Below are 140,920 nucleotides of genomic sequence, written 5' to 3' on the forward strand. Positions count from 1 at the left end.
CACCCCCCACCCTTCCAGCCCGCTGGGCCTGCCCATCCGAGAATGAAAGAGTTAATGATGGCCACCCAGCAGGTGCTTCCAGGAGCTCTAGCAAGTGCCAGCTCTGCTTGGAGTGGGTTTCAGAGATCCTGGTGGTTAAATATTTGAACGCAGCCCCTGGCTGTTATTTCAGTGTAGGAACCGTTGCTCATACCTGGGTTTGTACAAGGGACAAATTAGGTTGTCACTTGCTCTGTGGGCTGTGTGGACTTCTCCCTCCTGCTCTGAACCCCGGGGCTCTGGATTCATTCAGCCAGCACTGACTGACTGACCACAGTCTGTTTAACCTTGGATTTCCCTTGGATTAAGGGCTTCCCCCCCCTGCCCCTACCCCATTGTTACAGAGCCACATTTAGACCTTCAGGGGCTCTGAGCCCTGAAAAGGGGTGCCCTTTCTCATAGATTACCCAAAGTAAAACAACAACTGAACCTGAAATGACTATATGAGGCAGTCAACAAAATCTGGCTTTTCCCATGCTGGTTACTCTGAGGATTTTTTTTTCAAATACTAAAAAAAAAAAAAAAAAAAAATTAACGTGTATTTTGGGGCTGCACCTACATGCTGGGTCTCCCAAGCACATCATTACCTGTCAGTGGGCAAATCCAGTCCCAAAGGAACTGGCCCCAGGCTTACCCTTTTGCCCCCTCAATTCACACATCTCTCCCTTCACAGCACCATCCTTTCTTGTGGCCACGAACCTCAGAGGAAACTCCACTTGACTGTTCTCTGTCCCTTCCAGCTTCCTTAGTTTTTATTTTCCTCTTTTCTCACATCCCAGCTCAGTGCCCCATATCTATTTCTTCTGTTGGTTTCCAAGCTTAACCCTCACCACCTGCCACCTCCTCCCCCAGTGCTTCCCCGACTGACTTCCTTCTTGCCAGATCCAGTGACCTGATCGGAGCATGGGACTCGGAGTCAGAGGGCCTAAGCCGGGGCTCCATCACTCACCAGCTGCGGGACACTGGGCAACTTAAAGCCCTTCCCTGTGCCTTGGGTGGGGCTTACAGTCTGCCTTCCACCGATGCCCAAGGGTTCTGAAGAGACACAAAGAGGGTGGGCTACGTGATGCATGTCAGATGTGAAAAGGTACAAGACAGCGCCGCATAAACTGTCAAGTGCCCCCCACAGAGTGCTGCGGTGGGAACAGCAGGGTACAGGTGATATCTGGGTTGAGTCCCAGTTCTGCCCCTCTCTAGCTGTGTGGGTTTGGGAACATCTCTTAGCTTCAGTGTCCTCACCAATAAAATGCAATCGTGTCCCCTAATTTGTAAGGATGAAGTGAGGGCACTACAGTAACATAATCATAGTAGCTACCCTTTTTTTTTTTGCATAACCAAAAAAAAAAAAATGTCAAACAGGCTAAAGTCTTTCAATACCTTATCTTGTTTAATCCTCACCTTGGCTCTCTGAAACGGGGATCGTTCTTTCCCCTACTTTACAGATGTGGAAATGGGGGCGGGCTGGAGAAGTGACTTGGGTAAGGCCGCACAGCCTGCATGCAGCAGGAGCTGAGATTTGGACCCAGAGGTCTGATTCCAAGTCAGCACTCGAGGCTTCCCCGTCGAAGGTGCTCCTTGCATATGTGTGGGAGGCATGACTTATGACTAGCACCTCGAAGAGTCAGCGTGGGAATTGCCACCACCCTGGGGCTAGGGATGGTAGGTGTGTGTGGGTGGGAGGAGGAGGGTACTTGCAGTGATGCTCTCCCTTGGGGCAGTGATTTGCAGTGCACACACCTTTCTGGTTCATTGAAGACACAACGTCTCCCCCACATCCTGCCAAGGCCTCTCTGGGCCTGGTTGTCCCTCCCTTCTCTGGCAGGTTTGGAAGAAAGAGTCTGGGAGTTCCCCCATCCTAGATGGGGGGAGCGATTCCTCGTGAGGCTGACCCTGGTCTGGGGACCTGGGGTTACTAATAGTAGCCTGCAGGTCTGTGTCATCCAGCTGGTGACTCAGGGCTCCAGGATTAGCCCCCTCCCCTTTCTGACGGGGCCTCCACCAGGGTGAGGGGCTTGGAGGCCAAGCCATTGACTCTGGTCAGGGGTGGGGTGGAGGGGGGTAGCCTGGGTGGGGGTGTATCCTGCTCTCTGCCTCCCCTCCTGGGGTCTTGGCTAACCTCTGTTGTGGTATTAGAAGGAGGGGCTGAGGGAAGTGGGGAAGGGGATGTGGTAACCAGAACCACTTCCTGCCCTCGATGTGTTGAAAGCCAAGCTCTTCCCAAGTTCCCTTTTATGGGGGTTTTGGAGCCAGAGGGTAAAGCAGGAAGTGGGGGGTTAGGGGGGTAGGAAGAAGGAGTCTGGCTTGGATTGACTCTAGGAATCAAGCTCTGGGGTTCCTGGCTGGGTGCTCTCTCCATGCTCCCCAGGTGGTAAAACTAGCCAGCTGGCTTGGAGGCAATCATAATTAAAGCAGCAGCAAGCACTTATTTTCATGAGCCAGGCACTTTATATCTGTTAAGTCATTTGAGACATCAGATATAACTTACAGACATAGTTACATCAGATGTTATTCATTTTTAATTCTTACGACAACCTTATGAGGTATAAGCACTATTACTGTCCCCATTTTATTGAAGGGGAAACGGAGGCACTGACAGATTTAAGTTATTCAGGTCATACAGCAAGTCAGTGGCAGAACTGAGATTTGAACCTAGATATCCTGCCTCCAGAGTCTAGACTCTTAGCCCTGGCTCTATATTGCCTTATAAGTGGCTCAGTTTCCCCCATACTGTCTCTGACTTGCTCTGTGACCTAAGAGAGGTCACTTCTCCATCTGGGACTCAGTTTCCTCATCTGCACAATGGGCGTAATTGGAGTAGATGAGTACACCTCCTCTTTTTTGATGTGTGTCTCTCTGGTAATTAATTACTCATTCAGTTTCTCCCCTGCTGGACTCTCAGTTCCATGAGCATGACGACAAATGCTCTCAGCAGGACGACAAAGACTCTCTTGGTCACTACTTTATTTCTAATGCTGAGCACAATGCCTGGCCTGTAGAAACTCAATAAATGTTTGTTGAGTAAATGGTGTTTAATGATTGTGGATCATCATCAAGGGTTTGGGTATCTGATTAATTTTGGAACATTTTGCATAGAAAAATCAACATATGCCAATGGTTCTCAACTGGGGCAATTTTGCCTCCTCCTCCTTCCACTCCCAGGGGGACATTTGGCAATGTCTAGTGACATTTTTGGTTGTCACAACTGGTAGGGGGAGGTGTTCCTGGCATCTGGTTGGTAGAGGCCGAGGGATGTTGCTAAATATCCTATAATACACAAGCCCCTCAAAACAAAGAACTATGTGGCTCCAAATGCCAGTAATGCCTTGAGAGATCTGATGGATAGCTAGACATGCCAGCAAGGTGGGGTGGGGGTGCTCATGAATCCTTCTAAAGCCCACGTCTGCCACCTGGAGTAAGGTCCCCTGGGTTGGAGGGTCTCTTAGTTCACTTTCACCCCTAAAAGCATGTTGTCCTATGCTCCCACACTCCCAAGTCTGGAAGACAGGTCGCCTGCATCCCCTGTCTTAGCTTCTGATTCCCGCAAAGGCCTGAACATCTTCTCTTATTATCCTCAGTGGGTGGCAAGGGATCAGGGAAGAAGGGTTCAGGTTATAAATTTCCCCTCGGCTGCCCCTCATCTCAGTTCCCTGTAAATGGCAATAAAGATGAAAAGCTCAGACTTGAGGACCAGGCAGCCTTAGGCTTGAGTCCTGGGTCTGTGTGGTCACTGACAAGTTCCTTAACTGCTCTGAGGCTTCATTTCCTCCTCTGAAACCTACTTGTTAAACCTACCTCAAGGCCGATGGTGAAACGAGATGCTTATGGAGAGCCTATCACAGCACTTGCCATGGTAAACCTGGAAAAAAAAGAAATTTAGCATTATTATTTTTACGACTCAGAGATGGAAGGGACTTGCCCAAGTTCACATAGGTAGGAGATGGCAGAATTAGTGAACTTTAGAGCTTCAGTTTTCCTGTAAAGAAAGTTAATTCTCTCCATCTCACAGACTCATTTATGAGATAAGTATGTAAACTGCCTGGCACATAGTAGGCCCTTAAAATAGGCCTGAAAGGGAAGTGGACTTGGCCCAATGGATATGGTGTCCGTTTACCACATGGGAGGTCCGCAGTTCAAACCCCAGGCCTCATTGACCCGTGTGGAGCTGGCCCATGTGTAATGGGCACAAGGAATGCGGTGCCACGCAGGGTGTCTCCCATGTAGGGGAGCCCCAGGCACAAGGAGTGCACCCAGTAAGGAGAGTTGCCTGGGGCAAAAGAAAGTGCAGCCTGCCCAAGAGTGGCGCCACACACCTTAGAGCTGACACAACAAGATGACGCAACAAAAAGAAACACAGATTCCGGGTGCCGCTGATAAAGATAGAAGCGGTCACAGAAGGACACACAGCGAATGGACACAGAGAGCAGACAACTTGCGGGGCAGGGGGAAGGGGAGAGAAATTAAAACAAAAAAAAAGGTCTGAAATAAAGCCTCGAAGGCAGATATAGTCCCTGCCCACTCTTGGCTGGTGGGGCACAGAGGGCCCCTCCCTGGGAAGGAGGGTGGGAGGGGTACTAGTGGTTACTGGCAAGAGTAATTGAGGCTGGAGTTTGTGCTGGATGGAGTAAGCTAGGGGTTCCCTGCAATCATCCCACCTCCTCATTTTACAGTTGAGTCCAAAGCCTAGAGAGGGGAAGGGCCAGACCCAAGACCCAGGTTTCCTAACTCCATTTGGAATCAGAGACTTGGTGCAGATAATTAAAAGCAATCATGATCACCTATTGAGGGCTTGCAATATGTACTGCACTAAGCATTTTTTGTGTTGACCTCATTTTATGCTGCATCAATTTAGGGACTAAGGGTCCTTCTTAAAGCTGAGGAAGCAAATTCAGAGTGGGGAAGACAGTTGCCCAAGGTCCTGAAGAAGAGTGAAGTCATGTCTGCCCCGTACTGCCCTCGAGCATGTAGCCTGTCAAAGACTGGGGGTTACCCAGTGGAATTCCCCAGCTCCCCACAAGCAGAGTCCACTACTTCCCTCCTAGTGGAGCAGGGAGAGGAAGCTGAGCCAAGGAAGACTTCCAGAGTGGAGAAAAGAGGGCAGAGCCTGGGGTGTGGAGAAGGGGTCAAGGAGGGGCTCTGGCCAGAAGGGGGGTATCACAGAAGGACAATGGTTGGGCAGGGGGATCATTAGGCTCAGAAAGAGGCCTCTGGGAGTCTTTGTGCCTTCTTTTTGGCCAATTGGGACCTTCAGATTGAGGGCCAGCCTGACCCCTCCCTCCCTTCCAATTCTCATGAACTCTGCAGTTTGCAAAACCCAACTCCTCCCTTCAGGGCCGGCGGTTTCCTGTGGGTCTGGGGTCTTGCCTGACTCAGCAGTGGGGACTGTGGGCAGTGGGGTGAGGAGGTGGTGTAAGAACTTTCTTTGCCTTCTCATGCTGGGGCTGCTCAACACACACACACACACACACACATACACACACACCATCTCCTGAGTCAGCTACAGCCCAGCGGGCAGGGGCGGGGTCACTGATTCAGTTATCAGCACCTGCTTAAAGTCCCCAAGAGGGCAGCTGCAGTCAGACACTGCTGCCCTCACCATGAGCCTCTGGCGGTCCCTGGTCCTGGCACTCCTGGTGCTGGGATGCTGCTCCGCCGCCCCCCAACGGCGCCAGCCCACCGTTGTGGTCTTCCCTGGAGACCGGGGAGCCCGTCTTACTGACAGGCAGCTGGCAGAAGTAAGCAAACTCCCCCTTCTAGAATTGGGGAGGTCTGGCCAGGAAGGCAGCAAAGGTCCCCAGGGAGGACACAGAGTCTCAGAGGAGATGCTTTAGGGGTGTGGTTAGGAGTGTTGGGCATGACTGGAGAAACGGGCAGGCACTGGGGGATTCCTGTGGAGGCTTTGAGCAGTGATGGCCAGGGGTGGGCAATGGGGGTTTCCTACATAGGCAATGGGAAACGGTTTGTGACAGAGCCTTGGGGCATTCTGGGGTGGCCATGGGCTGGGAGTGTCTGGGGAGGGTCCTGGGTATTCCATGGGTTGGGGATGAACAGGGGTGTCCCCTGGGGGAGGCATGAGCCAGGGGCACCTAGGAGTGGGAAGGAGCTGAACATGCCTCTGGGGAGGTGAGATTCCTGGGTGTGCACACAGCATGGTATCCAGGGCACCGAGTCCTGGCAGAAGCGCCTTACCTCCTCGTCATCAGTCCTTGCGCACCTGGAGGGATGGAGCCGTGGGCAAGTAGGGAGGAGAAAGGGATTCAGAGATGTCCTTGGGAGCGGCTCAGCTCACTGATGTCACTACCCCTCCATCCGCAGGATTACCTGTTCCGCTACGGCTACACTGGTGTGGCCGAGATGCAAGATGAGACGGGGTCCCTGCGTCCAGCGCTGCTGCGTCTCCAGCAGCGCCTGGCCCTGCCCGAGACCGGCGAGCTGGACAGCACCACCCTGGAGGCCATGCGGGCCCCGCGCTGCGGCGTCCCGGACGTGGGAGGCTTCCAGACCTTCGAGGGCGAACTCAAGTGGCAGCACCACAACATCACGTACTGGTGCGCGGCCTGATCTCGCGGGGATGGGCGATGTGGAGGCTGGAGGCAGGTCCCGGGGCGTGCGGGGGCCGGCGCTGAGCACGTCCCGTTTTAGACGGGGCCCCGGGTCCCACTACCTCAGGTGCGGCCTGCGGGAGCGGCTCCACCTTCCGGGTCATGGCTCTCTCAATCCTACCCTTCCTGGTGAGGCTGACAGGAGGATCCAAAGAGAAAAATACCTCTAAAAGTTCTTTACAGACGAAAGCGCGCAGCGCAGGGAGAGCCGTGTCTTCCGCAGCCGACCGGACCAGGGGTGCAGCTGTTGCCCCCTCCCGGGCCTCTCATTTCTGACCCCTTTCCTCCCGCCTTTCCCTGGCAGGATCCAAAACTACTCGGAAGACTTGCCCCGCGACGTGATCGACGACGCCTTTGCCCGCGCCTTCGCGCTGTGGAGCGAGGTGACGCCGCTCACCTTCACCCGCGTGTACAGCCGGGACGCCGACATTGTCATCCAGTTTGGTGTCGCGGGTGAGAACGTGAGAAGGGGAAAGCCACGAGGGTCCGGGATGGGGGCGAGGGGCGAAGGAGGACCACGGAGCCGAGAGATGACCCGGCTTTCTGTTCCGGCCCCCTCAACCCTGCCCTCCGGTGTCCCATCTGGCGCCCCGTCCTGCGGGCCACCGCACAGCGCGGGGGCTCAGGGCTTGGAGAGGTGCGCGCGGGCAAGATTTCAGGGGGACCCTCGACCCCTCCTTCCCGCGCCCTTGGGGAACGCCCGGTGCGCACAACTACGTGCGGCCAATTCCCTTCCTCTCCACCCGCTTCTTCAGAGCACGGAGACGGGTATCCCTTCGATGGGAAGAACGGACTCCTGGCACACGCCTTTCCTCCCGGCCGGGGCATTCAAGGAGACGCCCACTTCGACGACGATGAGTTATGGTCGCTGGGCAAGGGCGTCGGTGAGATCCTGAGCCGCACCGGCCCCCGACTCCCTTCTCCCTTCTCCCCCGTCCCCAGCGTCCCTGATTCCCGGCTCCCCCCTCCGCAGTGGTTCCGACCAGATTTGGAAACGCAGACGGCGCTGCCTGCCACTTCCCCTTCACTTTCGAGGGCCGCTCCTACTCCTCCTGCACCACCGACGGCCGCTCCGACGACTTGCCCTGGTGCAGCACCACGGCCGACTACGACACCGACCGCCGGTTCGGCTTCTGCCCCAGCGAGAGTGAGTGCGGGGTAGCGGCGCGGGTAGGGACGCCCACCGCTCTCGGGGGTCTGGGCTTCTAATCCCAGCTCTGATCCAGCTCTGCCGCTACCGCTGTGCGGCCTGCAAACCACGCCCGCGCTTGCTGGGCCCAGTCTCCTCATCTGCGAAATGAGAGGAGGGATGGCCCACACCCCAGGCCTGCGCTGAGAGTGCGGGCCTCCCCAGGGCTCTACACCCAGCACGGCAACGCGGACGGCAAGCCTTGCGTGTTTCCATTCATCTTCGAGGGCCGCTCCTACTCTGCCTGCACCTCCGACGGCCGCTCCGACGGCTACCGCTGGTGCGCCGCCACCGCCAACTACGACGAGGACAAGGTCTACGGGTTCTGCCCGACTCGAGGTACCTCCCCACCCCCTACGGGATCCAGCCCCGCCCCACCCACCGGAGTCGGCCCCGCCCCCTGATCCTGCCGCTCCTCGATTTGTCTCGCCACGTCTCATTGGTCCTCAGACCGCCGTGATCCCGCCCACCACCTCAACCCCTCCTTCCAGCTGCTCCTCCCCCCGTCCATCACCGCAGGGCCTCGTTGGCTCCGCCTTCGCCCGTTCCCAGGGTCTGGTCCTCAGGCCCCGCCCACCAGCCTGGCCCCGCAGCGCCCCCTAGCCCTTTTAGAAGGGCCACCTGGACTCCGGCTCCCTGGGCCCGCCCCTGGCTCCTCGCTGGGCCCGCCCGCCCGGCTCACCCAAGGTCCTGGGTCTCTCCAGTCGACTCGACGGTGACCGGGGGTAACTCGCCGGGGGAGCAGTGCGTCTTCCCCTTCATCTTCCTGGGCAAAGAGTACTCGACCTGCACCTCCGAGGGCCGCCAAGATGGGCACCTCTGGTGCGCCACCACTTCCGACTTCGACCGCGACAGGAAGTGGGGCTTCTGCCCGGACCAAGGTGAGCGGAATGCCGAGACTCCGGGACTCGGGGCGCGGCCGGGGCAGTGGAAGGGGGATGGCCAAAGCCGGGGGCGGAGGTGGGGGGGCACGGGTCCTGGCGCTCACGCCGCAGGCGCCCCCTTCCCTCCAGGTTACAGCCTGTTCCTTGTGGCTGCGCACGAGTTCGGCCACGCGCTGGGCTTGGACCACTCGTCGGTGCCGGAGGCGCTCATGTACCCCATGTACAGTTACACCGAGGGGCCCCCTCTGCATGAGGATGACGTGAAGGGGATCCAGCATCTCTATGGTGAGGTGTGGGGCAGAGGTGGAGGGAGGGGACGGAAGAGCGGAGCTCTGCTGGAGGACGGGGGTGGAGTGTTGGGGCTGCCGCCGCGGGTGTGCTGGGAGATGGCGATTAAGAGCCCGGACCCGGGAGTGGGATAGAGGAGGACTCAAAAGCCAGTCCAGCCACTTCCTGGCTAGATGGCCTTGGACATGTTATCTCATTCCCCAGGGCCTCGATTTCTTCATCTGTAAAATGGGGTTAATAATAAGTAAGAGCCATATGGGTGTTAGATGCTTTTGTTATGGCCACTTGCCATTAGCATTATTTTTTTCTCATGTAAAAAAATGGGGATTTTAAAGTATGCACAGAGGGTTTCTGTGAAGATTGAACAGCTAATGTGAGTTCTTGGCACGAAGTTGACTACGTGGTGCGGTCTCGTCCCCGGGCCTGGGAAGTGGGGGGTGGGGAATCCTTCCGTCTTGTGTCCCTCAGTTTGACAGTCAGGGGTGAGAGATTATGGCTTGAAGGAAAGGCGAGTGTATGAAAGGAAAGGGCCTGTCTATGGTTGAGGGAAGGCAAGCCCCGACAGCTAACGTGAGGAGTGTGTGCCAGAGGGGGACCCTGGAGGGGTACTCTGCGGGCACAGGATACGGCGGTATGGGGGCGTCTCATCTGGTGTCTCTGTTTAGGTTCTCGCCCTGAACCTGATCCAAGGCCTCCAGCCACCACCACACCTAAACAAGAGTCCACGGCTCCCCCGACGGTCTGTCCCACGGGACCCCCCACTGCCCGACCTTCAGAACGCCCCACCGAGGGCCCCACCGGTCCCCCTTCAGCGGGCCCCACGGGTCCCCCTACTGCGGGCCCTTCTGCAGCCCCCACACGGTCTTTGGATCCAGCGGATAATGAGTGTAACGTGAGGATCTTTGATGCCATCGCGGAGATCGGGAAACGTCTGCACTTCTTCAAGGATGGGTGAGGCGGCAGGGATGTGTGTGATTGACCGAGGGGCTCGGCGGAGGGACCTGCCTGTCTCTCCCTGCCCGCTGGTCCTCGGTTCAAGACTCAGTGGCCCGCCTTTCCCCTTTCACGTCCCCAGGAAGTACTGGCGGATCTCTGAGGGTGGGGGACGCCGGGTGCAGGGCCCCTTCCTTATCGCTGGCACTTGGCCCCAACTGCCGTCCAAGCTGGACTCTGCTTTTGAGGATCCGCTCTCCAAGAAGATTTTCTTCTTCTCTGGTTAGTCGTGCCACCCCCTCACCCCTTCTACCCCCGCCGTCGAGGAGGACTGAGAGGCCAAGGATAAGCCAGGGGAGACCGTGCAGATGAGAAAAACGCACCGCTTCCTAAACGCATGCAGTTTAGCAAATTTATCTGGGGAGGAATTTCGGCCCATCTGCGCACGGCCCCCTTGCGCAACCGCCCCCACCCCCACCCCCGGCTGGAGAAAGGCCTCACTGGGTTCTCACCCCCCCCCCACCCCCTTCAAGAGGAATAAATGGTCCTTCTCCGCTCCCCGATTGATGCGACTCTTCTCCCCCGCAGGGCGCCAGGTGTGGGTGTACACGGGTGCGAAGGTTCTGGGCCCGAGGCGGCTGGACAAGCTGGGCCTGGGGCGGGAGGTGGCTCGCGTCACCGGGATCCTCCCGCGCGGGCCGGGTAAGGCGCTGCTGTTCAGCCAGGAGCGTTTCTGGAGGTGAGAGGCACGGCGACCGCCGGCAGGGGGAGCCCGGGCGCCGCTCGCCCGCCCGCCGGCTCGCGGGCTCAGCGCGGATGTCCTCGCCGCCTTCTTGCAGGTTCGACCTGAAGACGCAGACTGTGGATCCCAGGAGCGCCAGCCGGGTGGACGAGATGTTCCCCGGGGTGCCCTTGGACACGCACGATATCTTCCAGTACCAAGGTGAGGGGCTGAGGATGGGGGGTGGGAGGTGGGGGCGGGTCCTTCCAGAGACATTTCCCAGGTTCACGGACTCCCTTGCCTTAGTGATGGGCCAAATTCTGAGCAAGCAAGAAAAAAGCCCTTGGGGACTGAGGCTAATGCCCCCAGCACAGATGAGAAGCCTATAGAGGCAGAGACCTTTCCTAGAACAATCAGGGAGTCCCTGACACAGCCGGGGCCAGGGCTGGAAACTCTTTCCCCTCCAGCACAACACATGTTTTGCCTAAAGGCTCATTCCTTTATTAAACAAGATCTGTCACGTGCCTATAATGTGCCAGGTCCTGTGCTGCTTCTGGGGAGCCAGTGATGCATAAGACAATTCACAGCTGTGTGCCTTTGGGCCAGTTGCTGCCACTTTCAGTCCCCACGTGTAAAATGGGTAGAATAGTTGGAATTATATTTGCTTTTTCTTTCTCTCTCACTACTCACATCCAATTGGTTGATGAGTTCTGTGGACTCTACTGCCAAAATATTTCGTGAAGCTGTCACTTTTCACCATCTTCTTTGCATAAACCCTGGTCCAAGCCATCTGGCTGTCCAATATCTTTAATATAGTCCCTGGGACTAGAGGACGATGGTCCGGAGGGTGACCCCAGATGCATTCCAAGGTCAACAAATTGACATGATCTGACCCCTGTCCCCACCTTTCTGTCTTCACCTCCCTCCACCACTCCTGTCATTCACTCGCTTCACCCTCCTGCCCCTGGCTGTTCTTTAAACATATTGGGGCCATTCCTGGTGCAACGGCCCTTGTGCCATTGGTTCCCTCTGTCTGGAAGGCTCTTCTCCCAGATGATCTCCTGGTGGCCTCCCTCTCATCCTTCAGGCCTAAATGCCAAGGCCACCTTTTCAGAGAGGCCTTCTCTGACCCTCATTATCTATACACACACTCATTTTCATTTCCTCCATGGCTTTTTTTACATTGTCAAACCAATCTCAATTACTTGTTTGCTTATTAATCATCTGTCTTACCCTATTAGAATGCAAAGAACGGAGATCATGCCTGTGTTTTTCTCTGCTGTGTCCACAGTTCCTCAAACATTTGTTGAATAAATTAATGACTTTGTTGAATGAGTGTTGCAGGAATTGTTCTGAGCATTAGAATAGGTCATCTGTTCATCTATATGTTAATTCATTCATAAAATTTATACAGAGCACCTACCATGTGCCAGGTCTGTGTCAAGGTTTGGACATAGAAGTCTGCTCTCCAGCATCTCATAGGAAGATAGAGGAGATGGAGTGGTCATTGAAAGCCTTGGAAAGATCTAGAAAGGGCAGGAGGGATGATTGTAGAGCTCTTGCTCTTGTTTCTGCATGTGTCTGTAGGACAGTTGGAATCATCCACCACTGTCTGTTTCTCCCCTGCAGAGAAAGCCTACTTCTGCCAGGACCGCTTCTTCTGGCGTGTGAGTTCTTGGAATGAGGTGAACCAAGTGGACCAAGTGGGCTACGTGAGCTTCGACATCCTGCAGTGCCCTGAGGCCTAGGGCTCCCCATCTTGCCTGGCAGTGTAGTGTAGGTCCCCAAGGCGACCACCCCCAGCGGGAGGTGCCAGTTCGCTGGATATGAACTGAGGGGTCTATTCTGGGAGCCAGGGGAGGAGTGGAGGTGGGCTGGCCCTCTCCTCCCACCTTCGTTTTTGGTTGGAATGTTTTTAATAAACTTGGATTCTCTAACCTTGAGAATCAGTTTTTAAATTAATTAATTAAACCGATGAATGGCTTACTATGTGCCGGGCAGTGTTCTAAGAACTTCCTAGACATTATTGTTATAACCACTCTATTAGGAAGGTTTACTATGATTATCCCTATTTTATAGCTGAGGAAATGGTCTACTCATTATTCATTCACCAGACATTTATTGAGCGCCTCCATGGAGCCAGGCCCTGTGCTGGACACTGGAGATAGAGGAATCAGATTGTGTTCCTGCCTTCTCTGTGCCTCTCTAACTTTAGGGTGTGCATGAATGCCCCAGGGACCTGGCTTCAAATGTAGAGCCCAGGCTCCCTCCCTAAGAGCTCAATTGAGTTATGAGGGTGATTCTATGGGTGGGGGTGGGGGTGGGATCATGCTTGGAGAGTGCAGAGTGTGACACCCTTTCCTAGAATAATGGTGTGCCTATGCCTGTGTGTTGTGGGTGAGGTTGGGAATGTTTTCCAGCCAAGATGACCTCTGGAAAGATGAGCAAGCGTTTCTTCCTGTGCAAGTGGGGCAGTCTTCTTAGAGGGTAATTTACCAAAAATCGTGAAGCCTAAAAAATGTGACAATTCTTTAACCCTCACATAAGTGTATCCAAAATGATACATAGACGATATCGATTACAGCATTATTTGTATAGTGAGAAACTGCCAACAAGCAGAGTAAATGCCCAAAAGTAAGACAAGTGAATAAATAAACCATGAATTATATACACCCTTGGCACAGCACTGACCACATGTGTAAACACCTTAATCGTTAAAACAACCCTATGAGACAGATGCTACTATTACCTTATAGGTACTATTACTATTGCCATCACCACCACCCTTGCGTTACAAATGAGGAAACCGAGGCAGAGAGAGTTATACAACTCACCCAAAGTCTCACAGCTAGTGAGTAGTGACAGTGGGGTTTGAATGTGGACCTTCAGTACGAATACTTGGAGAAGAGAAAAAGCAGGGGGTGTTTGGGGAACTGCAAATGGCTCACAGCTTGAGGGGAGAAGAGAGGATTCTAAGGTGGTTGAGCTAGGAGGGGCGGTTTGGGCTAGATTAGAGGAAGTCCAAAAGCCAGGCTAAGGGGTATGGGCTTGACCCCACAAGACAGGGGAGGAACTTGACTGAAGGGTCAGGGTGGCTGAGTAGTGGTGATGGACTTGGTCAGATTCTGTCTTCTAGAGTTGGGGCTCAACTGGGGTTTTAAGGCAGGGTTCAGAGTACTTCCTCCTGGGGCAGAACCCCCCTCTTAGGAATAACCCATTCCCATTGGCATACAAAAGGTCCTTGAACGTTATTTACATCCCTCTTGACCCCCATCTCCCTCTAAATACTGTCCCATTTCTCTGCCCCCAACCCTCATTCACATAAAAATTCCTCCAAGTATGGTCTCTACTCACTGTCTCCACTTTCTCAATTCCCATTCTCTCTTCAACCATTCCTAGCTTGGCTCCTGCCCCACTAGGACACTGAAATCACCCTCCTCAAAGGCACTTCTCTGGGCTCACCTTAAGTCATCTCTCAGCAAGTTTGACATAGTTGCTCATGCCTTTGCTCTTGAAATTCTTTCTTCACCTGGCCTCTGGGACCCCCTCCCCCAGTACTGGTTCTCCTCTCACCTGACCAGCCACCTCTTTTTCATCTTCTTGGCTGGAGCATTCCCTTTCCAACCTCTAAATGACAGACTGTGCTCCATCCTTGGACTTCATTTCCATGAACACTCACTCCCTGTGATCGGCTTTAATTAGCACCTCTGTTAAAAACTCCTAAATTTATATCCCTAGCCTTAACCTCTCCCCTGGGCTCCAGACTTGTACATTCAATTGCTTACTCCACACTGCTACTTAGACTCCTAAGTGCATGTCAACCTAACAGGTCCTAAGATGAACTTGTGGTCTCCACTTTCCAAATATGCTTCCCCTTCAGTTTTCCCCATCTTTGTAAAAGATAATATTGTCCACCCTAAATCAAGCTAAAACTTGATCAGAACTAAAATCTAGGCATCAATTATTTCAATGAATTATTCTAGTATAGGGTTTCTCAACCTCAGCCCTACTGATTAACATTTTGGGTCAGATAATTCTTTGTTGTGGGGAGCTGTACTGTATACTGTAGGATGTTTGGGGGCTTCCCCCAGGAAGTGGTGGGGCTGGGGTGGGATCTGTGGCCAGATGCTAGCTTGACTCAGGGTTAGTTTCCCCTTCTTAGCCCTCGCTGCAGGTCCCACAGGGGTCATTGAGATACTGGCAAAGCTTCAGCTCGTGGCCAGGTAGCCTTGGTACAGGCCTGGATGGCACAAATGGTCTCTTCACTAGAAATCAATAACTTCCCCCTCCCCCCCAGGTTGTGACAACCCACCCAAAGTGTCTCAAATATTGCCAAATGTCCCTTGGTGGGCAACATTGCTCCCTGTTGAGAACCGCTGCTCTAGTATAATGAACAGCCAGACAAGTGTACCTCTCATCTATATACATTTCAGTAATTTTTCACAAATCAAATAAAGGATCAAGAAACAACACAGGAAACGGACTTTGGCCCAGTGGTTAGGGCGTCCGTCTACCATATGGGAGGTCCGCGGTTCAAACCCCGGGCCTCCTTGACCCGTTTGGAGCTGGCCATGCGCAGCGCTGATGCGCGCAAGGAGTGCCGTGCCACACAAGGGTGTCCCCCGCGTGGGGGAGCCCCACGCGCAAGGAAAGCCGCCCAGCGTGAAAAGAAAGAGCAGCCTGCCCAGGAATGGCGCCGCCCACACTTCCCGTGCCGCTGACGACAGCAGAAGCGGACAAAGAAACAAGACGCAGCAAATAGACACCAAGAACAGACAACCAGGGGAGGGGGGAAATTAAATAAATAAATCTTTAAAAAAAAAGAAAAGAAACAACACAATCAGCGCCCCAGAAGCCCCTTCATATCCCCCTGCGATCATTACCCACTTCTCCGTAAGAGTAACCACCATCATGGCTTCTAACAGCTTAATTTGATATTGACTATTTTTGTACTTTATTTAAATCATGTCATATAGTCTGTGATCTTGTATCTGACTTCTTTGGCTCAGTGTTATATTTGTGAGATTGATCCATATTCTGTGAATTGTAGATTGTTCATTGTCATCACTGTGTGGTGTGTACTACATCATATGATGGGTCCATAATTTATCCATTTTACTATTGATGGGCATTTGGGTCATTTTCAATTTGGGGCTATTATGAATAAAGCTGCCATGTACATTCTTGAGAATATCTTCTGGTGAGCATGTGCAACCATTCATTTTGTCTATGTACCTAGGCATGGAATTGGTGGTCAAAGAGTATGAGTATTCTCAGCTTTAGTAGATATGATCAGCTTTCCAAGGTGGTTTTGTCCATCTTTCCTCCCACCAGCAGTGTGTTTCCAGGAGTCCTCCTTGACTCCTCCTGTCTTTCCATCACATGCCACATCCAATCCATCAGCAGATCCTGTCAGTTCCACTTCCAAAACACGTCTGGAGTCAGATGACTGCCGCCACTCCCGTTCAGCTATCAGCACCTCTCCTTTGAAGGTCTGCAGGAGCCTCCTAATTAAGACTCCCAGCTTCCACTCATGCCCTTCTTTAGCAGAGCCTTCACTTGCAGCCAGAGTGATCCTGTTAAAGTATAAATCAGATCACATCATTCCCCTGTTCAAAAACCTCCAGTGGCTTCCCTTGTGGATTAGAAAAGAATCCAGGCCTGTCCCCAAGGCCTTCAAGAGACCACATGATCTGCCCTCCTTTCCTTCCTCATTTATCACTCTCTTCTGTGTTCACTCTTCCACTCCTTCAACAGCCCAGGCTTCTTCCCACCCCCAGGGCCTTTGCACCAGTTATTTTTGCTACCAGAGAATTCTCTGCATAGCTGGGTCCTTCTCAACTTTCAGGTCTTAGCTCAAATATCATCTCTTCTGGGAGGCCTTTTCAGACCATCCCCTAAAGTAGCTTGTTGCCCTAGCCATTATCCCATGGCTCTATTTTTTTTCTTTAAAAAACTTTGTTTATCCCCTCGCATGGCTTCTCGTCTGTTTTGTGTTCATTGTGTTTGCTCATTTTCTGCCCGTTGACCTCCCATGAGGAAGGCGGCCGGCAACTGTTTAAGCCGCATCCGCTCCTTATTTTCTTCTTAACATGAACTACCATCTAAAATGATCTTACCCATGCATTTGCTTATGGTCTCCGCCCCCCCTCAACTAGAATTTAAGCTACACAGTGTACAGAGTCAGACAATTCCATTCACTGCTATATCTCCGCTGTCTAGCACCAGTACCTGATCACAGGAGTGCTATCAATATGTGTTGGATGAATGAATGAACCTCAGGGGTGTAGGGGAGCCCAGTAGAGGCGGGTTGGGGCTTTGGGGCTTTGGAAGCTGCACACTAGGGCCCCGGGGGTAGGGACGGCTCTCAGGTGAGGATGGGCACCTTGGGTGCTGGTGGTGGGATGGAGAGACCCGGGACTCCGGACTCAGCGGGCACTAGGACCCCGCGCGGCACCGCGGGCGGCTGGCGGGCGGCGGGCGGGGGGAGTCCGCGCTCTCCCTCCCGGAGCCCGGCTGCGGCCACTTGTGCGATCCCGGCCCGCGCCGCGGCCGCCTGGCCCCTCTCCGCGTCATGAGCCGCAGATTCACCGTCACCTCGCTGCCTCCCGCGGGCTCCGCCGGGACCTCTGAGCCGGAGTCCCGCCGGCATTCGGCCGCAGAAGCCCGCCACCTCCCGGGGGAAGACGCCAAAGGTAGAGGCCGCAGGGGGCGGGGCCGAGGGGAGCGGGGGCGGGGCGAGCAAGGGGCGGAGGGGCGGGGCGGGCCTTCGGGTGGAAGGGGTGGGGCCAGGACTGGAGTTGGGGGTCTCAGCCGACCGTAGGAGGTAGAAGAGCCGGGACCCAGCGAGGAGGACGGAACCGAAGGTGCGAAGGGGAGGGGCCACACTCTAGGTGGGCGGGGCCATACGGGCAGAGGGCGGGGCCAGGAAAAGGGCCGGCTACAGGGAGGAAGGAGCGATCTGGTGATGGAGGGGCTGGAGTCCAGGGGGCCGGGGGCACTAAAGAGGCGGGGGCATGCCGAGTAGGGGGCGGGACCAGAGGGGAAAAGGTGGGGGCCAGGGAAGGGGGAGGGCTGTGTGATTGATGAGGTGGGTCCAGATTCAAGGTGAAGGGGGCGGGACGAGCTCGGCCAGGGGGCGGGAGAGGGAGGAACCAGAGGGAAAGGGCTTGGGCCAGGAGGAGGATCCAGGGTAGGGCCAGGACTTGGGGTTTGGGGTCAGGGCGGGAGGAAAAATGAGCCCTGGTCGTTGAGGGAAATGCAGGGTCAGCGGGTCATTCTAGTGCCTGGGAGACCCTCCAATCCTCTGCCTTCCTGGAGACGCAGCGGACAGCGTCAGGGGATCCCGACTTTGAGGAAGGGAAGTTGGTTTGGACCCTGGGCAGCCCGAGCCAGGGCGGATCCCGTGGGAACTCTGGTCCCGACCCTCGAGGACCCACTTAGCTCCTTCTCTGCTCCAGCTCCGGAAGAGTTGGGAGGAGCCAGTTTAGGAGGGGTTCTTCCTTTCCGACTGTTGCAATGTCTTGGAATGGAAGTTACACGCTGGGTTCAGAGGAAAGGGGAAGGGAAGGATCCTTCTAGCCTTCGGTGGACAAGTAACAACCAGGCTGTAGACACAGTCTCCCCGGCAGGGGGTGCTTGTCAGGGCTCCCTTCTCTGGCTCTGTGCCCCTCAGGTCTGGAAGGAACACCACGAATCGGCTCGGAGTGGCCCCAGCGCGGGGAGGAGGAAGAGCCTCCCCGGGCCGCCAGGGGTCGCTGCTGAGCCGCAGGTGAGCTCGCCCTAACCCCCGCAAACCCAAGCGCCACAAACCCTAGATGGGCCAACTGCCTCCCTGAAGAGATGACCCATCCGAGGCCTAGACTTCCCCGGTGAACTCTGAACCAACCGCCTCCCCGACTTGGACTTCTCGGGCTTTTTCCACTCTTGGTCCTTCCCATACATAGTACTCTGCCCACTTTCCCATTTTCATAAATGACTTTACCATCCTCCTGGATTTGAAAGCTGGAAATCTGGGAGCCATTTTCATTATCTTTTTCTCTTCCTATCGAATCCAGTAGGCCCTCAAGCCTTGGCCACTCTACCTCCAAAACTTATCCCTAATCCAGCCACATCTCCCCACCTCTGCCACCACCACCCTGGTCCAGACATTCAGCTCTCACATGGCGGGGACCACAGTCTCCCCCCTGGTCTGCCTGCTGCCAGTCTTGCTCTAACCATCCTCCATACGGGCTTCCCATCACCTCTTCTACTCTTCACATACCTAAATGTGTTTACTACCTCCCCCAGCAGCCAGGGAAATGCCTACTCACTCACTAAGTTATAGCTCATTTAACCTCTTCTAAAAGCCTTCTCACTTTCCCTTGCTCCCAGGCAGAGGCAGTCATTTCCTCTCCTGTCCACCCACTGCACCATTAAAGCACATGTCCCAGTGGATGGCCACTATTTACTGTGTGTTGCCTCCATTGGAGCATCGCAAGAGCAGAAACCATATCCTTTAATCTTTATATTCTGGGTTCTAAGTCTAGAGCCTGGCACTTAGTAGGTACTTAATGCTCATCAGATCAGAGGGGTTGTGGCTGTAGGCTCCTGCTTCTCCTACCTTTCCTCTTTTCCCACTCTCCATTCCCTGGCACGGTCGTAAGATGGACCTCTCTTGTCCCAAATTGCTTGGCCAGTTTTCCCATTCACATACCCATGCTCCTGCAAGATTGAAGTAAAACACAGCCCAAGACTTTGGGTGTGCAGATGTGTATGCAAATTGAATGCGGGCATGGAATGCTGTGTGCTCTGTATGTTTCTTTGTGTGTCTTAAGGGGGAACAGCTCACACTAGCCCTGTGGAATGGCCACTGAGTCCATGCTTGTGTGTGTCCTTGTATCCAGTGTGTCAGTGGGCATGTGGATGTATTTCTATGTCTCTTTGTGAGAGTGGGTACCTGTATGAATGTGGGTGTTGGAAGCTCCATTTTGAGAAGGATTTGGGTGACTTTTAGCCTCTTAAGCCTCGAGCACCTCCTCCCAGGGAGATCACTGCTTGGGAAGCAGGCAACAACAGCTCCCTGGGAGAACCAACATCTGGTGTCATCTTTTTCACAGCTGTTCTTGTGCCAGTCCTCTGGCCACAGGGAGAAGCTCTCCCCACCTCTTGTCCTCACCCAGGCCCAAAGGGAGGAATGGCAGCATTCCACCGGAAGAAGGATTGGGGGATGTTTTTCAGGTCATGTGTGTGTGTGAACATTGTCCTTCACTCTGGGTCAAGGGAGTGGGGTTTATAATATCTCTAGGGGTATTTCTGGCTCTCAGAGGATCAGCTATAGGTGGAGACATGACTCACAGTGGGTGCAAAAAGCAAATCAGAGGCTTGAATCTACAGTTAACTCTAGTTTGCAGCCCTATGCCTCAGTTGCCTCATTTGTACCATGGGAAGATTAATGGTGAACCGGCTGGATAGAAGTGTACATGAGACAAATTGTTATGACTTCAGGCTGTTCCCTCATCTCTTTACCCATGCTCCTGCTGGGCCTCCATTTCTCAGGGAGTGGAAAGATACCTGGGCCTGGGTTAAGACTAACTGGAGTTGGAAGGAGAGGGAGCCAATGAATGCTGGGGAAATGGAGCAAGATCTCACTGTAGTCAATTCATGATCTAGCTCAGGCTCTGTGGTGTGGCCTTGAACACTTTGCTTCTCCTTGCTGAGCCTCAGTTTTCCCATATGCAGTATAAAGGATAGAATACAATAGAAAGTTATCTGAGGGTCCTTATTGCCATAAAAAATGCTAAAATCCTTTGATGATTTAAAAGGGTGAAGTTCTTCTCAATTACACTCTTTGAGAAGCAGACCCAAACCTCATGTTTCAGTCTCTCCATCTGTAAATTGGGAAGAAAGATGCTGTTATTTGTGCAAATATCTGATCTGGAGATCTCCTTCAGCCTGTCCAAGGGTTCCCTCACCACCATGCCCCTCCAAACCAGGACTCAGAACCTCACTGCCCGGTACCTCGGCCCAAGGTGAGCCCTGGGAATCTCCATGGCAACAAACTGGTTATGAACGGGGCTGCAGTTGCCATGGTGACAGGCTGCTCATGCTCTCTCTCTCTTCCCCTTCCTCTCCCCTCCCTTCTTCTCAATGAACCAGAGAGATCTGTGGGCCCAGCTCTCCAGGTGGGGTGGGGGTGGGGGGTGGGCACAGTGAGAAGGGGGTCTGGATTGGGAAAGAGGGAAGACGATCTGAGTCTGCAGGGGAATGGGGAGCTGTTGGGGTGCCATTGCCATGGTGACGAGGATGCAGCCTGTTAATTAAGCCCCCGGTTGCCACAGAAACGGCGGTGGTTGACGTGCTCTGTGGCGAGCCCTGTGTGTGTGGGGTGTGCTGTGTGCTGGACTCATCAATTCACTGCGAGGAGTTTAGATTTGGAGGATGGGAAATGCAGATGTGGGAGAAGACTAAAGGGGAGGGTTCAGGACCTTGGCCATTTGAGGCCAGAGCTGGGAGTGGGTGGGTGGGTTAGATCATGAGACAATGATGTGGAGATAAGGATGGGGACTGACACAGTCAGATGGCCTCAGCTTCCTCCAGAGTCCCTCACCTTCGTTCAGTGGGTAGAGCACTGGGCAGGAGGTCAGGGAGCTGGATTTTAGCCCCCAGACTGCCAGTTTCACCCCCAGAAGATAATTTGTACCTTTCCATTACTAAATTCTAATTTTCCTGTAAGTGGGGGGTAATGGTAAAAAAATAAGATATCAAGTTTTTGCCAGCTCCTTAATCCTAGAATAGCCAGGATGTAGCCTCTCTGAGATTTGTTTCTCTCTGAGAAGCATAAACTAGGAAAGAGAATGAGTTTTAGAGACTCAAAGTTCAGAAATAGGATCCTGCCAGTTCTGCATCTTGTGTTGCATTAATGAGAGGGTTCTCCTAGCCCTAGATCTTCCTAGGATTTGGGGTGTGGGGGGTGCTGAACTGGCAGCTTCCTGGGGCTCAGAGTTGAGGGTCACCTCTTGCTGGCTAACGTCAAGTTGGCAAGCAGAAAGTGCTCCCAGTGTGTTTTTTCAAAGCCTCACAGCAGAAGGTTGCCTGGAAGGCAGAATAGGTCCTAGTTTCTTTGAGAGGTAAGGGTTGTGAACTGAGAGACCAGGGTTTCCCCTTGGGACTGTCTTCTCACTTGGCCTGGGCTCTTCGGAAAGGACTCCATGGCTTTAGTCTGAGGTAAATGAAGAGAACATTAAGAGTTTTCAGAACAGGAAGAAGACCAATGGATTATCCAGCCCAGCTCTTTCATTGTACAGATGGGGATACTGAGGCCCACAGCAAGGAACTCAGTTTTGCCTAGGCATTCACAGGGAGTTTCAGGGCAGAGGAGAACCACAGTCTCCTGAATTTCATATGCCTCTTGAGACTAGGAGCTCTGGTGAGGGTGGACAGACTGGGTACCCAGGGGAAGAAGGGCCATTCCTGCCTTCACTTTGTACTCTCTTGTCAGTGGGTTCAATCAATTATGGCTCTCTGGGTGGGCGGAGCTTCACTAGCTCTGCACCATAAAAGAAGGGAAATACCATGGAGGAACACCTCCAGACCTGGGATTGCAGAATAATCTCAATTTGATTCCACAATGCTTCTCAGATGAACACTCTAGACACATTTTACTATGTTATGTGTACACATAGGATAAGAGAAAACCTTAGTGATGGTAGTGGTGGTGGTATGTCTGTAGTGGGGTGCTTAGAAATTCTTGAACATGCTTAAACACAGTGGGTAACCTGCTTTCCTTTTGATCCCTGTCACCAATCCAAACATCTCTTTTTTGCGCTTTTCTATATGGAAGACCCAAGAAGAGCTAGTTCTTTACCCTAAAGGGCCCACGGGTGTCCACAAAAGTCACTGGCAGTAATGCCTTATTGGTGGATCCCTCAGAAGTACCTCTGATTCAGCTGTTGAAGATTCTGTGGTTGACCCAGCCTGAAGCCATTGGCAAATTTGTACAGTGGCATCTGGGCCACTGTCCCTGTCCATGGTCCTGAAAGAGTTCTGTCTTACAAGGGAGTCTCAAGGGCTGTTGGTGGAGTCTCAAGGGTTGTAGGTGGCTCTTGAGGAGACTTGAAGGTCTTCTGGACCTGCCTTAAGTTGCAGGCAGAAAGGCCTCACCAGTCCTGCTCCTCTAAAGCCTGAAATGAGAGAAGCAAGAGAAAGCTCACCTCAGACTCAGTCCCCATTCCTGATGATGATTTCTCCTTAGACTGCTCCTGCCCCTGGATGGTTAGATTCTTCAGAGACTCAAAGAGTCCAAACCTCTGGTGCTGCTTCCTGAGATGTCTCCACTGCTGGCTCAAGCCTGGACTCTAGGAGCGATGGTGGGGTCCCGAGATGATCTCTGGGGAGGGGGAAAGAACACAGAGAGAATGTTGCTTCTGGAAGCCTCAGACAGCAATCCTGGATTAGGGGATTAGACACTCCCGCCCCAGGAGAAAATCTGGTCCCAAACCGACAGGCGGCCTCATTCTGCCCTCCCCCGCTCTGTCCCTGGCCAGGCTCTGGATCAGCCTGCCCTCCCTGGAGGCTGCACCATTCTCACTGGGGAGTCAGAGCTCCTGGAACCTTACTGCCTCCTCCTCTCCTCACTACATCTCCTTGGGGATCATTCCACAGTCAGAGGGTCCCTGTCTATGTACCCCAGAGATTTGATTTAGGAGTGCGATGCTGGGACTCCTATCAGTCTAAGCACAAGGAGAGAGTTCACTGCAGCTCCTCAAGCCCCACCCCTTCCCATTTTAAGGCAGGATGGGCCAGATGGTTCAATCTAGTGACCCTGAACCCCCTGAGGAAGGCATAGTCCTTCAGTTATGCCCTTGGTCTTTAGCAAGCATCCAGCTCTCACCCCTTAAATAGAGCTATGGGAGAGGTTCTGTGTCTCCCCCTCCCTCCAGAATCCGCCTTTCCAGCTTTGCAGACAGGTTCCCCAGGGCCCCATATTCCATGGTGGCTCCCGCTGCCTCAGACACCCCTGTGGTCGCCCCAGACCCTCTGCCCGGCAGCCGCTGCGGGGCCGCCTCCCAGCGGCCGCGACCTAGTTCCCTGCTGTTATTTTTAGGGCGCGGGATGGCACCTGCCCACGTGCCGGGCCCCGCCTACGCCGGAGAGTGGGAGGGGGTACTGCGTCTGCTCGAGAGAGGCGAGGCCCCTGTCCCCCGCATTCCCCCTCCATCCCATGCACGCAAGCCCTCAGTTTTCGTGCGAGGGGGCCACCAGGCGTGCTCTGCCCGCCCCTCATCCCCTCTTCTCTTTCCCTCCCGCGCTCCCCCCCAAAACCCCGCCAGTGGCTCACGCCTCTTGCATACGGGATGAGGTGAGCAGCGCCGCTGCTGGGAGGGGGCGCGCGCGGGTGTGAGCGTGTGTCCGTGTGCGAGCGTGTGTCCGTGTGTGCGCCGGGCGGGCGGGCACTGCAGCTTCCTCCTCCGTGGAGCGGAGAGCGAGAGCTAGAGCGAGCTAGAGAGCGGCGAAGGCGGGCAGAGGGGCGCGGGCAAGGCGGCGCAGCCTTCCCCCGGCTCGGCGCCGCGCCGCCACCATGCTAAACAACCTGACGGACTGCGAGGACGGCGATGGGGGAGCCAACCCTGGTAAGCAGCGGTCCGGGGGCGGCGTGGGAGGGGGCGACGTGGAGGGGAGGCAGCTTTGGGGTTAGAGGCGGGGCAGGGGCTGCCTTTTTCAGAGGAGAGGCTGAGGACTGACCCGGGCGGTGGGCACCGGAGGCGGCCTGGAGCCGCGTTCCATTGGAATGCGCCAGGCGCTGTCCGAGGTGCTGGAATGCGCCGCGCCTGGGGGCAGTGCTGACAGCGCAGGGGTTGCCGTTGCCCCTGGGCCGGGTGGGTACAGACGAAGCGTTAGCTAAGCGGGGGAGACAGTGGGAAGGGAATGGTGGAGCTAAAAGGGGCTGACGAGGAGCTCGACGGAGCGGGAGGAGTACCCCTTTCCACAAGAAGGGACCCCGGCGTCCTGGTGCAGAGTGGGAAGCGACGTCGCTGGGGCGGGGAGGGGAGGGGGGGCTCAGTCTGCTGCAGTCCCTTGCTCCAGAGACTTACAGCTGAAAGGTGGGGGAAGGTGGGTATCGGGGGTTAGAGCCATATGACAGCCCCCGTCCGGGCTACGGTGTCTTCTTAAGGGGACACTTGGTGCAATCCGAGCCCCTCCCCCAAGGCAGCCGGATGTCGGACCTCAGACTGAAGCGTACCTCCTCTGGAGATATTCGACTCTACTTTGAAGAATCTCCCTCTCCTTGCCCTCTCGCTTCCCCGTGGGCTCCTATTCAGGACGGGAAGCAAGATCGCCCTTCCTTCTTCCCCCATTTCCCTCTCCTCTTGGTGCCCTGGGGCGGCAGTGAGGTGCCCTGGGCGGGGCAGGGGGGAGCCGTTCCAGTCAGCTTTGCTGGCTTCCCCAGGACGCCTCAGGAGTGGGGTGCTAGACGTTAAGGCCCCAACACGGTAGCGCTGACACTGCAGACGCGCTGCGGTGGGTGCGGAGATTCTGGAGCCTGGGGGCTCTGAGCAAGTCCTTTCGTTGCTTCCACTCTCTCACGCCCTCCTCCGCGATGTCCCTGCTCCGAGGTCTTGGGGGACCAGCCACCCCCTCGGGGTCCCATGTCCCCTGCCGCCCCCCAGAGGTTTCAGTCATCCATCACAGCTGTCAGCTATCCCCACCCCCCAGCCTCCAGCGGTGCTGCGTCCCCTGCGCAATAGCGCGCCTCGGGCTCTGGCTGTCTGCTCTTTGCGCCTTCAAATGCTCCCCTGGGCATTGCTTGGCCCTCTGGACCGAGACTCCCGCAGACCTGAGGGATGGCTGAAGGGCCTTGAGGGCTGAAGGAATGGGATCTTCCAGGGACTGGCAGTTTAGACTCTGAGACCTTCTGGACCCTGGATCTGAGCCAGGGTTAGGGGAAGCTGTGGACACCAGGGTCCTTTGTCTGACACCCCCTCTTCCTCCGTGAGGCTGAACAGCGGCCAGAACCTTCAGCTGGCTAGCTCATCTAGCTCTACAGTGCCCCTCGGGTCATCTCATCCCTCAGCGGTACCCAGCCTCTGGCTGCAGGGGGAAAGGGAACTGCCAAAATCGCGTCTGCGGCAGCGCCAGGCATTCCGACGCGGTGTCCGGGGAGCGAAGAGGAGTCATTTCCATCCGGAATCCCCTTTGGATGCCTCCATTCTGACTCCTGCACTCAGCCTGAGAGATCATCTCTCTTGCTCCCCCAGACCGGTGGATGGTCGGATACCCCAGCCACTGCTTTCGTTGCCCTAACATTGCGCTCTGCCTCCGGGTTTCCTGAGGTCTCAGGAGGCCTAGAAAAGAGACATTTATGTGTGTGGATCAGCAGTCAAAGTAAGAACTCCGTTCAGCTCTCCCCATCCGCATCCGTTGCCAGACACTGACTGTAGCAGGGCCATCTCGAAACTGTCTCTCTGTAGGTAGGGTCCACACTTGGAACTAGGCAGGCCAGGTCTTGGGTCAGGTGTTCTGGGTCCTAGAGAGGGTTCAGCCTCCCATCGGATCCTGGGGGTAGGGGGCGCTAAGCCCCTGCTGGCTTTGAGGGAAGAAGGACCATCAGATCTAGAGCCCCTGGCGTTCGTGGGGTGTTCGGGGAGAATCTGGGTGCTGACACCGCGGGGAGGTGGGAATGGGCCCAGTAAGAAGGCTCCTCTAGAGTAAAGAAGACTCCAAGGATATTGTTGCCTGCCTCCAGGCCTCCCTTTCCCTTGGGATCTGATGCCCCCTCGCCCTGGAGCTGGCTTGGGGATTCCCCCAGGCCAGGCCCCAGGCCCCAGGGGAGGCTCTTGAGTCCCTGCTGCTCGCCTGTTTTCCTCCCCAGGAGCTCTGGCCGCCGCAGCTTAATTGAAAGCCGATTCGGGCTGAGAGCTCCCTGGGGGCGGGGGCGGGGGCGGGGGCGGGGGCGGGGAGGGCTCAGCCTCAGTCTGGCCCTGCCTCGCGCGCCCGCTACTCTGTGCTCCCGCATCACCCTGCTCCTGGCCCTGAGGGATCGGGACGAGTTCTCCCTCCGCTATGCACCTCCTTTGAGAGCCCAGGAAGCTCCCACGGGCCCCTGCCCCGAACCTGTGCTCCTGGCCTTCCAAGGACGGCACAAAATCAGCACAAAATCTGGCAGACAGAGGCCGGGGCGCTTGGCGTCCGGCCCGGGCAGCGGGTGGCAAGGCGGGTCCCAGGGCGGTCCTGGCAAGCCGCCCCCTCCCCTGCCCTCATCTCCTAGCCCGGATTCGGCCGCGAGTCTGGCTCCGCGCTGCGCGTCGCGTTACATAAGCGGATGCCGGCGCGTGGCCTGCGGGGCTCTGCGCTGCGCTGTCGGCCCGCGCGGTCACCATGGAGACCAGCGTAGGGCCGTCTGCTTGCGGGGTCTCTGGCCAGGACGCCCCCTTTCCCGAAGGAGGAGGAGGGGCCTGGCAGGGGGCGTAAAAGTCCGAGGGGAGGAGTTCTCCTTCTGGGTGCCCTGGCCTTAAATGCGGATGGTGTGGGGGAAGGGACCCTGGCTGACAAGCGTCAGGGCCCCTAAATCTTGCGGTTGGGGGAGGGCTGTGGGATGAGGAGCCTGGACTGTGTGGGACAATACGTACGTTGATAGTTAAGTGCAGCAGTAGCTACGCGCATGCAAGGCACACCCTTCATGTATTATTTCTTTAATGTCCACAACAGCTCTCTGAGTTAAGCACGGTGATTAGCCCTTTGCAAAGGGGGAAACTGAGGTTTAGAGCGGTTAAGTGATTTGCGCAACACAGCCACGCAGTCAGTGAAGTCTGGACTGAAACCCAGGTCTCCTTGACCCCAGACCTTTCTCTAACCACTAAGAAATTTCTTCTCATTTCATCTTCCTTCAACCTCCCTTGTCCCCAACATGGTGCGATGAGAACAGGAGGCACTTTTGTCAGCATTTAAAAGGAGGGGCTCTTCCCTCCCTCTTATTCCTCCTGTTCTTTGGCTCCAGGCAGCTCTTCTGAGATCCTAGGATCAGGAAGGGAGCCCAGGGAAACTGACCTCCCCACACTTGCTAGTCACACCCCTCCCCCAGGAGGATGGGTCTGCTATCTCCAGGAATCCACATATAGGAAGGGAAGAAAGAGCTTCTGGTGGTCCCTTTTCTTGGGAACCACGAGTTCCTGCCCTGATGGATGAGGTGGAGGTGGTGGTAAGAGACAGGAGGTGATGTGTTTCCCTGGAGCAGATGAGACTTCCCTTCCTCTCCTCTTCCCAATTTTGAGACAGGATGAGATTGAGCTCATAACAGAGGACAGGTCATGCTCTGGGGATAGACCCTGGCTAGGTGACTAAGGAAAGTTTCCAGGAGATAGAGAGAAGACTGGGGAGAATGTGGACGGATGGAGATGGGCAGGGAGAGGTGCCAGGAGATGAGGGGACCAGTAGACTCAGAGTACACAAAGTCTCAGCCTCACTTGAAATTTGGTCAGTGGAAAGTTTCTCCAGGGTCCAGAGAGATACCCACTACTAGGATTCAGTCCTGGAACTGAGGAAGGGTGATGGCTGGAGCCAAGGGAATTGCCTGTGGGGGGCACTTTACCTGAAAGGACCCTCCCCTCCTGATGTCGTGATGCCCAAGAGACTTTCTCCTTGGGTGATCTCATCAGGCCCACGGCTTCACACACTTTCTGTACACATTTACATGGATGGCTTCCACCTCTTTCTCCTGCCCAGCCTCTCTACTCTGTCTTAGAATTATCAGCATTTCCAAGTGGCTTCTGGACATATCCACTTGAATGTCCTATAGCACCTTACCTGCAAAAAAATGTAGCATCTTCCCCACCTCAAACTCCTCCTCTTCCAGTCTTCTCCATTTATTAATTAGCACCAGCACCCACCCATTCACCTATGCTAAAAAACATTAGGCATTATCTTAGATCATTCCAACCCCCTTCCTAAACATCTGGTGCTCAGAATTCTTGAGTCAGTCCATTAGCCTCCCTTGCTCTTGTTTGGGTCATTATCATCCCTTGCCTGGATTACTGGAGTCTCCAACTGGAATCTGTATTCTTCACCTGAAGACCAGAGTGACCGTTTTCCAATATAAATCATTGCATGGAACTTCTTTGCCTATAACTCTTCAATGACTTTCCATTGTCCTCTGGATGAGGACCAAGTTTTAAATATGACCTGCTAATCTGAAGGACTCAATCCACACTAACTTTCTCAGACTCATCTTTTCACATGCCGCTACCCATCCTTCACCACTGCAATGTGCCCCTTCCTAAGATTCCAGCCAGCTTAAACTTCTTTTGGCTCCTTTAGCCTGCTCTGTTTGCTCTCACCTCTGGGGCATTGGACATGTTGTTCTGTTTGCCTGGAACACTCTCCCCGTCTCCCTCCTGGTCTAGTTCTTACTCATCCTTCAGTTCTTAGGCAAAGCATCACTTCCTCTGGGAAGCCTTCTGTAACCTCCCAGACTGGGCTGAGTGCCTTTCCTTTGTTCACACAGTCCCTTGTCTGTCCTCACCATTTCGGGTTGGAAATTCCTGATTACTGGTCATTTTCCCTGTGTTTAGGATACCTGAGGACAGGGACAGTGTCTTACACTGTAATTTTCTCCCACCCTCCTCTCTGTGCTTAAACTGGCACATGGTAGACATCCAATGAATGCATGTTCACTGAAGATGAATGGGGGGTGTAGGAGATGCTGGAGGGGGTCACTTCTCAACAGGTGGAGTATCCCTGGGATCTCAGGCTGTGTATCTCTCTGCCTTTCCCCTGGAAAAGAGCAAGCCTTCACCCCAAAACATCAGGATGGGCCCAGTGGTGCTCAAGAAGGGGACCCTGGAGAGTCTCTGTGGGTGCCCTGGAAATGAAGTAGGACCCCCAAGAGCAAGGAAGACTCATGCGTTTATTAAATACCTGCTATACACCAAGAGGTGCATTAGGCTCTTTGTACCTGCTATCAACCAAACATTCTGCAAGAAAGGTGGTATTAGGTCTGTTTTTCATATGAGAAAATTGAAGTTCAATGTTAAAGTAGCTACACAGTTAGATACTCAAGAGGATGGAGGGCAACCAGCTGGTGCCAGACCCTTGACTCCTCTGCCTTCTCAGGTGATGGCAACCCCAAGGAAAGCAGTCCCTTCATCAACAGCACCGACACAGAGAAGGGAAAGGAGTACGATGGCAAGAATATGGCCCTGTTTGAGGTGGGCTGCTCGGGGCATTGGGCCCCCACCCACAATTTATCATCTCATCCATCATCTGCTCCCTCCCTCCCTGGGGAATAGTGCTCTCTTCTCCATCTTTCTCTCAGGTCTACCTTCTTCCTTGACCGTCTCCTATCCCTTCTTCTTCCTCCCTGGATTTACCTCCTTTAACCCCCTCTCTTCTCTCCTTATCCTACAATTCTTCCCTGCTCCCCTCCGCTCTCCTTGCCTATTCCTCCTCCTTCACCATCTCATCTCAACCCCAGGGGTTTTGCTCTCTTTGCCCTCATCTCTCCCTCTGCACCCTACCATCAAGCTGACCCTGCTCCCTCCTTTAGACCCTCAGACTCTTGACACTGCCACTCTCCCTCTGCAGGAGGAGATGGATACCAGCCCCATGGTGTCCTCTCTGCTCAGCGGCCTGGCTAACTACACCAACCTGCCCCAGGGAAGTAGGGAGCATGAAGAGGCAGAAAACAATGAGGGTGGAAAAAAGAAGCCGGTGCAGGTGGGGATCTTTGGGAAATAAGGGATGGAGGAGAAAGGAAGGATGGGGGTCGGGGAGAAAGGATGGAAGAGGAAAAATAGAATCAGATGGAGGGATGGATGATGGAGGCAGAGGGATGGAAGTTAGGGCTGGGGGAGAGGAAGGAATGGGTGATGAGGGATGGAGACAGAAGGGGAGGGAGTTTGGTTTAAAGCATACATGATGGAAGCAGGAAGGATAGGAGATGGAACCTGGAGGAGAAGAGTGAAGGGAGGTAAGAAGCAGAGGGACTTGGGATGAAGGGATGGGGATGGAGAGAAGCAGGAATTGAGGGATGGAGGAACAGGGAAAGAGGGATGGGCTGGTGTGTCCGGAGTGATCGGGGGTCATGGACACTGATGCTGGCTCTCCTGACAGGCCCCACGCATGGGCACCTTCATGGGCGTGTACCTGCCCTGTCTGCAGAACATCTTTGGCGTCATCCTCTTCCTGCGGCTCACTTGGGTGGTGGGCATCGCAGGCATCATGGAAGCCTTCTGCATGGTCTTCATCTGCTGCTCCTGTGTGAGTGACACCCTTCTCCACTCCCACGAATGGCAGCTGGGACTGGGCAGAGGCCTGGGGGTGGGAGGGGGGAGGGTGGGAGCATGAGCCCTGCGCTTTTTATAGGAACCACTGCTTAGGGTCTTCGAGAGTAAATTAGGCCTGACTGATCCTTCCTGAGTCTCACTAGCTTGCTTCTGATGACTGTCAACCAGGGCTCATCACCTGGATCTGTGTGTGTATGCGTATGTGTGTTTACGCAAGTGATGCAGATTCACTGATGAAAAAGATAAACATAGAGACAAAAATAAATCTCACCTATAATCCCAACATAGTTCATATTTAATAGATCCAGACTCACAAAAAATGGGATTATGTGTCACAAAAGTGGTGCAACTGGATTCTCCCCACCTATCGAAAAAAATCAAATACTCACTGAACACCTACTTCTGGTATTTACATTTGCTCTTACATACTCTTGAGACAACTCTGCATGTGAGGTAGACAGTGCCCAGGTACCTACACCTATTTTATAGATGCAGAAACTGAGGTATAGAGAAGTGCAGGTCATAGAGCTGGCCGGAGGCCAAGCCGGTTCCTCCAGAGCGCTCTGACGCCACAGCTTGTGCTCCGTCACTCACGTGGTAAATAAGAGGTTTTCTTGACAAGAAGGACTTGGCAGGAGTTGAAGTTGGAACAGGACCAGGAAGAAGCTCAGCAGAAGAGAACTTGTGGGTTTGGCAGGTGTTTATGGGGTATAAGGCTTGGCCCCTGCCCAGGCCCTGCTGCCCACTGCCCCAGCCATTGCTCTGATGATCTATTTCCTCACAGACGATGCTCACCGCCATCTCTATGAGTGCGATTGCAACCAATGGCGTCGTGCCTGGTATGTGGTGGGGCGGGGTCTTCCTGGAGGGGAGACCAGAGGGTCGGGAGGGGGCCTGAGGGTCGGGAGGAGGAGCAGTGCCCTGGGTTTTGGGGGCTATCAGGATATTGTGGATCTGAGTGTGGGTTGCATTGTTGATGGGAGTAGGTTAGGGCAGCCCTCCTGGGGAGGTGGGTGGGGGAGGGGGGGAGGGGGGGAGGCAGTTGCTGGTGTTGAATGAGACAATGGCAGACTTTCCTCAACCTGGGACCCTCCTCTCCACCCTCTTGCTTTTTGAGCCATGACCTCCTTGGAGGGATAATATGGTAATTAGTGCTGCAACATCCATGCAGAGTGGCTGGCTGGGCTCTCACCAGACCCCTTTCTAGGGCAGCAGCCCACAGACCCATGAGGCCCAAGCCAACCCCTCCCTGCCTTGAACCCCCTTGCCCTTTCAGTAGTCCAGCGCCCCTTGAACCTCTCGCTGATACTAGGTTCTCTCCGCAGCTGGCGGCTCCTACTACATGATATCCAGGTCTCTGGGCCCAGAGTTTGGGGGCGCCGTGGGCCTCTGCTTCTACCTGGGCACTACCTTTGCTGGGGCCATGTACATCCTGGGCACCATCGAAATCCTGCTGGTGAGAGGGGCCAAGGAGGAGGTGTGGGGTCCCAGGCTGTCGGTCAGCTAACCAACGCTCCCTGGACACCCCCTGTAGGCTAGGCCACTCAGAAAGGCCCAAGAGAAAGCAGATGTGGTTCTGCCTCTAAGGAGTCCACAGTCTCATTGGGGAGACAAGATATGCTAATTATATAACATAAACAGCTGCCCGTTGATCAGGCACCCGCTGTGCTCTTAGGACAGTTCCAAGTGCTTTACCGCCATGATCTGGAATCCTCCTGAGGTTTAAGTGTTATTATTCCCATTTTACAAATGAGGAAACTGAAGCTCAGAGAGGTGAAGCAACCTGTTCAAGGTCACTTAGCTACCAAGTAGTAGAGGTGGGTTCAGAATAAAGATAATGGTAGAAGTAATAATAGGAATGTCACACAATAGGTGCCATCTTGTGACTACCTACTACACACCAGGGGCTGTGCTCAGGGCTCTGTGAGTTCATCGCAAAGGAGTGACTGCTCCTGGATTGCACAAGAGAAGGAAGATACGAGGGACCTTCATGAAGAATGACTGATGGGAAGTAAGGGGAGGGGGGCACTTCCTCAGGAAGCCAGGTCCCTGGGCAGAAGGCGTGAAAGTGAGGGCTGCTGGCTTAGGGCTCTGTTCTTCCTGCCCTCCTAGAGGGCGTGAGCACTGAAGAGGGCTTCCAGGTATGCAGAAGGTAGAGTTGGCCTTTCCCAAGCCCCTACCCTATGCATGCCCCACAACTTGGAGTATATAATTTTACTTTTCCTCATGCCTATCCCACAAGTTAGATGGTGCTCCCACTTTACAGATGAGGAAAGCAGAGCTCAGAGTTTAAGGAACACGTGGGAGGCATGTGAGCCTGTGTCTTTCTGACTCCAAAGCCTGTGCTCGTCCACCATGCCACATTCTCTTGGAGAACTAGAACTCTAAGGGGTAACAGGGTTCCTTATTTTGGGCCAGGTTGGAAGAACACAGGCAGTGAAGATGGATGGGGAGGCAAATGATGAGAAGTGACTTTTCTTTTTTGAGGTACCAGCGTTTGAACCCAGGACCTTGTACATGGGAAGCAGGCGCTCAACCACTTGCGCTACATCTGCTTCCCCTCCATGACTTTTAAAAAGATGAATTAACTGTTTATTATTATGAAAGTGATCTTGCCCATTGTATAAAATTGGAAGTACATCAAAGAATGTAAAGAAGGGAATGACTATTACACAAAGAAAGTCACCATTAGCATTTTGGTATATTTCATGCTAGGTTTTGTTTTTCTATGCACTATTGAGTCCTGTCTTTGCAAAATATAACTATGTACCATAAACATTTCCCTAAATACCTTGAAATTCTCTTTATAAATATAATGTACAAATGGAAATAATTTTTGTGGAATATAAACATTAATATTTAGTGTAGAAAGTTTAGAAAATACAGATATGCAAAAAGAGAGATAAAGATTATCTACATTTTCACTACTTAAGGAAACCTACTGGTAAATTTTGGTGTATCTAAACACACACACATATACAGATGTATGTATATATATTTACAAAAATGAGATCATAAGACACATTCTTTTGTTTAGCCTGATTGTTTTCACCTATTAGAACTTGGGTGTCTTTTTGAGTCAGTCCATATAAATCTGTGTCTTCCTTTTTAACAGCTCTGTAGTCTGTATGGGAATACCATAATTTTATTCACTCACTCCTTTAGTGATGAACTCCTAATTTGCTTCTAGTCTTCTATTGGAAATAATGAAACAACAAATAATCACTGAGAATTAGAATTAGTCACGAGATAATAGAAATATACAAATGCTTGCCATAACATTTTTAATGATGGCTTAATAGTTCTTGCAAGATCAACCCTGCTTTCCTTAACCGTTTCTCTCTCACTGACTGCTATTTCCAGGCTGGCTTTACTGTAAATATGCCATGGTGGGCATCTTTTTTCCTAAAGCCCTGCCTATACCTCAGGTTATTTCCATGGGGTGGTTCTCCGTTGGTCCTCACCAGGACTGACCTTCTCCCTCCTTTCCCCCAGGCTTACCTCTTTCCAGCTATGGCCATCTTCAAGGCAGAGGATGCCAGTGGGGAGGCAGCAGCCATGCTGAACAACATGCGAGTCTATGGCACCTGTGTGCTCACCTGCATGGCCACCGTGGTGTTCGTGGGCGTCAAGTATGTCAACAAGTTCGCCCTTGTCTTCCTGGGTTGTGTCATCCTCTCCATCCTGGCTATCTATGCGGGGGTCATCAAGTCTGCCTTCGACCCGCCCAACTTCCCGTGAGTGTGGCCTCTCAGAGCCTAAGGCCCTGTCCTTCTCCACCCCTGGCCCGGTTTCAGGGTCTGCATGCCGGGCACCGCCAAACCCACTCTCCCCACCTTCCAGAATCTGAGTGGTTGTGGGTTGGGAGGGAAAAACCTCTCCTGTTTTGGGACCATGTGTTCAGGGTGGAATAACTTCTCTGGGGATGGTAACATTTTCCTTGTGAGGGTCAACTTCTTACAGATACGGTAGACATCCTAAGTGGGATTGGCTAGTGAAGGGATAAACACTCTGTGGCAGGGGAAATGTTTCCTAAGTGGGGACAGCTTCCTGGAACGGGACAACCTCTTGGTGTTGGTTAACTTCTCTAGGATGGGAAAGGAACAGAAGAGAGGGCCCCGGGGTTCAGATTCCTATTGGTTCTAACTGTTTCTCTTGGGCAAATTGCCTTATATTTTCCTGCCTAGAGAAGGACACCTATTGGTGGCTGTCCGTGGTGCTGAAAGATTGCATCGCACTAAAGCAGTGGCTCTCTACCTTGGCTGCGTATTAGAATCATTTAGGGGAGCTTTGGAAGAATGTCAAAGTCCGGGCTCCATCCCAATTAAATCAAATTGATACGGGGGCTCTGGAATATGTATTTTTTGAAAGTACTGGGGATTGAACCTGTGACTTCGTATGTGGAAAGCAGGCACTCAACCACTGAGCTACCCCTGCTCCCCTGGAATCTGTATTTTTGAAGTGCCACCAGTGGTTCTCTTGTGAAGCCAGGGCAAGGTGATGTCCCTCCCCATCTTCCTCCCTTGTTTCTCTCCCTAGGATCTGCCTTCTGGGCAACCGCACACTGTCTCGCCATGGCTTTGATGTCTGTGCCAAGCTGGCTTGGGAAGGAAATGAGACAGTGACCACACGGCTCTGGGGCCTTTTCTGCTCCTCCCGTCTCCTCAATGCCACCTGCGATGAGTACTTCACCCGAAACAATGTCACGGAGATCCAGGGCATCCCTGGCGCTGCCAGTGGCCTCATCAAAGGTCTGGGGGAGGGAAGAGGATTGGTCTCCAGGGAACGCTGCAGGGATTGTAGGTTAAATGGCCAGGATTTCAAGGCTCTCTTTGGGATGTCGTTAAATTCAGTCAGCTTTTATTGAGCACCTACTCTGGACCATGTTCTGTGTTTGGCTTCATGGAAGGGTAGAGATGAAAAGGAGCTTTTAAGTATCTCACCATGTATAATAGTAGTCTCAGTTTCAGTAGAACCAGTTAAACAAGTATTCACTAGGCTCCTATTAAGTGCCGATCACGATGCTAAGCACTAGGAACACAAAAATAAAGTCACAGTTCTTTGCCTTAAGAAGTCTAGTGGCAGAGACAGATGGAAATAAGTTATGATACCATAGATGTGCATTTAATGAACAGAGTCTGCTCAGGGTACAGAATGATCATGTGGCCAGAGTGGCAAGGCAAGTCTTCCTGGGCTCACCTACGGAGGGTTTTGAAGGATAAATAGGAGATTTTTAGTTATACTAGGGGAATTTGCCTAAAATGCAGACTGAAAAGAACATACTGTGTCCTTCTAACAACAAATAATTTGGTCTGACTGGGACATAAAGTACAAAGGAAGGAGGAGCAAGAGATGATATTGGACAGGCTGGCACAAGCCAGATTGTGGCAGACCTTGGAAACCATGCTGAAGAATTTAGACTAGTTCTGAGGGAAATGAGGCACCACCAGAGGTTTGTTTGTTTGTTTGTTTCCAGTTTTTTAAATTATATTTTTATTAGAGAGGTTGTGAACTTACAGAACAGTCAGATACATGTGTGGAATTCCCATACAACACCCCTCTGGCAACACACTACATGGTTGTGGAACATTTGTTACAGATTATGAGATAATACCATCAGACTATTACCACTAACTATGGTCTATAGTGTACAGTTGGTATTTTTTTCCCATAATCCTCTATTATCACAGTACATCTTTGGTATTGATGCAAGAATATTACAGTATTGCTGCTTACTTTAGTCCATAAGTTACATTAATTGTATATTCCCCTTGCTTCTGCACATTCTTACCACCTTGCAATAGTGACGTACATTTGTTCTAGTTCACAGAAGGACATTCTTGTATTTGTACTATTAACCACAATTCTCATCCACCTTTGGGTTCACTGTACTATTCAGTACCTAAATTATTCTCTAGCTTTCTTTCAATTGACGTTTACATTCCTAGACTACGCTTTTCAGCCACAATCCCATTTATAAACCAGCTGCATTAGTTCAACTCACTATAATGTGTTACCATCAACTCTATCCATTTCTATACTTTTACAGTCAAGTTATTTAAAACTTATGCATACATTAAGCCTTAGTACATCTTCTCAGCCCTCCTCTTATCTCCTAATAACCTATACTCTAGGTTTTAACTCCATGCATTTATTCTTCATATTTAGTTCATAATAGTGAGGCCATGCAATATTTGTCCTTTTGTGTCTGGCTTATTTCACTTAACCTAATGTCTTCAAGGGTCATCCATGTTATCATATGTGTCCCAATTCCATTCTTCTTACAGCAGCAGAGTATTCCATCGTATATATATATACCATATTTTGTTTACCCAATAATTGGTTGATGGATACTTGTGTTGTTTCCATCTTTTGGCAATTGTGAATAACGCCACTATGAACATTGGTGTACAAATGTCTGTTCGCCTCACAGTTTTCAGTTCTTCTGGACATATTCCTAGTAGAGGAATTGCTGGATCATACAGAAGTTCTATATTTAGCTTCCTGAGGAACTGCCAAACTGTCTTCCACAGAGGTTGCACCATTTCACATTCCCACCAACAGTGAAGGAGTATTCTAGTTCTCCACATCCTTTCCAGCACTTAATGTTTTCTGTTTTCTTTTCTTTTTTAATAATAATCATTCTATACAGTATGAGATTATGTCTCATTGTTTCTTTTTTAAAGATTTATTTTATTTTATTTCTCCTCCCCTCTCCCCCCACCAGTTGTCTGCTCTCTTGTGCCCATTCACTGTGTGTTTTTCTGTGTCTGCTTGCATTCTCGGTGGTACTGGGAATCTGTGTCTCTTTTTGTTGTGTCATCTCGCTGCGTCAGCTCTCTGCGTGTGCGGTGCCACTCCTGGGTGGGCTGTACTTTTTTCACGTGGGGTGGCTCCCCTTGCAGGGTGCACTCCTTGTGCATGGGGCTCCCCTATGTGGGGGACACCCCTGCATGGCATGGTACTCCTTGCATGTGGCAGCACTGTGTGTGGGCCAGGTCATCACACAGGCCAGGAGGCCCTGACTTTGAACCCTGGACCTCCTATATGGTAGGTGAACACTTTATCAGTTGAGCCACATCCACTTCCCTCTCGTTGTTTTGATTTCATTTCCCTAATAGTTAGTGATATTGAACATTTTTTTCATGTGCTTTTTGGCCATTTGTATTTCCTCTTTGGAGAAATGTCTATTGAAGTCTTTTGCTCATTTTAAGATTGGATTGCTTGTTCTTTTATTGTTGAGTTGCCTGATCTCTTTATATAGAATGGAAAGCAAACACTTATCAAATATGTGATTTCCAAGTATCTTCTCCCTTGAGTGGGCTGCCTTTTCACCTTCTTGGCAAAGTCGTTTGAATCACAAAAGTGCTTAAGTTTGAGGAGGTCCCATTTATCCATGTTTTCTTTTCATTGTGTTTTGGTATAAGGCTTTAGAGTCCACCACCTACCATCAGGACTTGAAAATGTTTCCCTATATTTTCTTCTAGGAGCTTTATGGTTGTAGATATTATGTTAGGTCTTTGATCCATTTTGAGTTGATTTTTGGGTAAGGTATGAGGCAGAGGTCCTCTTTATTTTGGCTATGGATATCCAGTTCTCCGAGCACCATTCATTAAATAGACTGTTCTGCTCCAGCTGGATATGTTTGATAGCCTTGTCAAAAATCTCTTGTGAGGGTCTGTTTCTGAACCATTAGTTCAGTTCCATTGGTCTATGGGTCTATCTTTATGCCAGCACCGTGCTGTTTTTACCACTGTTGCTAGATAATATGATTTAAAGTCCGGAAGTGAGAGCCCCTCAACTTTGCTCTTCCTTTTTAAGATATTTCTGGCTATTCGCGACCCCTTACCTTTTCAAATGAATTTGATGATATTGTTTTCCATTTCTTTAAAAAATGCTCGTGGAATTTTTATTGGGATTGCATTGAATCTGTATATCAATTTGGATAGATTGACATCTTAATGATATTTAGTCTTCCAATCCATGAGCATGGGATGTTCTTCTATTTATTTAGGTCTTTTAAAATTTCTTTTAGCAATGCATTATAGTTTTCTGAATACAAGTGCTTTGTGTCCTAGTTTAGGTTTATTACTGAATATTTCATTCTTTTAGTCACTATTATAAATGGAATTTTTCCTGACTTTTTCCTCAGTTTGCCCATTGCTAGTGTATAGAAACACTACTGATTTTTGCATTTTAGTCTTGTATTCTGCCATTCTGCTGAAATCACTTATTAGCTCTAGTATCTTTGCTGTAGGTTTTTCAGGACTTTCTGGGTATAGGATCATATAATCTGTGAATAGTGAAAGTTTTACTTCTTCCTTTCTGATTTGGATGCTTTTTATTTCTTTTCCTTGCCTATATGTTCTAGTTAGAACCTTTAGCACTGCATATTGAACAACAGTGGTGACAGTGGGCGTCCTTGTCTTGTTCCCAATCTCAATGGGAAAGCTTTCAGTCTTTCACCATTGAGTACAATGTCACCTGTGGGTTTTTCATATATGACATTTATCATTTGAGAAAGTTTCCTTCAATTCCTATCTTTTGTAGTATTTTTATCAAGAAAGGATGCTGTTTTTTTTCCAATGCCTTTTCTGCATCAATCGATAAGATCATATGATTTTTCTCTTTGATTTATTAATGTGGTATATTATGCTGATTGATTTTCTTGTGTTAAACCACCCTTGCATGCCTGGTATAAAACCTACTTGATCATGATGAATAATTCTTTTAGTGTGTTGTTGGATTATATTAGCAAGTATTTTTTTGAGGATTTTTGTATCTGTATTCATTAGGCAAACGGGTCTGTAATTTTTTTTTTTTTTTTGTAACATCTTTGTCTGGTTTTGGTATTAAGATGATATTGGTTTCATAGAATGAGTTTGTTAGCATTCCTTCTTGTTCAATTTTTGGAAGCGTTTGAGTAAGATTGGTATTAAATCTTCTTTGAATGCTTGGTAAACTCACCTGTGAAACCATCTGGTCCTGGGCTTTTTACTTTGGGGAGTTGTTTGACGACTATTTTAATCTCTTTACTTGTGATTGGTTTGTTGAGGTCTTTTGTTTCTTCTAGGGTCAGTGTAGGTTGTTCAGTCCTAGAAATTTTTCCATTTCATTTACATTGTCTAGTTTGTTGGCATTCAGATACCATGGTGTACATAGTATCTTCTTATGATCTCTTTTATTTCTGTGGGGTCAGTAGTAATGTCCCTGTTTTCAATTTTTATTTTATTTATTTGCATCTTCTTTCTTTTTCTTTTTGTCACTCTACCTAAGGGTTTGTCAATTTTGTTAATATTCGTGAAGAACCAAATTTGAGTTTTATTAACTCTCTCTGTTTTTCTGTTTGTTCGTGTGTTTTTTTGTTATCAATTTCATTTATTTTTGCTTTGTTATTTTAGTCCTTGTGCTTGCTTTGGGAATACTTTGCTGTTCTTTTTCTAGTTCCTCCAGTTGTGTAGTTAGGTCATTGATTTCTGTTCTTTTTTATTTTTTAATGTAAGCATTGAGGGCTATAAATTTCCCTCTCAGTGCTGCCTTTGTTGCATCACATAGGTTCTGATATGTTGTTTTCATTTTCATTCATTTCAAGATAGTTATTAATTTATCTCGTTATTTCTCTTTTGACCCACTGGTTATTTAAGAATGCATTGTTTAATCTCCGTATAGTTGTGAATTTTCCCTTTTTCCACTTGTTGTTGATTTCCAGCTTTATCCTATTATGATCAGAAAAAGTGCTTTGTATAATTTTGATCTTGTTAAATTTATTGAGATCTGCTTTGTGACCCAACATATGGTCTTTCCTGGAGAAAGATCCATGAGCAATTGAGAAGAATGTATATCCTTCTGTTTGGGGTGCAATGTTCTGTGTATGTCTATTAGGTTTAGTCCACTTATTATATTACTCATTCATCCTGCTTCTTTATTGATCCTCTGCCCAGATGTTCTATCCAATCCTGAAAGTGGTGTATTGAAGTCTCCAACTATTATTGTAAAGATATTTATTTCTCCCTTCAATTTTGCCAGTGTTTGGTTTAGGTGCACATACATTTATGATTGCTATTTCTTCCTGGTAAATTACCCCTTTTATTAATATATAATGTCCTTCCTTGTCTCTAATAATGGTTTTGCTTTTAAAGCAATTTCATCCAATATAAATATAGCTATTTCTGCTTTTTGTTGTTGTTGTTGTTGTTACTGCATGTGTCAAATATCTTTTTCCAGCCTTTCACTTTCAATCTATTGGTATCCTTGGGTCTAAGGTGAGTCTATTGTAGACAGCATATAGATGGTTCATATTTTCTTATCCATTCTGCCATTCTGTGTCTTTTGATTGGGGAGCTTAATTCATCAACATTCAATGTTATATCTATAAAGGCAGTTCTTACTTCACTCATTTTGACCTTGTGGTTTATCATCATTTTTATTTACACCACTCTTTTTATACTTTCAGTTACTTTTACTGATATAATCTTCATTTCTAGACTCTCTTCCTTGCCTCTTTCTCCTGTCTTTTCTTTTCAGGCTATAGCACACCCTTTAGTATTTCCTGCAAAGTCAGTCTCTTGGTTACAAACTCTCTCAGTTTCTGTTTATCTGTGAATACTCTACACTTGCCCCCATTTTTGAAAGACAGTTTTGTCAGATATAAGATTCTTGGCTGGCAGTTTTTCTCTTGCAGTATCTTAAATACATCATATCACTGTTTTCTTGCCTTCATGGTTTTTGATGAGAAATCAGCACTTAATCTTATTGGGTTTCTCTTATATGTGATGCATCCCTTTTCTCTTGCTGCTCTCAGAATTCTCTCTTTGTTTTTGTCTTTTGACATTCTGATTATTAAACATCTCTGAATTGGTCTATTTGAATTTATTTGGGTGGGAGTACATTTATGCTTTTTGGACACAGATATCTATGTCCTTCAGTAGGGTTGGAGAATTTTCAACCATTATTTCTTCAGATACTCCTTCTGCCCCTTTTCCCTTCTCTTCTCATTCTGGGACACTCACGCCACATATGTTTACGTCTCTTCCTATCATTTACTTCCCTGAGACCTTGTTCATTTTTTCCATTCTTTTATCTCTTTTTTGTTTGTTTGTTTGCTTTCAAAAACCATGTCTTCAAGCTCAATGATTCTTTCTTTTTCCTCCTCAAATCTGATGTTACATGCCTCCAGTGTATTTTTTTTTTAAGATTAAAAAAAATGTATCCCCCACTTCCTCATTGTTTGTACTTGCTGTCTGCTCTCTGTGTCCATTCACTGTGTGCTCATCTTCTCTTTAGGAGGCCCAGGGAACTGAACCTGGGACCTCCCATGTGGGAGAGAGGCACTCAGTCACTTGAGCCATCTCAGCTCCCTGTTTTTGTTGTATCTCTCATTGTCTTTCCTCTTTGTGTATCTTTTGTTATGTCATCTTGTTGCATCAGCTCACCATGCCTGCCCATGCATTAGCTTGCTGTCTTGCTCCTCTTCTCCAGGAGGCACCAGGAACTGAACCCAGGACCTCCCATGTGGTAGGTAGGAGCTCAATCACTTGAGCCACATCTACTTCCCTCCAGTGTATTTTTATTTTCATTTATTGTACCTTTTATTCTCAGAAGATCTGCTATTTTTCTATGTATGCTTTGAAATTCTTTGTGCTCACCCAGTGTCTTCTTAAATATCCTTAATCTTTTTAGCCATCTCAATTGAATTTATTAAGGAGATTTGTTTGAACATCTCTGATTAGTTGTTTCAATTCTTTTATGTCATCTAGAGGCTTATCTTGTTCCTTTGACTGAGCCATATCCTCCTGTTTCTTGGTATGGATTGTAATTGTTAGTGTCTTGGTATCTGGCTTACTAGTTGTATTTATTCTGGTGCAGTTTCTCTCTTTCTCCCTTGTGGTTGTAGGAGCTAAGGATATTGTTGGTGTTGTAAGCTGTGTTGGCTGATGCTGCCTGTGTTGCCCCAGGAACCAATGAAGCTTCTCCCACGTTTTTCCTTTGCCAGGGGCAGGGACAGAGCTTTAACCATGTGTAGTAATCCAAGCTGTGCAGGCCAAGACCATCTGTAGTTTCCCGGAGAGACTAATGAAGCTTCACACCCTTTCCTCTCCTGCCTGGTATGGGGATAGAGCTGCAGTGTAGGAAGCAAACTATGCTGTGCAGGTCAGAACTGACCACCATTGCCCAGGTAGACTGACATAGCATTGGTCCCCCTCCTCCTCTGCCAGGGGTGGGGATGGACTCTCTCGAATGCCCAACAATCTAATCCACGTGGGCCAAAAGCATCTGAAGTTGTCCTGAGAGGGCAAGGGAATATTGTCCTTCTGCCCTTTAAGGGGATAAAACCACAGGTGCCCAAACAACCAGCCTGTGCAGGTTGAAAGCACCTGCAGTTACCCAGAGAGGCTGGAGAAACACCAGACCCCTCTTATCCTATGGGTGGGGGGTGTTTGGGCATGGCATCAGGGGCACTCAACAAACCAGTCCATGCAGGCCAAAAGTACCTCCAGTTGCCCAGAGAGGCCAGGGAAACACAGTTGCCCTCCTATCCTACTGGGGGTGGAGATGGAGCCCCAGGTGTCTGACTATCCAGTTTGTGCTGGCTGAAAGAGCCTGGTTGCCTGGAGAGGCTGGTCCAGGTCCCCCCAGTTTCCTCCCTCCCAGAGGTGGGGCTGGAGCCTAGGCTAGGGCTGCAATCTGATCTGGGTGGAAAGAAGCTGGTCCCTACCATCACTGTGATTTCAACCAGCTCTGCTTCTTCTCATGGCAGGGGCAGAGTTAAAATGGTGGCTACCAGCCTCCTTCTGACTTGGACAGGTTCAAACTTCAGCCTTTCTTAGAATTATACTTTAGCCAGCTGAATTTACTAATTAGTAGCTGAAGTTAGTGGCCAACCATCTCTTCCTCCCCCTGTTTTTTTTGGAAATGGAGCTTCCAACTCCAGCCACAGAACAGCTCCTGAGGCAGCTTGCGCCATGAGTAAGGAATGGGCACTGTGGTGTGGAGGGCCCTACACATGAATTTTTACTGCAGATGGGCAGTCTTCTCCTTCCATTCTTTCAGTGATGTTGCAAGATGCTCTTCTGGTCTCCTGGGCCCCCCAAACAGGGGTTTTAGATAGCTCTGGGTGATTGCTAACTGCCCTGTAGCAGGAGCTGACTCTAGGAGCTCCTTAATCTGTCACCGTCTTGCTCCTCCCCACCACCAAAGTGTTTTGAGTAAAGGAGGGACGGGGTCAGGTCTTCATTTCTGAAGCCTCACTCTGGCTGCTATTGTGGATGGGCTGAAAGGGGAAGGAATAGAAGCAGGGAGGCCAGCAGGAAGCTGATGTTATGCGTACAGGTGAGAGACATGATGCTTTCCTGAACTACAGTGGTGGAGTGATGGTGAGAATGGAGCAGTGATTTTCAGCTAGGGGTGATTTTGTCCCCCAGAGGACATGTAATGATATCTGGAGACACTCATGCCCATTTCAACTAAAGGGGAGTGCTATGTGCATCTAGTGGGTAGAGGCTAGGATGTTGCTAAACATCCTGCAATGCACAGGACAGCCTTCTCTCCAAACAAAGAAGTAACTGGCCAAAAATGTCATTAGTGCCAAAGTTGAGAAAACCTAGAATGAAGAGAAGGGGCACATTTAAGAAATGTTTAGGAGAGGAAATAAACAGGATTTGGAGATGGTTTTGATATGGAGGATGTGGATAGTGAGCAGGTGAGGGCAATTCCAAGCTGTCATCACTGACATTGGTGTCATTCACCGAGATGCAGGAAAGGAGCTGATCTGGGGTGTGTAAGTGGTGAGATCAGTTTGGGACACAATGAGTCAGCCTGAGATAGGTGTTTGTATGTCTGTTTATCCCCCTAGACTGGAGTCTTTGAAGACAGGGACTGATTTATCTGTGAACCCCCTGCACATGGACTGGTCCAAAGCAGGAGCTCAGCAAATGTTGGTGGAAATAAAATGGAGCTAAGGTCTGGGGGGCGTGAATGCGGTTGGCCTTGACCCTTACTTTTGCCTATCACACCTCCTGGTCCCAGAGCTCTGTTACCCTGATTTCTTGCCCTGCCCCTGAGCATCTCATCTCCCCACAGAGAACCTCTGGAGCTCCTACCTGACCAAGGGGGTGATTGTGGAGAAGCGGGGGATGCCCTCAGTGGGCCTGGCAGATGGCGCCCCTGTCGACATGGACCATCCCTACGTTTTCAGTGATATGACCTCCTACTTCACCCTGTTGGTTGGCATCTACTTCCCCTCAGTCACAGGTGAAGGGGAGCTCAAAGAAGAGGACTCTGGCTGGGAGTGGCTGGGTAGGAGAAAGCCCAGCAGCAAGCCATGTAGCCAGCAGTTCAGTCCCTGTTAAACAGATGGGGGGATTAAGAGAGGCTGAGCACCGTGCCCAGCCTTCCCGACTCTAAGGCTGACGTCTTTTCCTCTCTGTCTGTCTGGTCCCCCATGGCCCTGGCTCCTGTCCTAACTGCTCCTCTGTTCACAGGGATCATGGCTGGTTCTAACCGCTCTGGGGACCTACGGGATGCTCAGAAGTCAATTCCCACCGGCACCATCCTGGCCATCGCCACCACCTCTGCTGTCTGTATCCTGCTCTGCTGGGTCAGGACTGGCCCAGGTGGGGTGTGCTGAAGAGAGGGCAGCTGAAGTTGCTGCCATACCTGGCTGGTTCAGGATGGGTGGAGAGGAAGGGACACTCCAAGCTGGGCATTCTCCTTCATCCTCTGCTACAGACATCAGCTCCGTTGTTCTCTTTGGGGCCTGCATTGAGGGAGTTGTCCTGAGGGACAAGTAAGTAGGGGTTAATAAGGGGCTCAAGGCTGGTCTTCTCCTGGGGATGGGGTGGGGTGGGAAGCACACCTTGCAGAGAAGGCTGAATCCTACGCAAAGGGCCTTGGGGGAGGAGAGCCATAGGGGACCGCTTGCAAACTTACCTTCCCATGTTTCACCTTTCTCACGTCACTCCAGCTCAAGAAGCTTCAGTTCTGTCCCCTTTCCTTTAGAATGATCATATTTTTATTTCCTTTTTCTTTTCTTTTTTTTTTTTTTAAGATTTATTTATTTATTTAATCCCCTCCCCCCCGCCCCCCCGGTTGTCTGTTCTCTGTGTCTATTTGCTGTGTCTTGTTTCTTTGTCCGCTTCTGTTGTTGTCAGCAGCATGGGAAGTGTGGGCGGCGCCATTCCTGGGCAGGCTGCACTTTCTTTCCCACTGGGGGGCTCTCCTTATGGGCGCACTCCTTGCGCGTGGGGCTCCCCTACGCGAGGGACACCCCTGTGTGGCAGGGCACTCCTGCATGGCACGGCACTCCTTGCGTGCATCAGCACTGCGCATGGGCCAGCTCCACACGGGTCAAGGCAGCCCGGGGTTTGAACCGCGGACCTTCCATGTGGTAGATGGACGCCCTAACCGCTGGGCCAAGTCCGTTTCCCTCCTTTTTCTTAAAGCATCTATTAATTCATTAATTCCTTCAGCAAATGTACAGAATGTCCATGTTTTGTCACTGACCTGGGTTCTAAGTCTACAAAGAAAAATAACCTGTGGTCCTCTCCCGAAGGAAGCTTTTTTGGGGGGTGGTAACCATACTTGTAAGGAGACTTTAAGTGCAGATTGGAAAGAGTGGTGAGGAAATGAAGCGATGGGGACTCTGGGAGAGCATAGAGGGCTGGATGGAACCCAGTCCCCAAGGAGTCAGAGAAGGTTTCCAGGGAAGATGGTGCTTGAAGTGCCTTAGACACATGAACTCGTTTAATTTTCCCACTCGAAGTGCTCGGTAGAGATGATTCAGGTGGATAGGAGGGAGAAGGGCCTTCCAGGCAGTAGAGACAGCCTGAACAAAGGCAGAAGGGAGAGAAGCTGTGTGTGCACGCACGCCCGTGCACATGAGCGGGCCCGTCACCACCAGAAGTTCAGTGCTTCTGGAGCGTACGCTTCCGAAGCACCAACTAGCAGGGTGAAGCCAGACCTCAGACCGCAGAAGTGTTTCCACCGGCCGCATCCTGGCTTCTGTAAGGTGGAGCATGGGGGACCTGCGGCGGGAGATCTAGGCTGGTGCCATGTCCTAGAGGCCTAGTTTTTGATACCAGAAGTTGAAGCTGCATTTTATAAAATATCCGGGAATCCCTGAAGGGTTTTAAGCAGGGAAGTGACCTGGCCAAATGGAAATTTTGCAAGTATTTTCCCTGTTAGTTGTTAAGGCAGTTTAACCTCTGTTTATCTCATTTCATTTAACCGTGAACCTCCTGCAAGATTGAAAGGGGTCCAGCAGGTCATCCAATAGGGCCCTTTACCTAGTTCTCGAAGTCCTTCAGCAGCGGCCCACACCTACAGGGAGAGGATTCTCTGCCCACTGAGGCACCTTCTTCCATTTTAAGACAGTGTCATTGTTGGAAAAGTCTTTTCTTTAATTCTCCTTCCATTCCAGAGCCCCCCCATTTTCCAGATGGAGACACTGAGGTTCTAAGAGGCTAAGAGACTCGCCTAGGATAACATAATATAGAGACCCTTTTCTGGAATGACTATTGGTACCCTGTACCACGCACTGTGTTATGCATTCAACGTGTGCTACCTCCTTTATCCTTTTTCTAATCATATGAATAGATTTTTTAATGGTTCTCATTTTACAGATGAGTAAACTGAGGGGAAGCTTGGAGAGGTTAAATGACTTGCCCAAGGTCTCACAGACAGGAAGAACCCAGGACGTTCGGGATTTTGGGTCTCCCCTCACCCCTACAGAGCCCAGCCCTGTGGTAGGGACACAGCTGGTCCTGAATTGGATTGGGATGACCCTCCCTGGAAATCCAGGGGGTGTTGCCCACCCAGCACCTCCCGTCCTCTCCTGCTTCATCTAGGTTTGGCGAAGCTGTGAACGGCAACCTGGTGGTGGGGACACTGGCTTGGCCGTCGCCCTGGGTCATTGTCATCGGCTCCTTCTTCTCTACCTGTGGGGCTGGGTTGCAGAGCCTCACAGGAGCCCCGCGCCTGCTGCAGGCCATCTCCCGGGACGGCATAGTGCCCTTCCTGCAGGTCAGTGTGGGCAGTGTCAGCCCAGGACAGTGGGGAGGAGAATAGCCCACCCCCAGCTGAGCAGCCAGGCCTCTGCCCAGAGAGGGGCCGGCCTGGCCCAAGACCACACACTGAGTCAGGGCCACAGCAAGCCTTGAACTTGCCCCGGGGCACTAAATCTCTGCACTGTTGCTAAGGAGAATGGGATACCTAATTTGGGAGTTGACCCGGGGTTGGCACCATTCTTGAGAGCAGAGTTATCTGTCATTAGGGAAAAATGACTCTCCTTTGGCCCAGTGGTTGGGCAAGGACTCAGGGAGGCAGCCAAAGGTCAAGAGACGTGTGGCTCTCTCTGTGGTGCTTTAAAAAAAAGATTTATGGAGCACATGGTCATGGCCACTTGCTGAGCTCCTGATAGCTCCTCTCCCATCTGTCCCACTGGCCTCCTTTTCCCCTTTAGGGATCATTTGACTTCATTGCACCGAGGTACCAACGTTGGAGTGGGAAAGATATAGCAAAGGCCTGGTACCTCCTTAAATAGCTGAGAAAAAGCTGGAAGGACCCCTAGAGGATGAGAAATACGTTGTTCTCAACCAGTGCTACCTCACCCGTTAGGGGATTTCTACCTCTAATCTTCTGGTCCCCAAGCCTAGAGGAACGGGACAAAAAACAAAAAGTCCTTAGGTCTCAGGCCCCATGGTCGTTGCTCTGTCCTCAGGTCTTTGGCCATGGCAAAGCCAACGGAGAGCCAACCTGGGCCCTGCTCCTGACTGCCTGCATCTGCGAGATCGGCATCCTCATCGCGTCCCTCGATGAGGTCGCCCCCATCCTCTCTATGTGCGTCAGGCCTCCTGCCCTCCCACTGACTCCGTAGGCTCCCCTTCCTGGATCCTCCAGCTGTGACCCTTGACCACCCACCAAACACTTTAACAACCCCTGCAGACTCCCTACTGCTCATCGTAGCCCATACTGTGTTATATAGATATCCCTTCCCACGGGTACCGGGCTGTGTTGTCAGAGGACTTGGCCTTTGAAGCAACCCGTTCCCAAGGTGATTCAGCTGCCTCCCTGGCTTCAGTTCCCTTTCCCCCTCTTCTCCCTCCACATCTCTTATCTCTGTTTCTGCCTCCCCTTGCATCTCTGTCTCTCCTGGACCTTTCTGTATTCTAGGTTCTTCCTGATGTGCTACATGTTTGTGAACCTGGCCTGTGCGGTGCAGACGCTGCTGAGGACACCCAACTGGAGGCCCCGCTTTCGATATTACCACTGGTGGGTGCCCTCTCCTTCAACTCCCAGCCCGGAACCATCCCCTCATGCCCACCCCAAGCCCCACCGCGTGGTGGCCCATCTCCTCAGGATCTCAGGACCCCAAGTTTCAATAGGGAATCCCATTTTCTCCAGCTTTTGTAGCTCAAGTCAAGTGGCACAAAGAGAAAGGCCCTAGAGAGGTCCCCATATAAGAAGAAGCAACAACATGTTCCAATCATAAACAGTCTTAATAATAATCGCTCCCCTGTGTTCAACTTCTTAGAAAGTCCTTTCAAGAGAGCATGGAGGTCAGAAGGTAGCCTGACCCAAGGTCAAAGTGTGACTCTGCATTTCCTGGCTGTGAGATCTTGGGCGGACCTTGTAGCTTCTCTGAATCTCAGTTTCCTTAGCTGTGAAATGGGGATGATAATAGCACCTACCTCACAGGGCTCTTGTGAGCATCTCAGTGCTTATTGCATGGAAGGTGCTTATCGCATGAAAGGTGCTTATCACCTGGGGTGTGCAGCTCCTCTTAGCATCTTACTCTATGGTGCTTTATCCTCACAATAGGCCTGTCGGGGCCGGCAGGCAGACATGATCACGTTTGTTCTGCAAATAAGGAAACTGAGGCTCACAGAAGGGACTGGCCTCAGGTCATCCAGCAAAGCTATGGCACAAGTGGTTGAGAACCCAGGCTGCCTGGCTCCCATCCCAGTGCTCCTGTGCTGCTGGTGGCCTCTTACTGGGCCCACTCTTCCTGGGAGTCCTGCCTCAGGAAGGCACTGGGACAGGACGGTGTGGAACTCGAGGAGTTGGGTGGGGTGGGATGGTGCCCTGCCTGTGGCTGCTCATCTATGCAGGTTCCCACATGCCCTTGGTACTCAAGGAGATGATGGCGTGGGTTCCCCTGACCTGGCTGTAGCCTCTGGGGTCTTGCCAGGCCCTGCCCCATCCCCCGCTCATTGTCTGAGTCCTGGTTCCAGCCACAGCCCCATCAGGGCTCAGAAGCTGGGTCTCCCTCCCTTTGTCCAGGACACTCTCCTTCCTGGGCATGAGCCTCTGTCTGGCCCTCATGTTCATCTGCTCCTGGTATTACGCCCTGGTGGCCATGCTCATTGCAGGCCTCATCTACAAGTACATCGAGTACCGTGGGTGAGTGTGGGAAGTGGGGAGGGGCAGGAAGGGCTGTGGGATGGGAGGGGTGTGGAGGGAGGAGAGGTGATTGGTGGTGGTGAGGTGGGGGTGGGGACGAGGCATGTTGGGGGTGGGGTGGGGGTGGGAATGATTGGTGCAGGAGAGTGGGGACAGAGTGGAGGGGAAGGGGTGACATGGGATGGGATTGGGAACGGAGGGAGGGCAGGATGGTACTGCTCCATGGTCCCTTTACCTGGTCCCCAGGGCAGAGAAGGAGTGGGGCGATGGGATCCGAGGCCTGTCTCTCAGCGCTGCCCGCTATGCTCTCTTGCGCCTGGAGGAAGGACCCCCACACACCAAGAACTGGAGGTAAGTGCTGGGGGCAGGGGTGTGAGGGACTCAGGGGAGGCAGTGGAAGGCAGCCAGTGCCTGACCTGCCCTACTTGCTTCACATTGCTGAGTGGTCCCTCATCGGCGTTCCCGTAACCTCTCTTCATTAGAACCCAGCCTTGTCCAAATCCTTCCCCCTTCCAGCACCCAAGCCTGAGCTGAGTTTCAGATAGTTGGTCCCCACCCCCAGCCTTCTGACCATCTTTTCATTCATTCATTCAATCTGTCATTTGTTTAAAACATTTACGAATGGTTGATATGTGCCAAGCCCCCTTCTAGTCTCTGGGAATGTCGTGAGATCACAGTTCCATGGAGGTGGCACACAGAGACAGAGAACTGTAGCATCATGTAGTGCTTGCTCTGGGGGAGATGGAATCACTCATTTTGGGAATTAGAGGGGCTGTTAGGAATCTCTAGTTAATAATGCCATTCCTCCATTTTATTCGTGTGAAAATCAAGGACCAGAGAGGGACTCAGAGTTTATAGAAGGTAGAACTAGAGCCAGAATCTTTGCTTCCTGCCTCTCAGCCCAGGATGCTTTGCAGCTGACTACTTTGCACACCCATCCTCTCAATCATCTGCTTAAGGTTCACTTGCCAAGAGTAAGACCTGAAACTCTGAACTATGCCTAGGACTTTGTTGAGTTGTCTTTGCTGAGGGCAATTAAACTGGGGCTTCCAGAGACCAGGGATTTGTATTACTTGTATAAGAATCCTCAAATGCCTAGCACAGGTTGTAGCCCAGAGTAGATGCTTGAGAATGCTTATTAAATTGATGGGTGGTGGATGGATGGGATAGCTAACTGAATAAGGAAATCAGTGGATAAATAGATGGGTAGATGGGTAAGTGTATTATATACGGGAGGATGGTTGGATGAATAGATGGATGAGTGAATGGATAGTGAGTAGGTGGATGTTTGTGAAGAGTTAATGAATAATATATGGGTAGGTAAATGAATATGGATGTAAATGGATGACTGAAGGATAAAATAAATGGGTAGGTTGGTGGATGGATGGATGGATGATGGATGAATTGATGGATAGGTGGGTGGACAGATGGATTGGGTGGGGAGATGGTTGGTTGGATGGATAGATATTCAAGGAATGGATGGATGGACATCTAGATGGATTGATGAGTGGATGTGGGTTAAGAATGATGGGTATAAAGGTGAATTGGTGGTGGGCATATGGGGGGGGGGTGAGTAGGTGGTGGCTGGATCATGTGACTCTGAGCCCTCTTTAGACCACAGCTGCTGGTGCTGGTGCGTGTGGACCAAGATCAGAACGTGGTGCATCCCCAGCTGCTCTCTTTGACCTCCCAGCTCAAGGCAGGGAAGGGCCTGACCATCGTGGGCTCTGTCCTTGAGGGCACCTTTCTGGACAACCATCCTCAGGCTCAGCGGGCAGAGGAGGTGAGCAGAGACCCTGGCGGGGTGGGGCAAGGGAAGTGCCCTCAGGAAGGCAGTCTTGTCCCCTTATACATCCTTCCTTACCACCTTTGGGGTCAAAAGACACTCAGGCTCTGATGTCCTCTTCCTTAGAAGAGGAGCCTAAAGTCTCAAGGAATGAGTTCTTTAGACTCCAACTCAAAACCAAAAACCATCAGACAAAGATGGCGCATTTTATGGGTAAGGAAAGTGAGCTCACTTGCTAAAGGACAGAAAACTGCGACTCAGTGTTAGGACTGCTTGATTTATACTCCAAACTTCTTCCTGTCAAACCAAAAATCTTTCATGGTGTTTTCACATCTATGGACTTATTTGGTTCCCCTACTTCATGGGGTAGGCAGGGTTAGGGTCCACATTTGGCACAAGAGGAAACTGAGGCCCAGAGAGGGAAAGCAGTATGTGGAAAGTCACACAGTGGCTGGAAGCACAGTCAGGATTTGACCCAGGGCCCTTTCAGCATGCTGTGTCCCATCTACTGGTCCAGGATTCCAGCCTTGCACCCACAGAGCAGAGTGCAGAGCCGGCACTAAGTGATGTCTAGAACCTGATGGGTAGCAGAGGAAGTGGGTTTGTTCAGCAGTCAGGCCTGTCTGTCCTAGGGCCTGGGGCCCCGACAGAGGCAAGGTGAGACAGGGGAGGGGCTCCCAACTGCTTGTGACGTCTGCTGTTTCTGCCTCACTGGGCCTTCACACCCATCTTTCAGGGCCGGGAGCTGGGGGCCTTGCTGGTCAGTTCAGGCAGCAGAGGAGCTGCTGGGTAGCAGGACTGGCCTAGCACCAGTGGGGATGGAGATATTTAAGCCCACGCCCAGCCCTGGAGGTGGCTGCAGCCCCCTGGGGAAGAGAGAACACGCAGAGGCTCTCAAACATGTTAGATGCTGGAGTTACTAGCATAAGGGCCCTACATGCGTCGAGTGTGTGCTCTCCTAAGTCCTTCCAGCCATCGTGCCATGTCATCCTCCCTGGTCTTAATGAGGTGGGTGCCATGACCTCCACTTAACGGATGATAAAACCTCAGAGCGGTTAGGTGATTTGCCCAAGGTCACATAGCCAAGAAGTGGCAGGGGTAGAAATTGAAATTTGACATCAGGATAGTGATTAAGACTGTGGGGTCTAGAGCCAGACTCCCTGGATTTGGAGCCCACAGTAACACCCACGAGCTCTGTGGCTCCCCTTGGCTGTGCGGCCTTAAGGCAGCCTCTGCGCCCTGATTTCCTCCTCTATAAAATGGGAGCAGTAGAGGCTCCTCCCCATAGAGCAGATTAAATGTGCACTTAAAATTCTTATTATTATGCTACTTTTAAAAATTGTTAGAAGTTTGGCCACGCAGAGAAATGCACCTTAATTCTGTTCCGGGTGGGGGGAGTGGTATCCCAGGACGGTGACATCTGTTGGACCAGGCAGGGTGTAATGTACGGCAGGGGTGCAGCAATGGTAGGAGGGCAGGAAGTGTGGGGTCAGATCACAGAGAGCCCTGACTGATAGCAAGGAGTGGGGGCTACAGGCAATGGGGACCATGTGCGATTTTGGCACCAGGGGCTGATGTGGTCAGAAATAAGCTTCTGGAAGATGGGGGTGGATAGAGGGGTGAGGCAGGAGGTCCGAAAGCAGCAAGGGGCTGGGCCAGGGCCAGGGAGGCCTGAGACTGCTCCTTGCCTCACCTCCCCCAGTCCATCCGGCGCCTGATGGAGGCAGAGAAGGTGAAAGGTTTCTGCCAGGTGGTGATTTCTTCGAACCTGCGTGATGGCGTGTCCCACCTCATTCAGTCTGGGGGTCTCGGGGGGCTGCAGCACAACACCGTGCTCGTTGGCTGGCCCCGCAACTGGCGGCAGAAGGAAGATCATCAGACCTGGAGGAACTTCATCGGTAATGGGCTGTGGTGGGGCTGGGGGCTCCCCCTCCCACCAGGACCATTTCCTTGGCATTGCGAGGGTGGGTGGGGCATGTGTAGGTGACGGCACTCAAAGCTGACCATGTGCCAGGCGCTGTGCTACACGCCGGGGACTCAGCCGTCAATAGGATGGATGGTCTTGGCTCCCATGGAGCTCACGGTCCTGGGAAGAGGACAGTGCAGGGCAGCGGGGAGAACTGCAGCTTTGAAGTCACGGGGGCCTGGGGCTAAATCTCAGCTCTGGCACTACCTAGCTGTGTGATTGCACAGAAGTGACTCACCCTCTCTGAGCACAAGACTTCTTGGTAATAGTAATAGAAAAATGAAATAGCACCAGAATGTATACTGCATGCCGGGCAAGTTTTCTCTAATCTTTAATTATCTCCTCAGTCTTATGACTGAGGCACTGTTTTCTCCAATTTATTGGTTGTGAGACTGAGACACAGAGAGATTAAGGAATTTGCTCCAGGTCACACAGCTGGTAAGGCAGGATTTAAACCAGCCCAGAGTCTGCACTGTTAACTCCAGGCTCTTCTCTCTACCTTATAGGTAGATCATAGTTACAAGTTTTGGGAGGACTAAATGAGTTTATGCATGGTTTATGGTAGGGCTCATTATTATCAAAAAGGGCAGGGTGGAGTGATTGTCATTTGACAGATGAGGAAACTGAGGCCCACAGAGGTCAAAGGGCTTTCCCAAGTCCAAACAACATCTACCTGAAGAGGCCCAGGTAGGTGATTTTCTGACCACCCAGCCCAAGGCCAAGGCCAGGTGGGAGAGAGATGCTGGATTCCAGGAGCCCCTGTGGCTCTTTCTGGATGCTGTGGGGGAACTGGAGTCACCGTCACCCCCTCTGGGCCTCTCCTCGGCCTCCCCCCAGAGCTGGTCCGGGAAACCACAGCTGCCCACCTGGCCCTGTTGGTCACAAAGAACGTTGCCATGTTTCCTGGGAACCCCGAGCGCTTTTCCGAGGGCAGCATCGATGTCTGGTGGATCGTGCACGACGGGGGCATGCTCATGCTGCTGCCCTTCCTGCTGCGGCACCACAAGGTGAGCGCACGCTTGTGCGTGAGTGTGCATGCGTGCGCACATGTGTGTATGAGTGCATCTGCGTGCGTGTGTGCATGTGCACACAGATGTGCGAGCACTGTGTGTGTGTGTGCACGCACAGCCGCGGACCAGGCTCGTGGGCTCTGACTGGGGCCAGCCGCCATGTCCTTCCTCTCTTGTGAGCTCCCGGGAAAACGATCCTGTAACCTTTTCGATTCTGAGATGGTAGGCATTGCATCTCCCGATCCAGGAGTCCTTGCCCCTTTAAAGGAGAGCAGTGATTGGTTAATGGGGGAACCTCAGACCTAAGTGGGGGTGTTTTTGTAGGGAGGGGGCCTGAGACAGAGGCTCGCAGGTTGGCATTTATGTGGGGGCGAGTGGGAAGAAGGAGGGGACAGGGTCCTCTCTAGGTTCTGGCCCTGGGTCTCTGCACTGCATCGGGCCTGAACCTTCCTCCACCCCCTGCACCTCTGCAGGTCTGGCGGAAATGCAAGATGCGGATCTTCACTGTGGCCCAGATGGATGACAACAGCATCCAGATGAAGAAGGACCTGACCACGTTTCTGTACCATTTACGTATTACCGCAGAGGTTGAGGTGGTGGAGATGGTGAGTCCCCAGACGCCACCCTAGAAGTTTTGGAGGCCCACCTGGGCCTCTTCCCTCTTGATTCCAGCACCGAATGGGGCAACTCCAACACCCACCAGCCGTGATGCTGGACCCCTCCCCTGCCCACGTCTTTGCCGCTCATGTATTCACCCGAGGGCGGCCACTCATCCCTCCCTCTTTTAAATGCGTGGCTCTATCAGTGCTCCTTCCATGCCAGGTCTTCTCTGTGCTTTGTATATATTAATTCTCATGACTTATGAGATAGATACAATTATTACTTTCATCTCCATTTTACAGATTAGGAAGTTGAGGCACAGAAAAGTAATTTGCCCCCAATACACAATGCAGCAAATGACAGCCAGGATTCAAATCCAGGCAGAGTCTGCGCTCCTAACACCTGTGCTATACAGCCTCTCATCCATCCACCCCCACCTCAGTTTATTTATCCACCCACTCATCCCTCTGTGCATTCATTAATCTACCCATAGATTCATTAATTTATTCATTCATGTACTCACCCATTCATTCACCCATATATATATTCACTCATCCTTTTGTTTCTCCCCCTTCTCCATTCACCCAGGTAATTCATTAATCTACTCATTCATTAATTCATCCATTCCTATGCCTGGTCCTGTACTGGGCTGAGGAGGGAATGAGCTGCGCTGCCTTAATTAGCATCACACTTTCTGTTCCATCCTCACCGCCCACAACTCTTCATTAAACTTGGTCCTTAGTTAGACTAGCAGGAGGAAGGGGCCCTGCATCCCTTCCCTTGACCTTGCACCTGAGCTCAGAGCTCATGCTTTCCTCCCTTGCTCCCCTCTCCTCACCCCTGCCTCTGCCCACAGCACGAGAGTGACATTTCGGCTTACACCTATGAGAAGACGCTGGTGATGGAGCAGCGCTCCCAGATCCTCAAGCAGATGCATTTAACCAAGAATGAGCGGGAGCGGGAGGTGAGGTTGGCTGAGTACTGAAAGCACCACAGTTTTGGGTCTGCATAGGTGTAGGATGGGCCAAGGCTGATGCTCCTGGCCACTGGCCTTTCTCCTGCAGCTTTACTCATCACCCTTATTCCCCCTATCCCTGCGTCCTGACACTGGCTCCCCAGGAGAGGAGGCACATACTGCAACTGCATCTAACCAGCCTACCAATCAGGGTGCAGAAGGGACCTTGGCATGGGTGACAGATATTCCCCTCCGCACGTGGCTTCTGGGACCTGAGGGAGAGTGGTGGGTGCTCATATAGATAGAAGGTCCCTGGAGTGGATGATGATGTCTCAGAGTATGGACTGCAGTGGAGGGGACAAGGTTTTATGTAATAGACCCTCAGAGAAAGGGTGACAAATGGCTACTTAGGGATACAGGTGGTGCGTGAGGGGTGGGTGTAAGATCCCCCAGGTGTGGGTAGTGTGGAAGCACTGGCCCCCTGGAATATGAACGGAAGAGCCACTCCAGGGCTTGGTTGTTGGACCTTTGGAGAAATGAATGATGGTATGCCATGGCTGGGAGCAGAAGAGCTCCCGGAGGTGGGTGGTAGGTCGCATGGGGAAATGAGTGGTGGAGCCTATAGATGAGGGTGATGGGTCACTGCAAATGTGGTTGATGGATGACCAAGGGGATAAGTGATGACCATTTTTAGCAGGGAAGGATAGGCCCTCCGGGGATGAGGATGTTATCCAGGGCTGATAGTCAGAGCTGGCTGTGGACTGTGGTGCTAGTCCAGGTTACGTGCAGCGTCAGGCATTAACCCTTTGGTCCCGGTGGTGGGGAGGGTGGGGGTACTGGAGAGGGGTTTAGGTGGCCAGGTCAGTGGGGGCAGTGTGTTCTTTAGTATGGAAGCACCTGCAATCCTTTAACAACTGGTACAGGTTCCAAAAATGCGTGTCCTAGCTGAACATCAGCTTTGGTGGCAGCTTGTAAAGCGTGGGTGTGACTCCCAGCAGAGCCGGTGCCAACCTGTGTCATTCCCCAGATCCAGAGTATCACAGATGAGTCTCGAGGCTCAATCCGGAGAAAGAATCCAGCCAACACCCGGCTCCGCCTCAACGTCCCAGAAGAGACGGCTGGTGACAGTGAGGAGAAACCAGAGGAGGAGGTGTGCAGCTGGGGTGGTGTAGGCCCCGCCACTGGGAGCAGAACCTTTGGCTGCCAAAGGAATCACCTGCTATGCCTTCATTCATCCCTCAGGTGCAGCTGATCCACGACCAGAGCGCTCCCAGCTGCCCCAGCAGCTCGCCGTCCCCAGGGGAGGAGCCTGAGGGGGAGGGGGAGGCAGATCCTGAGAAGGTGCATCTCACCTGGACCAAGGACAAGTCCGGGGAAGAGAAGAATAAGGGCCCCAGTCCCGTCTCCTCCGAGGGCATCAAGGACTTCTTCAGCATGAAGCCGTACGGGCCTTGGGGTTAAGGGCTGGGGCTGGGTGAGCCCAAAGAATCTTTCCTCCTGATGGCAGAGCCAAAGAGCAGAAGGAGCCCTGGGCTGGCAGGCCAGAGACCCAGCTCAGACCTGGTCCTTTCCCCATCTGAGGACTAGGGGCTGAGCCTGATTGCTAAGGATCAGAACTCGCAGGTGCAGGCAGTGGGAAGGTGAAGTGGGAGCTGGGAGACTGGGGCTAGTATTCATTCAGGGTAGATGCAGTGGCTCAGGCCCCCCCCCCCCCCGTGCTCCCTCTTTTTCTGATCCTTCTTTTTTACTTCCTCTTTTTGCTTCTCTTGTTTCCTGAAGGGAGTGGGAGAACTTGTAAGTGCTTCCTAGTTTTTTCATTCTCTCTTTTGGGTTGGCCAGGGTCCCTGCTCTTTTCGCTCCATCACAAGCCCCTGATTCCTGCCCCTGACGTCTGGGGTCTCCAGCCCATCTTGGAGAGATCTGGGTTGGAGATCCCCAGCTGGCAAGGACCAGGCTGCAGCAGCCCAGTCTGACCGGGGTCTGGAAGGGTGACTGGGGTCAAGTCTCCTATCCCCCAGGCTCAGGCGCGTTTGCTCCTGCCTTCCTCCCGCAGGAACCAGTCCAACGTGCGGCGCATGCACACCGCGGTGCGGCTGAACGAGGTCATCGTGAAGAAATCTCGGGAGGCCAAGCTTGTTTTGCTCAACATGCCCGGGCCTCCCCGGAACCGCAACGGCGATGAAAACTGTATCCTGAGGTTAAAATCGGGGGAAGGGGGAAATGGGCGTCAGGGGACCTGGGTCCTAGCCCAGGACTGGAAGAGCTGAGGCAGGCCCGCCACGGGATCAGCACCTCGGACAGGGGCGTGGGCTCGACCTCAATTCCTTGGCGAGGGCAAGGGGCCGGGTCTTTCTCCTTGACGGGAGCTCAGACATGGAGTTCCTCGAGGTCCTCACCGAGCACCTGGACCGGGTGATGCTGGTCCGCGGCGGCGGCCGTGAGGTCATCACCATCTACTCCTGAGAGCCAGGACCTGCCACCCGGGTCCGAGCGCGCCCGGCCCGCGGCCCCGGAGCCCTCGCCGCGCCCCCCGCCGCTGTCACCGTTTACATACAGACCCTGTGCCCGCGCCCTGGCCCCTTTCCCCGCTGCCTGAAGCCCGGAGGCCTCGCCCATCGGGGCTGACTCGGAGAGGACGGCCCCGCGCGGAGCCCAGAACCCCAAGCGCCGCGTCGGCCGGTCGATCTGTCGGCCCCAGCTGCGCGGCCCTTTTTCTAAGTCCGGCCTCGCCCCGCCAGAGGAGACGCTGCAATAAAGGTCGGGAGGAGGCGCGGAGAGGAGCTGAGCGGAGCGGGGGCTTTGAGGACCTCCAGGTAGTCCACGCGGCCCTTTCCCCGCCCCGGCCCTCGCTCTGCTCCTCCCGCGCTGCTCCCCGACCTCCCCGCGGCCCGGGGGCGCGGGGGTGAGACGGTCGCTCCCGGCGGTATCCGCCGCCCTTTTGGCCGAGCCGGGGCACGCGGGCCGGCCGAGCCTATACATAGTGTACAGGAGACATCGCGTGTGTTTTTAACGTCCCCATATTTATGTGACTAGAAGCGCAACGGACTTCTCGCCACTGTGGAGCTCTCTCGCTGGGGGCGCCCAGGAGAGGCAAAAGGCCTCGGGAAGTTGGGTGTAACTTGACGTCTGAGTTTGAGAGCAAAAGTACTTCCGGCCCAGGCGGGGGTCGTGGTAATAGCCCCGCGACACCCCTGCCCCTCTCTGGCCTCCTCGCACTATGCGCGCGTCCTTGGCTTCTGACCCTTCCAACTCGTTCTTTTCCGAGCTGAGGTGAGCGAAGTGTCCAACTTCTCCTGGATTCACCTCCCGGCGGATGTGAGCTTCCACTGCGGCTCTCCCAGCCGTGTGCAGCCGCTTCCCCTCGGCTGTTACGCACGTGGAGCCAGGCTAGGGGAGGGGCGCGCCTCCAGAAGGGAGAAGCAGAGAGGCTCTAGCCCCACAGAGGGAGCCCCGCCCCGGTGCCTTCGCTGGGGGAGCAGGCGCCTCTCCCCCGTCGGCTTGTCGCCTGCTCCCCTTATCCCCTGGTTCCCGCCAAAGACTGAAATCGGGGAGCTGGAGGGTGCCCCCTCCCCAGTTTCCTCCCTGGGACAGGTAATGGAGGGAATAATTTTGGTTCAGGAGCAGAAGCCTCCCGCGAGGCCCTACACTGCTCCTGATGGCCTCTCCCTGGTCCCCAGTTGGCAACTCCAGCTTCGGGTACCCAATCACCTTCTCCCATTCCCGGGAAGCCCAGCCTCGCTGCCTAGCAGCGGCCTCTAGAGCTGTCTCCCAGGCACCCGTGCACAGGGGAAGGGCTGGAGTTGCCATTTGCTTTGTTCTTAGGGCCTTCCCGCTCTTCTCCAACTAGACCCACAGTAAGGCATTTGGTTTCCCCAACTCCGATCCTTGGGGCTTCAGCTCCACCAGCCCAGTCGGAGGCACACTCTGTCCCCACAGAAGGTGCACTGGCCGGGTTCCCTTCCCCCAGGGCTCATTAATAGGGGGACAGGCCCTGCATGCTTATTCCAGCACGCTCTGGGGCTGTGTATAGTACCTCTAGTCACAGGGCCTGGCCTGTGCACCTAGACATCCTGCCCACCTCCCAGAGCTGGGGCCTCCGGGTACTCCTGACCTCACCATGTCCTTTCCTTTGAGCCCAAGGCAGAGAGCCTGAGCTGGTGCCATCCAAGTGGGGCAGGTGCGGCTGGAGGCCAGAAGGTCTGCAGTTAAAGCCAGGTCCCTCAGATTTCGTCAGGGGACAGATGGATTCTCCCCAGTACCAATCAGAAAGTTGGGAGGTGTTGACACCAGCCCTGCATCTGTCAAGACTTCCCTCTGACAACCACAGCCCTTCCTGGCTTTCTAGGGGCTTTAACAATCCTGGGCTGGAGCAGTGGGCTGGGCTGGAGGGCATAGGGGCTGAGCCAGCATCAATTAGGGAACCAAAGTTGCACTATTTGGGCCGGGATTTCTGGTTTGCAAGAGCAGTTGCCGTTGATGAAAACAAACATCCCACAACAAAAACCCGTTTTCTGTGCTACATGTGCAATATTTGTTATGAATGTTATCACAAGTCATTCATCAAATTATCTTTAAAATCACTGTAACTAGATGTTTCATGTTCATTCAAGTGACTTTTATTCTGAGTGCAATATTTCAATAGCCTTGTAGTGATACTAGTGTTGCTTTTGGTTTAGTTGATGTATGTGCAGGGCAATGCAATGCAATTGAAAACCCTTGTAAATAGGAGAGGTTGCAAACCAAATCAAGAGTATTTATTACTATTATTACTATTAATATTAGGCCTGCCTTTAATTTTCAGTGTGTTTTGGTATTCTGCTCTCTGCCTCAGTATTGATCTTGTGTTCTTTGTGCCAATATGAAAAGGAGAGGGTTGGTTCTTTCCTTTAATTGTTGAATGCTCCCACTTAATGCTTTATAGCTTTTACTGTATTAATTTTTTAGACTCCCGTCTGCACAAAATGCAATAAAAATGATTTTATTATACCCTTCATGGCCTGTGGCATACTGTCTGGACACTTGGGGGGAAGGATTAGTGGGTAAGAGGGGTACTTCCTTTAGGAGGACCCCAGACTCTCAACACTGACCTTCACTGACAGGAGAGAGAAGCTGAAGCCCCAGGTCTGGATGCTTAGTCTGTGCACTGACAGATTGTTCTGGGGCCCTGTCCTGGAGGGACAAAGCTTGCACTGCCCAGGGGTGGGTAGTGGGGCATGTGGCTGGTCCTAACCTGCGGGAGGCCTGTGTACCTCACTTGCCCACACATCCCAGCTTCCCTGACAGGCTGACAAGTAAATGCTTTTCATGACCCATCCTCGTTGTGATTCTATGGTTCTGCTAACTCTCTGTACTATGGGCAAAATGGGGGGTGGCAAATGAGAGGGAATTCCATCAGAAGAGTGCCCCATATCACTGGCCAGCACCTAGACATGGCCTCTTTACAGCCCCATTTTCCTTCCTTTCTAAGCCTGCTGAGAAACTGAAAGCCTACCAGAAGCAAGGATGTTTAACACATTATAATTAGCCAGCAAGCTCTGCCTTGAGCTATTATCAAAGCTTCTAATTAGGTAAGCTGTACAAGAAGAGAAGGTAAAGTTAAAAGATGTTTTGAGGCTGAACTGTAGCTTGAGGACGAAATGGAGCCTCAAGGAAGATGGAAACAGGGACCCTCCTCACGTTCCAACCCTGGGAATGAGTCCCCTAGAGAGAGGTGCTACAGATATTCCCACTCAAAAAAGATGAACACAGTTTTACTTTTTCATTTTAATTAAAAAGTAATCATCTCATCTTATTAACAACACAAGAGTTCCAAAGAGGAAAAAAACACTATGTAACACAAATAGGTCAGAACATAAAATGCTGCCATCTGGGTATCTTGAGTTTTTGAAACTACTGTTTGTTCACCTGCTGGCAGGGACTCAGCTGAAATCTCTTACTGCTCTCCCTCACTCCTGCCAGGGGTTCCTTGAGATGGTGATCCAAAAGGGCTCTGATGAGCTCTATCCCTACAGGAGGGCAGCTTCCTTTAGCTCCATTTTAGAGCAGCAGCCAGAGGCCCTCCCTCAACACTTTCAATCCGGCTCAAAATTGTATCAAGAACATGACCAGCTACCCAAAGTCTGGTATCAAAATGGTCCCTGCCTCCTGCTGCTCAGAAAACAGAACAAGAATCTAGATGAAAACAAGAGCCTGCTTTTTGAGCCTAAGACTCAAATCAATTACAAAAAATGGGTGTTCACTACCAGAGTCCGGAGTTGCCCTCTCAGGGCTGACTCCATGAAACTTCCACTGGAGAGGGAGATGCTGACAGAAATGTTAAGGGGGTAAGAGTGGTTGGGGCCCAGATTCACAGTTTGTACTAAAACTGCTGGAGATTGGAGCTGTTCAGTCCACCGAAGATCCTCCAATGAAGTGAAATAAAAACGAAAAGGAAAAAACCAAAACAAACAAACAAACAAACAAACAAACAAAAAACAAGAAAAACAAACCCAAACACCCCTGGTCCACTCCTAACCAACTCCAGGGCAAATGAGACATGAATTCTCATGCAGTTCCCCTTAACTATTGCCCACATGGGATGGTGGCCTGACGTGCTTGCTACCCTGCATGTGGCAGGGTCTGAACTCTGGGTGGTGCTGGGCTAGACTGCGAAGCCTCTGAAGGTTCAAAATGAACAAAGGTAGTGATAAGACAAATGCTATTTTAAACTCAGCTAGCTTGGGGCCTACCTGCTTCTTCCTTTCCTCCCCCTGACAAAGGGACCAGAGAAACCCACCAAATATAGACTGAGCCCAGATACCTGTACTGCCCAAGTGACCCCAGAAATATTTACTTTCTATAAACAAAACAAAATAAAGCAAGTCTCCACATAAAACAAAAACTGACAACAAACACCCCCCCTCCCCCCAAATGCAGTATAAACTCGACTCTGGAAGGAATAAGCAACATAGCCTTGAGCAGAGGAGAGAGCAGGTGGTAGAAACTTAAGACATTCAACGTGGACCTGGACAGGCGCAAAAGACATCCTCCAAACAACTCTATTTAGAACGCAGTAAGTGGGAGGAGGCCAGGGGATGGGGGGACAGGGAGTAGTTGAGCGATTTAGCCTCAATAATGCCTCTGGTAAGATCCCATGGGGGCCTGGGGCCGCCCCACCTGGGCTGTGGTCTGGCTTACAAGGTGGGAGAGAGCAGGGCCACTCTGGATCAGGGTGTCCAGGGCCTTCTGTACACTTGGATTGTCAAAGTTGATACCTGTGGAAGACACAGGCCTCTGGCTAGCCATGTTGCTGGCAGGCGCCAGGTGACTGGAAGGCTGGCCAAAGAGCCCTTGGGAAGGAGCCCCAGGCCTGGGGCCCATGTTCTGAGCAGATCCTGCCTGTCCCAAAATGTTTGGAGGCTGATTGCCAGAGGCCTGTGATCTTTGCTGAGGCTGGCTGTTGGCTGCTGTGGAAAAATTCTGGTTCTGTGTGCTTCCCGCAGCAACAGAGGAGGATGCAGAGCTGCTATTGGCCGCAACCGTGCCAGTATTGAAGAGGCTGAGGATTTTGGCCTGAAGCTCTTGCTGGGAAGTGGGGGTTGCAGCTGGAGTGGGTGTAGCAGAGGGGAGCACTTGACCACTCTGGAGTGGTTGGGAGCTTGGCTGTGTCTTCAGCGAGGCACCCGAAGTCGCCCCAAGTGGTTGGCGGGAAATCGGGCCTGGAAGACAGAAGAGGGAGGTTTCCAAGGGGCCACTTCATGCTATGTGCTACTTTCAGGAAACAACCTAATTTCCCCAGAGAACTGCTAACAAAAACGGGCATACATTTTGACTATTAGAGAGCCAGCAATGCAAGTCCAACCCACCACCATATTAACTATAGGGATCAGAATTCAGTACCCAAATCTTAACTTATCACTGTATCAGCAAGCAGGGATGACCCACAGGAGAACCCAAGGGATGGGCTTATTTCCCATACCCATCCCAAAGAGCCCTGGGCCTGACACCCTCCCAGAGCCTGGGGATTAGAGAAATGCAGAGTCAGAACTTCACCTCGGCCCTGCCACGTAGCTCACCAGGCAGAGAGTCGGTGCTGCTCCTCATAAGCCGCTCCTTCCGCTCTCGCAGGTAGTTGATGATCTTGTCAGTCTCTTCGGCAGTGAGGTACCTGTTGTCAGCCAGCAGGTTGATAAGGCTCTGGATGGCTGGAGGGTGCCCACCCCTTACACCCTGCTCAGGGCCTCCTCGCTCCCTTTCTTGTAGGATGGCTTCATCAGCCATCTTGGCTGCCTGTCTGGCAATCTCCTCACGTTCCTTCTCTCGGCACTCATTCTTGTAGCGCTCATAATTTCTGGCCACCAGCACCATGGCATCTGCTTGGGGCATGTTGCGATGCTCTGTGGGAGGGAATGACATGAGTTATTTTCTCCCATGACAGATCTGTGCCCACCTGCTAGACTACTGAGCCTTTCCTAACCTCAGACCAGCAAGAAAACCATTTCACTGACAAAAAGCCTTAGGGAGAGAAGTGTGTGTGTGTTTGTGTGTGTGTGTGGGGGGGGGGGGGGGTCAGAGGGAGATCAATGGATATCTTTGGCAGGGAACACATATCTGTATACAGAACTGGTTCTTTGGGGACAATTCCTAGATCACAGACTTATAGTAAAAACCAAAGAAACATGACGGCCTCCCACAGATTCAAACAGACCATATGGGAAATAACCACAGGAGGCAGGCCCAGCAGCTTCTAGACCAGCAGCAGGAGCCCAGAAAGCCCCTCTGTAAACCTGGCTCTCCACTGTGCGCCTCAAGACAGAGTTAGTTTACTGCTTTTTTAATCCATTAGTTCAAAGGTCATGGGTTAACATCAAAGTGTGATCCTAAATAACTCCTCTCTTTAACCCTGTGCAACATGGTTTCCAGATATTGAGAAGACTTCTCTGAACTTATATATATATATGTCTTCACACACTGAGGGCCATGCCTTGGAGCCAAGTGGCCCACAGAGGCCAATTGTATGGCTATAGGTTTAACAACTGGTCAGGCAAACTGAGATCCCAAATATGGTAGCAAAAGGGAAAAATCTGTCCTGCAGTGCCATGCACTGTAAGAGCACTGAGCTGGGCATCAGTTGGCTGAGTCAACACTGGGCTCAAAGTGGGCTAAAAGGTACTTCAAGGAAGGACGTGAAAGTACCAATCCTGAGCCTCCAGAGGTTGGGGTCTCTTCTAGGTTCTCATGGACCCCACTGGTCACTTTTCCAGAACAATTACAAATAGTATACTAATTGCCTGTGATCCCTCCCTGTCCTCCATTAGGAAGAATTAGGTGAAAGGAGACTATCACATGCAGTGTGCATGTGTCAGAGGTGCTGGGGCTAGCTCTCACTGGTGGGAGTCAACTGCGTGCATCTCCTTCCAACTACCACTTGTTATTTCGTGTTGATGGCTTGAAATAGGCCCTGGTAGAAGTATTTACACCATGGACAGCAGCAGATGCCACAAACCCGGGCCCTTCACCACCCTGGCTCAGAGAGATAAGTTATTAAATATTTGCCAGCATACGATTGTATAGTGTGCTATTGTATAGTGTGGGCTAAGTATGGCCCCACAACGGAAGCCATCTGAAATATTAAGATGGAAAAATCACTTTGCAAGTTCCCTCCAGTCTACTTATAGAAAGGTCCTATCATATTTGAGCCACAATTCATGAGTAAGTTGCTAAAAATTTGCTTCTTATGAGTAGGGCTAAAAGAATTAGTGGATTAGTGACTACCACTAGGATTCTGAACCATTTGGGCCTCTGTACCTTGTGGGGTTCCAAACATGATGTTAACTGTGCAGGAGCGATGAATTTGATGTTGTTGGGTGATGACAATAGCAAAAGGAGACCCTCCCCTGCTAACATCTTCCAAAGCTTGTGACAGCGACACCTCTGTGTTGAGGAAGATCAAGTCTACTACCATGCCCAGGTCTCGTACCTTCCGCCCCACAGATTCAGCATAATCTCTGTAGAAACAAACAGGGTCCAGGTGAGTCTTCCTTGACCAACTTTAAACCTGCTCATTGTTTCCACTCTGCTAGCTGTGCGTGCAGGTAGAAAGTTCAAATCCTAGCCTACACAGTCTCTCCCTAGTGTCTTCTTCAGGTTCCAAAGATCTAGGCCAATTTCCTTGCTTTACACTGGCTCACAACTATTTTGACCTGTCCAGGGTTACATAGGAAGTTGACTGTAGCACTATATTTAATACCAGGTGCTTTCCTTGATTTTCTGGTCCACTGATCCTTCCTTAACACCATCCTGTTGCTGCCTAAGACATGTAGTCTTTTGGGGAGGCTACATCACAGTGGGAAAATTATGGGCCTTAAAGTGAGAAGATGGGATAGGATCCTAGTTCTATCATTTACTTGCAAAGCTGTGATGTTTTAAGAAAATCCCTTTATGTCTTATGAACCTTTCTTTCCCAATACGATAAAAAAATAAGGTTGGCTCATATGTCATATCCTTGCCCTTTCCTGCCAATCTAATTAAATCCCTGATATTATATATTCTTCCCATAGGCCCGACTCATCACCTATACATTTTTGTCATCTTCTCAATTGGGGTAGAAATTCCACAAATGGCTGTGTGCTTGCTCTCTTTTATAGTCCCAGTACCTGGTATACAGTTGGCATTAAAAAAAAATTTGCTGAAAAAAATACACATGTAGCATGAATATTGCAAGTATTGAAAATAAATAATTTTTACCAGCCTCCCCCCCCCCAAAAAAACACACAAAAAGTAATAAAAATAATTTATGTAAACTGTCTACCACGGGGTAGTACAAAGAAGGTGTGAGGATGACAGCTATTATCATTTTCAAAATGAAGCCATCCACAGTTAAAGCAGCATCTATCTCGGACCAAGGCAGCTCAGAGCTTGCGAATTCTGCCTACTGCTTGTGTCTCAACACCTACCTCCCTAGATACTGCTTTGAAATTAGTTCTTTGACCCCAAACTGCTAGAAAATACATGAAATTATTTGCTAACCACCTGGGGAAAGGGAACACAACTTCTTGCCAAGCATACAAGCTGCTACTCCCTCTGCTTTCCTGCTCTGCCTGTTGGAGAGAATGCACAACAGAGGTGGCAGAGGTGGAATAAAATGGTGCTGTGAACTCTTGCTTGACTAACATGGTCATCTAACAGCTCTGCAAGGCCATGGCACTTCATAACGAAGGGCTGGTTCTTGAATAACAAATGCAGAGACATGTGCCTCCTAAAGTACTGGGGATTCAGTTTTGTTCCACAAAGGGGGCACCTACTGCTTTGACTGATGAACATCCATTCTCTCTTAAGTTTTCCTTTGGGAAGGTATCCCTCTCCCATGCTCAGTCCACATGGCTCCCCAGGGCTGATCCCACCCCTAGCTCTAGGTGGGCACCATGACCCAGGCTTGGCCAATCAGAGCATTTCAGCACCCCTGCCATAGTGATTTGTGTTCAGGAATGTCAGTGACCCAAGCAGTCCAATGAGAAATAATACCAGAATTTTTGGTGGAGGTTGTGGGAGAGAGAAACTCTCTTTCCACTCAGTGTGCTAACCTAAGACGACATAGGCCTGGAGGCTATGCCATTCTGCCTTTTCAAACAGAAAGCCTGACTGAGAATGAAAGGCAACACTGAGGAAAACAGTGTTAAGAGACCAACACAGTACCTTGGATCTTTACAGTTAAGCAAATCAAAAATTTTCCTTTTGGGCTTATGCCAATTTGAATAGGGCTTTCTGTCCCCTACAATTGAAAGAACTCTAGCTAATGCAGCACAGCAGTGTCAGAATACACAGCCCAAGTTTAATGGGAGAGCTGCCAAGGAGGAGCCTCAATTTCTCTTCTGACTATTCTCCTTACTGGGGAGTAAAATTCAAAGGGTGCTTACTTAGTTTGCTTATTGACGACAATCACAGAACAATCGACAGGCCTCTCAGCATCAAAGCGTCTCTGGATTTCCTCAAAATATTGACGATAAAGCTCTTCTCTACGCCGTTCCTCACGTTTCAGACGTTCTATAAGACACCACCAGGGAAAACTGAAACAAGGACTGTGCCTACAGGCTTTATTTTGAATTCTGAACTACTTGGAGACAGGATTTGTAACATACACTCTGAATGAATCTTCTAGTCCATCTCCTAAAACTAACCAGGATTAATATTTTCCTATTATAAATTCCTCAAAATGAAATGGTTGAATTAAGATGATGATTATTTTAATGCTTCTAATGCATACTGCCAAACTGTCCTGTAAAAGGCGTACTAATTTAAATCTCCATAGAAGTGGATCATCTAGTGCCTATTCCTTCACCCCTTAGTCAACACTGGGTATCATTCATTCTTTTTAATTCCTGCCAAACTGATAGGTAAAAAATGGCATTTCATTACTATCCTAATTTGCATTTTTTTGGACAATTATTTAAGACATTTATTGACAGTACTTGAGTTTGTTTATCTTTTTTTGGGGAAGAAAAATCAGGTAGTAAAGTTTTATAACAAATTAAAAACGAGGTTCTTAAACATCTCACCCTAACCAGATATGAAACAATGTAAAAACCTTTAAAGATTTTTGAGAAAAACCAGGTTTTTAAAAAACATGTTTGGTGGAGCGATTGTAGCTCAGTGGTTGAGCACCTGCATCTCACATATGAGGTCCTGGGTTCAATCTCTGGTACCTCCAAAAAACCGAAAACGTTTGTCAAAAAAAAAAGAAAAAAAAGAAAAAAAGAAATAGAAATAGATGCCTTTAGTTAAAAATTATAAAAACCCATGCTGCATAGATAATGCATAGTCCTAATTATCTGGTCAATGGGCAAAAAGGAAGCAATTAATGTGTTCAGCTCCAATCTTTTATTTCTTACTGTTGAATCTCATATTTTATTTTTTCTTGTTGGATGATTAAACCAGACAGATGATGGTACTAATTTGCACTTTAAAAATTATTTTCAAGCTAAATGTTCTCTACAAATTTATAGGTTATTTGTATTTCTTCTTTTTGTGAACTGCCTGGCCAAATTCATTAGTGTTCTAAGAATAAACTGTTTCTGCCACTATACCTTTTGCACGAGACTGACTTTCTGGGCCTGGAGGGCCTCGCCCATCAAAGCTATCTCTGTAACGATCAAAGTAAGCGTCCTCCTTCCTCCTGCAATAGTCATCCATTCGTAGGTATCGGTCATAAGAGCCTTCTCTCCTGAAAAGTTAAGGAAATTTGCAACAAGTTAAACTCTGTTCTGTGCTGCAGAAATCATGTACAGAGAATACTTGGAGACCTAGTCCTCTCTGAGGAAGTGAAGTAAGGCAGAGGATTTTGGGATTAGATAAATAAGGCTCATATTTGGGATCCACTGCTTATGGAGCTCTGTGGCTGCAACCGAGTTAACTTGCCTCATAAAATGAGGGTGGCATGGGAGTGGGGGACTGAAGAGAAATGACGTACATTAAGCACTTAGCATAGGTCCTGGCACACAATAAATGCAAACTAACAGTAGTAATTATTTCTAACAGTTTTCAGGAACCATTCCATGGTTCCCCACCCCCCTTTCCCTGGGCTTTTATACTGCCAACACAATTTGCACTCCATCATTTTCCATTTTTTGCACAATGTTGCCTTTCATAGGCCACAGGGAAAGACCCTAGATTCACTCACTAAGCACAAATCACCAATCACTGACACATTTAGCAGCTCTTAACTGGGAACCTACCACTAGAAAAGACATCAGAAATGTAAGACTGACAAAGAGCTTCCAATCACTTCAACAGAATACGTATAAAAAAGATTCTTACAGGGAAGCAGCTGTTGCTCAAGCAACTGAGTTCTTGTTTACCATATGGAAGACCTGGGTTTGATCCCCAGGACCTCTTGGTAAAAAAAGTAAAAAGGCGTCCCAGACCTGCGCAGCGCCAAGCAACGCACTAAAAAGACAAGAGCATGACCAGAGAGAAAAAAAAAAAAAAAGAAAAAAGACTCTTACCAAAAAACAAGCAGAATACCTTTGTCTGTACCTGTACATGGGATCTCGGGAGTCTCTCACATCTCGGTATCTGTCATATACAGGGTCCCGGTGATCCCGAAAATCCCTAGAGTCTCTTAGATCACGAAAGTCTCTGGAGTCCCTCATGTCCCGAGCATCACGTATACTTCTGCTGTCTCTGTGGTCCCGAAGGTCTCTGCTGTCTCTGTGGTCCCGCAAATCTCGGGGGTCTCGCATGTCTCTGCTATCTCGGGCATCCCGGCCATTTCTGCCATCCCTGGGCTCTCTCCTTGGACTTCCTCGAATTGGAGATCGATCCCGTCTCGTGTCTCGACTGTCTCCAAAGCCATATGGATCCCTAAGGGAGGGAGCAAGAAGACACTAAGACAAAGGAAATTGAAGGCGGCCAACACTTCATCTCTTACAGGAAGAAGTCCCCACCCTCCATGTGTTTTTCTCCAAAACATGGCAGCCAAACAGTGAGAACATGACTAAATTTTTAAGAACTGTCCTTTGACAGCAGATAACGCCTAGTAGGTTCTAGAATCTCAAAAGATTAGGACATTATAAAAGAATGCATGGCTAATGCAGAAGGTTCTGACTAGGGTAAAAGTAATTATTGGGCGTCAGGGCATACTTGTGTATTCCTTATGCATGCCTCACTATCATCTTATTCTAAACAGATTTTCAAAGTGAAAGAGCCTTTCCCCTAGAACTTATTTTCTCCCACTAGACTTGTCTGAAATACTTTAAAAAGCAGGGAAAAGTGGGGGGAGGGGGGGCGAAGGGGGAAGAGGGAAGACTCAAAGCAAAAAAGAATGGCACAATATCATACAAAGTAATGGTGATCAAGATTGTACTTCAAGTACAGAAAACTTCACTTAAAATATCTAGGAGGATAATCAAGTTAAAAAAAAGGAGGACACATGTAATAAAGGATTAAGAATCATCAGTTGCTCTGTCTTATCAAAACAGCTGTTGAGTAGTGGTCTCTCTTGATCTGAGGATTTATATAGAAACCTGGTTCCTTTTTACCCAAAGTTTTTCGTTGTTGTTATTGTTTTGTTAGTGTTTGAAGCCGAAGATATGCCTGGGCTACTATGACTCTATATTTTCACGAGCTATTCCACCCCACTGGAAACTCATCCCCAATCTATTAAAAAATTAAACTTTACTCCAACCCAATTAATCCCATTACTGACTTTTCCACTTCTGCCAAAAATCACTTTCCCAGTTATCAAGGTATAAGTTCTTGAAAATGGTTCTTCCTTCCTTATCCCCATTAGGAGTCCTGTTCGTTTTTCTCTTTCTATTCTTCCTGAATTTATAAACCCAATCCAAGTCCTTGTTTCTATGCTGGTATTATCACAAAAGTTTCCCAAACAAAACAAAACAAAAAACAAAATCCAATCTTCTAGACTGCAATTCATTCAACACACAAGTACCAGATTAACCATCCTAACATGCCAAATTTCTACTTGTTACCAACTGCAGCTTCCTAACAAATCCATCCCCTTTCCAATTATTCTCTCCCCCTATTTATGGATACAATCCCCTTCAGTACTACTTAGGCTGTTCCTATGACTAAACTCACATGCCATATCTCTCTCAATATTCTTGATTACATGATTTTCTCCACTTGGAATATTTTTCCTGCACTAATCTAAGTATTACCCAATCCTCATAGGAAAGTTCATGTCCTTCATCTCCAAGACACCTACCCTAACTTTCCTAGTAATTGTTGGTTTCTTCTCCTGCTCAACTCTTGAAGCCCTTATTATTTCTATCACTCCTCCTGATTTTAGTGTAAAAATTTTACACTGGTATTTACCTTTTTATAACAATGTCACCTGACCCTGTTAATGATTACCTCCTCTGTAAAACCTGTCCTGAACTCTAGATATTCCCCAACAGATATGCTCCTCCTCCATTCCTTTCCATCTTAATAAGCAGCACATATATCTACTCAGTTGCTCAAGCCAGGAAACTGGGAATCATGCTTCTCTTATTAAAGTCTTACCCACTCTTTCAACCACATTTCCAGTCTGCTGACTTTCTCTAAAACCGCTGTCTGTTTTGCTCACTTTTCTTTACCTCCATGGTTACTATTGAAGGTTAACCCACAATCATCTTTCATCAAAACCACGCAAGAGCCTTCTACAGCCAACCCACTTTTACTCTTGCCTCTCCTCTTATCTTCCTCCAGAAAGGTTATCCTAGAGTTTTTTTAAAAGACAAAACCCTTCAATGGTTTTCCACAGTATTAAGGATTAAATAAAAAATCTCCACCAAAGCCAGTACAGTTTTACATCTTCTTGGTTCCTGTCTTCTCCAACCTTACCTCACTCTGTTTCCTAACTCTCAGACTTACTGACCTTTCAGTTACAACCAGCCAAGGTCTTATCCTATCCCTCTAGTTGAGCAGCAGGTAGAGACCCATACTCACTTGCCAGGTCTCAATACAATTATTGCTTACACAGAATATTCCCTGATTCTATTACTTTAAAAATTTGCCCTTAAATCCTGCCATCTTCTCCCACATTTTTAAACTTGTGCCATTTATCACAATTTGACACTATTGTATTTGTTTAATGCCTGTCTCCCTTACTAAACTGTAAATTCCGACCACATTCATTTGATTCTCCACTATAAATTCCTTACCTAGAACAATGTCTGACAGAGTCGAAGCCCCACAACTATGCTGAATAACTCTTACTCCCATACATACTTCTATTACTGCATTTATCATACTGTTCTGTAATTATGTATACATGGCTTCTAAAACAAGCAGTAAGTGCTCTTGAAGGTATTGCTTCTTGCTGTATCCCCAGGACATAGCACACAGTTCAGTAAATGCCTAACTGAATTACTCAACTGAACCAGAAGCCTCTCAAGAGCAGGTACCATTTTTTGTTTATACTTCTTTCATCTATCTTTGTACATACCAGGCATTTATCATGATGCCATCAGCTTGGTAGAAAACATGAATTTCACTTTATCTACATAGGCACAGCAAAAACAATTTAAATGCCAATTTTGCTTCTATGAAAAGTCCTGGTCTTATATTTTAAGGCTCACTAGTACTCCTGATTTGTATGAACAAACATATAGATCAGGGAATTTAAATGATAGCTAAATATTACTTTTCTGATTTGAATAAAACGCAGACCAAGATCCTTGGTTCAACTTTTCCATTTATGTCAGATAATCCTTCTAAAATGTGTAACATCTGATGTTATAATGTGTGGGCAAACACTCAGGATCTAATGGGAGGGCAACTGCAAAGCATTTTTGGATTATTAAAGATCAGTGGCTAAACCTGCCTTGGGGAGCAGTTAGAAGTAATCATTAGAGGTGGAATCAGATTTCAAGTGTTCTTGGCAATCAGAACCAAAAGAGATCACTAATCTGACAGACCACAGGCAGAGCCTTGGGCTGGTGGAAATGGGGATGGGGGATGTGTATCATGTCACAGCATGCTATTCATAGCCTTAGGGAAATTATAAATGTCATTTTTGTTTCTTATTCTTTTGAATCAATTGAAAAACCTTACTTACCTGTCAGAGTCCAATCCTGGAAATGGACTGTAACCCTGTATTTCCAAAGTCTGGGTTCATGCTTCCAGTTTAAGACAGGCAGCCCTCCCCTTCACTCAAAGAAGCTAAAGTCTATATGCAACAAAACTACTACTTCTCCCTCAATTTTTTCTTAGTAAAAATGTACAAGAGGTGATATTCACAAAAGGGAAAAGAACCAAAGAGGTAGTGGAAGCAGGGATAGAGAAGATAACTGTCTAAAATGAAAAGGCAAAGACTTTTCCCTTTCTCCAAAAGAGCAGTATGGCAGACTGCTGCTCTTCCCGAGACAAAAACAAAAAAACCCTTTAAGGTCACGTTAAGACCCAAATAAAGTACTCCCCAGAACAAAAAAAGACTCCTGCTGTTGGTCCCAATACCTTTCTTAAAGAAGAGACGGTTAAGTACAGTATGCAGGATTTGGAGTGCCACAAGAACAAAGCTCCTCCTGCATGAGAGTCTTGACCTGAGATAACAAGTGGTTAAAGGAGGATCCTAGAGTATAATATAGTTCACAAAATCATCCCATGGCACCAGAGGTATTTTACTAAAGGAGATCAAATCCAGTATACCCTCTAGTACCATGTCATAGAGGCTAAAAAGAAAATGAACACTGGTTAAATAAATTTCAGCACTGGAGCCTACAAACTGAAGGCAGGTGGCAAACACAACTAAAGTTGTGTGTAAATTCCTCAGCTATTCAGCAGGGGGAAAAAAAAGAAAAAAGGGAAAAAAAAAAAAGGCAAATATTTTTGCCCTGAGAGAAATACAACCACATCATTTGGAAACATTTGGGAGATAAGGGGGTGGGAGGGAAATGGGTGAAGGGAAAAATCATGGCTCAGATGTCAAGTGATGTGCTTCTGCAGAACTGCTTCTCCTCCTGGGGACTACAGGGGAGTGCAGAGCACTAAGCTTTTGAGAGCCTACAAAATAAACATATGACCATCTTGAAGGACTTTGACTCTCAACTTCTCTTCAGCAAGAGACTAAACCCTCAGGCCCAAGATGGTGTTCTTTGAACTGGCAGTACAGAAGAAGGTCAGGGAAGAAGGCCCCTGTACTTTTTCTTTTTTGCAGAAGTCAACATCTTCCTTTCTGTTCACCAGAGTATTTGACCCTGAAAAACATCCTTCATCAGCTCTTCAAATTTGTGCTTTATCACAGATACTGTCCACAAGTATCATTATCTGAATGACTGGCTGCTGTGTGATGTTGACGCTCCACTATGATGGCTCCATGCCACTGTTAGAAATATAGACAATAGACTTGTGCAGAAATTTGCCATTAGATGCAGGTAGGTTATGGGGTGCAATAGGTCATGATCCAGATTTTGTAAGTGGGAAGTTTTCTCCCTGGGAAGCACGCTGATGATTTTCTTAAGCACAAGTATGACTTTTCTGTTGGTAGAGGTGGCATGAGTTGAGAACTGACAACTCCTCTTCAAGTCTTAATGCAGAGGTAATCATAGCCTGGAGTCTTTCATTCTGAGGCCCACCTAGAGCCAGAGCTGTCTCACACCCAAGGAGTAAGCAGTTATGGAAGGAATTAAAGTCCTGTGGATTATAAGCAGAAATCATCTTTGTCCATTTAGGAAACCTGTGTACAGCCAGTTTATTTCTGATGAGTGAATTCCTGATGACTTTCACCAAAGAGGCACCACACCTATCATCCTTCGCAAATACACGGGGAGAATCTTCTGCATAGCTTTTGATGTAGACCAGTTAGTTCTGTTTGTTCTTCTTTAGGGCATATAGAAAGGTTTAGGAAATATAGTGTCTCTCTACTTATCACTGCAGGTATGCATGTATATGGGGTATGCTTTAAGACCTGGTCTGTGAAGGTGTTGAGTTGAAGATGAAAACTGAGAACATATGATGTCCAACCAGAATCATGATCCTGTCTTTGAAGGAGGTAGGTAATAACTTGCATGGTACCAATGCTAAACAACTTGCATGATAACTATGCAATATGCTCAAAGAAGTCCAAATGAAGTGACCCAAAGATTAAATAAAAATTCAGGCTGAAATTTGATCCAGAGCACAGGTCTCTGATGCAAAGTTCTGTGAGTAGTTGGGCCAATATGGTCAGAATTACACAATGATAGTGGAAAGTCATTAGGGAGGCCAGAGAGCAAAGCCAGCAAACTATGGCTTACAGAGACATGTGAAGAGGTGATAATCCTGTGAAAATGTCCCAAAGATACCCAGGTGTTTTGACACCCAAGGTTTAAGCCCAGCAAAACAAGGTGTTACGAACACGGGAAACATTACCCAGCCCGGACAAGGACAGGATTGACAGATTGATAGCTCTTTTTTGATTCTGTGGGTACATTCCGTCTTGCCAGCATGCTTAAAAACAATTTTCTTATTAAAAGTAGACAGCACTGAAGACGTAGAGGTACAACTTAAGGGAAACATTTGCTATAGATAGTTTTTCCCTTGTGAACAATGCATCCCATACAGTTAAAGGAAAATAAAATTACCTAGCGCTGTCAAATGAAAGCAGTTTGGTTGTCGTTGAAATACCAGTACGTTGGGAATTATCTCAAAGTTTTGACTGGAAGCATGCACCCAAAAGTGAGAGCGATACCTAGAGTTCACCTTCTGAGAAATTACCCCTTCCAGATTAATCAACCATTAATCATCTTGCCTACTTATTGAATTTTATTCTAGTTGTACTGGTATATGTTAGAGATAATATATTATCAAGGCAACGATCAAAATGTTAAGTGTTCTATTTTGAATACAATGTTCCATTTGTCTGGCTTCAGGGTCTTAAAGTTAAAAAAAAAAAAACCACAACATGGACTCTGCTTACATTTTAGATGGGGCTCAGAACACATTTTACTAAATATGACCATTCCTCTTCCCTGAAACAAATAAACATGACTGTTTGGAACTTCATCATGTTAAAGACCATGATGAGGAAGCCTGTTGTTAGGGACCTACCACCAAGGGGAAAACTGATTCTTAATGGAATTTAATTAGTCCCTCCTGTTGATTATAAACAAAGCAGGAATTCACTGTCCTACCCACAACCCAAACAATCTCAGTTAACAATTTATTTCTGAGGAAGGTGGTATTTTTAAAGGTATAGAAAGGTGATCTGTATAGTTAAATATGTATTTATATATCTGGTAAGGAGAGAGAGTTCATTTTAAAAGGTCTCTCCAAAGTTTTTATGCTTTTTTTGGTTTGTTATACTAAAAAAAGAAAATAGTATAAAACTATTTCTTCCTTTACAGATGAAACTATGGGGTTGCATTTTAGGTTGGGAAAAAATTAATTTTTTAAAATAAAACCATCCGGCAATGGCTATATTGGATTCCAATCAGGGGAGGTGGTTATTCCCCCAAAACTGCCAATGTTTGACGACTATAATCAATTGGAAATGTTAAAAGCATTTGAATACGTATCATTAACAGGATGATTTAAAGAATCCTTTTCAATTTCTAACACAAACAGGAGATACTCTCTATTCTGCAACATGTAGTTTGCCTGCAGAAGCAGTCAGATAACATTATCTAAAGATCACAAACATCATGGGGGAAAGAAAGAGTAGGGGAAAAGATTACTAATAGAGACAGTGTGTTTATAGTTAGAAATTCCACACCCCTTCTGGTAAGTCATACAGTTCAGAAGCCTTCAGTGCACATATTAGAGCTCCTGGGAAACTGGATGTATATCTTTTCTCAAGCCGTTTGGTTACCATCATTTCCAATGGAAGCCCCATATTTCTGACCATTAGATATCAACCCCTAGCCATCTGTATTCCTTATTTATGGGGCAGTGAGGATTAACACAGATGAGAATGCCCAACATCTACAGCATTTATATGCAGTATAACAGAAGTAGACATGATATGGAATTGTTGAAATTCTACAGTATTTGTTGATGTTCTTCAGGATACACTTACACACACACTCTCTCTCAACATAGTATTTACCTGCAAGCTGCAGGCAATCCTTAGGTTATGAGAGAGTACAGACACAAGACCAATATATCTGCTCACTTCTGCAGTGTAACCAATGGATTACCACCACATCCATCTGATGGCTGTAGTATAGCTGTAGTTGTGTACCACAGCTGTAGTTATTGTCAGTGTCAAATCCTCTGCACAGGCAGAGTGGACAAAGAATCCAACTAAAATCAACAGCATTAACTTTGCCCCTAGGATCTGCCTGAACTCTGCAGAGGTGACACGTGTAATTTATTAGAGATAGCTAGAATGTAAGCACCCTTCACACCCAAGAGGCATATATACCAAACACAGAAAAGACATTCTTTCTTGTTTAACAAAGTCTAAGGGTTTCTGTTCAAAAGCGGGACAGCTGTATGTTACTTTTAAGTACTGAATTAACTGCATAAATACCCAGGTGACCTGTGGGAGCTATGAGTACAGAGTAGTATATTATGTATGAGTATACAGAATGTACGCTTAGCAGAATTCAGTTTACTTAGTGATATGTAGTTTACTGTGGAAAACTGGCATTTTCACTTAGGGGCAAAGACAAAATCCATACTAAGTATCCACATGGGTCTTGAAAAGATATCAGATATGAAGTATTTCATATCTGTCTGCAATCAACACAAAATTGCACACCCTGCATCCATTTGTATGCTGTATGGGGTCAGACAGTTTGGATACAATATACTCATCTTTAGTGTAAATGGTAATATTAAATAAGTCTCTTCTTTGAGAGAAGAGGCCAATTTAATGCATGTCTCATGGGTCCAAATCAGGACTGTCTCCTTTGTATATATACTAGGAGGAAGAATATATTTGGAAAATGCTCTCTATTTCCAGGAAAGCTAAGAAAAAGGGAGACTTCTGAGAGGTGGAGAGTTTTTGCCCTTTTTTATTTCCCCTCAAATAGACAACCCAAGCATGCGAGCAAACAGGGGATCTGCAGCACAGGCATAGCAGCAATCTCTCAAGCAGCACTTTCCGTAAACCTGGGTTAACATCTGGACCCGCAGCCATTTGGAATGAAGAGTCGAATCTCTGCTGCCAGCTGCAGTGCAGCATTGTACACACCAATGGCCCTGGGGCAGTCCTCCTGGTGTGGAGGCCCCCTGTGGCACGTGAGCTGGGGACAGACAGAGGGTTATCCTCTTCCAATTGCCTGCAACTCATGTGCAAGCTGGACTTGCTGGGTTTGCCACCGAAAACACAAAGCTTCCTCTCCATCTCCTGATGTATGTTTTTAAAAAGCAGCAAGGCCCTTCACACAAGGTTCATGTTCTTATTGTTTGCTTGAGCGTTTCTGATTTGTTGGGGGGAAGAAAAGACCCTTGATGTACGAGTTGGGCTTAACTCCCCAGAGCCCAACTCTCCCAAGGTAACTCACTGCTTCAGGGTACTTTACCTTCGTGTGGGGCTGGGTCTGGATGGAGCCGTATTCATATTTCTTCTTTCCGCTGCCTTATTAATATCTGAAAAGAATAATCAACCCATTTGTTCAATGCTATGGAATAAAAACAAGATCATCAGCACATTTCAAATGAAAGCAACAACAGAACAATTACAATGACAACCAGATGGTGTAAGAAAATCCATTCAGCAGAGACACTGTCACTTGGGCAATTTTTATTATTAAGTTAAGGCAGTACAATTGTCAAAGCTTGGTAAGGAATGTCCCTCGTTTTCCAGCTAACACATAGTTTGTGTAAACCTGATTATCTCAATGCTTTAACAATTCTGTCAAGCCCTAATCCTGATATCTGCCCCCTCCAACAGGTGGGAAAGGTTGTTTTCTGAACTCCTGGAGTTAACCTTGAGATTCTTTTTTTAGGGAAGAGTGGGGAAAAGATAAGTAAAGAGGGTTTAAAAAAAAAACAACAAAGGCAATTCTATTTTATGTGACAAAGAACTAACAGTCAGCTGGAACCTGCTGTTTCTAATCTTCCAACATTTCATGAAGCAGGGTCTCCTTTTAGTAAGCCTTGTGCTGCATTTCATTGAACTGAATCTTTCAGAATGAGATACAGGAAAGAAATTGATTAACTTTTCCCCGAACAAGAAATATGACCTATTAACACCTAAAATTTTCATAAAGAAGTGTCTAAGAATAAGAATTGGCATTTGGTATATTAGGCTTAGGTAATAAAACGCTCCTCATATACAAGTTCCACTAGAGAAGTCCATACAACTAGGTGAGGGAGAACAGTGAAATCACAATCTGAGCAGTTAAAACCTGCTTGGCTAAAAACAAAACAAACCTGCTTTGCAAAAATTGAAGTGAATAAAAGCACTATGTGTAAGAATTGAGGAGGTACCCAGAGAAATGTCCTAATCTATGTCCAAAAATAACACACTTTAAAATTTTTATATGACTTCAAGATAAATAACTGTGTTAAAATTTCATACTTCAGTTGAATGAAGAAATAAAACTGTCGCAGTGTAGCTTTGTTCCTCTTGTTCCACATTAAACAATTAATAGTTTATCTAATAACATCATTGGTATTAAGCACTCATATAATTAGAATGCTTTAAACCAGTAATCATGCATTTTAAAAACCCCAACCAGATTCCTATCACATGAAAGACCACAGTAATAACAGGAACCTTAGAGGTCTGGAACAGACCCTATTATATATATTGCTGGTTTCTGAGTTCCTGTTTTAGTGACAATGATCTTCAATTCCATTTTAAATCAGAAGTCTCTTTATATTATGCCTAGGAGAAGAACGGCTTTTGAGAAAGCTAAAGATAACATAAATCTAAATACAGAAACATAGCCTGCCTAAATTGCCTCTTACCTTTTCAATTAAGTAGCCACTGGATATAATCTTTATTAAAAAACAACAATTAAAAAAAACCAGGAAATATTTTTTTACATCGGACTAGGTCAGTGAGGTCTGACCATTGCTTTGGTATTGCATGGGGCACTTTCGCAATCGACAACTTGTGACCTTCACTGACACCTGAATTACGTATTATATAATGGCAGGCCTTATGGGGGTCTACTGACTTAGTCTGCTCACTTTATTTTGTACTGCTTTCTAATATAGGGTAGATATAATTCAGAAAGAAAAGTATTACGTCTTTGAATATTTAAATAGTCTTCAAAGTCTCTCTGGAATACACTGTGTGTGTGAAGATCGCTTTTAAATAAGTACCATATCTCCCAGCAGGACTGCATATTAAATAGTCGTATGAATAAGAAACTCATCTAAATATTGACCTGGCAAACATTTACGTGAGTACAGCACATATGATACTACTTTAATTGGTAAATTTCTATTAATCCTATAATGTGCCCATAATATATTAAAAGCAATATTACACTAAAATTATATCCAGTTCTCTACAGGTAGGATTGGGGAGACCAAAGTGGTCATGTAGTATGTACCTCTGGGGCAAAAGTGGTTCCAGTTGGAACGAAGGAGATAAATATATTACTTTGAAGGCTGGTGAAAATGCTTTGCAATTACTTGAAAGATTATCTTAAGAAATTTAAGTTTATATCTTTAAACTGTATTTTGCCTTCTAATATATATTTTCATTGAGTAATACAAAACAATTATATTTGGATGGTGTGGCTTACTGTTTGTTTCTTCTGCATAATAAATAACTCCCAGACTACTTTCTTAATTTTAGGGGTCAGCAAACTTTCAATGTGTCATGTCAAGTATTCATTTATTCTCCCCTCTTTAAGAGTACCTTAAACTTCCATCATGGGTGAGAAGTGTTGGGGCAGGGAGTTCAGTGAGAGTTGTGAAAACAAAACTATCACCACCAATCCCCCACACAAAAAGTCTTAACATTCATACACAGAGAATTTTTGGAGAATCTATGCGCTCAGATATACATGAAGAACAGAGAATGAATAACTTTAGGGAGCTGGCCACAGTATAGCAAAGATTTAAGGAGCCAAGAAAAACGAGCTCCATCATAATTATTTGTCACACAATTTGAAAACCCATTATTTAGATGGTAGAGGTTCATTTGAACAATTTTCCTTGGAAAACACAAATACTGAAACTGGTAAAAGGGCTTCTGTATTCATTAATCAGATTATTTTCTTCCTAAATTCTTAACAGAGATAATGTGTACTGAGAAAACAGAAATAACATTAATGTAAAGGAGAAGGAAAAAAAAACTGGGAAACAATTTGGGGATCATTCTGTACAACAAGAAGGGAAGTCTGACTGGAAAGCAGAGAAGGTAATTAAGGGCAGTGAAATTTGGGAGTCTCCAAAGAGAGAGAATGCCTCCTCTGCATAGAAATGTACTTTTTTCTCTTCCTGCTAGACTTTATTCTGGCCAACTGCACCTAAGACTAAAAGTCAGTCTCTCTCGGTGTCTCTTCCACCTCAGCATGGGTGGTGCTTCCAAACTTTAATTACATGGGCAAAGCGAATGCCATTCAAAACCGAATCATCACCACTACCTGAATACCCATAATTTCTAAGTGGTCTTCTGGACAGTTAAAAGCACTTCTCAGTGAAGGATTTTTAGGAAAGAAAAAAGTGCCAACTCAAGGGATTTATATAAAAGAAAAAAAAACCCTAGAAAATAACCCTAGGAAACATGATATTATACAGGAAGTGGCAGAGCTGTTTAAACTACAAAGAATGGGGTGAAGAATTCCCAAAGAAAGACTTCATAGCTAATCTAAAATTTCATATTAGACTTATATGTCAGACAGGGTTCACACAATGGTCTTTGGATAATGCTATAAATAAAAATGCATGTTTCATTCATAGTACCAAGAAGTGCTCTGTTCCATCTATTTTTAAATTTTATCATCATAGAACTGGTTTCATCTTAAAAACCAATTTTATATACTTTGCAATGGAAAACATTGAGTACTAGAAATAACAATAGCAGTATGAAGTATGACACTTACTGAGAGTACCACCAATGGCTGCTGAAAGAATCCAGAGGCCTATACAATTTCAATAACTGACTACAAATGAAATAGAAGAAAATTCCCCCAAAGGCTTAGTAGACAACCAACCAATAATCAGGAATTACTGAAATGGAATTTTATGATGATAGAGAAAATGCCAGTTGGAATACCATACTGACAAGATAGTGGGCATCACAAATTAAATCCTCTAAACTGGGAGAAGTGACAGGACACTTCTCACTTAAACTTTATTTAAGAAGCTGTCTTTGGTGTTATACTGCAATAAGTTGTATTGTAACCAATAAGGGATTAGAGAATGATTTGCTTGCTCCGTTTCTAAATCAACCTTTCAAACTCAACTTTGAATGCCATATTATCTTCTCTATTGGATTATCTCCAGTGTTCTCCAACTAAAATTCTATTTTTAACTATATTAGAATATTATTCCTGAGAATAGGAATGTGGGAAATAATGACAATTTATATTTATAAAATGCCAACTCTGTCCCAGGGCCTGTACTAACAACATTATGTGCATTATCCCAATCCTGTCTATAATCTTTGGAGTACGATCTATTTTGCAAATGAGGAAACGAAGTTTAGAGAAATTAAGTGACTTATCTGAGGCACACAATTATCAGGAGGCAGAGCTGGGACTCAAATGCGGGTCTGACACCAGAGTGCTTAAACATTATGCTATGCTGCCTCCAACAGGGAGTGGAAAGACATGGTTTCCATTTAGAACTCCTGCTATGACTCCCTGATCAGATGTCCATGACAGAACATGGAAAAGGCCTGGTCTAGACAAGGCACTGATAACTAGGTTCCAATGTCTAAAGTGCCCCAGAGATATCCAACAGAATAGACCTACTTATTAATTACCACTCCAATTTCTATCACCTCATACTACAATGTTCCTGGTTTTTGCTGACATTCTATTCACTCCAATTCTTCACAGAAAAATTCACTATTAACAATTTATTTCTTGTCCTTTTTACTTCTTCTGATGAAAAAGTAAGTGGCTGGGAAACAACCAATCTGACCTCTAGTCCCATTTTGGGGAATTTAGCCAAGTCACTGATTTCTCATATATTTCTGTACTTCTTTTTGATAAAACAGATATCCTGCCTGTGTTGATTCAAGGAGGCAATCAGCTAAGAGAAAAAACGCATTAATTTGGAATCACAGAGGTTTAGTCAATCTGAACTAGTAAAAAAGTCCAAGCTACAAAAATTAAAAAAAATTCGGCTTTATATATAGGCAAAATTTCAACTAAACTATGCAAATAGAGATCCTTAGAGAACTAATGAACTTGAAAAGGAGAGTTTATAACTAGTAGAGCAAATGCTTCAATTATTTACCATTTGCCAAATACCTACTATGTGTTGGAACCTGTTACTGGGCCTTAGACATAAGGAAATGAAATGCTAAAATCCCCTGCCTTAAAAGAGTTCACTGCTTAATAAAGGAGGGGGTACATGTACATAAATAATTACAATTTCATCTAAAGTGTGATTAAGGCAGAAATAATGGGGCCTAACATTGGGTATGAGTATAGCAGGGGAGAGGAACAGCGCAGGGAGGAGACTAGGAAGAATGGGGTGAGGGGGTGGAGAAGGCAGGGAAGGCCAAGAAGTAATATTTAAACTGGGTCTTGAAGGTTGAGTTTACTAGGAGGAAAGTCATTCCAGCATATATAAAGGTAAAGGAACGGTGTGAAGGACATAGAAAGTTAGCATTATTACAGGAAAGTTAGAACAAGGAACATGGGGATAGAGACAGGAATGACAGATGAAGCCAGAGTTAGACCAGAACTAGATTGCAAGGATCTCTGCTATGGGTAAGGAAAAAACTGATGGAAAGAAGGCCTGCCTGTTAGGAGGTTATGATACAGTTTCAGTGGAATGAAGCTTTACTGCATGTATTAAAAAAGGGAGGGGGGAGGAAGGGATTATTTAAACCTCAGATATTCAAAATACTACCCACAATAGAAGTGTTCTTCCAGGATAACTGGCTTGAATCAGAAGGGAACAGGTAGAAGAAAAATGAATAGCTAGGGAAGTGAGTAATCAACAGCCACTAATCTATTACTTCAACCCACTGTTAAGGAAAAAAAGACAACAAACCACCCTTCCTTATTTTTATGTATATTTTCCATCCCTACTTCTTAATGAAGGTTCATCAGCATTACCTGGTTATAGTTAAAAATCTCCATCACAAATTTCAGAAGCTGAGGATAGAGCCTTAGAATCTATTTTAACAAGTTCTCAGATTAGGGAACTTTTGCTCTATAATCTACTTATCCCTTTAGTTTATATAGCATAACATATACTTAGCTGCTCTAATTTAGAAATCTTCTAAATCCCTGGGTTGAAGAGGAAATAACCCAAAAACATTGTGTTACAAAGAAAATGTCACGACAGTAACTAAGATCTGTAAAAAAAAGATAATCCTTGAAAACAGTATAGAAAGCACAGTCACACTGTGACTTCCAAAGGAAATGGGATCATCACTCAAGTTTCCAGGGGGGGCTAAAATTGATAATATTCCCTCTTTCCTTCATGGGAGGAATGTGCTAACACTTGTCCTCAGTTATCATTTGACTATTGAAAAAGTATCCTGAGGCAAGCAGATGTGGCTCAAGGGACTGGGCTCCTGCCTACCATATGGGAGGGCCCAGGTTCAGTCCAAGGGGGCCTTCTGGTGAAGAGGAGCTGGCATGTGTGCCAAAACGGCACATGCAGAGAGCTGATGCAACAAGATGATGCAACAAAAGACAAAGAGGAAAGACAATGAGAGACAAAACAACCTGGGAGCTGAGGTGGCTCAAGCGATTGAGTACCTCTTTCCCAGGTCAGAAGGTCCCAGGATTAGTCCCGCGTGCCTCCTAAAGAGAAGACATGCAGACACAGGAGAACGTGCAGCGAATGGACACAGAGAGCCAGCACAAGCTGCAGGGGGCGGAATAAAATAAATCCTAAAAAAAAAAAAAAAAAAAAAAAAAAAGTATCCTGAAAATTTAAGCTTCTTCCTCCAATTACTCAGTTATACAAAGGCAGGAAAAATATTAACCAACCACCAAGCTAGCCATTTTTTGATAGTATGGCATCCACTTCTTTGGCTAACAAAGGGCAAATTGCAACTGAAGTTCTTTCTAAATTTCACAAATCAGAACTGACAGTATTGTTTTGCCGGTAGGGGCTAGAACTCCTGCTGCTTCTTACAGGCATTTTGTTTTCGTATGTAAATACAATTCTTTGCAAAAAAGAGTAAAATGGTCACATGTATATAATTTCACATTAATACTACCAAAAAACAAACTGGAGCAAATCTCAAGTTAATAAGCAGACCATGGAATCTTGGTAGGTCTGCTTTCTTTGTTCTCAAGAAGGGGAAAGCATCCTACTGATGTGAATGAAAGGAATTGAAATACTAAATGTCCTACAGATATTCAAATTATTCCTATTACCATTAGATCAAACTATGACGCTCAAAACATTTTACAGTTAAGTTCTTGCTTAAAATGAACCCATTAATGTAAACCCAACCATAAATCAGAGCTGTCAATTCCCAATCAGTAATGTGAGTATAAACAGATCAGTATTAAAATCTACTTTAACCTCTTTCCCAGTGACTCATTTTCTAAAGTCCTAAATCAGCGGTTCTCAAACTTCAGTGTACATAAAACCACCTGGGTAACTTTTGAAAGGCAGATTCCCTAGACCCCGCTTCCCAACATTGGTCAATGGGGGGATGCACCCAAGAAATGTGTCTTTCCAACAAGTTGTTCTAGTGACTCTGTGCAATTTTGGGGGGATTAAATTTTGATAAACACAACTTAAGTTTCCCAAAAGTTGCAAAAGGTTTAGTTGTACATTAATAATTCCAAATTTTAAAATTTTATAAAAATATTACTCTTAATTTTCTCCTTTGGATATCAAAAATAACTTCTGAAGAAAATGAAAAGTAAACTTTTTTGACCCTCAACACGTTATCACTATCTCAATCTCTAAACGCATAATTAAAAGTGTACTCGCTAAAGTAAAATTATTTATAATTCAAAATTCTAAAAAATTGCCCACTATCTGCAGGATCAACCTAATCTTCAGTAATTCAATCATTCCAGAACTAAATCAGAGGAGCATTTAAGACAATCTAGAGATCTAAGACACTCTGCTTTACCAACATTCTCCAGTGCAGTATCAGTTGCCCCAATCCTTGCCCAAAGACCTTAGTCTTTACATGGGTAAACAATGGTTTTTTGTTTGTTTGAGGTGCCAGGGGTTGAACTTGGACCTCATATATGGGAAGCTGATGCTCAACCATTGAGCCACATCGGCGTCCCTGAGTTGGTTATGTTGTTTGTTTTGCTCATTATTTTTGTCTTTTCAGGAGGCACTGGGAATTGAAACCAGGACCTCACAGGTGGTAGGCAGGAGCCCAACTGCTTGAGCCACATCCATTCCCAACAATAATGTTTTGAACATGAAATAAAGGGAAAAGACTCCTACAGTCTGGAAAAGTTCTGATGGTAAAAATGTTCAGTTAATCAATCACTTTTAGTGATCAAATAAAGAATTACAATGACCATCCCTATAAATATTCACAGCTCATATATTTGTAATACAACTACCAGTTAAAAATCAGCAGGCAAGCTGGTATTATATATTTAGCTATCCGCATACTTCATATTTCCCTAATGTGCTGCTGCTTAACTTGATCCTTTCATTAATACCTCTCATTAATGAGAGTAGGAGAGAGGGTAATTTTCTGTTAGGCACTGCCCTTTTTATCTTGACAGTTTAACTCTACTTAAGCAGAACAGTCTAGATAAATGTGTAGAACAAATTTTTTGGCACAAAACAGCTTACTTAAACTTATGAACTTTAAAAGCACGTATCAAAAACACACCATAGGAAAGTGGATATAGTTCAGTGGTTGGGTGCTTGCTTCCCATGTATGAGGTCCTGGGTTCAATCCCCGGTACCTTATAAAAAAACAAAAAACAAAAAAAACCACAACTCTTAAAAAAAAAAAAAAAGACACATCATAATCACTGATAAACCAAAAGCTCGAGAGAGGAAACACCGCATAGTAGAAGGAGCAGTTAGTTTTGGTGAACACTAACACCTCAAGACAATCCATGGGAGGACAGTGGGAGAAAGGCATATTGAGATCTCCCTCCCTTGGACAGCTACACTGCACATGCTTAGCATGTTAAAACCTCAGAGAAAATATGGAATAAAGATACTGCTTTACCTCAACATTTCCTAATTTTGTTTGATCATGAAATCCTGTATCTCCAATAATATCTTGAATGTGCTCTGAGCCACCATTTCCTCAGATATAATACCAGCTACTTATCTCAAAATGGTTGGCAGTGGTAAATGAGTTGATATTTGTAAACCATATACATTGCTGGTTGTGTTATCATTACCACTAATAGTCATTACCACTAAGTGGTAATGAAGTAGACATTTCATTCTTCATGTGGGGAGTCAAAAACAAAGGAACAATATAAATGGAAAGGAATAAAAGTTAAATATATTTCCTCCACAAGTTTTCATTCTTAAAAGCACAACTGAATTACAATAATTCTTATCACAGTACCAAGCTGTACAAAGGCACTGCCATCTGCAGGCCACAAACAGAGTGCTTGCTATAATTATTTAAATGAAGTTTCAAACCATAAAGCTCTTTCTCCAAAAGATGTCTATTCCTAGCTTTTGAGCACTGGTAAGTTGAGGCTCTACTTGTTGAAGTGGACCTGAGTAAAATAAAATTCTCATTTCTTCTCTACACAAGATTGTTGTTTAGAAATGTGAAGAAAATGACCTTAGCTCTACACGGGTTCTACACTGTGTTTATATCAAAATAACCCCAAAAGAACACGGATTTTTATTTATTTTTTATTAAGAGGGAAAATTTTTCTTACACAGCTTATGGGAAAAAGCCTTGAATGGCTGAGCTGACTTCTCTGAGTTAACTTTCAAAGAATTAAACTACATCTGCTGTTTCACACAAAAAAGCGCTTATGAACAGACTACAAATAGAACAGACCAGTATTTATTATAAAACATATAACTTATAAAAAAGTTAATTTGTCAATATCTCCTTTGAAGGTGTGGGGTTCATAGGCTTGCAACACTGGACTTGCATCTAGAAAGATTCCTTCAGTAGGCCTTGCAGTACGATTTCTCTAGTACATTCTACCAGGAAAATCAATGTTTTAGGTTAAGTGACCTTGTCGCAGGTTTTAAAAAAAATACCTGGAGGGTGAAGGGACAGAGAGAAAGGCTAAGAGAATGGCAAAGAAACCAGAATGAATAAATTGATAACACACAGCCAAGGGAGCTTCAATACCCACAATGAGAAGTTTGGGCTTTACTTATTTAAGTCAATGCAAAGTCAATTTTCACACCTAGGCTGACATACAGAAAACATTAAATCTATACTTGACAGAAATTTAAAAAAAACCTCCATCAGCGTTTGGAGGGACTTCTTTTTATGTCCCGTCAGGTGGCTACCACACCACAAGGCGGTAAGAAAACTAAATACATCGGGTACACTTAACAGACAGTTGTCACAGTTCCCCGGGACTAACTACTTAAAAGTCAACAATGAGAAGCATTTACAACGAGAAAGCTTATGATATTAATCAGCATCCGCGAAGATCCCAGGGCATCTCACGGAACCGGCTATGCCTTAGGGAAAAACTCTGCGCACAGAGCCAAAGCCAGAAGCACGACAATTAATCCCAGAACCCCATTTTCCTAGGGTAGCGTTTTCAAAGTGTGGAAGGCAAAATAAATTCCAGGAGGAACAAGGACGCGCTGTTTATTTTAATAGAGAGGCATTTATTTATTTTTTATGAGCATTAGAAAAATAACTGGCTTTCCATTAAACGGTTTGTGGGAAATTTTTGTTTTGAACAAATATATTTATGAAAGAGAAAGAGTCAGCTTAAAGATAAAATAACATTTAGTAAAAAGCGGTACAGGTGATATACGGACGTAAAGGAGGAACGCGAGAGACTGGAATTTGGGAAACGCCGACCTACAAGCAGTCCCTGGCCCCGCGTCGGCGAGCGGGAAGTGCCCCGGGTCCTGCAGGCGACAGCAAAGCCAGCAGTTTCGGGCGCTGGCTGGGCCGCTACTTTCCGGGGTTGGGCGGGCACAGTTGCGTTCCCGGTCCTTTAGTCCCGGGGTCGGCGACTCTAAAGTGGGTGGGAGTGTCACATGACAAGGAGACGCCTCGAGGATGCGGTCAGGAGGCCGCACGGCGGCGGCGAAGGGGGACAGAGCTCCGCAAGCCGCACGGCGCAGTACGTCCCAAGAACGCCCGCTGGGACGGGCCGCGGCGGCCCCGGTTCGAATCCCGACTGCGCCACCGACTCGCTGAGCACCGGCGGGCGAGCGACGTTGCTTCGCCATTTCGAGAAGGGGGCGTGCAGCCCTACCCTACGGAAAAGCCTGCCTGCAGGGCTATTATCGACGGTTCGCGCACAGACAAACGGCTGCGGGGCGGCGCCGCCGGGCCGGAGCCCACCACAGGCTGTCCAGACCCGCAGGGCCTGGGCCTGTCGAAAGCTAGAGAAGGCCGCGCCCCGCACCGAGCATGCGCAGCCCCGCGCGCACCCGGAGAAGGGCCGAGGCCGCGGCCGCGCGTCGAGCGGGCCCTCCCGCCTCAGGCTCTCCATCCGGTTCGGGCCTCCCTTCAACTGCCTGCCCGTTCGCCCCACGCCTCGGCGAACGGTCACTGCTTCCCGGCACTCACCCCTACCAGCGCGGCGGGCTTCCGGCCGCTCCTTCCCCTCAGGCCCGCCGCTGCCGCCTCCGCCTCAGCCCACCTGCCCGCCGTAGGACAAAGGCGCCACCAACCGACCGGCGCGGGCACGAGGCAATGGCGGCCGGGGCGGAGATTGGAGCCGGGACCAGAGGGCGCGCACGCAGCGGCAAGTGCGGCAGTGTCGCGAGAACGAGCAGGTTTACGACAGCACTGAGTTGGGGCGTCGATCACCCTAGCAATGAGGGCGGGGAAGTGTCGCTAGGGTGGCGGTTGAGCTCGCTAAGGGTTGCTTAGAAACGGCGTCCCGGGCTGAGTAGGGTCTCCGGGCCTGGTCCCGCCTCCAAAGGGTCTCGTCAAGCCTTTTTTCCTGTTTCCAGAGATCATTCCTTTCCTAACTGTGGAAATAGAAAAGTTAAATCCTCAAATGCTTTGATTTAGTCTTGCATAATTATTTTTTAAACTATTGAATTTTCCAAACCTGAAGTTTTCGTTGTTGAGATGGCGTGTGTGTAATTAGAGAATAATATATATATATATTACAGTAACCTCAGGGGTCACTAGGAATAGAAAAACCAGGGAGGTGGAGAAAATGTTTTATTTAAATAGATTTTGTACCCCATTAGTTTTCCTGGCAAGAGGCAAAAGGCATCTGGAAATATATGCACAGGTTCTTTTTGAGATTTTTTTTCTTTCTGGAATAGTTATTCAATGGCAAAAACAAATTGCCCAGAATGTAACTATTGACCGTGAAGCATGTAAAACATTGTATTATTCTTTAATCTACAGGACGTATTTGTCACAGGGTATGGAATTTGCCCACACAATTATAAATACACTGTTAATCACAGCCCTCACTTCTGAATCTGGTAGGCTGTTTTATTAGTTAGGAAGTTCCTCAGACTCCATGGGGTCCTGTTTTTTTCTTTGTGAATTGGGTGTTTGCTAATAAAAACGGTGGCCTTGGTGTTTGAATACTATGAGAAGCCAGGTTTGTTTGAAACCCGCTCATATGCTCATGGCCACTCATTTACACACCAAATATATGCCTAGTTGGTGGCCCTCTGATTTATGATATACCTCCTTGCAGGGTATTTTTGTGAGCAAATGCAGAACCATCTCTGCTATCTTGGAGATGACAGTCTAGTGAGTTAGAATTAGGTGAATAATCACACTTGAGTGTGTAACTGCAAACTGAGATAAATGCCCTGAAGGAAAGAACAGGGATTCCAGAAGGTGTAACTGGAAACTTAGTTTACTCACAGGCAAAATGTATATAAAAATTCCTACTTTGCAAGATTATATGTGGTTAAAGATTAAAGCACAAAGCCTGTCAAAAAATAATAGATACTACTTCACAAATATGATTCTAATTTCTTCCCCTTTAATAGAGGAAGAATCATGACAATTAGATTGAGAACCAAGCTAATGGCAAGAAATTGTTGGTTTTAGGGGTATATGACAGTTCCTCAAGGCTGCACTTTATGTATTCATCTATCCACTTAACAAACATTTAATGATTGTTCGCTATGTGCTTGGCAGTTGTGGAGCTTGATGAACAAAAGTTCCCTGCCTTCAGGGAACTTAAAATCTATTAGGGAATTCAAGTAATAAACAAATTATAATAATATAGTATGTGATGAATATTCTACGATGTGGAAGAAAATTAATTCTGTAAGGAGACATTCTTACACAGAAGCAAGTGCTCAGAACTTGGTGTCTTCCTATTTAGATGTCTGGCTTACATAATAACAGGTTAACATTTACTGTATTCTTACCATGTGCTGAGTCCCTTACAAATATTTTCTCATTTAATCTGAAGATCCTATAATGTAGATACTACATTGCCATTTTACAAATTCGGCCACGGAGACCAGTTAATTTCCTGGAGGTTGGTGCCTGAACCTGCTCTTTTAGCTTTTTTTTTGCAGGATTGAACTCGGGACCTCATATATGGGAAGCAGGTGCTCAACCATTGAGATACACCTGCTCCCCTGAACCTGCTCTTTTAACTGTAAGTGATACCATCTTCTAGGATAAGCATTTCCCTTCCAAGTCAGGGAGTACCTGATTGGTGCACAGCCTCTAACCTTTCAATGGTGGGCTCCCCAAATTTTGATCACTGAGTACAGGCTAAGTCTGTTACAATGGAAGCTACTTGATTTCCATCAGATGGAACTTTGAGCTCAGTGGTTCTCCCCTTGCTGAGCCTAAGGGGGGAAAGCTTTAGTTTAATGCCCAGTTTGTATTAAAGAAAGATGAGTTTCCTGGGACACATGAGAACTTTGCCTCATATGATTTATAGGACAGCCAATTTAGGGCAATAAGGGATTCTAGTCAAACAGCAACCTCTGCTAAGGAAGCAGGATTGTGATCAGTAAATATTTGTTGAATGGAGGAAAAAACAAGAAAGGAAGAGTAGATTCAATAATGTATTCAATCCTGGAGGGATTTTTTGAGATATTGATTTGGTTTTTCTTTAGTATTTTTCTTACTTCTTACTATTTCAGCCTGCTTTTTTTTTTTTTTAAAGATTTTATTTATTTCTCTTCCCCCTCCCCCATCCTCTCTTCCCCTGTTGTCTGCTCTCTGGGTCCATTCTCTGTGTATTCTTCTATGTTCATTAGGCAGCCCCAGGAACCGATCCTGGGACCTTCCGGAGTGGGAGAGAGGCAATTACTCTCTTGTGCCACCTCAGCTCCCTGTTCTGCTATCTCTTCTTATTTTCTCTCCTCTGTTTCTCTTGTTGCATCATCTTGCTGCCCCAGCTCTCCACATCAGCCAGCCCTCCCGTGCGGGGCTGCATTCCTGTGTGGGCTGGCACTCTGCGTGGGCCAGCTCACTGCATGGGCCAGCTTGCCCTCACAAGGAGGCCCTGGGGATTGAACCCTGGACTTCCTATATGGTAGACAGGAGCCCAGTTGGTTAGCCACATCCATTTCCCTCAGCCTGCTTTAAATGTGTGAAGGCAGCCACTCCTAGATTAATAGGGGTGGTGATTAAAAAGTATCTAAGCAATGGACTCAGGAATATGCAGAGTTGGAGGAGGGCTGGAAGGTTTATGATAAAGGAAATTGTAATTTTTTTAAAAGAAAAGACAACACTGCTGAGGGGGATCAGAAAAAACCTTGGGGTAAAAATCTTCCATTTGGGTAAATTCAGGGCATAATAGAGCCTGTTACATTTTCCCTTTTGGATTGGTAATGGGTGTACTGACATAAGGTCCTGTTCTAAACATCACGTGGGCTCAGACACAGCCTAATGGGTTATAAATCACTTTTACATGTGTTTTGTATCATATCTGTTACATCCTAGGAAAGGGGAAATCTAGGATTTAAGAGTTTTGATCACAACAATTTTATGGTGATACAAGTCAGAATAGAGATTAGCTCTGGGGAATGGGGTTCGAAGGGTTATAGACTGGGGAAATCTATGTTTGAGGGAACTTTCTGGGCAGATGGAAATATTTTATATCTTCTAGATGGTGGTTACATGGAATATATGAAAGGTAAACTTTTATAGAGCTGGACCCTTAACATTGTGTATTTTATTTTATGTAAAGTATACTTCAATAAAAGTTTAAAAAATAAAAAGTTAGAAAATAAAATTGAGGATTTTGGGATAAAAAAAGATCTGGGTTCAAATCCTGGCCCTGCCCTTTAATGACTAAGTGAGTTTTGGACCTCTTTCACACATTCAATATATTTATTTTATTTTATTTTATTTTATTTTATTTTATTTTATTTTATTTTATTTTATTTTATTTATTTCTCTCCCCTTCCCCCGCCCCAGTTGTCTGATCTCTGTGTCCATTTGCTGTGTATTCTTCTGTGTCCGCTTATATTCTTGTCAGCAGCACCTGGAATCTGTGTCTCGTTTTGTTGTGTCATTGTGCTGCGTCAGCTCTCCATGTGTGTTTTGCCATTCCTGGGCAGGCTGCACTTTTTTCATGCTGGGCGGCTCTCCTTACGGGGTGCATTCTTTGCACATCGGGCTCCCCTATGTGGGGGACACCCCTGTGTGGCACAGCACTCGTTGGCACACATCAGCATTGCGTATGGGCCAGCTCATCACACGGGTCAGGAGGCCCTGGGTTTGAACCTTGGACCTCCCATGTGGTAGGCAGACGCCCTATCTGTTGGGCCAAATCTGCTTCCCCACATTCAATATTTATTGAGCACCTGCCAGGTACTGTTTACCTGGGCTAGGCTCAAGGGTGAGAAACAAGACAGATGTGGTCCCTGCAGTCACAGAACTTCAGCCAAGCCATAGGTACCTCATCTTGGGAGCAGGGTCAATAACAACTTCTTCGTGGGGTCATTGTGAGGATTAAATGAAATCTTGCATGTAGAATAGTTGGAATACGGAAGATGCAGAAATGCATACACACACAACCTGATTTTATAGATTGTGAGGAAGTGACACTTAGGTTAAGTGACTTGTCCAAAGCCATGCATTTATTAAGAAGTGGAAGGGAAGTGTATTTGGCTCGACTGATAGAGCGTCTGCCTACCACATGGGAGGTACAGGGTTCAAACCCCGGGCCCCCTGACCCATGTAGTGAGCTGGCCCATGCGCAGTGCTGATGCGCGCAAGGAGTGCCATGCCCCACAGGGGTGTCCCCCTGTGTAGGGGAGCCCCACGTGCAAGGAGTGCACCCTGTAAGGAGAGCCGCCCTGTGTAAAAAAAGCACAGCCTGCCCAGGAGTGACGCAGCAAGGATGACACACACAAAAAAAGAGACACAGATTCCCAGTGCTGCTGACAAGAATACAAGTGGATGCCGAAGAACACACAGTGAATGGACACAGAGAGCAGACATAGGGCGAGGCAGGGAGGGGAGAGAAATTAATAAAGCATAAATCTTTAAAAAAAAAAAAAAGAAGTGGAGTCAGAGCTAGAACTTAGTACCCAAGTCTTTTAATTCCAAGTCCCATAATTTTTCAACTATATCCTCACTCTCTCCATTATAATATCTTTCATTTGAATGGCATTTTATGTTCTGTACACAATAGCTAATATTTACAAAGATATTGAAGTCAGACTGAGTAGGGTTGTCAGATTTAGCCAATAAAATAAAATTTAAATTTAAAATAAACAGCAAATCATTTTTTAGTATAAGTATGTGCCATGCAATATTTTCAACATATTTATACTAAAAATGATTGGTTGTTTATCTGAAATTCAGATTTAACTGGGTGTCCTGTATTTTATTTGGCAACTTTGCACTGAAGGAATCATTGAATTGCAAATATTTCTTCATTATATACAGTATTAATTTTTACAAAATTCATGTAAGTAGTGAGAAAGACTTTGAAAGTATTTAGAAGTTGAAGTCATTTTTAAAAGTCAATTTTTCAATTTTAGACAATATTGATTGACTCCCTGTTCTGAAAGATATGGAAATTGGAATTTTTAATAAACTTCCTCTCACCTGCTGATTTTTTCTTAATTATTATTATTATTATTATTTTGCTTTCAAGTCTTATATTTATTTTCCTTTCTGAAGCAATAATTCCATGGCTGCTGAATTCTATATTTAAAAGTATTCAATGTTCACCTACCCTTTTACATCAGTATTTTAATACCTGAGTCCTTTAATTTATTGGCTGATTTTCACCATTAAGTTTTTTATCAAGGAAGGCTCACTTTAGTGCTGGAGAATGTTTGCCTTTTAGCTTTATAATTGAATGACAACTGACTTGGTGCAATTTGGAGCATAATTTCTTTCCAAACTGTTAGATAATTCTTCATTGTTCTGTCCATGGAAAGTGGCCTGAGCGGGCAAGGAGAGGTGCCGTGGGGCTGAGTGGAACCTTTGGTGGCGATCTAGCTTCAGCTCCCTCTTTTGGGATTTTTTTTTTTTTTTAAAGATTTATTTATTTAATTTAATTTCCCCCCCTACCCTGGTTGTCTGTTCTTGGTGTCTATTTGCTGCGTCTTGTTTCTTTGTCCGCTTCTGTTGTCGTCAGCGGCACGGGAAGTGTGGGCGGCGCCATTCCTGGGCAGGCTGCTCTTTCTTTTCACGCTGGGCGGCTCTCCTCACGGGCACACTCCTTGCGCGTGGGGGCTCCCCCACGCGGGGGACACCCTTGCGTGGCACGGCACTCCTTGCGCGCATCAGCGCTACGCATGGCCAGCTCCACACGGGTCAAGGAGGCCCGGGGTTTGAACCGCGGACCTCCCATATGGTAGACGGACGCCCTAACCACTGGGCCAAAGTCCGTTTCCTCTTTTGGGATTTTAATAAATGGCCTTTTCGCCATATTCACCCTACCACTTAAAGGGTGTGTCCACTGTCTTTGAGCAGATACACTTGGCCTTCAGATCCTGACCATAATTCATCATTGGAACCCAGGAAAATGGAATTTGGGTGGTTTTTGCTATCTCTGAGAGCCCCTGGAAGCAGGTAGGGACTTCAACTTTTAGGGACTTTTCCTTTACTTTGCTCCAAGCTATTTGCTCTAGGGTTGTTCATTGGTTTGAAAGCATGGTTCCTGGACAAGTAAAATCTTAGGATTTTGTGGATTCACCTGCTTTCCTGGCATCCTTTTGTGGGGCAGGTTAAGAACAATGCCTGATTCAGCCCAGAATTTCCATTTCTTTCCTTGGCTATCCCTTTTTTTTTTCTTTTTCTTTTTGGTATTAGGGGTCAGGGATTGAATCCAGGACCTTGTGTATGGGAAGCTGGTGCTCAACCAGCGAGCCACATTGGCTTCCCTGAGTTGGTTTTATTGTTTGTTTTGCTTGTTGTTTGTTTCTTTCTTTTCAGGAGGCACTGGGAACTGAACGTGGGACCTCCCATGTAGGAGGTGAGTGCCCAACTGCTTGAGCCACATCTGCTCTGTATTTTTTCCCCCCTAGATGGCTCCCTCATCTGTTTGCTTGTTGTTTTTTTTGCTCATTGTTCACACTTGTCTGCTCATTGTTTTTGCTTGTTGTCTGCTTGTTGTCTGTTACTTTTTGTCCTTTTTTTTCTTTTAGGAGGCATGGGGAACCAACCCAGGACCTCCCATGTGGGAGGTGGGTGCTCAACTTCTTGAGGTGCATCTGCTCCCCCATCCCTTTATTTCCCCTCCCTCTCCCCTCCCCCCGCCCTCGTGTTTTTGCTATTTGTGTCCATTTGCTGTGTGATCTTCTATACCTATTTCTCTTTTTGTATTCTCTTCTTGTTTTTCTCCTCTAGGATTCACTGGGATTTGATCCTGGGGACCTCTGATATGGAGAGAAGTTCCCTTTCACTTGTGCCACCTCAGTTCCTGGTCTCTGCTGCACTTCACCGTGACTCTCCCCTTCATCTCTCTTTTTGTTGCATCATCATCTTGCTGTGTGATTCACTTGTGTGGGCACTGGCTACCACATAGGCACTCATCTTGCCACGTGGGCACTGGCTTGTCATGCGGGCACTCGCACGGGCACTCAGCTCACCATGTGGGCACTTACTTAGGCACTTGGCTCGCCACTTGGGCACTTGGCCTGCCATGTAGGCATGCTTTCACTTTTTCTTTTTCATCAGGAGGCCCCAGGGATCGAACCAGTTCCTCTTATATGGTTGGCGGAAGCCCTAGCACTTGAACCACATCCACTTCCCTCCTATCCCTTGGTGGATACTAATACCACAGAGTTGTTCCCCTTTCATTGTTTGGTTGAGCTGATTAATCCTTTTACTTTTTAGTACCTTTTAATTTTATGATGTGATTTTATTTTTGTTAGATATACAGGGACAGAGACTCTGTGACTCAGCTTTACTTTGCCATTTTTTACCCAAAAGTTTTACATTATCTCATTTAGTCCTCACAATAACCTATGCAATTGATATTATAGAATCTAAACTTTTAAATTCCTTAACATTTCAAACATACATTAAAGCACAGAAAATAATATGACACACCTCTGTTCATCACTGCCATTAAACAGATGTATTAATAAAAGTAAAAGAGGGAAGCAGCTGTGGCTCAATGATTGGGCTCCCATCTACCATATGGGAGGCCCTGGGTTCATGTCCCAGGGCCTCCTTGTGAAGGCAAGTTGGCTGGTGCCCGCGGAGAGCTGACGGCGGCCCAGAGAGCTCGTGCAGCAAGATGACACAACAAAGGGAGACAAGCAGACACAGAAGAACATGCAACGAATGGACACAGAGAGCAGACAGCAAGCAAACTGCAAGGGGGGGTGGGTTAAATAAAAAATGAAAAATCTTAAAAAAAAATAAAGTAATACAGGTTTTTGAAAAGAAACTTAAAAAAAAAGTAAAAGAAATGCAGTGATATAGAAACAGTTAAGACCCTCCTTCCATCTCCTTTTCCTACTTCCCCAAAGGCAATCATGTCTTGCAATACATGCCCATGTTCATTTTGTACTTTTATTATAAAGGTATATATCCATAAACTTATATACTATTGTTTAATAGATATATTTTATGTATTCTTTCACAACTTGCTTTTTTTCCCAACTTCACTAGACTTTTGAGATTTATCTGTATTGAAACATAACTAGTTCATTGTTTTGAAAGTGTGGTGCCTGGACAAGTAGCATCAGTGACACCTGAGAATTTGTGTAATTTTTCGGGCTGCCCCTAGACCCAGTGAATCAGAAACTCTGAGGGTAGGGCTCAGCTATCTTTCAATAAACCCTTCTGATGAGTCTGGGGCATCCTAAGTTTTGAGAACTGCTGCTCTAATTTATTCATTTTAACTGCTGTCTAGTGTTTTATTGTATGAATTAGACATAGTCCATGTATCCATACTAAGGAAAAAAAAATATATTTATATTTAAATACAAATAGTGCTGCATTGAATACACCGCCAGGATGTATCTCCTTGGGCACATATACCAGAGTTTTCAAGGATACGAGTGAAACTGCTGATTCTGTAGTGTATCACGTCTTGAACTTTACTAGGTTTAGTCTGACTACTCTCCTAAAATGTATTAATGTATACTCCTGCCAGCAATGTATTAATATAAGAAGTGTTGTTTCTAGATATCCTTGCCAACCCTTGATATTTTCAGACTTTATTCTTTTATTTTTTGCCTTTGGCAATGTTTGCGAAATTCTATCTTTGTTGTTTTGTTTTTTAATTTTCCTGAATTCGGTGATATTAAGCATCTTTCTTTACAGGCTGTTCAGGTTTCTTCCGTTTTTGAATTGCCGGTTAAGATTTCTGGCCTATTTTCTGTTGAGTTTATGTTTTTCTTATTAATACATAAGGAGTCTTTATATTTTTCTGGATATCTTTCTGGTATTAGGGTTAGGTCTTCTCTCTGTTAATGGTGTCTTATTCAAACGTTTTAAATTTTAATGTAATAATATATATCAATTTTTTCCTTTATGGTTTGGGTATTCTGTTTCCTAAGAAATCCTTCCTTTTCCCAATGTCATATAAACATTCTCCTTGGTAAATACTATATTATGTCCATTTTACAGATGAGTCAATTGAGGCGCAGAGAGCTTCAGTTAGGAAGCTCTCAATTTAGGAAGCATCTTGCCATCCTGCTCTGCTTGTTTTGTCTCATGAGAGCTCTCTCAGCCTTTTCTAAGGACACAGAGGGTGTGCCAAGCTCAGACAGGTTACACGTTAAGTGCAATTCTCATTTGCTACATAAGGAAGTGCTCTGGTTCTAGACTCCAGGATTTATAGAAAGAATTAAAAAAATTTTTTTGAAATAATTTCAGACTTAAATAAAAGTTGCAAAAATAGTACAAGGAAATGCTAAAGGTCCTTCACCCAGACCACCCAATTGTTAAATATTTTACCATGTTTCTCACTCTCTATGTAGGCATATAGACACATAAATCTGTATATCATTGTATTTTCTTTTCATTTGAGAGTGAGTGACAGGCATAACTGTCCTAATCCCTTAAATCCTTGGTCAGCATTTTTATCCTAAAAACAGATTTTGTTTCAAAACACATAGTACAATGATCAGACTAACAAATGACCATCAATTATATATTATTTTATGTCCAGGCCTTATTTAAATTTCACTCTTTGTCCTACTCATATCCTCTAAGCAAAAAATCCAAAATAATCTTTTCTGGTCCAGGGTCCAAATTTTTTTTCTGGTCTGGGGTTACGTGTTGCATTTAGTTTACAAGTCTCTTTAGTCTCCTTTAATCTGTAACAGTTCTTCAGTCTTTGTCTTTTGTGACCTTGACATTTTTGAGGCGTTCAGACTGTCTATTTTATAGACTGTTCCTCAATTGGGGTTTGTTTGATGTTTTGTCATTGTTAGGTTGAAGTTATGCAATTTGGGCAGGAAGACACAGATGTATATATACGTTTTTTAACCCTTTTTTACTAGAGCCCCTACAATATTATATGCACAAATGCATTTTTCCAGGCAAAGGGATTAATATCTCTTATTTCCAATTCTCAAAGAGTTCACATGACATAGTAAAGCCGAGAGGACTCTACATTTCTCTTCATTGATCTTGGGGAGGTGAGGAGAGCAGTGAGGAGAATGACATCGCGAGTGGTGAAATAGAGGCTGCAGCTTAATTTTGCAGGCTTCACAACCCCTTTTCACCCCTTTTTCCTTCACCTTCCCCTGCCCGCCCCCAAGACTTACCTGTACTGCTCTGGGAGATTTACCCAGAGTGATGGTTAATTTCATCTGTCAACTTGGCTAGGTTATATTGTCCAGTTATTTGATCAAGCAAGCACTGGCCAGGTGGTTATTGTTAGGGTATTTTGTGGATTGAAATTAGTTGATTGCATCTATGGCTGATTACATCTACAATCAACAAAGGAGATTGCCTTCCGCAATGAGAGGTGTCTCCTTATCCAATCAGTTGGAGGTCTTAAAGGGAGAATTGATGGTTTCAGCAGTCAGAAAGAAGAATTTCTAGCTCTACCCCAGACTTTCCCTGGGGAATTCATCATCACCATCGGCGGGAATTTCCAACTCAGAGGCCTGCCCTTCAGCATTTGGACTTGCCAGTCCTCATGGTCACATGAGCCAGTTCCTATAATGTCCCTGGAAGCCGGTCAGAGAGTCCTGGTTGCCCAGGAAATCCATGTGGTAATGGAGGGGACTATGTTGTGATGATATCAGTTTCCTGGTGAGCTCCAGCAGAGCCAATAGCACCTCAGAGCAACATTCTACCACCAAGGTAGGCCAGAATCGGGCTGCCCCACAAGGGGAACTCTGCTGTATGTTGGAAGAGGTGGCTCAGGGAACTGCAGAATGGCTGCCCCAAGGTCCCATCCATCCCTCAGGGAGTCCCCTTTAGCAGGGTCTTTGGGTTTGGAGCCTAGCCTCTAAGACACACCCAAATGTGTCAGTATAGCTCTGCATAACTGTGGTAGAACCATGGCCCTCCAAAGATGTCTAGGTCCTAATCCCAGATACCCATGACTATGTTACCTTACTTTTGGGGGGCAGTTATGGTATTACACAAAAAGGGGCAGGGGGGGAGATTTTGCAGATATGATTAAGTTAAGGATCTTGAGATGAGGAGATTAACCTGGATTATCTGGGTGGGCTCAATGTCACCTCAGGGGTCCTTATACAAGGGAGGTGGGAGAGTCAGAGAGAGATTGGAAGATGCTACACTGCTGGCTTTGAAGATGGAGGAAGGGACCATGAGCCAAGGAATGTGGGTGGACTCTAGAAACTGGAAAAGACAAAAAAAACAGATTCTTCCATCAAGCCTTCAGAAGGAACATAGCCCTGCTGACCTGCTTTGGACTTCCAACCTCCAGAATGTAGGATGATAAATTGATGCTGTTTTGCAGTAATTTGCTGAAATTGCCATAATTTGCTACAGTAGCTATAGGAAACTAATCCAACAAATGTCCTCCTTACCAAAGTTGAGGAAGGAGTCCAGAGAATTCTAGACTAGCGGCTGCTTTAGCAAACCAAGTTATTCCTCCCTCCAGAAAACTTAATAAATCTATATTTTCCTTTTCTAATTTTACCATGGCTTACTCTCCCCCTTTTTAATAACCAAATCCTTAATCCAATTAAAATTTATTTTGATGTATGATGTTACAAATTTATCTAATTAGATTCCCTCTTTCCCTTATATTATCTCATATAACCCTTTTCCAAACTATTTTTGTATCTCATCTTTATCAGCTAACATTTTTTTTTCTATAGGAGGATCAAATTCACTGTTTCTATTGTTGTCACTCTGGATGGAACATATTTAGTTATTTTATTTCCAGAGCCATGTGAAATATACTTATGGAGACATTTAAAGAGAATTATCTTTAATTCAGCAAAATTTGAATCCTATTTGTGCTACTCAGAGGACCAGGGCAATCTGATCAATGCTTCTTTTCCTTGAAATTCCCTCAGGATCCACCTCCAAATTGAAATGCATGTTCTGGGGTACCTTACAGAAACCTAAAGGATAATGTTGCGGAGTAGGACAGGTCAATTGAGTGGAGATTCTGATTCAACAAGTTTAGGGTAGATTCTGAGAATCTCTCTCTCTCTTTAGGTTTGATTTGCTTTGTATTTTATTTTGGATTTTCACATCTATATTCACAAACCAATAGTTTTTAAAAAACAAATCAACTTTATTGATATATATTAACAAAGCATAAATCCACCCAAAGTGTATAATCAATGGTATTTTGGTATAATCACATAGTTGTGCATTTATCACTTCAATCATTATTAAAGCGTTTTCATTATTCCAATAATTATAATAATAAACAAAAAACAGTCATACAAAAAAACTCATCACTCTCAATCTCTCTGTGCTTCCCCTGCCATACATAGCTGCTATTCTGTTTCTGTCTCTCTAGTTTATTTGTATTTATATTTTGTAAAAAGTCATATATGCAATATAACCCTGTATTTCACATGAGGTTTCACCATATTATACAGTCCCATGTTACATTTTAAAGCTTTCCTTCTAGTAATATACATATCCTTAGACTCTCCCTTTCAACCACTATCATACTCATATAACAGCTCTGCTAGTTACAAACACTATGATATGCTTCCATCATTTATGTCCACTTTCAAAGATTTATGAGCAAGCTTTAACCAATTCTGAGTAACCCTCAGCTTTCCATTCTCTAAACTCATTCTATTTTCTTGTGACTTATATTCTGATTATTAACTCTGTGAGTATACACAGTGTATTTAGTTGATAATAGTACAATCATACAGTATTTGTCCTTTTGTGTTTGACTTGCTTCACTCAACATAATATCTTCCAGGTTCATTCATGTTGTCATATACTTCACGACGTCATTTCTTCTTATAGCTGCATAATATTCTATTGTGTATATACACCACAATTTGTTTATCCATTCATTGATTGATGGACACCTGGGTTGTTTCCATCTTTTGGCAATTGTGAATAATGTCACTATGAACATTGGTGTGCAGATGTCTGTGTCACTGCTCCCAGTTCTTCTGGGTGTATACCCAGTAGTGGTATTGCCAGGTCACATGACAAGTCTATATTTAACTTCTTTAGGAACTGCCAAACAGTCCTCCACAGTCGCTGTACCGTTCTACATTCCCACCAACAGTGAATAAGTGTTCTTATCTCACCACATCCTCCAACACCTGTAATTTTCTGACTTTTTAATAGTGGCCATGCTAATAGGTGTGAAATGAAATCTCCTAGTTTTGATTTGTATTTCCCAAATCATTAGTGATGTTGAACATTTTTTCATTTTTTTGAAACCATGTGTATTTCTTCTTTGGACAAATGTCTATTCAAGGCTTTTGCCCATTTTAAAAATCAGGTAGTTTATCTTTTTATTGTTGAATTGTAGAATCTTCATATATCATGGATATTAAACCCTTACTGGATGTGATTTCTAAATATTTTCTCTCATTGAGTGGGCTGCCTTTCACTCTTTTGACAAAGTCCTTTGAGGTGCGAAGATGTTGACTTTTGAGTTAGTCCCATTTATCTATTTTTTTCTTTTGTTACTCGTGCTTTGGGTTGTAAGGTTTAAGAAATTACCGGCTACCACAAGATCTTGAAGATGTTTTCCTACATTTCCCTTTAGGAGTTTTGTGGTTGTCATTTTTATATTTAGGTCTCTGATCCATTTTGAGTTAATTTTTATGTAAGGTGTGAGACAGGGGTCCTCTTTTTTTTTCTTTTGGATATGGATATGCAGTTCTTCCACCACCATTTGTTGAATAGACTGTTCTAGCCCACCAGGGAGGACTTGACAGCCTTGTCAAAAATCACTTTATAGATTTGAGGGTCTAATTCTGAGTTCTTGATTTGGTTCCGTTGGTCAGTCTGTCTGTCTTTATGCCAATACCGTGCTGTTTTTACCACTATAGTTAAGTAAAATGATTTGAAGTCAGGAAGTGAGAATCTTCCAACTTCTTTCTTTTTCTTAAAGACATTTTTGGCTATTCAGGACCCCTTGCTCTTCCAAATAAATTTGATAATTGACTTTTCCATTTCTGTAAAAAAGGCTGTTGGGATTTGTATTGGGATTGCATTGAATCTGTAAATCAGTGTGGGTAGAATTGACATCTTAATGGTATTTAGTCTTCCAATCCATGAACACAGAATGTCCTTCCATTTAAAAAAATTTTTCTTCAGTTTCTTTTAGCAATGTTTTGTAGTTTTCTGAATACCGGTCCTTTATGTCCTGGATTAAGTTTTTCCTAAATATTTGATTCTTTTAGTTACTATTATAAATATTTTTTTAAATTTCCTCCTCAGATTGCTCCTCAATAGTGTATAGAAATGCTATTGATTTTTGCATATTAATCTTGTAACCTGCCATGTTGTTGAATTCATCTATTAGTTCCAGGAGCTTTGTTGTGGATTTTTCAGGATTTTCTAGATATAGGATCATAACATCATGAATAGTGAAAATTTTACTTCTTCCTTTCCTTTTTGGCTGCCTTTTAATTACTTTATCTAGCTTAATTGCTCTAGCTAGAACCTCTAGCACCAGAAGAACACTGGTGACAATGGGCATCCTTGTCTTGTTCCTGATCTCAGCGGGAAAGCTTTCAGTCTTTCAGCACTGAGTACAATGCTAGCTGTAGGTTTTTCATATATGCACTTTACCATATTGACAGAGCTTCCTTCTTTTTCTATCTTTTGGAGTGTTTTTATCAAGAAAGGATGCTGTATTTTGTCAAACGACTTTTGTGCATCAATCGAGAAGATCATGTGATTTTTCTATTTCAGCTTATTAATTGATTTTCTTGTGTTGAAGCACCCTTGCTACCTGGGTTAAGACCCACTGGATCGTGGTGTATAATTCTTTTAATGTGCTTTTGGATTCCGTTTGCAAGTATTTTGTTGAGGATTTTTGCTTCTTTATTCATTAGAGATTTTGGTCTGTAATTTTCTTTTTTCATGGTATCTTTAGTATTAGGGTGATGTTGGCTTCGTAGAATGAGTTTGGTAGCGTTCTTTCCTTTTCAATTTTTTGGAAGAGCTTGAGCAAGATTGGTATTAGATTGTCTTTGAATGACTGATAGAATTCACCTGTGAAGCCACCTTTCCATCTTTTGGAGGTTTTTGATGAATGTTTTAATCTCTTTACTTGGGATTGGTTTGTTGAGGCCTTCTTTTTTTTCCAGAATCCATGAAGGTTGTACATATGTTTCTGGGAATTTGTCTATCTCATTGTCTAATTTTTTTGTTCATAGTATCCTCTTATGATGTCTCTTATTTCTGCTGGGTAATATCCCCCATCTCATTTCTGATTTTATTTATTTGCATCTTCTCTCTTTTCTCTGTCATTCTAGCTACGGGTTTGTTGATTTTGTTGATCTTTTCAAAGAACCAACTTTTGGTTTTGTTGATTCTATTTTTGTTGTTGTTCTCAATTTCATTTATTTCTGCTCTGATCTTTACTGTTTATTTCCTCCAGCTTGGTTTGGGATTAGTTTGCTGTTCTTTTTCTAGTTCCTCCAGGTGTGCAGTTAGATCTTTAATTTTAGCTCTTTCTTTTCCCTCACCTCCAGATAGCTCCCTTTTCTTCTTTCTCATTGTTTTTGCTCCTTGATTATGCTCATTGTCTGTTTATTGTCTGTTTTTTTTCTTTAGGAGGCATCGGGAACCAAACCCAGGACCTCCCATGTGGGAGGCAGGTGCTCAACTTCTTGAGCCACATCTGTTCCCTCTTTCTTCTTTTTTAAAGTAAGCATGGAGGGCTATAAATTTCCCTGTCAGCACTGCCTTGTGATGTCCCATAGGTTTTGATATATTGTGTTTACATTTTCATTCGGCTCAAGATATTTACTGAATTCTCTTGCAATGTCTTCTTTGACCCACTGATTATTTAAGAGTGTGTTATTTAATCGCCATGTATTTATGATTTCTGCTTTTTCATCCATTATTGATTTCCAGCTTCATTCTGTTATGAACAGAGAAAGTGTTTTGTATAAATTCAGTCTTATTTTTAAAGATTTATTTTGTTTATTTCTCTCCCCTCCCCTGCCCCCCCATTGTCTGCTCTTTTGTGTCCATTCATTGTGTGTTCTTCTGTGTCCACTTGCTTTCTCAGTGGCACCAGGAATCTGTGTCTCTTTTTGTTAAGTCGTCTTGCTGCATCAGCTCTCTGTGTGTGCAGCGCCATTCCTTGGCTGGCTGCGCTTTTTTTTTTTTGCATGGGGCGGCTCTCCTTGCAGGGTGCATTCCTTGCATGTGGGGCTCCCCTATGCAGGGGACACCCCTGCATCCATGGCACTCCTTGCACGCGGCAGCACTGCACATGGACCAGCTCACCATACAGGCCAGGAGGCCCTGGGTTTGAACCCTGGGACCTCCTTTATGGTAAGCAGACGTTCTATCAGTTGAGCCACATCCACTTCCCATAAATCCAATCTTTTTAAATTTATTGAGATCTGTCTTGTGACCCAACATATGGTCTATCCTGGAGAAGGATCCATGAGTGCTTAAAAAGGATGTGTATCCTGGTGTTTTGATGTGTAATGCTGTATAAATGTCTCTTAGGTCTAGCTCATTTATCATATTATTCAAGCTCTCTGTTTCATTATTTATCCTCTGTCCAGATGTTCTATCCAATACTGATGGTGGTGTATTCAAGTCTCCACCTATTATTGTAGAAACATCTATTTCTTCCTTCAGCTTTGCCAGTGTGTGCCTTTGTATCTTGGGACACTCAGGTTAGGGGCATAAATATTTAGTATAGTTATTTCTTCTAGGTGAATTGCCCTTTTATTAATATATAATGGCCCTCTTTGTCCCTTATAACAATTTTGCCTTTAAAATCTATTTAATCTGATATTGGTATAGCTATTCTAGCTCTTTTTTGCTTACTATTTGCATGGAATATTTTTTTTCAACCTTTCACTTTCAACCTGGTTGTGTCCTTACATCTGAGGTGAGTCTCTTTTGACAGCATATATATGGCTTATATCTTTAAAATCTATCAGTCTGTGTCTTTTGATTGGGGAGTTCAAGCCATTAATATTCAATTTTTACTGTAAAGACTTTATTTGGTTCTTGCATTTTATCCTTTGGTTTTCTGTTATCATATCTTACTATTGTCTATCTTTTAATTTTTAATTTACCTCTCCTAATAATCTTCATTTCTATACTCTTCTCAAAGTCTCTCACTTTTTCAGGCTGTACCACTTGCTTTACTATTTTTTGTAATTCTGGTCTTTTGGTAACATACTCTCTCAGTTTTGGTTTGTCTGTGAAGATTTTAAACTCACCTTCATTTTTGAAGGATAGCTTTGCCAGATATAGAATTCTTGGCTTGTAGTTTTTCTCTTTCAGTACCTTAAATACATCATACCACTTTCTTCTTGCCTCTGTGGTTTCTAATGAGAGGTCGGCACATAATCTTATTGTGGTTCCCTTATATATGATGTTTTGCTTTTCTCTTGCTGCTTTCAGAATCCTCTCTTTATCTCTAATAATTATCATTCTGAGTAGTAGGTTTCTTGGAGTAGGTCTGTTTAGATTTATTCTGTTTGGGGTGTGTTGTCTTTTTTGGATATTGATATTTATGTCAGTTTTCCATTCTCTTTTCCTTCTGGGATACCCATAATGCCTGTGTTTGTGCATTTTGCATTAAAAGTCAATTCCCTGAGACCCTGTTCTATTTTTCCCATTCTTTTCTCTTTCTGTTCTCCTGTCTTTTCCAGGTCACATATCCTGTCCTCCAAATCACCAATTCTGTCTTTGAGCAATTCAAATCTGCTCTTACGTGCCTCTAATGAATTTTTAATCTCATCCACTGTGTCTTTCATTCCCTTAAGCTCTGTTACTTTTCTTTGCAGGCTTTCAAATTGTTCTTTATGCTCACCCACTGTCTTCTTAATGTCCTTTATCTCTTTAGACATATTTTCCTTCAATTCTTTGAATTGATTTGGGAGATTTGTGTGATTATCATTGGTAAGTTGTCTTTAATCCTGTATCTCATCAGGATATTTGGTTTATTACCTTGGCTGGGCCATCTTCTCTGTTTCCTAGTATGGCTTGTAATTTTTTGCTGATGCCTTTGCATCTGACTATGTTGGTAAGTTTTCTCTGGTGGTTAATTTCTCTCTCTTGCTTAGTATTTTTTTTTTCACAGCTTTTCTTTGATTTTTGTTTCAACTTATTCTAAGTCTTTAAAATTGTCCAGCTTAAGTTATCAAAATTGGGCTGCGGGTTTTCTAATAGGAATTGGGCTAAAGAGAGACCTAAAAGCAGTTTTTCTCCTTGTAATTTCCTGGCTCACCAGCAGAGATGCTCGCTAGTGAACCCTTCCATGTAGGTGTTTCTTTCAACCCCTGCTTTTTCATTTTTCTGGTCTGGCCAGAAATGAGATTCAAAGTAGATTCTGTTAGCAGAATTCACTGAAGAGAAACCACTCTCTGCCCTTTGATGTACCCTCCACTTTTCCCTTGTAACAGCTGACCAGGAGGAAGATGTCTATTTCCCTCTCAGTTGGCTGCAGTGAGCTAGGCATTTTATCTATGCTTAATATTTTGGTCTTTCTAGGAGAGTGGCCTGAAAGAAATAGGCGGAAACTATATTGCCTTTTTTTTTTTTTAACAAATTAGTTTTATTGATACATATTAGTAAACCACACCATCCATCCAAAGTATACAACCAGTGGTATTTGGCATAATCATATAGTTGTGTGTTCACCACTTTGATCATTATTAGAGCATTTTCATTATTTCAATAATAATAATAAACAAAAACCAGACAGACAAACAAACAATAATTTATCACCTCTCAATCTCTCTATGCTTCCCCTGCTGCAAATAGCTGCCATTTCAGGTATTCTTGCATATTTATATTTTAAAGTTGTTTTATTGAGATATATTCACATAACCATACAGTCTATCTAAAGTGTATAATCATTGGCTAAGTATAATCACAATGTTGTTTATTCATCACCAAAAAAGTTTTATTTTTTTTATTTTTATTTATTTATTTATTTTTATTGACTTTGTAATAATATTACATTAAAAATATATATGTGAGGTCCCATTCAACCCCATCCCCCCACCCCCCCTCTCCCCCCCCCAACAACACTCGTTCCCATCATCATGACACATCCATTGGATACCAAAAAAGTTTTAGAACAATAAACTCCATACCCCTCAGCAGTCCTTCCCTAGTCCTACATAACACTAATCTAATTTCATCTTTATAAATTAATTTATTTTTACATATTAAATAAATCGAATCATACAATACATAATACTTTGTGCCTGGTTTCTTCCACTTAGCATAATGTGGTGTTTTTTGTTTTTTGTTTTGATTTGAACATTAACATACATTTGTTCATTTTCAAAGAAAAATAGTCTTATATATGCAATATCACCCATATTTGTATTTCACATGCAGTTTTACTATGTTATACAGTCTATGTTACATTTTTTAGCTTTCCTTCTAGTAATGTACATGACCTTAGACTTTTCCTTTCAGCCACTGTCATATCCATGTAATAGTACGGCTAGTTACAAACATCATGTTGTGCTTTCACCTTTTCTATTCGTTTCCAAAGATTAACACACATCCTTTTTTACCAATTCTGCACTTGTTAACCCTCAGCTTTCCATTCTCTAAACTCATTCTATTTTCTGTGACCCATACTCAAGTTATTGACTCCATAAGAGTACAAAATACATTTAGTTCATAATAGCACAATCATATAGTATTTGTCCTTTTGTGTCTGACTTGCTTCACTCAACATAATGTCCTCCAGGTTCTTCCATGTTGTTATATGTTTTACAACTTCATTTCTTTTTTTATGACATATCTTGGAAGTCCCATAGCTTTATAAGCCTGGCCAGATTCAAAGGAAGGGAACATAGACCCAACCTCTTGATGGGAGGAACCTCAAAGTCACATTGCAAGAAGAGCATGTGGGATGGGAGCTATAGTTATGACCATCTTTGGGAAATTTAGTCTGCCACAGTGGGCCATCCCTTGCCTTCACATCTAGTGTATCAGGTCCTTTCCCCCAAATCTTTTTTGAATCTGTAAACTTGTGAAACCCGTGGCCATTACCTAGTCTAGGTCATTGCCAGACCCAGATTGGACCACTTCAATTGCTTCCCAACTAGCCTCCCTGCTACCACTTTTTCTTCCTTCCAATTCTTTCTCCACTCTGGTTTTTATAAAGCAGATCTGAAATGTCATTTCTCGTTGCCCTAAGGATAACAAAAAACATCTTTAAGTTGTCTTCAAGGCCCTGCAAGATCTAGACCCTTTTTGCCTTCAGGCCTTATCTTATCTCTCTGCCCCTTCTGCAACCACACTGGCATTCTTTCAGACCCTACATTCACTTTGTTCTTTCTACCTCAGGGCCTTTGTTCCTCTTATTCCCTCTGCTTAAATTATTCGCCCAGCCTCTTTTCTACACTCCCATCCTCTTCCTTCCCTCCTCGTCCCGGAGGTTTTTTTTTTTTAAAGATTTATTTATTTAATTTAATTTCCCCCCCTCCCCTGGTTGTCTGTTCTTGGTGTCTGTTTGCTGCGTCTTGTTTCTTTGTCCGCTTCTGTTGTCAGCGGCTTTGTCCGCTTCTGTTGTCGTCAGCGGCACGGGAAGTGTGGGCGGCGCCATTCCTGGGCAGGCTGCACTTTCTTTTCACGCTGCGCGGCTCTCCTCACGGGCGCACTCCTTGCGCGTGGGGCTCCCCCACGCGGGGGACACCCTTGCGTGGCAAGGCACTCCTTGCGTGCATCAGCACTGCGCATGGGCCAGCTCCACACGGGTCAAGGAGGCCCAGGGTTTGAACCGCGGACCTCCCATGTGGTAGACGGACGCCCTAACCACTGGGCCAAAGTCCGTTTCCCATCCTGGAGGTTTGAGTTTAAACTTCACTTCCCACCCCTGGGTAGAGGCAGTATAGCATAATGGAGGACAGTCTCTGGAGCCAGACTACCCAGGTCTAAATCCTGGCTCCATTTTTAGCTGTGTGTCCACATAGCTTGGACATATCACCTAACCTCTCTATGCCTCAATTTCCTCCTCTGTAAAGTAGGGATAATAATAGAACCTACTTCAAAGGAGGTCTGTGAATGTTGATGAGATAACAAGTATAAATCACTTTGAACCATGCCTGCCACACAGTAAGTACTCAGAAAGAATTACCTGGTAATAGTTTCTGACAGCCTGTTACACAGTCTGTAGGACTGTGTGCTTCTGTTCTGGGATTACTTGCTCATTCAGAACCCATGTAATGGGATGCGAGGAGATTTTTCTCCTGTTACCTCCAAATCACTGTCTTGGACCCACAGCTGAAAAAGGAGTGCTAAATATATCATAAAGCAGGTGCTCTTAACCTGCAATTCATGAACTTGTGTGAGAAAAACCTATGTCCTTATTCTCAGTAATCTCTCACGGAAATGAAGCATTTCTTTCAATTATAAATGTAGGCAACAAACTAGAACAGTATTAGCAGGGCCTGCTGCAATGTCACCAATAGAAGTCACAGGTATTTCATTTTACTTTACAGTTGTTGCAGAGGGCTTGAGTTAGTGTTTGCATTCATTGTTGTTTTGAAATTATGGAAGTGGTAGACTTTCTACTCGATCTTGTCATTTTCATAAAGAAACGCACACAGTATGACCTCAACATTTATCTTTTTAATATTTCGATCACTGTATTTCTGTATAATTGGTTTTCTTTGTAACACTATTTATCTTATTCTATGCGTTTAAAAACACGTTTCTGAGAAGGGTCCATGGGCTTGACTGCCATGTAAGTCCACGGCACACACAAAACTTAAGAACCGGTTCTTAAGAAAGTCATCAACTATTGGTGCCGGAAGCTCTCCTTAAGGCTTACAAAGAGGGGAGGGCTTTCTCGGAGCCAGGCACTGTGCTGAGGTGTCAGAGGCCATGTAAAAGAATAGTAGGTCCTGATTTAATCCTCCCAGTGCCCTAAAAGGTGGTTATTATTATTATCTCCATTTTACAGATGAGAAAACAGACTTAGAAAAGTTGGTAAATTACCCAGAGTCACAGAGCAATTTACCAGTGATGTCACTATCCTGCTTACTAGAGAAACCCTCTTTGTCCTTGCCACTAGCCTGCAAGCTAAGTGTTCCTCACCTCCACTTTACAGATGAGCAAACTGAGACTCAAAGAGGTTAAGCCATTTGTCCTCGTTCCTAAGTAACATAGTTAAGGTTCAAACCCTTCTCTGCCAAGCTGCTAAGCCCATGTGTTTCACTGTATCCTGCAGAGTTAATTAAGGGTACTGTGGAAATGTAGCCTGGGAGAGCTGATGGTTTATCAGATATATAACTCAGGAAGACCTTTCCATGTCATCCTTCAAGATTAGATGGTTTAGAAAGAAATGACTACTTTGACTGCTTTTGCTGTGGGGTTATAGAGCGGCACAGGGGAGCCTCTTCCTGTAGGTAAAGTACAGGGCTGGCAATTGGAAAACTCCATTAGCTGCTATTGTCTAGACTAGAGACTTGTAAGTAGGAAGAAGGAGATAAAAGAATACTAAAGTAGGAAGTTCTGTGTTGGGCTCATGCTGAAATGGGAAGAACCATTATTTTGAAACCATTCATGATGAACTTGGTAATAAGGATCAAAGTAGTCTTGTGATCTGTAAATCTAATGAAGTGAAAATGAGGTAATGGTATGTTTTATAACCATTGAGAATCTGAGAAGCTGGAAATTATTTCAGCATGAATACTATAAGGGAACAGGGAACAATGGAAGCCATCTAGAAAAGGATCTTTATTCAGCTTTATTTATAGCAGGTATTTGCCTTGTCTTTCAACACTGCAATCACAAAGGAGTTGTTTCACTTTGTTGGATATATGAAAATACAACGTTGCTACAGGCTCTGCTGCTTCCTTCCACAGAACCTGGTACTTACAAAGGAGCTGAAGGGGGAGTGGTATGGTGAGGAGGCTGAATAGCTCTGGCGGCCGTGAGAGGTGACAGGAGAAAAGAAAGCAGACGGGGAGAAGAAGAGAACTAAGAAAGATTTTTTTCCCACCACTGCCCAACCCCCATTCCCTAGACCCAGAGCCATCCAATATGATAGCCACTAGCTACCTGTAGTAGCTATTTAAGTTTGTTAAACATAAATAAAATTAGAAATCCACGCCCTGCGTTGCACTAGCCATGTTTCAGGTGCTCAGTAGGCACATGTAGCCAGTGGCTATCATATAGAAAGGGCAGATATAGAATGTTTCCATCATTTCAGGAAGTTCCACTGGACAGCACTGCTAGATGCCCTACTCCACCTACAAGTCTAGGAAGATTCAAAGCACAGGATACGTAGAGCCCTATTACTACATAATCCCTGGCCCATGGGAACAGAGAAGAGTGTGAAACAGTTTCCCATGACAGTAGGTGAGCGACTTGTACTTTCTAGGACTCATTTTTCTTATATTAACAATCGATACCATTTTTAGTAGGCATTTTGATGAGCAAATAACGTAATTCACTTAGGCCTTATAATAACCTTGTGAGCTATTAGGTCCATTTCACAAAGGAGGAACCAGAGACTGAGAATGGGCTCAAGGCCACATGGTGCCTGGTGGACCTGGGATTTGGACTCAGGTCTCCGACTCCAGGGGCACACTTTTCCCCAACAAGCACCACTGCCTGCTGCTGGCTCCACATCTGTAAATCCAGGGGTCGTACGTGAATTCTCCCAGAAACAAACTGAGACAAACTGAGACTCAAGTGCAAGTGGTTTACTTGGGAGGTGACTCCAGGAAGGCTCGATAAGAGTGGGGAAGTGGGGCGGAAGGAAAGGAAACTGTTCCGGGGTGGCTTAATGAGCCAGGCAACTGGGGCTTGATTTGGGGAGACAGTGTAGACCACACACCTCAATAAATATTTGTTGAATGAATTCACAAATGGATGAAATAGATGAGAAAAAGACAGTTCAGTAGAAAACCGGGCAAGGCGAGAAAGTCCAAAAGGTTAATAAATATTTGATAAGATGCTCAACTTCACTAACGATTGTGGAAATGTAAAGGCAAACAGCAACGCGGTATTTCTCTTCACCCATCAAACTGTCAGAAATGGAAAAGAATGATAATATCTAGTGATGGAGAGAATGCGAAGTAAAGGGCACATCCCTCATATGAATCTCCCCAGCCATGTTAGAAAATACTTTGAAAACATCTGTTAGCATGTAAACTATACATACCCAGAAATTCCCCTTCTAGAAATCTGTTCTATAGAAGTAAAAGCTCAAGTGCCTAAGAATATGTGCTCGAGGCTGTGTGTTGTGGCAGCATGCTTTGCAGTGGTGGAAACCTGAATGCAGGTGGAATGTCTGTCAACAGGAAAACAGTTGAAGAAATTGTGTAAGTGCATGCCGTGGAATGTTACACCACTATAAAAACATGTCTCAGACCTGTATCTACTAACCTGGAATGATGTCCATGAAAAATTGGTGAGAAAAGGGGTTGCAGAAGAATAATATTTATTTTCTTAGGAAATGAATGCACACATCTTAAATATGTAGAAGGATACTCCTGACATGTTATGGGGGAGAGAGATGGGTGGAAACCTGAGGGGTAACAGATAGTAATATAGGTGTTTACAAAAGTGGAAACAACACACGAGATGTTACAGGAAAATGTGAAAAAAGAAATCTATGAAATCCCTGGGGGAATAAAATATGGAGGTAAATATGGACTAAGATTAAAAGTGACATGTACAAATGTAGAAATAAGAACATTGATTTAATTTCATCATGGGACCATGGATCGATTTTGGGTCTATAATAAAGTGCGTGTGTGTGTGTGTGTGTGTTGAGCTACATCTTGAGCAGGAAAGGCTCGACCATTCACTGGGCTTTGGATATATGAAAAAATAGGAGTGCCTCTTGATCCTGATTCTAAAAATTTATCATGTTTTCATTAATTCACTGAGTAGAGAAAGTTACCTTTTCTTGGGCTTGGCATTTTTAAGGCAACCAGAATTTTTGCGACTTGAGGGTATTTCCCTGCATTATTGGGCCAAGAGAATATATGTCTCCCATTTTCTAGCATGGTATGTGCCCAAACCTAGGAGGAAGAAGAGGAAAGGGGGAAAATGCCATCCTGCTACAGAGAACGACAGTTTGTGGTAAGTTCTGAGGAACACTGCAGTGCAAATAGATTGTTTTGGCTGCTCAGCATTTGAACACACTTCTTGTTTGAGGGGAGTGGGGGGAGGGTGCATATGACCCATCAAAGAAACCAAGAGGGCACAGATAGTTCTTTCTACCTCCTGGCAGCCATAATGTGGGATGTAAGTCAAGTGTGGTCAAGGTCAAGGTATTTTTTTTTTTTAAGATTTATTATTTATTTATTTCTCTCCCCTTCCCTGCCTGCCCGCCGCCCCCCCCCCCCACCGTTGTCTGCTTTGTGTGTGCATTCGCTGTGTGTTCTTCTGTGTCCGCTTGTATTCTTGTCAGCGGCACCTGGAATCTATGTCTCTTTTTGTTGTGTCATCTTGCTGCGTCAGCTCTCCGTGTGTGCAGCTTCATTCCTGGGCAGGCTACACTTTTTTTGTGCTGGGCAGCTCTCCTTATGGGGCGCACTCCTTGTGCGTGGGGCTCCCCTACGCGGGGGACACCCTTGCGTGGCAGGGCGCTCCTTGCACGCATCAGCACTGCGCATGGGCCAGCTCCACACGGGTCAAGAAGGCCCGGGGTTTGAACCGCGGACCTCCCATGTGGTAGACGGACGCCCTAACCACTGGGCCAAGTCCGTTTTCCCTCATGTTCTCTTCTGTTTCCACTCACCAGCTCTGTCTTCTCTTGTTTGCCATGACAACTCTGACTACAGCAGGTGCTGTGAGAGGGGCAGTCGTGGGGGAGGCAGGTTGGTCGTGCAGGGTGCTTGCTTCAGTCAAGGTGGCCAGAGAAGGTCTCTCTGAGGAGGTGCTGTGTGGTCTGGCTCCTGAACAGTGAGGAAGAGTCAGCAGATGAAGCAGCGAGGAGGGGCTTTTCAGGGGAGGGAACAGACAGGCCTCTGGGTGGCTGGAGTGTAGCAAACAAGTGGGTGAGTAGAGTGAGAGGACACAGAACCAGTTCATGCGGCACCTCGAGGCCACGCTAAGGAATTTGGATCCCTCCCACATCAAAGACATCTCTCATTCCAGGCCTCAGAGCCTGAGAAACCTGAGGACTGGACCTGAGGCCGCCTCATCTGGAATCAGCCTCAGTCAAGCCAGCAAGGGGCTTTAACCAGCTCGAGATAAAGAAACTACGTTGCCAACCCAGCCCATCTGTTTCGGTGGCTCTGGGGGTTTCTGGCCTTCTGGTGAGGTTCTTTCCTGAGTTTCTTAGTTTCCAACCCAAGTGTACTGAGCTGAAGGGCAAGATTTTTGTCCCCAGCTGGACCTGGGAATCCCAGCTGGAGAGCCCAGGCATCTGGTTGAGATGGGGCAGTGCCAGGCAGTGGGGTGACGAGATGGAGCCTGCTGGCTCGCAGCAGTGTCATGATTTTGTCGTCCCACATTCACTTTTACGCTTGTCCAGCATCTGGCACGTGCCTGGGCTCTGTGCTAGGCATCAGGCTACAAAGATCAATGAGGCACTCTCTCGCCTCTCAAGCCCAAAGCTTACTCAAGTTTCCCTGCTGGGTAAGAAGTGGTATGACAGCCCACAGCCAAAGCCAAGAAGCCTTATAGACCCTATATTCTAAATGGGAGCCAGGTATTTTCCCTCCAGGGATTATTAAAGGAAGAAAATTGGCCCAAACTCCAATTCCTTCTTCCTTGCCCTTATAATATCCCTGGGAGGGAAAAGGGCTTTGGCTTTGTCGAAGTGTGCATTGTTTTGGTGGGAGGCTGTTCCCTTCTCTCCCAATGAAAGGGGGGTGGTCAAAGGAAATCTCTCATGGAGATTGAGGGGCATGTGGGTTGCTGTACCCCCACAGAGACCTGTGTGGTAGTGGACTTGCCAAGGAACTTGCTCATGAGCCTATAAAAAACTAACGTATGGACACTTGCCACTCCAGGCTAGCCCAGGAAGCAGCAGCAGCCGTTAGAAGGCAGGGCAAGGACAGAGTATTTACCTTTTCCACTCCTTCCTCCCTATCTCAAAAACGGGTAGGGAGGGCTAGCAAGTGCCTCCCAAATAAGCTATGTCTCCTCCCTCTCTTCTTACTCTGAGCAGGCAGAGTCCTGACTCAAGTTAGCCCTTGGATGAATAAGGGAGATGAGAAAAATGAGATTTAAATTGAGTTTAAGGATAACACAGGACAGGGGATTGAACTTGGGACCTCATATGTGGGAGGCTGGTGCTCAATCACTGAACCATGTTGGCTCCTTTGAATTAGCTTTTCATTTGTTTGCTTGTGTGTGTGATTTTAAAAAGAGTTATTTATTTGTTTGTTCCCCCCGCCCCCGCCCCTCATTGTCTGCTCTCTGTGCCCATTCGCTGTGCGTTCTTCTCTGTATCTGCTTGTCTTCTCTTTAGGACCTTCTAGAGTGGGAGAGAGGTGCTTAGTCTCTTGTGCCACCTCAGCTCCCTGGTCTATCATGTCTCTTATTGTCTCTCCTCTGTGTCATCTTGCTGCGCCAGCTCTCTGCTTGGACCAGCTTGCCACGGACCAGCACTCCTCTTGGGCCAGCTCGCCACACAGGCCGGCACTCCACGTGGGTGAACTCGCTGCATGGGCCAGCTTCCCTTCACCAGGAGGCCCCGGGAATCGGACCCTGGACTTCCCATATGGTAGACGGGAGCCCAATCAGTTGAGCCACATCTGCTTCCCTACTTGTTTGCTTTTTTGTGTTTTTCTAGGAGGTACCGGGAACCAAACCCAGGACCTCCCGTGTGGGAGGCGGGTGCTCAATAGCTTGAGCCACATCTGCTCCCAGAGTAATGCTTTAAAGCATGGAGGTTTAACAACAGAAAGTGATCCAAAAGTAAGGCAGTCTGCCCCAGATGTTATAGAGGATTGGGAAAGGGAGATGGACCCCAGCATAGTTGGAGGCAGAGGCAAGGGGGGAGCTTCATTAGCGTGCCCCACTGAGTTGAGTTGCCTCAATAGTTTCCACAAGTAAACAGAATCACTGCAGTCCAGCATGGAGGGGCTGGACTCTTGCTTATTCAGCAGCCACAGGGCTCCAAGAGAGTGTGGGGAGGTAGGAGCCCACGTTCCGGGCCGGCTGTCAGAGTGGGCTTTCCAGAAGAGGGGCACTGGGCCAAGGCTTGAAGGGTGAGAAGGAGTGAGGAGTGGCTTGATGAAAGGAGAGTGGGGAAAAGCTTTCCAGGCCAAGGGACAGCCCAGGACATCAGGGCAGGAGGGCTGGAGCATGAAGTGGGAAGCAGGAGGTGCAGCTGGATATGCAGGAATGAGGGCCCCGGGAGCAACGTCATTGGGTTTGCATTTCAGATAGAACTGTTCACTTGCCAGATTCCGATTTGACATTTGCCCTCTATACTCTCTCCTCACTATTCACCTGACCTGTGACCCTGCTTCTCCCTTGACCCCAAATGCCATTTCCTCTTATTCCCAAACCTTGGGACCCCACTCTTCCTGAAATGTCCTTTGCCCTACTCCCATTGCTGAACCCTTGATAGTTTTCCTCTCTGATGGGACTCGAACTCTTTTCACCCTCCCTATAAAACATCTTCTCTATTTCCTTCTCTGGCACTCTCTTCTCAGCCCAAGAAGATTCTGTTCCTTCTCTGGGCCTGTGCCCACCAGTGCATGTCTCCTCGGGATATGTTTGCACTAAAATATCTTCCCTTTATATTATCTGGTCTTCGCCCCATGGGGCAAACCCCAAGGCTACTATTTATTCTTTCACACATTAATTTAAGCTGCTTTAATTGCTGCTATGTTATGTTTTATATAATATAATTAATGTTTTAATTCTGTGTACTTGCTTCCTGAGGCAGTTTTGTGAAGGGCCCAATTTTGGAATCAAACAAATAAAGAGTAAATAATAGCTGAAGTTATTATAGTAACGCCCTATCCCAAAGGAATTGAAACTGTGCTTGCATTTTCAAAGTGGGTTAAAAAAGGAAAGTAAATTTAATGTTGTCTTCAACCTGGGCATGTTTGGGTGGTTTTGTTGTTGTCCCCTGGACATTGACTCCGAGGGTCCCTAACCTACTGGTGCTTGGCCACCATCCCTTCTGTTCAAGGAGCTACTGAAGCTTGAGGTCTGTGAGTCAATACTAGCAGATTGGTACCCTCCACCCCAACTTCTTTTCACGGTGGAAGCTGCGCTTAAAATGAAAAGTTACTGGATCTGCGCATTTATTTATTCATTCAGCAAATACGTGTTGGTGTCCTATTATGTGCCCAGGACTGGGACGGAGGCAGTCCTGGACTCGAGGAGCTCCCAATTGATTGGGACCAGCCAGATGGAGTTATAGCCCAGCACACTAGGGCTGGGAACATTAGGTGGGGGTGAGATGGGTTATCTACCTGTGTCTCAGGGAGTTGGGGAAGGCTTCGGAGGTGGAGAAATTTAAACTAGTTGCACGAAGAGAAGGAAAGGAAAGCAACAGCAAGACAGTGAGGGAAACAACATGTGCGTTTAGGAAGTAGGGAGGAGAGCGTGGCTGGAGCCAGGGTGAGTGGGGAGACATGGCAGGCAGAGAGCGAGATGTGAGAGGTCTGGCTGAGGGGGGAAGGGCTTGCTCTGCCAGGATAAGGAGTTTGGGCTTTCCTGAGGATGTAGGGGAGTCCAAAGAGGATTTTAAACAGGGAAGTGACCGGATCAGAGAACTGAGAAGGAGGGGGTGTGCTGTGGCTCACCACAGGTGCTCAGCGAGTACTCATATGATCGAATGAGAGAGGCTGTTGGGAAGGCCCAATCGAAAGCTGATGAGCCTTTGCAGGCCGAAGTGGCAAGGGTGATGTCACAGAAGGGGTGGGCTCCAGAGGCGGACCCAGGGCTGCAGATTGTGCCCCTTGCAGCAGAAGGCCAAGGACTGGCTTAGCGCTCATCCCAGCCCACCCTCCCTGGTCTGGTCTTTGGCCTGGCACAGAACTTCAGAGCTTGGACGGTCATCATCCCCACCACTGTCTAGTTCAGGCTCCTCCGGTTTCACTGGTGGGGAAACTGAGGCTCAAGGGCACCCAGCCCGTCACAGGCAGGGCCTGGATCAGAACTCCAGCGTTCTGTGTTCCAGAGCAAGGACTGTTCACACCGGGTCAGGGACGGCTTGGAGGATGGATCAGGACATGTAGCCACAAATGTGCGTTTCTGCCCAAGGAGATGGCCGTCGAGCTTCATTCGCTTCTCAGAGGGGGCCTGTGATCTCCCCCAAGGCGGGTCCATTCCGAGTAAGCGCCCAGAAGCACGCGCCTCCAGGAGGGGATAGGAGCTGGGATGGAATGGAATCCGGGTGGGAACTCATGGACGGATGGATTAGGCCGAGACGCTGCTCCCACGCGAGGGACTTTCCCTCGAAAGAGGGAGAAGCTCTGACGTGGGAAGCGCTTTTCCCTGAAACGCCTGTCCGGCCCGCCTCCGCGCCACGCGGCCTTCCCGTTCTGGGCAGCGGGGGAACTTCTTCAGGCCTGCCCGACGGGCACGCTTTCGGTTCTGCCGGGATTCCCGCAGGCGGAGGGGAGAACCTGCGGGTCCCGGGGGCGCTGTCCCCTCCCGCCGCCGCCCGGGAGGCGGGGCGCCCCGGGCCCTTCTCTGCGGGCGCTCCGTGGGGCCCAGGGAGGAAGGAGGGAGGTTCTCTCGGGCTGCCCGCCCCCTTCCGCCCCCAGGCGCGTCCCTAAACTCCAGGCGGAATTAGACGCCCGGGAGCGTCCTGGGAAGTCCTGCCGGCGGGGACGCGGGGCGCCGCCCTCCCGGCCGCGATTGGTCCCCGAAGGCCGCGCCTGTGCCGGGCGGGGCCGGGCGCCCCGGGGTTACTAGGCGCCCCGCCCCGGCGCCCTCCGCTGCCCGCGCCGCGCGCTCTCCCCGCCATGGTTCGACGGTCCCTGCGGTGCCTCCTCCTGGGATGCCTGCTCAGCGCCGTGAGTCCAGTTCCCGCCCCGACCCGACCGGGGGGCGCGGGACTTGAGAGTGGGGAGCGGGAAGGAAAGAGGAGCAGGGCCGCGGGGAAGGGATCGTCCTGGCTGATGCGGGGGAGAGGAGGAGTGAGGCTGCCCGAATGGGGTGCGCTGCCCGTGTCTCCTGCCGGGCTGGGGTCCCAGGTAGCCCACCGAGGACGGCGTGGGGAGGGTGGGGGGTCGGGGAAACCTCGAGTCTATTCCTGATCAGAAGGCTGGAGTCTGGGCTTGCCCCAGAGGCTGGTGGCACCGCGACGGGGCTAGGGACCCCGGAGGGTGGGGAAAGGCCGGCCAAGGGAAGGGGTTGGTCTGGCCCTTCCCCGCCCCTCTCCCGGCGTGCACAGATGCCCGCCTCTGCGAGCCGTTATCACCCGCTCGCCAGCTGCGGCTGCCGGCTTCCAGGGCATCTGGTGGGAACAAGGGCTGGGTGCAGAGCCCAGGCTACTTCTTGGAGAAGGTAAGGGGCTTCTAACACTCCTCTCCCAAATGCCGAGTGACCCAATGTAAGAAGAATACCCAGGGCCGTGCCCCTGCCTCCTGAATTCAAGTCCACCTAGAGGCCCCAAGAAAGGTTAGGGGGACCAGCCGGGGTTTCTCCAGACACCAGAAAGGGCTCAGACCCAGCCAAGCGTATCTCCGGGATTTTCAGAGCCCCGCACTTGACTCATTTTTTGTCAAAGTGTATTTTGGTAGTTCCTCATTCTGGAGGCCAGGAATCCCCCAATACCTGGCCCTCTGGTCTCAGCCCCTCTGGCCTCCCCCCTGCTTCCAGGGGCTGTAGATTCTGGCAGGAGGCCTGGGCAGGAGTGACCTCTGGCAGCCAGGGGAGAAAGTCGATGGGGAAGCTGCTGTGGTCCCAGAGCTTTCGTTTTCACTCTAAGTAATGGCTCTTAGGGAGAAAGGAGGCAGGAGGAGGAGGAGCTGGAGTGAGGAGGAGGAGGAGGGGGGAAGAGGCTGGGAGGTGGGGTGAAGGGTGGTCTGGGCTTCTCAAGAGCAGAGTCTGCCCCCCAGAGCCCGGGTGGGCTCCAGGAAGAGGCCGGGCCATTGCCAGGACAACAGCAGGGGCTATTTATTGAGGCACCCCGTGCGTCGGGCTCCGAGCCAGATGCCTTATGTGGATTCTCCTTCCGATTCCTCCGGACTGTTCCATTGTACAGATGAGGAGGTTGAGGCTCAGGGCAGGGGAGGTATCTTGCAAAGATCTCACAGTTGGGCAGCGGTAGAATTTGGATATGAGTCTACATGTGGCTGATTCCAGAGCCTGCCTCTCTGATGGCAAGAGTCTCCTGCCGTGGAGCTCCTTTGTGACAGAAGGACCAGAGCTGGGGGGGGACGGCGGACTAGGAGGACCTGTATTTCTCATGTTCTTGGGGCATCAAGGACGTTCATTGTTCTGGGAGTGTGCTGAAAAGGTCCAAAAGGGTTAAGGGGGGAACACTCACAGGATGCACAGCCTTTTCTATTTCCTTCCCCATTTGGGGTAGGATGCACTTTTGTAAGTAATTTGCTCAGATACCCAGGTTGCCTGGGAGCCACCAATCAGGCAAGATCCTGGACAGCCAGCCAGGCAGCCAGGGTGCTAGGCTTTCAAGCAGATACTCACATATGCATGGCCATTAAAAGCTGCCATTTAATGAGCACCTACTAAGTTCTAGACACTGTGCCAGGCCATATCCATATATATTTTTTCATCTTCACAAACCTAACCTGCAGCGCAGGTATAATATCAGTTCCATTTCAGAGCTGGGAAAAGTGAGGCTAAGAGAAGCAAACTAACTAGTAAGTGTTGCCAAGTCAAGGTTGGAGCTTCAAGTTGTCTGACTCAAGCCTGTGTGCTCTTTTCACTGGCCGTTCCCAAATTGCGGGATGATTTAGAGAGCACGTGGATATGGAACTGAACAACAGAGACTCACTCTGCAGGGTTTTTTTTTTTTTAAGATTTATTTTTATTTATTTATTTCTCTCCACCTCCTTGTTTGCATTTGCTGTGTCTGTTCGACTTCCTTGTCTCTTTAGGAGGCACTGGGAGCCGAATCCGGGACTTCTGATGTGGGAGGGAGGTACCTAATTGCTTGAGCCACCTCCACTCCCTGCTTTATTGTGTCTCATTATGTTTTTCCTCCCTGTGTCTCTTGTTGCATCATCTTGTTGTATCAGCTCGCTGCACCTGCCCATCGCATCAACTTGGTGTCTTCTTTAGGAGGAACTGGGAACCTCTGCTCCCTGCTTCGTTGTGTCTCTTATGTTTTTTCTTCTTGTGTCTCTTGTGTCATCTTGCGACACCTGCCTGTTGCGCCAGCTTGTTGTCTTCTTAGGAGGCACTGGGATCTGAACCAGGCACCTCCCATGTGGTAGGCAGGAGCTCAGTCACCTGAGCCACATCTGCTTCCCCTGCAGTTCTTTTTAAATCTTTCTCAGTTTTTCAGGGAAGGCATCTCTGGAGTTGGAATATAGTTAACGCCTCTCAAAAGCTTGCTAAGCCTCTTTTTTAAACAAAAAGCAAGAGCAGGCCAGGGGTAGAAGGCCTTTAGCATACAAAGCAACCAGCTGGGATTTAATGACATTGTTTTGTTTCTGTTGAATTTATTTTTAGGGTTACTTTTTATTTATGAGAAGTGATACTGGTCCTTCTCTCACAGCAATGGTATAAGGTTTACTTTGAAAATAAATGTACTTAAGCTAACAAGAAGTAATTAATAGCATGTAGTAAAAATGATGCGGGTGAGACTCAAGGTGATGGAGACGGGGAGCACTGAGGTCTGATTCTCACTTGGACTCTGTCTCTGTGTGACCCTGGGCAAGTGACCCACCCTCCTGGATCTTCAGTCTCATCATCTGTAAAATGAAGAGCTGAATTTTGTGCTTTCCAGCCCCACAAGCCTCGCATTGCAGGAGGGAGGGCCAGATGATTTCAGGAGGAGGAGTTGGAGGGAGAAAGCACCATGTGGTTTGGAGAGGGGCGGGGGAGGAGGAGAAGAATTGGAGGAAGCGGTCAGGTGCTAAATATAACCCCACCCAAGACGGGGGCACTGAAGTCACCCAGCCAGGGGGCTGGCGGGGCGGTGGTTGGGGCCCGCAGAGCCTTTCAGGTCCTTGAGAACGGAGCCTAAAAGAAGAGCTGTTTAATTCAGAGACCATGGCAAGGTTCCCGTGCAGTCTCTGTGCCACGTACCAGAATGATTCCCTGGGTGCTTTTATAATCTGATCAGTTGGCAGTTTAGTTAAAAACACACTTCCCTCGCGCCCTGTGTCCCGGCTGACTTTTACGTTCCTGCGAGGAGGTGATGTCAGAGATTTTAAGATTCCTTCCAATTCCACATTCTGTTTTTAGGTCCACCCAGAACCACCCACTGCATGCAGAGACGATCAGTACCTAATAAACAGTCAGTGCTGTAAATTGTGCCCACCAGGTGAGATGCCAGCCTTCTAGCCCCGTGGTGGACCCCCCTGGGTTTGCTGGTGGACGCTCACCTATGTGTCAACTGCACACCAGCCCCCTGGGACCTTCCATCCCTGCTCCGCTGTCGGAATGTTCTGGGCTCCCTCTACCAGGTAGACCTCCGCCTGCGTAGGGCTAGGGTTCCTGTGTCTTTGGGCTCCCCCCAGGTGATGAACCCTGGAAGGGTCTGGGGCGTTCTTCTTTGAGCACCCTGGCACAAGGCCTGGCCTGATCATTTGTGATGTGTCTGACTCAGTGTACTGGGCAGGAACAGCCTCATTTCCTGATGTTTTCCAGGAGAGAAACTGGTGAACGACTGCACTGAGGTCACCCAGACAGAATGCCAATTTTGCGGTGCTGGCGAATTCCTGGACACCTGGAATAGAGAGAGTCGCTGTCACCAACACAAATACTGTGACCCCAGTGCGTGGGTTGCTGGGGGAGGGACCCTTGGGAGCAGGGCTGATTTTCCAGCTCATTCCTGACCAGGTTTTTTTTGCTTTTTAATAGCCAGGGTTGGTTCTGATTGGTTGGAGTCTGGGTTGACCTGGTTGTTAAATAACGTTGGTTACTATTCCTACTTGGAATAGGGTCTCAGAAAAAAAGAGCAGGTGAGGGAGGAGTGGGGCTCTGAGCACGGCTCAGCCAGAGGTACCCACCCTTCCTGCCCACCTCTGCTCAGCCCTAGGGCTCAGGGTCCAGAGGGAGGGGACCACCAAAACAGACACCACCTGCGCATGCAAAGAGGGCCAGCACTGTGCCAGCAACGCCTGCGAGAGCTGCGCCTTTCACAGCTCGTGCCCCCCCGGCTTTGGGGTCAAACACACTGGTGAGTGGCCTGTCTGGGGGTCAGCTCTGGAGGCAGGAGAGAGGAGCCCAGGACCAAAGGCAAGGGGCTGGGCGGGGGGCACTAAGCCTCAGGGGGGCACAGGGGATGGGGACTCCAGCCTCTGTGGGTTTCTCCAGTGGAGAGGGCAGGAAATGGAACCCCCTTCCATTCCGTCCCCTGCCGTGGATGTCCACCCACCTGGGGGCTGCAGCAGCCGGGGGAAGAGCAGGAAGCTCTTCCTGCCCCGCCCTGCCCACTTGCTCCCTTGAGTGCCAGGTGTGTGGGCCACGTATAATTAATGTCCCTGCCCACTCCCAGCGACAGGTGTTTCTGATACCATCTGCGAACCCTGCCCAGTCGGCTTCTTCTCCAGCGTGTCCTCTGCTTTTGAAAAGTGTCAGCCTTGGACAAGGTAAAAAGACGTATCCCCTTCTGCTCCCTGCCCCAGACAGGCCTAGGGCCTCCTTCCAGTCTCTCCAGTCCTCCGTCCTCTAACCTCTGCTCCCTCGTGTTCACACTCGCTCGAGCATCTCCGTTCACCTCCTAGCAGGCCAAGTGGACACGTCCCTGCATTTTCTTGCCTGCTCTCTCTGAATGGAAATGGGACACTGTTGTGGACCACCTTTGTGAAACTGCCTTTTCTTGGGGTACCATGACACCTCTCTTTGTTTTCCTTGCACCCTTCCTTCCGCTCCTCAGTCTCCATCCCTCCTGCTCCTCAACTGCTTTTTTAGAACTTAGTTCCAGGCTGTGCTCTCTAATCACTGGGCCCGCCCTCCCTGGGCCATCTCATCCAAGGCCATGGCCATGGCTGCACCTTCCGATGGCTTCCCATTAACGTCTCATGTCTAGGTTTGTCTCCCGAGTCCTGGTCTCTCATGCCTGACCACTGAGTGTCAGCGGGCCCTGCAGGAGGTCAACCTCCACCGCAGCCTGCAGGCTCTGGGGGTCCCAAATGGACTCAAGGCCCGCTCCCCTCCCCTCTGAAAGGCCCCACTGGCCCCCCTCTCCTACCTCCAGATCAGTCCCAGGCCCATCCACCAACCTGCAAGGTCTCTCGGGAACCGTCTCCTTCTCGCTATCTCCACCGGCACCATTTCAGTCTGGGCCCCATCCCCGAGGTCTGGGTGACGCCTCAGGCTCGTCACCAACCTCCCTGCCTCTCGTCTCTCCCCTTCAGCCAGCTTTCTGTCCTGTTGCCAAAGTGAACTTTCTGAGATTCATTTCAGATCACGACACTCCCCTGTTTCAAATGCCTCACGGCCCTTCTGAATGAAACGCAAACTCCTCAGCTTGGCATGCAGCTTTCCGGCTTCGTTCCCTGCCATCCGTCTCCGCGGACCTGCTTTCCGTTACTGTAACCCTTGCTTCAAACTCCTCTGCCTGGCATACCTTTAAACACTGCCCCTTCCATTAACTTTTTATATTTAATTTTAAAAAATAGGCAAAGTAGGCACGTGGGTCAGAGAGCACAAAGGGCCTAAGTGTCACAGGAAGTCTCCTTCTTACCCCATCCCTCAGCCGCCCAGTTCCCCTCCCTGGAGGCAACCCCAGGACCAATTCCTCGTATGTCCTTCCAGGGCTTCTATGTGCAAACAAGCACAAATAGATTGTTCCTCCTATTATTTTTTACATAAATAGCAGCATGCCCGGTACACCTTATTACTCGTTTACTGCTTGCCTGTGCCCAGTAGTTTGCAAACTCCATAAGGGTCAAGAGTGGGCCTTTCCTTGTTTTTTTTTTTTCATGGCTGCATCCTGTATGCCTATAACAGTGCCTAGTACACAGCAGGTGATCAGTAAGTGCATACTGGTGGATGTTGGATGAACAACCAGATACCTCTGGAGGTGCCTGCAGCTTAGTAGAAGCAGAGGACGGGGCTACGATCTGGCGGCAGCTTAGGAAGTATGTGGCTCCAGGCAGATGCCCTCGTTTTTCTGAGCCCTTGTGTCCTTGTCTGGGAAATGGAACGCCCTTTGTCTCACTGTGTAAAGTACTCTCTTCATTTAGGACTAACCCATGTGCCCTCTCGGAAACTTCCTTCTCTCGCCCACTTGGGGTGGTTTTCCCTCTGTGATGTCCGTCTTTGTCCCTTGCTCCCCCATCCTCCTGGGACGGCTCTGGCCCAGGCATTTGTCATCTCACATCCACGCTCCTGCATCGGCCTCCTGGCTGGCTGCTCTTCCTGCAATTTCTCCACCTCTGAATTCTCTGGCCAGTGGCATCCTGAAAAATATTCCTCTCCCTTAAGTCATCTGGTTGGATGCTGGTAAGACGCGCCAGCCGAGTCCAGCTGAAACCTCCATGTCTGCTCCTCAATGACCTGGTTCTAAAGACCCAGGTGTCCTTAGTTCCCTACACAGTCCCGCATGGCCACCCCCCAGATCTCCCTCATGCCACGTTGTTCCTCTCAGCCAGAAGGCACTGCTGCTCTGAACTTGACCTCCTGCAGGGCCCGCTTGGATCTTCCCTCCTCAGGGGAGTCTTTCCTGCATACCCTTCTACCCGTAGTTCTCCACTGGGGGCAATTTTGTTCCCCATGGGACATTTGGCAATGTCTGGAGACATTTTAATTGTCACAGCTGGGGAGAGGGGTATTACTGGAATTTACCGGGTAGAGACCAGAGATGTTGCTAAACATCCCACAATGCACAGGACAATGGAGAGGTAACTGGCCCTGAACGTTGGTAGTGCCGAGGTTGTACCCATTTTCTCTCCAGCCACCATGGATTCTGTCTCCTCTTCTCTGAGCAGTTCTTATCTCCCTTTAGGCTAGGTCACAAAGCTTGACTCTCATTGTAGACTCTATTATGACTCCTTCAGGATTTCTTGTGCAATAATCTTAGCTCTCCACTCGTGAATCCCCTAAGAACAGAGTCTGTGTGTTAGCTCTGTTTCATCTGTAATAGCCTGCATATGAGGTTGCACGTAATACGTGCTCAGTGAACCCAGACGTGCTGATCGTTTGTCTCGCTCTGGAGCTGGAAATCAATGGTTGGGAAAACTTAACGTCTCTTTCTGTGTGTGCGTGCGCATGTGCGTCTTTGTGCACAGCTGCGAGACTAAAGACCAAGTGGAGCTGCAGGAGGGGACGAACAAGACTGATGTCCTCTGTGGTGAGTCCTGGAGAATGGGTCCTCGCGGTAGGCAAGGAAGGTGGGACACTGCAGGAGGGAGACCGAGGCACAGAGGAACACTGGGTGGGGACAGGGGGGGAGGTGAAGGGAGGAGAGGCAGTTTGGGATGATGGCGTCCCAGCTCTGCCACTTGCCTGTTGGAGACGGGGGAAGTCTCCCCCCCTCCCTGAGCCTCAGCTGCTTCATCTGTAAAATGGGATGATACTAGCACCTCCCTCAGGCACAGTATTTAAGAGGGGGCCAGTAAACACAGTAATCAAAATAAATGTTTTAATACAATAGCTTAAGAAACCAAAATTAATGCAAAACAAATCGATGACGAAGAAAATATCAGACCTTTAAAAAAGAAATGTTGTACTTGCAGGATCCTGCTTCTTTTGCTCCACCCCAATCCTGGTATTGGTTCCGGTAAAACTTTATTTAAAAAACAGACAGCTGGCTTGCAGGCTGTAGTTTGATTTGATTTTTTAAAATACTGCATTAAACTCACCACGTCTCTAATTTAAAAAATAACAATAACTTAAAAACATGCTATGTGAAAGAAAAAATACTGCATTAAAATATGATTTCTCCTGATTCCTGAGTGCTTTGGTGGTGCTAAACGTTGTGCCCAAGGCACGTGCCCCAGTAGCCTCACCCTAGTCCCAGCCCTGCCTCTTGATTTGACTTTCATTTTCCCACTAAGAATAGAAATACTTCCTTTGCCCATGCTTTCTTCTATAACAAAAGCAACAGTGCAGTTGGCAGACAGTAGGGAGTGGTGGAAAGTGTGGCCCCCTTGGGGCCAGATCTTCTAAGATTTTAAGAGAAACCAGATATCCAGATTTCTATATGGACTTTCCTAATTTTAAAATGGTGGCAAATATTTTGAAAAACTTAAAAAAAAAAAAGGTGCCAGTCACATTAAAGACACCTGCTGGCCAATTCCACCGAGGGCCATCTGTTTGGAACCCCTGATGGAGCTGAGTCCAGACACTGGAGGATGCTAGAGTTCTGCAGGGGACAGCCGCTTAGGGCCCGGGGGTGGGGAGCGACTGCTGAGGCCTCAATTTCTCCAGGTTCGCCACCGATACCGCCCCGGAGGAGAGCCCTGGTGGCAATCCCCATCGCGGTGGGGATCCTGTTTGCCGTCCTCTTTGTCCTTGCATCTGCCTCGATTAGTGAGTCCCCAGGTGGGGAGGGGGGAGGAGGAGGAGGGCCAGAGCCGGCCACCTGCTTCCCGATCTGGCCTTCCCAGTGCTTCATCCTGCTTTTTCTTTCTAGGAAAGGGGGTCAAGAAGCCAGAGAATAAGGTAGGTCGCCCTGGGGAGTGGAGGCAGGGTTTTGGCAAGCTGGAAAGAAAGACGGACTCGTTGCTACCTGGAAATGGATTCTGTCTGTCCCTGGGGGTGGCAGCAGATTTGGCCCTCACCCTGGCCCTCCCACCCACCCCTCTGGGCCAGCCTTTGTCATCTTCACAGCCCACCTCCCACAGAGCTGCTCCAGGCCCCACCGGCAAAGCCTGTGCCGTTCCTCATGCCTTTCCCGGCAGGAGACCCGTGGGGACACATGCCTTTGGGACCTGGGGGCTTAGAGGGGCAGCTCCCCGGGCTGGCGGGCTCCTCCTGCTCTGGAAGCTTCTTGTCACCTTGTGTGTGGCCAGCAGGGGGCAGGAAGCACCCAAGGAATCAGCACTGACCCTCTGGGAAAGGGGAAGGGGCTTGGGGAGGGGCAGGGCTCCTCAGAGGCCAGGCTGCCCCTGCGCCTGGGGGAATCTCACACCTCCGCTCCCCCAGCCCGAGGAGACGGTGTTTATGGAGGACTTTCCCAACCCGGTCGCTCCGGTGCAGGAGACCTTGCACGGATGCCAGCTGGTCACCCAGGAGGACGGCAAAGACAGCCGCATCTCGGTGCAGGAGAGAGAGTGAGGCAGGTGGTGCCTGGGGGCACCTGGCCAGAGAGCCTGGAGCTGCTGTGGCCGCCTGAGGGCAGGGGGCTGGGCAGCCCTCTCCCCCAGCTGCACCCCCGAGGTTCCAGACAGGAGCCCCAGTTCCTGGCCCAGAAACGGTTCAGCTTGGAGAACTGCACACCCCCCAGTCCTGGAGCCCATCCCACCTCCCAGCTTCCTCTTTGAGACGGAGGCACAACTCTGGGGGCCAATATAGCGATCTCCATCCAACCCACCGGCCTGCAGCTCATCCCGACGCACCGTGGAGCTTTCCATGTGCCCCGGGGGACATACTCACGAATGCCCGTTGCAGCGTTGTTTGTGATGGTGAAAAACTGGAAACCACCTAACATCAACAGGGTACTGGTTAAATAAAACTGTAATATATTTGTACAACAGGACCTCAAAGACACTGCTGGCGGGGGGCGGGGGGGCGCGGGGCGAGAAAGCAGGTTACAGAGCGATAGGATGGAGTGTTTTTTTAAAAAGCACATATTCAAAATCAACATGTTGTCTTGTCTCTGGATATGTGCATAAATAGAATATGTATTATACATGTATGTATTCTCTGGAAGGATCCATGGAGAATCCACACCTCCAAGAGCGGTAATGGAAGAAGGTCTGGGGGAGAGGGGGTTGGTTAAAGTTTGACTTGGCTGTCCCCTAGTGCTTTCTTTTGTTTTCTTCAAAAGGAGACTGGATTCACATAGTGCTTATGTAATTAAAAAGTCATCAAACAAGTAAAAAGAAAGCTGGGGGTGGACGTGCCAGGTGACATGAACTGAGTGACTTACTCTCCGGCCCACAGAATTAGGGCACTTTCTGTAGATAAATAAGAATGTCCCAAGGCTGCTTCTCCTTCTTGGTGGTTTCCAGGTGCCCTCACATTTGGCACATACTTGCAAAGCATCTTCATCTGACTCATGCACACAAAAGCAGCCTGTCGTTCCCCCCCCCCGCCCCCCAAGGAAGACAGGGCCTCCATCCCACCTTCTTTTTCTTTTTAAAGATTTATTTCTCTCCCCTTCCCGCCCCCAGTTGCCTGCTCTCTGTGTCCATTTGCTGTGTGTTTTTCTGTGACCGCTTCTATCCTTATCAGCAGCACCGGGAATCTGTATTTATTTTTGTTGCGTCATCTTGCTGTGTCAGCTCTTCGTGTGTGCGGCACCATTCCTGGGCAGGCTGCACTTTCTTTTGCGCTGGGCCGCTCTCCTTATGGGCGCACTCCTTGCGCGTGGGGCTCCTTGCGCGCATCAGCACTGCGCATGGGCCAGCTGCACATGGGTCAAGGAGGCCCGGGGTTTGAACCGCGGACCTCGCATGTGGTAGGCGGACGCCCTATCCATTGGGCCAAGTCCACTTCACCCCACCTTCTTTTAAGGAGACCCAGAGAGCTGAAGTGACTTGCCTAAGATCACACAGCACTTTCTTTCTCTTGGTCCTGTGCTGCTGCTTCTCCCATCCCGTCTGCTCTCTGAAACCTTTACCTGGCGCTCCTTCTTGGGGAGATTCTGGGCCTCACACCTCCGGGTGACCTCCCAACTGCAACAGGAGCTGCTGCTTCTTGGTCAGATGGTGCCCCCTTCCCCCAGCAGCATCACAGGATAAAAATAAACGGTCCTGTTCTCTTTTCCTGCTGTGCCAACTGAGGGGGAGCCAAGCCAGGAGGAGCAGCAGATGGAGTGGGAGCAGAGGGGAGGGGAGGAAGGTTGGAGGACTAGGAGGGCACAAGGAGGCGGAACAATCTTTGGTCCATGCAAAGCCCTGGCACAAAGATTTGCGGTGAGGAGGTGGCCAGGCTGGGTTTAACACAGGGGCTGTCAACCATTTCCTGACAAGAAGCTGCTTTGAATTTCCCCAAAGTGCCCTGCTGGCTGTAGGATGGGAGTTGGGGCAGCTGGCAGCCAAGAGGGTCACCTGGCTTGGCAGTCTGCCCAGAAGAGTGTCAAGGACCATTTGGATGTAAGCAGAGGGCAGCGGTGGTGGGGAAGAACGGGGGGTTTGGGGAGCTCACCCTCGTTCCCTACCCGGAGCCCAAATGCTAGAGCTACTCCCTCCTGTGCTTGGAGACCAAAGACCCACCTCTGCCACCTGTTAGCTGCAACCTTGGGTGGGCCATTTTCCCCTCCTGGCCGCTCAGTCTCCACATCTGACAGATGGAGACAGTGCCTGAAGCAGGGGCTACCGGTCCCTCCTTGGAATCTCTTAGATCAGATATTCTCATACTTGATTCAGTGGGTCTGGGTGAAGGTCAAGAATTTGCCTTTCTCACAAGTTCCCAGGGTGATGCTGCTGCTGGTTCGGGGGTCACCCCTCGAGAGCCACTGCCTTTGGCGTTCATGCTTCTATGTAAGCAGCCGGCCTCTGATGACCACTGGATGAGAGCTTGCTTTCAGTGGTCTTGAAAATATAGTTGGCATTGGTGTGAAGGTAAGACGTACCTGGGGGAGTTATTACCCCAAAGTGGCTCTCAACCAGCTTGGAATAAGTACTTGGGGCTAAATACCCTGACTTCCATGCCCTTGAGAGGGACAAATGTGAAGTGTGCCCTATACTATCTTGAAGGTCCCTGGGGGTGGGGTGCTGAGCCCCAGGGGCCCTCAGTGGTATCTTACCTGTAAGGCCCCCTGCATTGGCTTCTGTCCCTTTCCTTCCCATCTCACTTTCCCACTCCCCAATTAGTGCTTCCTGGGTTCAATTCCCAAATAAACTACCTGCATTCATTCCCTGCCTCACAATCTGCTTCTGGGGAAAGCCCCCTGGAGCTTCGTCAGAATTCAGGCTCGAGCAGGTGCAGTTTTCTCTTTCTTAGCATCCCTGATAAAGGGGAGGAGTTGCTATTCTTGGCAGCTATAGCAGGTTCGGGGTTCTAATTGGAGCCCTGCCAGGAAGGAACTTTCTGCATGACCTTGGAGAAGATACTTGCTAGTTCGTGGCTTTGCTTTCTCCAGATGTGTGATGAAGGGCTGGAGCCCAATGAGTTCTAAGGGTCCTGCCTGTTCAAAAAATTGTGAAGAGGACAAACTTGCTGTAGGGTCTGCCCCGGCTTGTGCGGTGGAGGGGGTGGGTGTGAGGCATGCATCAGCCAGGAGGTGGCGCCAAGGTAACGTCCAAAGGCCCCGGCGGCTGCTTGGAAGACCTGCCTGAAGTTGCTTCCGGTGATTCTCACGCCACACCTGCCCTTCCTTTGGAGACGAGATCCCACCCCCGACCTGGTGGGCCAGAACCTCCTGCGGCCTCTACTCCGCAACTCCCTCCGTTCCCCAGGTCTCCTCTCCATTCCTTCCTCCTTCACTGAACATTCTCCCTATGTTTAAACGCTACCCAATTCCCCAAATAAAAAAATTCTGTGAAAGCCCAAGAAAGCATGTTGTACGGGGTTGGAATTAAAAGAGATGATGAGCTTCGTCATGTCTGACCCTCTTGTTTTATAGATGGGGAAACTGAGGCCCTGAGAGGGGCCAGAGCTAGTGTATCAGGGGCAGGTTTCACGTGGAACCCAAATCTCCTGGGGTTTCTGCAGCCTGAAGCTGCTGCCCTACCCTAGACGTCCTCCTCAGCACCCAGCACCCAGCCAAGGGGCATGGAGAGAGCCTTGCGGGTGCTCCCCTGGGACCGGGCAGCGCTGGGTGCCTGGGCTCCATGGCTTTGAACCTCTAGGACTGGATCTGCCTTAGCACTGGGGCTGCGTGGAGGGTAGACGCGCTAGAGGGTCTCACGACCGCCTGCAGCCCCTCGCCCTGGCGTGCACACACGACCCTCCCCTTTGCCTGGTCACCTTGCTGTTGATTCCTCGGGCCGCAGAAGTTATTAGAGACTCTGCCCCCAAGGATTTCTTCCCCCTCAGAGTGATTTTAGCACAGAAAATGACCACCTGTGGGGGTGGGGGTTGGGGGTTCAGATGCAGTTTGAATTGGTAAAAAAAAAAAAAAAAAGGCACACCCTGATCCTGGATCTGGGAGACAGGGATGTGAGGGGCTCGGCTAGGTCAGTGGGCAGCTTTGGCCCCACTGGACACCACCATGGGGCCCCAGAGAGATGGGGCCGTGGGGGTGTGTGGTGGCAGGGGGAGGTGCTCCTCTGTTCCTGCCCCCTCCCTCCCTCTCTCTCTCTCTGCTGATGGGCAGGTCCTGCCCTGACCCCCTCCCCCCCCCCGCCCAGGATGCCCCTCCTAGCCTCCTAGCTGCTGTGCCTGCCCCTACCACCACGCCCTGCTTTCTGCCTTGCTCCCTCACCACCCACCTCTCGTCCCCATCTTCCAGCTCTCCCATCTCACCCTTGCTCTCTTTTGAACAAGTATGAGGGTTTTTGCTAACTATAAAAGTAATGCTTAATAACCACCACACCAGGGAGCCAAGAGTGCCTACAACTGAAAGCTGGAGGATTGCATCCAGCATCCATGTGCAATCTAAGCCCCCTCTTGATATAGATGTGGAGTGGACATGGCCATTCTAGGGTCCACAGGATGGAGGAATAGAGTATGGAATAGAGTGGACTTACTGATAGTCTATTCATGAACTATTGTGATTAGTAATCGAAGAAAATGTGGCATTGGTGTGGAGAAAGTAGCCATGGTGGTTGCTGGGGGTAGGCAGTGGGAGGAAGAGATGTGATGTGGGGGCATTTTTTGGGGGTTGGAGTTGTCCTGGGTGGTGCTGCAGGGGCAGCTAGCAGACATTGTATGTCCTCCCATGGCCCACTGGATGGAACATGGGAGAGTGTGGGCTGTGGTGTGGACCATTGACCATGAGGTGCAGTGGTGCTCAGAGATGTATTCATCAAAAGCAATGAATGTCTCATGATGATGGAGGAGGTTGTTGTTATGGGCGGAGGAGGGGGCTGTATATGGGGACCTCATATTTTTTGAATGTAACATAAAAAAAATAAAGACAAAAAAAAAAAAAGCAATGCTTGTGCCTTGCACTGTCCCTGTCCCGAAGCAGTAAGCAGGAAAAGAAGACCCCCTGTAGGCCTCCTCGCCCACCTGCCAAACACAAGGTCTGTGTCCCTCCAGACTGGCTTCTTGTGCCAAGCATATTTTTTTAATCTTGGGCTATTATTATATACACCTATTTTGTAAGCAGCTTTCTTTCCTTAGCAGGGCACGGCAGGCCTCTCTCCTTGCCAATAAATATAGATGTACAATGTGCTTTTTAACTGCTGCCTGGGATTTCGCTGGAAGGGCGCCCTTGATGATGGACTTTTAGGAGGCCTCCTCTTCCTCTTGAATCACCTGCCTCCTGCTGCTTCCCTGGGCGCCCCCTTTTCCACTGTTTCTCCATCCCTCCTCTCCCATCTCCCATTTCCCCCCCCATATCTTTCACTCGTCCCTCCTCTCCAGTCTTGACCCCAGCTCCCTCCCCCTCAGCTTGTCCTAGCTTACTTCTTGCCCCCTCTTCCGACCCTTCCCAGCTCCCCACTCCCAGGGGAGGAGTGGGAGTGGGGGGCTCAGGGTGTTTTACACTCGCTCCCCCGCGGCAGACAAGCCAGACTCATTACTGTGCCTGCCCCCCAAGTGAGGCAGGCGGGAGCCACAGGAGCAGCGAGAGACCTAATTGAATGTAACTAATTATTCACTCCTGTGAGTGGGCCTGGGAGGGACAGAATTACTCACTCTGAACTGGGGAGACGGGGAACTGGCCGGCTGGCAAACAAATCCTGGGGCCTGTGGTGCTGGCTCTCCTTGGAATACTAATTAGAGAAGGAGTGATGGGATCAAATCCCGGCCAGAGCTGCGTCTCACTCACACCTCCCCGCCGATCTGGAGAGCTGGGGAGCGGGAGGAGACACGGACCCTCGTTGGCGGCTCCCTGCCCGGTCTCACCCTGAAGCCCAGGAAAGGGTTAATGGGGGGCGGCAATGAGATGCTTGGGGCAGGTGGGGGGCTAAGAGAGGCAGGAGGGCTCAGCAGTTGTGGTGCGGGAGGGAATGAATGGGGAGGGGAGAGCGAGAAACCTTGTCCCACCTGGGGCCGAAGGGACTCAGCTGGCCCCTGGCACGATGCCCCTCGACCTCTAAGCACTACCGAGGGCCAGGCCCTGCGTTGGATACTGGTGCCCCCAACCACTCCCCAAGCCCAGTGGGCTGGCATGCTCGTGACTGCAGATGAGGACCACTGAGGCGCAGAGAGGGGAAGCGGTTCCTCCAAGGTCACACAGCTGGAGCGCAGAAGAACTGGGGCTCGGTTCTGTCCAGCCACAGAGCTTAGGTCCCCCACCCCCGAGATTCTCCCCGGCCTCTCCCCAGGCAAATACAGTTTCCTTGGGCCTGGGGCGAAGCTGGTGGCAGTCCAGGCATCAGTATCGTTTTTAAAACCCTCCAGGCAGGAGAAGAGCTGTTGAGACCTGAAACCTTGGTTGGGGTGGCCTGCTCCCACTTTGCATTGTTTCTGGCATCTGTCCCCACTCAGGTCTGTCCTCTCCTCCAACCTAACCGGAATAACCCCTAGTTATCGTCTCGCCCAGGACCCTGGTTTCCTGACATCCGGGAGCATGAGCGTCAGGGAGAGGGGGCCGTGGGAGTGGGATGACGGAGGTGACCTGGAGCGGGGAGGTCCCTGGGGTCCTGGGAGGGTGGGGGTGGGGCGAGAAGAGGCCGGAATTCACGTCCTTGGCAAAAAGGCCACGTGGCGCAGGGGACTCTGGGCTGCACCATTCTGGAAGTCAGAGGTGGAGGCATGTGAGTGTGCTAGTGTGTGTGTGTGTGCATGTGTGTGAGGCTGGGGGAAGTGGTGGGTGAGGATGACATCATAATCATGGTTGCAGCTTCCGTTTATGTGCCAGGTGCTTTTTAATTTTAATTTTTAGAAGATACATCGATTACACAAAATGCCAGGTGCTTTTTACACTTGATCCTGACATCAACCCTCTGAAGGGGTATACTTATCCTTCCAGCTGCGCGAGGTGAGGCTCAGAGAGGTTGAATAAGTGGCCCAAGGCCACACAGCGGAGCCAGTATCCAACTTGGGGCTCTCGATTCCAAATTCCCTGTTCCTTTCTCCTACATGGCTTTGATTCTGCTCTTGCGTTTGTGATCACTTCTTTAGCAGGTGTTAGAGTGGGTGTGCTACTATGCGCCTGTGTTTGCACGCTCGCTCGTGGGCGTGTGAATGTGTGTGTACCTCTCCTGAAAGCAGCTAACTGCCGACAGGCCTCGCGCTTCTGGCCCCAGCGTAGTGCCTCCTGCTGACCAAAGAGAGGAGAGAGGAGGGGGCAGCCGCCCTGTTCTTGAAAGCCCCTCTTGCGCCAGCCGGCTCAGGTGCTCATCCAGTAGGTGACAGCCTTCCCTCGGGGCTGGGGGCTGGGGAGGGGCTGGGGAGGGTGGGTCGGTGCTGCCAGCCGGGTGACAAACAGCCTCCTTGTAACAAAGGTGGAACGTGTGCCCCCTCCCCGCAGTTCTAGGACAGGGGAATTCCCCTCTGCGCAGGCTTCTCAGACCCCCCAGGAAAGGTGGCAGGGAAAGATGGATGGTGGCCCTGTCACACTCACCCCCTCGGTGTGGGGGACTTCGAGGGAGCTTCACAGAGGGGCAGCGAATTTATGAGCCCAACACTGAGTCCCCGGTCACCTCGATGGCTAATCCATCTTTCTGGAGTCAGGGATGAAATGAAATTATCGTGAAATAAATCTGTACAGATGATGGAGGGACCGGTGGGGGGGCTGATGGTGGGAGTCGCAGAGGAAGCCGGGGCGCAGGCTGCGGGGCTGTTGCCACGCCCCCTTGGCTGTAACCCAGGGAGGGGACAGTCCCGGCATCCTCTCTCTGAGGCCTTTGGGGGAGGGCAGTGTTCCCTCCATGTCTCCTGGAAGCCCCTGCCCGGCCCGGCTCCTGTTTGGAGGCCTGGATGCAAGACCCTCCAGGTTGTGCTGGGGTCCCGAGTCACCCATCACTCCCAGACCAGAGAGAGGGGCTGGGCACAGACCTGGGGGGGGGGCGGGCGGCTGTACCAGGGGGAGGATGGCGAGGCGGGTCCAGGATGAGAGGGAGGAGGGACAGAGTCCCCAGGTCCTGGGGGAGTTTGCAAGTCTTTAATTACCGACCTGTAAGCACGGCCAGGAACCCATGGGAAAGACCTGGGGCCCGCTGCTGTGCCGGGTGCCAGCTCTTTCGTTTCTGGGAAGGAGGGGAGGGCCAGGGAAAGGACCAGTGTGTTGGGGCTATTCGGGGAGCTCAAGGGCAGTGGCTGTTTCCCAAGGGGTGTAGAAGTAGTTCAGGATTTGGATGACCTGGACTACAGGGCTGGAGTGTGCCAAGTAGACGCCGGTCCTGGGGCACGGCGAGGGAGGGTGCCGGGACGGGACGGCAGGTGTCCTGGACCCTCCCCACTGCCCCCGAAGACAGCGCATGATGACGGCCTTTAGGCCACTGGATCGGGGATCGGCCCTGAGCTGAAGCCTCAGCAGTGCGCTCGACAAGCCCAGGGGGCTGCAGCCTTCCTGTCTGCCCCGCACCTCAGCCAGCTCTTGGGGATCCCCCTCCACCCTGAGCCCACCGGCTGGAACGCGATCATCCGGCCTCCTGAGCAAGGCCGGCCCCGGGACACCCAGAGGTCTCTGCGTCGAGGCTCGGCTGGGGTCCCTGGGCAGTGCAGGCCTGCCCCGCCCGCCCTGGTCTGGCCATCAGACCCCTCCCCTGTTTTTCTTCCCAGGAAGGGGCCCAGTGGCGTTGGGGGACGGTAAAGGCCGGGCAGCCAGACTGGCGGCACCTACGGAGGCGGCTGCCTGGGTGGGGGCCTCGGGCGGCAGGGGGCGCCGTGTTCTGAGAACGTGTGCAGGGGGAGGGCGGACAGGGGGACTCTGGAAAGGAGATCTGCCTCCTTATCTGAGCTCGCTCAGGCCCAGGGCCTGGGGCATTAACCGACCCGCCCGAGGATTTAAGCAGTGGAGCTGGGGGCAGAGGGGGGTAGTGGGGCAGCTGCAGCCCGGGCTGGACTGTGTGTGCTGCTGGGTGGTACCGATTTGTGGATTTTCGTTTCCAAAAGTGTGTGCGTGTGTGTTTTCCTGGTTAGCGTGGATGTCCTTTGAAAGATCGTGTGGGAGAGAGTTGCCTCCAGCTCATGGGTGTTGATATTCCTTTTCAGGGGGGCATGTGTATGCACGCAGTGTCTGTTTTCCTGGGATTAACATGGTGTGCCTGTTTCTTGATTGCGTGTGTGCATGCACAGCCACAGGCTCCCTGGGGGGCTTTGTGTGTTCTCGCCCCATCCGTGACAGCCCATGCAGAGGCCTGCAGGGCAGACACAGGCTGGTGGGACAGAGGGACGGAGCCAGCTGGGCAGGGCAGGCAGGCCCGGGCTGCACCCAGGGGGAGGCCTGGGTCGAGCCAGACCCGGGAGGTGGGTGGGTCTGGGCATCTTCTGGGGACTCAGGCCTGGCAGGGAACACA

General features: G+C 48.0%; 4 protein-coding genes across 16 annotated transcripts; 3 read left to right on the forward strand and 1 right to left on the reverse strand.

The window, feature by feature from the left end:
* Nucleotides 1–5,617: 5,617 nt before the first annotated feature.
* On the forward strand, nt 5,618–12,642 carry MMP9 (matrix metallopeptidase 9). Its single transcript, XM_058287156.2, has 13 exons — nt 5,618–5,771; nt 6,352–6,584; nt 6,943–7,091; nt 7,394–7,522; nt 7,612–7,785; nt 7,993–8,166; nt 8,532–8,708; nt 8,841–8,996; nt 9,665–9,950; nt 10,075–10,214; nt 10,521–10,671; nt 10,772–10,875; nt 12,283–12,642. The coding sequence occupies exons 1-13, from the start codon at nt 5,634–5,636 to the stop codon at nt 12,399–12,401; spliced, it is 2,130 nt and encodes a 709-aa protein (XP_058143139.1). The 5' UTR covers nt 5,618–5,633; the 3' UTR covers nt 12,402–12,642.
* A 4,444-nt stretch (nt 12,643–17,086) lies between these two features.
* On the forward strand, nt 17,087–61,617 carry SLC12A5 (solute carrier family 12 member 5). Of its 2 annotated transcripts, none has more exons than XM_004469890.5 (26): nt 17,087–17,348; nt 29,740–29,834; nt 30,211–30,342; nt 30,739–30,885; nt 31,696–31,750; nt 32,237–32,367; nt 34,407–34,648; nt 35,451–35,662; nt 44,991–45,161; nt 45,392–45,490; nt 45,639–45,696; nt 47,756–47,930; nt 48,628–48,746; nt 49,080–49,178; nt 50,190–50,309; nt 50,556–50,660; nt 51,924–52,092; nt 53,798–53,993; nt 54,899–55,068; nt 55,545–55,676; nt 56,528–56,635; nt 57,654–57,776; nt 57,869–58,068; nt 58,406–58,420; nt 58,680–58,813; nt 58,998–61,617. In XM_004469890.5, the coding sequence occupies exons 1-26, from the start codon at nt 17,228–17,230 to the stop codon at nt 59,087–59,089; spliced, it is 3,420 nt and encodes a 1,139-aa protein (XP_004469947.2). In that variant the 5' UTR covers nt 17,087–17,227; the 3' UTR covers nt 59,090–61,617. The 2 variants fall into 2 exon arrangements, with proteins under 2 accessions (XP_004469947.2, XP_004469946.1); XM_004469889.5 differs by lacking the exon at nt 17,087–17,348 and adding an exon at nt 23,785–24,263.
* Nucleotides 61,618–62,374: 757 nt separating this feature from the next.
* On the reverse strand, nt 62,375–90,989 carry NCOA5 (nuclear receptor coactivator 5). 9 transcript variants are annotated; one of them, XR_011647343.1, is made up of 9 exons: nt 90,816–90,968; nt 79,552–79,618; nt 70,637–70,963; nt 69,688–69,824; nt 68,521–68,647; nt 66,413–66,612; nt 64,658–65,001; nt 64,059–64,323; nt 62,375–63,896 (listed from the first exon to the last, which is right to left on the reverse strand). XR_011647343.1 is itself a non-coding variant. In XM_071211746.1 (9 exons), the coding sequence occupies exons 2-9, from the start codon at nt 79,587–79,589 to the stop codon at nt 63,734–63,736; spliced, it is 1,578 nt and encodes a 525-aa protein (XP_071067847.1). In that variant the 5' UTR covers nt 79,590–79,618; nt 90,816–90,944; the 3' UTR covers nt 62,375–63,733. The 9 variants fall into 9 exon arrangements, 7 of the variants coding, with proteins under 7 accessions (XP_071067847.1, XP_071067845.1, XP_004469943.1 ...); XM_071211746.1 differs by having other exon boundaries at nt 64,681–65,001; nt 90,816–90,944; XM_071211744.1 differs by having other exon boundaries at nt 64,681–65,001; nt 70,625–70,963; nt 90,816–90,944.
* A 30,847-nt stretch (nt 90,990–121,836) lies between these two features.
* On the forward strand, nt 121,837–134,943 carry CD40 (CD40 molecule). 4 transcript variants are annotated; one of them, XM_058287157.2, is made up of 9 exons: nt 121,943–122,167; nt 125,614–125,755; nt 125,940–126,065; nt 126,325–126,471; nt 126,790–126,883; nt 129,527–129,588; nt 130,668–130,769; nt 130,873–130,901; nt 131,385–134,943. In XM_058287157.2, exons 1-9 carry the CDS (start codon nt 122,117–122,119, stop codon nt 131,514–131,516), a joined length of 885 nt encoding a protein of 294 aa, XP_058143140.1. In that variant the 5' UTR covers nt 121,943–122,116; the 3' UTR covers nt 131,517–134,943. The 4 variants fall into 4 exon arrangements, with proteins under 4 accessions (XP_058143143.1, XP_058143140.1, XP_058143141.1 ...); XM_058287158.2 differs by lacking the exon at nt 125,614–125,755 and adding an exon at nt 125,535–125,613 and having other exon boundaries at nt 121,967–122,167; XM_058287160.2 differs by lacking the exon at nt 125,614–125,755 and having other exon boundaries at nt 121,837–122,167.
* Nucleotides 134,944–140,920: the final 5,977 nt, after the last annotated feature.

The sequence above is a fragment of the Dasypus novemcinctus genome, chromosome 24, assembly GCF_030445035.2.
Source record: "Dasypus novemcinctus isolate mDasNov1 chromosome 24, mDasNov1.1.hap2, whole genome shotgun sequence".
Lineage (NCBI taxonomy): Eukaryota > Metazoa > Chordata > Mammalia > Cingulata > Dasypodidae > Dasypus > Dasypus novemcinctus.

Excerpts from the sequence above, each read along its gene's own strand:
- NCOA5 (XM_012529576.4), bottom strand. The coding sequence starts at position 79,589 with ATGAATACGGCTCCATCCAGACCCAGCCCCACACGAAG. Across the intron at positions 69,825-70,624 it reads ATGTACAGGTACAGACAAAG|GAGAGAAGGCTCTTATGACC; the intron begins GTATTCTGCTTG and ends TTAACTTTTCAG. Across the intron at positions 65,002-66,412 it reads CATGTTTGGAACCCCACAAG|AGCATCGCAACATGCCCCAA; the intron begins GTACAGAGGCCC and ends TCCCTCCCACAG.
- CD40 (XM_058287157.2), top strand. The coding sequence starts at position 122,117 with ATGGTTCGACGGTCCCTGCGGTGCCTCCTCCTGGGATGCCTGCTCAGC. Across the intron at positions 126,066-126,324 it reads ACACAAATACTGTGACCCCA|CCCTAGGGCTCAGGGTCCAG; the intron begins GTGCGTGGGTTG and ends ACCTCTGCTCAG. Across the intron at positions 130,770-130,872 it reads CCTTGCATCTGCCTCGATTA|GAAAGGGGGTCAAGAAGCCA; the intron begins GTGAGTCCCCAG and ends TTTTCTTTCTAG.
- SLC12A5 (XM_004469890.5), top strand. The coding sequence starts at position 17,228 with ATGAGCCGCAGATTCACCGTCACCTCGCTGCCTCCCGCGGGCTCCGCC. Across the intron at positions 29,835-30,210 it reads AGAATATGGCCCTGTTTGAG|GAGGAGATGGATACCAGCCC; the intron begins GTGGGCTGCTCG and ends CTCCCTCTGCAG. Across the intron at positions 50,310-50,555 it reads AAGTACATCGAGTACCGTGG|GGCAGAGAAGGAGTGGGGCG; the intron begins GTGAGTGTGGGA and ends CCTGGTCCCCAG.
- MMP9 (XM_058287156.2), top strand. The coding sequence starts at position 5,634 with ATGAGCCTCTGGCGGTCCCTGGTCCTGGCACTCCTGGTGCTGGGATGC. Across the intron at positions 8,709-8,840 it reads GGGCTTCTGCCCGGACCAAG|GTTACAGCCTGTTCCTTGTG; the intron begins GTGAGCGGAATG and ends CCTTCCCTCCAG. Across the intron at positions 10,876-12,282 it reads CGATATCTTCCAGTACCAAG|AGAAAGCCTACTTCTGCCAG; the intron begins GTGAGGGGCTGA and ends TCTCCCCTGCAG.